At 47.5% G+C, this 144179-nt stretch overlaps 1 protein-coding gene across 1 annotated transcript; it reads right to left on the bottom strand.

The window, feature by feature from the left end:
* Window positions 1-42237: 42237 nt before the first annotated feature.
* Deup1 (deuterosome assembly protein 1) lies at window positions 42238-99172 on the bottom strand. The gene is made up of 13 exons (XM_051198832.1): window positions 99098-99172; window positions 86564-86735; window positions 85007-85102; window positions 82823-82954; window positions 77091-77204; window positions 76057-76299; window positions 69322-69467; window positions 66097-66202; window positions 61074-61268; window positions 59684-59773; window positions 52554-52750; window positions 45809-45914; window positions 42238-43071 (listed from the first exon to the last, which is right to left on the bottom strand). Exons 1-13 carry the CDS (start codon window positions 99124-99126, stop codon window positions 42895-42897), a joined length of 1803 nt encoding a protein of 600 aa, XP_051054789.1. The 5' UTR covers window positions 99127-99172; the 3' UTR covers window positions 42238-42894.
* Between the last annotated feature and the right edge of the window lie 45007 nt (window positions 99173-144179).

Here is a 144179-nt window from a genome sequence, read left to right as displayed (position 1 = left end):
CCCCTAGCTCTCCGCAGCCCAGGTTACCCCTAGCTCTCCGCAGCCCAGGTTACCCCTAGCTCTCCGCAGCCCAGGTTAGCCCTAGCTCTCTGCAGCCCAGGTTACTCCCAGCTCTCCGCAGCCCAGGTTACCCCTAGCTCTCCGCAGCCCAGGTTAGCCCTAGCTCTCCACAGCCCAGGTTACTCCCAGCTCTCCGCAGCCCAGGTTACCCCTAGCTCTCCACAGCCCAGGTTAGCCCTAGCTCTCTGCAGCCCAGGTTACTCCCAGCTCTCCGCAGCCCAGGTTAGCCCTAGCTCTCCGCAGCCCAGGTTAGCCCTAGCTCTCCGCAGCCCAGGTTACTCCCAGCTCTCCGCAGCCCAGGTTACTCCCAGCTCTCCGCAGCCCAGGTTAGCCCTAGCTCTCCGCAGCCCAGGTTAGCCCTAGCTCTCCGCAGCCCAGGTTACTCCCAGCTCTCCGCAGCCCAGGTTAGCCCTAGCTCTCCGCAGCTCCACTGCTCAGCCTCTTGAGTATTGGGATGGCAGCTGTGAGCTTTCTTTTTCCTCTTTACCGTTCAGTTCACTGCTCTTTGCCGGCTCCTGTAACTTTATTTTCCAGACATGCCTGAAATGCATCTTGATTTTGGCATCGTAAGAGATTTAAAGCCTTGCACTCCGTTGCCATGATTTCCTTTACTTTGCTGGGGTTTATTTGGATACGGAGTCTGCTTTATAAGGCCTGGCTTTTCATCTTTCTTCCGTCATTAAATTTTAATACCTGCCCATTTCTGCTCTTTGTAGAAATGTGTGTTTCATTTTTTAGGATGTAATAATTGTTCTTCGGTGCCCTGCAGTTTGACTTTCCATCGTGTGTGTTCTTAGACCATACATCTGTGGATCAGGCTGCTTCTGTTTTTCTTGCTCAAAGACAGGTCTGCCGGTGGCAGTTGTGATGGTCAGCGCCTCTCATTCTGGTCTTTGGAATGTGAATGTGTGTGAGAATGTGAGTGTGTGTGAGAGAGAGTGTGTGTGAGTGTGTGTGAGTGTGTGTGAGAGAGTGTGTGTGAGTGTGTGAGAGTGTGTGAGCGTGTGTGTGAGTGTATGAGTGTGTGAGTGTGTGTATGAGTGTGTGTGAGTGTGAGAGAGAGTGTGTGTGAGTGTGTGTGAGAGAGTGTGTGTGTGTGAGAGTGTGAGCGTGTGTTTGTGTATGTATGAGTGTGTGAGTGTGTGTGAGTGTGAGAGAGTGTGTGAGAGTGTGTGTGAGTGTGTATGAGTGTGTTTGTGTGTATGAGTGTGTGAGTGTGTGTATGTGTGTGTGAGTGTATGAGTGTGAGTGTGTGTATGAGTGTGTGTGAGTGTCTGTGTGTGAGTGTGTATGAGTGTGTGTGTATGAGTGTGTGAGAGTGTGTGTATGAGTGTGTGAGTGTGTGTGTGTGTGATAACCGCAGGTATTAAGCATGAAAGGATTCGGGAACACTCCAAGAAGTTTTTAGTTCAAGGATGTGTGTTTTTATGTTAGTAACTTAGTAGAGTGAGCAATCTGTGGAATGGAGCATGTCCCAGGCTGTGTAGGTAACCTGTGAAGCTTGTTTTGATGTCATGGCTCATGGGATTAGCGTCTTCAGAATGTTCTTCAGACAATAATCACGTACCCTGGCTTTTCCCTTTTTTAAAGGATTCATTTCTGTGTGTATGCTCGTGTAGACCAGAAGAGGACATTGGATACCTTGGAGCTGGAGTCACAGATTGTTGTGAAGTCCTGATACGGTGTCAGGAGCTGAACTCCAGGAGCTGAACTCCAGTCCTGGAAGGACAGTCTTTCCAGCCCCAACCTCTCTGTTTTACCAGCTGATAAAATTGACGGCCTGTGTTTGTTCTTGCCTGACCTCATAAGTTTAGACACCACTAGATACTGGTACACTGAAGTGGAAGGCTGAGTGGGAGACACCAACTCAGTGGCTGGTCACTGAAATTGCGGTGGTGGGGGCATGCTTTGTAAGGAACGATGCCATACTAAATCTTTTGTTCACAGCTACCCTGTTTTCAGAGCTCTGCCTTGCCCATAGGTCTTTCTCTAGACACTGCTGCTGGCGTTCTTGCGATCCAGATAATAATGTCAGCTGTATGCCTGGCTGAGTGAGCCTCCAGGGCAGTGCGTTGAATTTGTCTTTTTGGCATGTGATACAGGCAATGTACCCATTGACAAGCCAATCAAGCAATTCATAAATGCATGTAGGAAAGCCTGGACTGTAGGATGTTCCCTGTCTCTCTGCTCTCATGAGGGTCTTCTCTGCACGCTCTATCTCCATGGTCTGAAATCATGTAGCACGCAGGCTTGGTGTGTTCTGGGAACCCGGTCTGCCCTCAGCTCGAAGGAAACAGCTACTCTTGGTTTCTGCTTTCTTGTGAGAAAATGCAGATCAGAAAGCCACATCTTGCTGTCTATTTTGGTCCAGTGCTGCTCACGCATTGGGGAAATGGTTGTATGTCATGCAGATCTGTCTGATCAAAGCGCAGGTGTGGATACAGAGAACTGGCCGTGGCTGTCGTGACTGCACAGCCGATAGCAGGAGCCTTGTGACAGAGGAGTGTGGAGTCAGGACAGACGCGGGTGAGGAGACTTCTGGGACATTACCTACAGAGAGATTAAACATTTACCTTTGACTGGTGCTCTCTGTGCTTGGCACATAGCCACAGGCTTTGGGCTGACCTGGCTCTCCCTGACTGGTCTGGACAGATGGAGGAAAACATGCCGTTCCCTGCTCCCTATGGTTATGTTTTGCTCCCACTGGAGTTTTGAGAAACCGAGGCCTGGGTGGTTCTCTAACCCTGGGGTGCGTTTCAGTGGCTGGTTTCCTCAGGTGGTCGCTTGAGATTGGATTAAGATGATTATCAGGGAATTTTGGGCTTCTTGGTTTGTAGTCTGTGTTTGAGTTAGATTTGCAGAAATATCATGAATTGCTAATTTTAAAAACCCTTTCTTTTCTTTGTGAAAATAATTCATGCTAATCATAGAAATTGGAAAAATATTTAAAAAACGTAATGTTGAACATGTTTCTATTCAGGGATAATCACTAAAACCATTTTGTTGTATTTGTGTGTATTTTGTATGCATAATTAAGATGATTGCGTATAATGTTGATTTTTGTTTTTCTTGCTTAATGCACGAGTGTTCTCTCCCACATTGCTTGCAGCACAGTATAGGTGTTTGCATGGGTTTCTTGTAATTGCTGCAACGACTTCCTGTGTATGGAGTGGATTTAAATAGCACGGGTTTATTCCCTTGAGTTGCTAGAGACCAGAGTCCCAAATCAAGGTGCAGGCAGGATTGATCCCTCAGCTGACCATAGGGGGTTTATTCCTTGTCCCTTTGTTTCTGTTAGCTGTGGCATTCTGGTCTTATTCAGATTATTGGGTTTTGTTTTTGTTTGCAGTAATAGGGTTTGAATCCATGCCCAGGGCTTCAAGCATGCTAGGCAAGCACTCTGCTTCTGAGCTATATCCCAGACTGCTTTTTAAAACAAAACTTCAGAAAACCTGTTTCTCCAACTTTGAGATAGGCTGTCACTAAATTTCTCAGGTTGGGTTTACACTCACCCTCTAGCCTCTGTTGGCCTTGAGTCCATCTTGGTTTGAACTCCAGTTTGTTGGTCTCTTCAGAGAGCTTGCTCATAGAAGGCTGCATTGACAGCTTTCAGGATAGGGCCTGCTGCCTCTAGGGCTCTTGTTCAATCTGTAGTGCTTAAGAGGGACTCTGAAGCCAGACTGTGTGTGCTCAAATCCCAGAGCCCCCTCTTCACAAGCCAAATAACCTTAATGCCCAGCCACTGACTTTCTGATCATGAAGTTGAAATAAACATCTGTATTCCTGAGTTGGTATAACCCTTGATGGGTGTGCGGGGGAGTGGGGGTGGGGGAGGGGGAGGGAGAGAGAGAGAGAATGCACGCGGTACTTTCTACGCTTAGGGAAGTGCCTTAAGAGTTGCACTTGTTTTATTAAAAATTTATTTAAAATCTGCATAACATGATTTTTTATTTGAATGGCTTGATACTACCACATTTATTTGTCTAATATCTTCCTTTTGTTGGCAAGAGGTCTTTTGTTTTTAACCTCACACGGAGGCTACCATGGCTATCCTTGACTATCTAGTTTTGTTCTGTCGCAGATCGCTTCCCTACTGTAGACTTTGGGAAATGGAGTTGTGGCTTCAAAGGGTGATGAGATTTTTCAGCTTCTCATCAGAGTGTGCCGAGCAGCCTTCTGGAAGGCTCACACCTGCTGTGTTCCTGCCGGCAGCTAAGATATGAGGGGGCCTGGGAACACTATCACTTTAGAACCCAAAGTTTAGACACTCCCTGGTCTTCTGACCATAGCGGCAGTTGTGTGAGTTTGCCAAGGGACCAGTGGCTTCTGTTTTGAAACGGTGTCCTGTTCTGCTGTGTCTCTGTTTGTTTCAAAGGCTGAAAGCTTCCTGGGAGTTGCTGAGGTCAGCGAGGATGCGTGTTTAACGGCAAAGTGACTCTGGGTCTCTGGGTGTAGTTTGTTCCTGTTTTCAAACCCAGGCATTTAAGGTTCTGCATAGTGGTATTTGAACAGAAAGACAGCCAATGGCTTTAGTTCTGCAGCCGAAGCCATGGGAAGCCCAGAGGGAGGGGTGGGAGAGCCGCTGTGCGAGCCACCCATGCAGCACCCACCCACGCACCCACGCACGCACCCACGCACGCACGCACGCACCCACCCACGCATGCACACCCCACGCATGCACCCACCCACCCATGCACCCACCCACACATGCACACTGCACGCACGCACCCACCCACGCACGCACCCACCCACGCATGCACACCCCACGCATGCACCCACCCATGCACACCCCACGCACGCACGCACCTACCCACGCACCCACCCACCCACCTCCTTTCCTGCAGTCGTACAGGAGGAGCAGGGCCCTGAGCATGATTGCAGGGGCCACATCAGAGACCCTTTTGTTCCGGCGCTGCTCGGGCGATCAGGAAATTGCGTTGGGGCTTATTCTCCGCAGTTGTGAACGGATATGAATGTGCGGTAAATGCAGTACCGTGCCAGAGAGGGATTCAGCGATAACCACGCCGGCTGAGGGCTGAATGGGACAGAGTCTTCGCTGGTGTGGGGACCTTGAGGTAGAGTCAGGAGGCCCCAAATGCCACAACGTGGTCAGGAGAAAGGTGTAAGGAGATGGGGCGAGGCCGGGATGGCACAGTGGCAAGCCAAGGAATGAGGGTGCCCACCAGAGCCGTGCAGGGAGGAGGAGCCTCTGGAGGGGGGGTGTGCTGCCCGCTTGGTCTCAGACTTCTGGCCTCGGCACCCAGAGTGAGCGTCTGCTATCGTACACCCCTGGCTCGGTGGCAGTTTTGGTTTGAAGCTCATGTGCCAGTCTCTGTGCAAAGCGACCCCAGTGATCAGGCGCCGTCCTGGTGGCAAGAAAGCTCCTAACTACTTTGACTCTCTGGACTCCCCTTGTCATGAGGCAGGTGGCGCTGATTTGAGCCTTCTTTGTTCTGTAAGTCTCATCGTCCTCTTTGTTTTCGGGATGGGGAAGCCGAGGCCTGGGCGGGAGCAGTGATAGGGCTGAGTCTTTGCTGCTTGGACTGTGAGGGTATGCGAGGGTGGGCGGACGGCAGAGCCGCCGCAGGGCCAGCTCCTGCCGGCCTCACACTCTCCACTCTACCTGTATCCTCTCATAGACGCCAGAGCATCCCAAATCTTTAGGCCAGTCGCTGTTCTCCAGGCACAGAACCAAGGCATATGGTAGCCAGCAAGCCGCCTCCAGCAGACAGAGGACCCGGTCGAGGCTGGGGGCCATTCAGGGCTCTTGTCTGTGCAGGTCTAGCCATGTCTTCCCTTCGGGAGCGCCTGTGTAAACCGCGTGTCCTAACTGCCTTCAGAGGGATCGATTGCCCTCTCCTTCCTAACCCTGCTTCCTAGCCCTGCACGCAGAGTCTTGTTCTCAGAGCCTCACCAGGCAGTGCTCACACTGCTGCGGCTAAGAGTTCGGGGCTCCCTGACGCATGTGTGACTCCTCATTCACCAGGGCTACACGTAATGCAAAACTGTGGCAAGTGACGTGCTTATTACCTGTGCATCTGTGTGTGTATGTATGCATGTTTGCATGCTTGTGTGAATGTGCTTACATTCAGTAGAATGAAAAACACATAGAGCAGTGTTGCTCACCATCGGCTTGGTGAATTCACTGTAGACCCTCCAACCTGGCTATGCTGCGCCCCGTCAGTAAGCCAGGCTAGACCAGAAACGGAATCAGCCGTAGCCAAACCACAAAACTGATGGCAAAGCATTAAGCCAAGGTGTAGTAGCCCTGCGTGGTTGGGTCTGCTTTGCTGATGGGCATTACTCATCGCTCAGTCACTTCCCTCGGATGCTCCCAACTGTCTTCAGAGAAACTCCTGCCCTGACTCTGGGCCTCCAGCCTAATGTCTCGTCCCCAGACATCTTTTTCCTTGAATAGTTTTGGGACAGTGGCGTGAGACCTAAGCCATTCCCTCCTCTTTCCTTTCCCCGTCTTTATTTTAGAAGCCACCATTTCTTCACTGTCCTCTCCTACTTCCTTCCCTGGACCCAGCCAGTCACAACAGTGCCTGCTGGCCGCAGGAAGCAGGGATGGTTTCACACCAGTTCAAGTTGGCAGAAGATTGCTAGGAGCCTTAGAACAAACCCCGAGAGCACTGGGAGCGCTCGTAGGACGCGCTCCAACTCCGAGTGTCTGTCTGGGCTAGGGCAGCTGACTGTCCTTTACCTGACAGTTGGACAAGTGAGCATGCCTTCATGGCATGGTGGGGGTCAGGATGGAGAGCCTATCTTCACGTTTCTTACTCTTCACTTCTGATTTCTCAACAGGAATCACTCAGGTCACCTTGACTGGAAGTCGGCTGACTGGCCTCACTGAATTTGAAGTAAAGGTAAAAGCTACTCATCCTTGTGGAGATGGCAAGCGTGGCTCCTCTCTGCCTAGCCTCTTGCTCATCAAAGACCTTCCCCAAATGTCTGCCCAGCGGCTGGGTTTGAATTGGGCTTGCACAGGAAGCAGCCTGGGTGAGGTTTTAATCTCATTGTGCTTGTGCGTGACAGACTTCACCCTTGTCCGTGTGAGCCTCGAGGCGGCTTAGTTGCATGGAATCATCTCCCTTCCGGAACGTTGTTCTTTAAACTATCCAGTGGGTTCCTTTTCTGAAACTGTTTATGTACCTGCCGCTATTCTAAAGAAGCCTTTGGCTTATCCTATCTTTGCTGTGCTTGGGTAGACAAGTCCCAGCCCTTCTTCCGTGACCACAACGGCAGCCTTCTCTTGGGTCTAGAGTGCCTTCCCACTTGATGGTAATTCTACACACAGTTTTATTCTCCCAGCAGTCTTGGGAGACAGGCAGGCAGATGGTAGCCTTTCATTCCAAGTCAGCAAACAAGCTCAGAGGTTCAAATCTTGCTCTAGGGGCACAAGCCAACGTAGCTGTGGTCTGTTTTCTCCCTCCCTTGTAGCATCTTGGTCTTCTCTGTGGAAGCCATGGCAGGCTGCTTGTGTCAAGAAACCTGGAACCCCACCCTTCCCAACCTCGGTTCCTTTCGGGGAATCTGTTGACTCTGCTCTGTTTCTCCGCGCCCAGCTTTCCTGCACAGCCAGCATCCTCACCCTGACATCTCCCAGCCGGCTTTGGAGGTGGCCTCTCCTACGTAGGGCTCATTTAAATGCTGGGAGTACAGTTGTTCTGTGTGAACCCTGCATGGTCATACTTCACAAATCAACTGGGAGTCAGTGTCCAATCAACTTGATCCCGCTGCATCTGATGATGTTTTCTTTTTCCTTTTGAAAATGATTGCAAATGGTCCTGTCAATCAAGGTACCACTGAACCCTGAATTGCTGTTGTGTGGGGCTGTGGAGTTAAATGCGATTTCTAAAAAAGGAAAAGAATCAACTTTTAATTAGAGAGCAGACTGTCAGCTGACATTTGGTTTGTCCTTTGATGAGGAAGTTGGGAAACAGATGCCACAGAGCGAGGCCAGCCAGGTTGTAGTCCAGAAGGAGGCAGATTCGCTTGAGAGCAGGGTGCGGCTACAGTGAACCATTGTTTCCTGAAATAGGCTGACCTTTCCGGTCCCTTCTGTTGGAAGGCCTTCCTCTGTATTTGATGCCAGTTGCCCATGGGACTGAACAGGAGTCCTCCAAACAGGACCATTCTCTCTAGCTGTAAGTTGCAGGGCCCATGACCAGCACCAGCACTCTGTTACCAGGGTTACTGGAGTTGAGAAATCAGCAGACCCTCCATGTTGCTGTAACTGAAGAATCTGTCAGGCTGTGCAGCTCAGCTGTAGCATGCAGCGATTTTTAAGAAAGGTTTTTACTGTGTTTCCATTCTGTATCTTACTGCTACATAGAGGACTTGTCATACAAGTATTATACTTAAATAACCTCCTCCCATGTCTCTCTACTGTCCCCTTTCTTCCCGTGGACAGTTTACTTCATGTCATATATACACACATCACTTTAAATATCTCCAGGAAATCTAGGAAGCACAAATGAGAGGAAACCAAACCTTGTCTCTCTAAGACTGACCTAATTTGCTTATTATGATCATCTCTGGTGGCATCCATTTTTCTTGCAGATGACATAGTTTTGTCTTTTATGGATAATAAATAAGTAAATACATAAAATTAGATAAGCCAAATTCTATCCATCCCTCTTGTTGTTAGGTACCTAAGGGTTTTGTTTTCCTAACTTAGTGCTTGTTGTGCCTCCTGGTTGAACTTGGTGTCTTTGGTAGCACTCCATTTTGAGCCAGCGCAGTGGCAGGGACACTCAGTCACTGAATGGAGAGGATGACAGAGAGGGGTCAGCCCTGAGGCCACCCCCAGGTGTCCATCATCCCCCACGACTCCTCTGTGCTCTGTAGCCTTTTCTGTTTCTGGTTCAACAGTTAGCAAATGTGGGTATGGCATGGGCGCCTTGAACTCAACATGGCCATGTCTTAGCTCCTTGCAAATCTCTGCCCTCCCTCCATCTCATCCAAGCATGTAGTAGTTCACTGGCTTTTCTTCTTAAGCGAGATCTGGAGAGTCGTCCAGTCTCCGTCACCTTTTCAAATCCCGAAGCCCTCATTGCTTCTCAGGGCCAGTATCCATCTCATCCACACCTTCCCATACCCATATAGACTCCTGTTTCCTAGCTGCCTGCCAAGGCCTGTCTGTCAGCTGGCTGCCTGGCACCCCACCCCCACCCCGTCTCTGCTCTGACCCTCCCTGTGGGCTGAGAATTGTCTGTATCAGTGTCATCATTGTCCTTCCCGCACTTGGATGAAGCCCGTAGACTTGAGGACTGCGTGGACTAAACATTGTGATGACTGATTTTACAAATGCAATAAAATACCTGTCGGGCTTTCAGAGGTGTAAATGGATGGCTGTTGTGTTATGGAACGTGCAACTAGAGGTGATTTGTTCCCAAGAACTCCAGAACTTCAATTCCTAGAACTCAGATAAATCATTGTTTCATTTGGGACCTTGGTAAGTTCACAGCCGCTGATACATAGTGAAAAAAGAAAACCATTTAATACCTCCCTCCCGAGTGGTCCTCTTCCCCCAAATATTCTTGGCCTGATAATGTTGAGTAGCAGTGTAACTCAGGAACTCATGTATACTTTCAGGCTGTGGTAGGAAAGACCAGCATCTTATAGAGGAGGAAGAAAACCCAACCTGACAGTATAGCCATCCTGTTAAGCACATTATTCCCTGCAGCTTAGCCGTTCTTAACTGACCTTGAACTTTATTTGGTGAATGTTTACACATGCTAGCATATCTCTTGATATAACCCATCCTCACAGGCTTCCTAGTCGAGGTAATGACCAGGAATAGAGAAATCACAGCTGGAGTTTTGGTGCACACAGCTGTTCTGTGAACTTAAATTTGAAATATGACAGATGAATCATAGCAAATAAATAAATAAATAAATAAGCAAAAAAGACCACGAGGTACCTCACGAGGAGATCCAGTAACCCAGGGGCTCAGAGATGAGCCCCTTCCTTACCTTTAGAGTAGAAAGTAATGGGATCTTTATGGTGGGTCTTAAGGGGAATTGCCAACCACTTCAGACAGTAGAAGGTGCATAGGACTGTCCTGGTGGCAAAGTAGGTATTTGGAGACATGCGGGGGTCAGGTATGAGCTCTGGCAGGTGGGTAGGAGCTAGATCATGGAGGAACTTACTTGGGGACAGTGCTAAACAAGGACTTCAGCTTATTTAATTCTCTTGCTAGAGGAACATTGTAGAATGTATGCTAGGGAGTTCTGGGTCAGATTCCTCTTTGGAATATGACTACCTTTCTTAAGACGCCCCCCCCACCACCACCAAAGGCAGTAGTCTGATTCTCATCCTGTGTCTTTTAATCTAAACTTAAAAAAAAAAAGGGAATTTACTTTATTGTGTGATTGTGTTTGGGGCGGAGGTGACCATGGAGGTGTGCAGATCAGAGTAGGACTTGAGGGAGTCTGTTCTCTCCCACCACGTGGTTCTCAGGGGTCAAAGGCTTGGTGTTAAACACCCCTACCTGTTGAGCCATCTCTCTTCTTGTGGGTGTGAGACTCAAAATTCTAGACTTCCTGTTGTGGGGCCTGACTCCACTTTAGTGACTTAACCATCGAGGTGACACGCTTCTGGAGTGCAGTGGTCCAGCGAGTGCCTCACAGAGTGTGGGAGCTTCTGCACCATCGTCAACCCTGCTGGCCCGTGCCCTGCTGTGCTCGGACATTCTGGCTTCCAGTTTCCTGGGATCTTAGAAGCTGCACTCTAACGGTGCCGTGTCAGCAAAAATCCTGAACTCGTAGCAGTTTCTAACTGCTGGGATCTAGATGTTTAATGATCAGTTACTGCTCACTTGGCTTTCTTGTTATTAGTCTGACATGTTGGTTTTTAACCCTGCATATCGAGTAATGCTTATTTATGCCAGCAATATTTCCATGCTAAAAAAGTTTCCAATGACTGTACTTTGAAGCAGGCATGAGGGTTAGATGAGTCATCTGTACCCCTCTGCTGAAGATGATTGCATCTCCCAGATCTGCTGCTACAGTGATTCTGAAGTTTGCTGTATGTTTTTGTTGGTAAGAGGAAGTGAGGGCGGTGGGCAGGTGTCGAATGCTCTACCTGCCTGTGTGGGCAATGGTTTTTAGATGGGGTTAGGTATGTTTTCTTACCTAGGACTAGAGAGAATAGTGAGCTTAGGAGAAAACACAGGCTACACAACGCTTTTAGCAACCTTCAGGAACAAAGGTCAGCCTAAATTCAAGGCCGTGGGGACAGAGAAGGGAGCGTAAGAGACAGTGTTAGGAAGGAGTAGTTAAGAGGGGCAGGAATAGCATTTCTGTGTCAGGAGTGACAAAGGACAGGAGGTCGGGGAAGTCCTGCTTTTGGCTTCAGCGGTGTTAACAAGAGGGACAGGCTGACCACGCCAGTCAGATGGGAGAGCTTGAGGAGGCAGTGTCCGCCCACTGCAGACAGATGTGATAGTGGACGAGCCATGTTCCGGGCCAGATCACACTGGCACACTCGGCACACGAAGGCCGCATTGGCACCGTGTGGCAGGCACTCCTTGGGAGTCACGGAGACCGACGGGCTGAGTGCTGAGATGGCCCTTTGTTCCCTTGGGACCCACCGTGACGGTGGGGAGTCGAAGGTCACATAGGCTCGGAAAGCAGGTGACTACAGCTTCACCATACCCGACCCGGGGTGCAGTGAGCTCCGACTGTACGCTCAGGGTTGTAGGAGGCTGATTAGCCCCGTCACTAGCAAGTCAGTAGTGTTCAGTGTGGTGGACCCCGACTTAGGCCGCTGAAACGGCCTTATCGATAGTGACCCCACAGAGCAGGTGTGGCTAACCTGGAGTACTGGGAAGTCTGTGATAAGCCCACGGTCTGTGCCGTTCACCCAGGCCACCCACCCTTGACGCCGACTTCGAAAGTCAGCTTTAAGTTCAACGCAAAAGATGGTGTCTAAATTCAAGGCCAAATATTTATCAGCTAGTGACAATGAACTTTAGTAGCCCGAGGTCTTAGGAATCCCCGTGAGCACACACTATTTGGTAAACCCAGTCCACTGCCTGCCTTTTGCAGAATATTTTAACTTTTCAGGAGCCTGGGGTTACAGTGACGCCGGATAAGAGGCCTCACGACGTCACCAGTGGGCTTCCACAGTCTTTTGAACCCATCTCTCCGGTCCTGCTGGTTTCTATGACGCCTTCGGTCCCTGTGCCCTGGCTGCTGTGGCCATCTTTCTGAAATTGACACATTTCAGACTACTCCTGCCTCAGGGCCTCCTGTCCCGTCCCTCTCTCCTTCTCTGTGGTCAGAGTCAGCCCGCCATCACTGCCTGCGCCCGCCCACCCCTGTTCTACCTGTGTTCCTGGTTTGCCGCTCTCCCACGGCACACAGTTATTTATTATTGCCTTCCTCAGTTAGAGCGGGACTTCAGAGGCCAGGCTCCTCCGCCGGGATCAGACTCTTGCACACCAAGGCTGCTTTGTACTTGGTGAATAGTGACCATTTCCTAGACCTGCCAGGCAGTTGTCAAGGTCACCACAGTTAACCAGCACCAGGCATGAGGAGGCATTGCTGGGGAAGCATCCAGACAGCGGGCGGAATTTACCGAGTGAGTCTGCACATGTGGGTCCCGGCACAGTGGTGCGTGACAAATGTCTGTTGAATAAATGAAGTGTGATACGAGTGAGTTCTCTGTCTCGTCCACAGGCCCCATCCTGCAGGTGGGTTGAGCCCCGTTTTCTTTAGAGATGAAGGCCCACATGTGGAGTTTGGGGGTAGGCAGTTTCTACTCTTTTTTTGGAAAATGCAAGCAGCCCCTTGCTCTTTGATATGTCTGCCATTAGCTGGGCTCTGTGATTTACTTCCTAAACTTTACCTTATAGATGGGTGGTTTTTTTTCATTGAAAGGTTCACTGGACACTGATGTTGTGTTGTTTTGGTTGTTGATGAAGTCTGTGCCTATTAGAACATGGTGTTCCTATCTAGGAAGGAGAGGGGAGTGTGCCCAGATCTGGCCATGGAAATGCAGGGGTGGGCTGGCAGGCTCTGGTCAGATGACATTGTTCCTATTTGGGGTCCACCATAGTGCATCTCCAATGGGTGGTGTGTCATGTCCTCTTGAGGATCATGTTTTGATCTGGGGGAGATGACTTGTAAAGAATATTAAACATGGGTAGCTGTTGCATGAGAGTTTAACAAGCTTATTAGTGAAGAGCAGGCTATGGAACCAGACTGCTCAGGCTAGACACTGAGCCATTTCCTACTTGTGTCCTGGGTTAGGTCCAGAACCTTTCTGTCTCTGAGATGAGGGCCTGGTGCCCGGGGAGAGCCGGAGGCCTGAGGACGTTGTCAGGAGTCAGTGAGAGCCACAGACGGCTTCATCATGATGTGTGACACCAGGCAAACGTCACAGATGACTCCTTGACCCTGAAGACAGCAGCAGACACAGTGCAGTTTTATTATTTGTCTGGCTGTGCTGCAAACGTGGGGAAGATCACTCTGCTCTATTTCAGATGGGGAAAGGAAGAGGGATCTTGTCTTACACTAAATGCACGCAGTTGGCTGCTCTGCACCTCTGTGAATTGTCCCCAGAGCCTTGCCGTGGTCCTAAGATGCTGTAGAGCTGAGCTGTGGGTCTTGCTTGGCATGGCTGCTGTCTGTGAATGTCTTCCTGAGTGCCAGGAGAAGTGGGGTTGCCTATGGGTTGGAATACGGATTTGTCACGAAGGAATGATGGTGTGGGGGAGCTGATCACCTTCACACATGTGACGTCTTTTCTGTCTCGGGGGAACCTGTTTATCAGGTAGAGAATGTTCCAGAGTGGAGGCAAACAGCAGCAACTGTGGGGGCTGTCTCTGATGCAATCGCAGAATTTCTCCTGCATTCCTGCAGAGTGCAGCTCATCTTCTGCTGCCTTTGGCCTCTTGTAGAGATGGAGAGCTCGCTACCCCGGAGGCAGTCAGCCTGGCTCCCAGTTTACTGTTCTCCCGGCCTTCACATCCGGCTCACCCTTTATGGATACACAGAGCTTTGGATCATGGAGGGTGTGTTTGAGGCCAGCTTGTGCTCAAGGGTTCCCAAGGTTATTCTTTCCTAAGCAAAAGAGGCATGCAGCCATAGTTAATCTGGGAACTGTGGCGGTGACTGGAGGGAAGGCCGTGGCTTGGTGGGGATGGCAGAATTGAGAATCCGGTAGTGTTCCTAGCTGGTAGCAGCTGGCACACCTTGTTTTGAGATGCATGCCCTGTAACCAGCCGGGACCTGTGCTGTCCCAGTCACCGTGGCCCTACCTGAACAGATGTTTTGTGACTTTCCGCCACTTCCTCCCCCTGCCTGCTGGGCTGGTTGTTTTCTTTCCATGATTTTTTTTTTTTTTTTTTTTACCCATGCACAGTTGCTTTGTCGACACTAATTTCCATGTCATGACGAGAGCTGATTGGTGGACGCTTGCATTGTACTCACTGTGCAGCAGATGTTCTCAGCTCCCCAGATTCAAGTACCCACCCCATTTCTCCACGGTAGAAGCGTGGGGCCTAGGGAGAGTGCGCGGCCTGTTTGTGGTTATAGACCAACAAATGGCAGCCCTGGTCTCACTGAGTAATTGTCTCAGTGAAGGGCCCTCCCTACTCCCTTCCTGCCTGCCCCGCCCCCACAACTGCCCAGAGGCTCTGATGACGCCACCTGTGGTCACATCACAGCCCCCCCCCCCTCCCAAACACCATCTCCAGCCGCAGGCTCCCAGGACACCGTACTCTACCCATTTCCCCTGATTCTCTTGCTGGTTCCTTTTAGCTCCCTAAGATCCAAGCATTGCTTGGCAGCAGGGCTTCCTTCTCAGACTGTTCTGGGCTGGGCCTGCTCATCGGCTTTCTGGGACTACATTTCATCCCCCATTATCTCCTGGACGCAGACTGGCTTCTGGTACTGAAGGCGCGGCCCTGTCCAGCTACCCATTCAGGGTCTTGATGTGGTCTAACGGGATCTCTGCTTCTATCTCTCTGTACCCCACACCCCATCTCTGTTGCTCAGACCAGTCTTTGGCGTGTTTCTCTCTTCCATGCCACATTCCCGATCCGTCGGCCTCGCTAAGCATGCCCAGCGTGTGATGTGCCCCCCCCCCTACGTCCGTCTGGGGAACCTTCCCACAGGGTTCTTGTGATTTGTTAGCGGGTGGCTTGTGGGGCCTCGTCTTCCCCTTAGCCTGCTCCCACTTTCTGACCCTTCAGCATGATCCTCTCCTGCCCTCTGCAGCCTCGATGGCCTCTGTGTCTTGCTAAGGTATGCCAGACGAGTCCACCGGAGAGACAGCTTTGCTTTGCTGCCCACCTGGAAGGTCATCCCAGAAATCTTGACAGGCCGTTACTTACCTTCTTCCAGGCTCTGGTCCAGGGTCACCTTCTTCCAAATCCCTCTGCTGCCTTTTACCAGAAAGTCAGTAGCTTCTTGGAGGCTAGTTGTCCGTCTCCTCAACATTTCCTGTGAATGGAGACAGCTTCCTTACCTAGGGCAACAGTCCTGCTGTGTGGTTCCTAGCTGGCTCCTTGCCATCGTTCCGGTGTATGGTACAGCTCCAGAAATACTTGACTGAGAGGCATTTTTAATCCCTGACTTACAATGCGGCAATTGAAGGTCTAAGAGGCTCAGTGGTCAGCCAGGGTCACCGTCCCTAGAATTACTGGGCTAGCACTGAGACCCTGCCACGCAAGCCTCAATTGCTCTGTGGGTGCTGTGTCTTCTTGTTACAAATGCCACACAGAGTGACCATGGGGATGACAGGAATAATGTATGGGAAGTACTTTGCAAATCCCAGTTGCTGAGGAAGGCTGTCTACCAAAGTTATTGAGAGCCCTGGATTTCCATGGTTCTGTTCCGCAGCCCAGAGGTTCGGTTGTGTTCTGGGATGTCTTTTCGGGCATGACTGATCCTGGTGTTGTCAAACATTGTGTTTTCTTGATCTTTCTACCCTCTCTGTGAGGTGTGCTTCTGTCTGTAGTTCTGATCCCCCCCAACACACACACGCACACACCTACACACACACCACACACACACCACACACTCACACACACGCACACACACCACACACACACCACACACACCACACACACACACTCACACACTCACACACACCACACACACACACCACACACACCACACACACACACATGCACACACACATACATACACACTCACACACATACCACACACACACTCACACACACCACACACACGCACACACACCACACACACACACCACACACTCACACACACACACATACACACACACCACACACACACGCAACACATACACACACCACACACTCCACACACACACACCACACACTCACACATCCACACACACACCACACACACACACACACCACACGCACGCACACACACACACACACACACACACACACACACACACACGCCAGTCTGGTTGTGCTTGGCAGACCTCTGGCCTGTCAGCAGTAAGGGCACCCGCGTGGCTGTCACAGTTTGTTCTTGTGTGTGTTCCTGGGAAAGCACTTATGTTAGCAGCGGGTGCTCCGTGGGAGTCTGGCGCCCCATCTTTCTCAGGCTCCCTAGTAGCCTGCCTGCCTCCGCTCCTACTCTGGCGGAGTGGAGTGGAGTGATCACAGTAGGAGATGAAGGCCGTCCTAGTCTTAGGCTGCTCCTAAACGACCCTCTTTGGTGTCTGACAAATGAGACTACACTGAGGACAGGCCGCCCTGTGCCCTGGGACTGGTTACTGAACTCTCCATGAGTGAGTGCTCGATATAATTGCCCTAGTCCTCAGCATCTTAGCGTAGACTCTGGGCCAGGTCACGCTGTGCTTGGTGGGCTCGGCGCCAACTCTTGGCTCTCTCCGTGTTGTTGGCCCTCGTCAGGGTAGTGATGGGCAGAGAAAGCTGCACTGACCCACAAGGATTTGCAGCTGCCTAACTCTCACGCTCATTCTGACAAGGTGCAGCCCGGCTTTTTAACCTGGCGCAACTGTGTGGCAGCCTAGGCACCTGCATGAAAAGCTAGGGCCTGCCATGAATTAAGTGACATCTCTTTAGTAACTGAAGCTTGCAAAGAGCTTCCTGGCACATTAGTCTAGACATCAGAGCCAGCCTGGTGAGCTGGACTCAGCCTGCGGGTCTGCTGCCTTTCCTGTGTACTCAGGCTGCAAAGCTGAAGAGCAGGACTGCGATCCACAGTCTTACAGAGATGCTGAGGAGCAGGACTGTGGGCCACAGTCTTACAGAGATGCTGAGGAGCAGGACTGTGGTCCACAGTCTCATGGAGATGCTGAGGAGCAGGACTGCGATCCACAGTCTTACAGAGATGCTGAGGAGCAGGACTGAGGTCCACAGTCTTACAGAGATGCTGAGGGGCAGGACTGAGGTCCACAGTCTTACAGAGATGCTGAGGGGCAGGACTGCGATCCACAGTCTTACAGAGATGCTGAGGAGCAGGACTGCGACCCACAGTCTTACAGAGATGCTGAGGGGCAGGACTGTGGTCCACAGTCTCATGGAGATGCTGAGGAGCAGGACTGAGGTCCACAGTCTTACAGAGATGCTGAGGGGCAGGACTGTGGTCCACAGTCTTACAGAGATGCTGAGGGGCAGGACTGTGGTCCACAGTCTCATGGAGATGCTGAGGAGCAGGACTGTGGTCCACAGTCTCATGGAGATGCTGAGGAGCAGGACTGAGGTCCACAGTCTTACAGAGATGCTGAGGGGCAGGACTGTGATCCACAGTCTTACAGAGATGCTGAGGAGCAGGACTGTGATCCACAGTCTTACAGAGATGCTGAGGAGCAGGACTGAGGTCCACAGTCTCATGGAGATGCTGAGGAGCAGGACTGTGGTCCACAGTCTCATGGAGATGCTGAGGAGCAGGACTGTGGTCCACAGTCTTACAGAGATGCTGAGGGGCAGGACTGAGGTCCACAGTCTTACAGAGATGCTGAGGAGCAGGACTGAGGTCCACAGTCTTACAGAGATGCTGAGGGGCAGGACTGTGGTCCACAGTCTCATGGAGATGCTGAGGAGCAGGACTGAGGTCCACAGTCTTACAGAGATGCTGAGGAGCAGGACTGAGGTCCACAGTCTTACAGAGATGCTGAGGAGCAGGACTGAGGTCCACAGTCTTACAGAGATGCTGAGGAGCAGGACTGTGGTCCACAGTCTCATGGAGATGCTGAGGAGCAGGACTGTGGTCCACAGTCTTACAGAGATGCTGAGGGGCAGGACTGTGGTCCACAGTCTCATGGAGATGCTGAGGAGCAGGACTGTGGTCCACAGTCTCATGGAGATGATGCTTCTCACCATTTCGGGGAAGTTGCATGGAGCAGCACCCGAGCCACAAAGAGCCAGGTTCAAAACACATCTGTGCTTGCTTGGGACCTGGGACCTGCACCTCCTGGCCTCAGTTTCTCTGCCTGTGTGGTACAGTTGCATGTTCCTAGAGTGCAAGGAGGGAGGGTGTGCCTGGCAACAGTAGCTACTGTTCTCAGTTACGGGTGGTTTGGTGACCCCATGGAGTAACAGAGGGTTGGCTGCTTTGAATCAGTTCTGAGTTCAAATCCTCAGTCAGTTATTGCTCATTGAATATTTTATACATGGTCATGTGTGTTTTCACTGGACTTGGCATTGTGCTTGCTCCTCCCCGAGTCTTTGAACTTGGAAAATTCATTGTGCTGACCTGAATTTCTCTCATCATGTGGAATACTAGAAGTGGCAGTCCTATGGGACAGGGGTTAAAGCGGGCGCTTGTCGGTGATCACGGTCCATTCCTGCAGCTCCTTTCATCCTGATGGTTCACTGCTTCCGTCCAGCTTTCATCCTCCATCCAGTGCCTGCCTGCTAAGGGCCCGTTACACGCAGGGCTTCCTGACAGCCCAGGGAAGGTTATTGCTGCCACCAAAATTCATTTGCAGTCCCTGAGAAGTTGGGGGTGAGTGACAGAGGCCCGGCCAGTTAGTCGGGGGCTGTTGGCTGGTGCCGCTGTAAAGACATAAACAGAGTCCTGAGGTGTCACAGACACGGAGCCATTTTTCTGCTTGGAGAGTGACGGGAAGGCCGTGAGCGATGGTTGGCCAAGGGTGGGAGGGGCTGGGGAAGTACTCCATTAATGGTGAGTTTAGATGCTGTGGTGTGTTGATGGCCATGGGTGCTGCTGTGAGGCGATCTGAGAGACCCAATGGCACAGGGCTGTGGAAACCCTGGGGAGGTGTCACTGTTGTGGATGAAGCCTGTGTTGCTGACCCTTCCAGGAGGGCAGAGCATGGGACTGCTTGTAATGCTCATGCTGTAGCACCATTCAAGACAGCAGTGTGTATGACAAGTGCTGTTCGAGCTACGGAGGGAATTAAAGTGCTCCTGGGAGCCAAATTAAGATAGGAAACAGGTGAAGTGAACTTTATCTAAGCCTCAATATCCAAAACATTATCATTTCAACACGTAATTACATTCCTCATTTTGGCACCAATCTACCAAAATGGGTCTGTATTAAGCAGCACAGTTCACTTCGGAGACCTGGCACATTTAAGGTTCTATAAATTATGTGTATGTGTCTCTATGTGGGTATGTGCTAGGGGGCACAGGGGTCTCTGCAGTCCAGAAGAGGGCATGCGATCCCTGGAGGAGGAGATGCTGGCAGTTGGAGTTGCTGTAATCAGAACTCGTTCTTTGCAAGAGCATTGCTCACTCTTAACTGCAGAGCTCTCATTCCAGTGCCTTGGCAGCATTTTAAATGCACAGGCTTCAGTGTTAGGCAGAGTCGGTTTAGTAGGTCCGGGATGGAGGGGGTCGGGAGTAACCTTTGTTCTCCAGAGCCTGCTCTTGATAGCAGGAACCAGCCTCGGAACACATCTGCCCAGCCGCTGATTCGAGCTCCATAGGTCACATGGTCAGTTAAAAACAAAGCATAGCAGTAATCTGTCCAGAGTGTGCAGCCTGGGTTACAAGGACAGCTCTCTATGGAGTAAGCCTCCCGGTGTCCAGCCTGGGGTACAGGGACAGCTCTCTATGGAGTAAGTTTCTGAGGGCTGCTCACTTCACTCTGCTTTGGCCTGCTGAGTACACCGGGTGCTTCTGATAGTAGGTCAGTTCTGGTGTTTCAGGAACTCTACAAAACAGCCTTCATACGCAGTGTACACACGGTAGTCAGGTTATGAAAAATCTAGCGCCTTGCCTGGGTCTTGTAACTGTGTGTGCAGCAGAACTGAGGCTCAGCCCTGATCTCCACCAGGCTCTTATTTCCAGCTGTCCCCTACTGGGATTCAGTGCTATATACAGTATGATCTCTGAAGTGGGGGGGGGGGAGGTAATTTTAGAACATACGACATATACATTGGTATACACACGTGTGGGAGACTGCACCGTTATAATCAGAGAAAAACCATGACCCTCGCAGTCTCCTGCCACTGGCCATTAGAAGGTTCCAGGGTTGGCCAGTTGCCGTGGGCTTCCATTGATGGGGGTGGGACATAGCCTATGAAGTCCCATTAGAATCAGGTAGAACTCAGTGTCTGTGATGTTTCTGTTTCCTTGGTTAGGGGAGCCAGAGGCTGTGGGTGACCAACTGGTGGCATCAGCTTCTGTCTCACTGGGTATATCAGGTACGTGCATTGTAATCTCCAAAGTGGGAAAAAAATGTAACTGCATGTGTGTAGGGAATCCTTTTGGGGAAACCGTTAGAACCTGGCTCAAGGCCAGGCCCGAGCTGCTGCTGGGGGAAGCCTCCTGAAATGGCAAGCATAGCCTGTAGAGTTGGGTCTCCCGGAGGTGAAGGCTGGCCCTCTGTCCCTGAGTCCCACGTGTTCTGGCTTCCTTGCTCTGGCTGTCACACAGGACACCGAGTAGTATCTGTAGTTCCTTCTGTGTGGCTCAGGGGAAGAGCTGCACGCCTTTCATATGCAGAAGCGTGTCCAGTGCTGGCTCCTCATGCTTCTCACACCCTAAAACTGCAGGCTCAACGTCTTTATGAAGGAAACTACCCATGTCCAAAGCCCTGTGATGTCTGCAAGGTACAGCCGTGGCCCAGGAGAACACGTGATTCAGTCACTCAGGCGAGCACTTGGGGTCCTCAAAGAACAGGAAGCAGGGGGTGGGCTATTTCTCCCTGTTTCTATTTTTCTCTTTAGTATAATCATTTCAAGCCTCCCTTCCGTAGACCTGCCTGACTTCTCCAGTTCACTTCAAAACAAAACAAAACAAAACAAGCCTCTAGTAGCTTTCTTTCCAGTGTGGTCTTAGCCCTCCAGGCATGGAGAGCCATCCCCTCCTGTGAGTCCTGCTGTGTAGACCTGGCCCTCCCAGGGCAGACCCGTGATCCTGTTCCTGTCCCTCTTCAGCTTCGTCCCTGTCTGTGTTCTCAGTCTGCTCCTTCCCGTTTCTGTGTTTAGCAAGAGGATTCTCTTCCATTCTGCTAGACCCGTAAACACCCTCTGGTTACACTCATTAGTAAAATAAAATCAGAAAATGCTTTTTGGCCACACAGAGTCTTCTAGCAGAATTCAAACCAGCTGCCTACGCTTTGTGTGTCAAAACGTGTGCTACCTCTATTTACAGTTTAGGAAAGTATGAAGGTGTTCATGGACATCAGCCGTGCACTGAGTATGTTTAGCCAATTTTTTTTTCACGGCATAATTCTCTCAAGGGAGAGGTCGTCACACACAAGTACATCCTAAAACATGCTATTATTACTAGATGAGTGTGAAACCCTCACAGCAGACACGGTGTAAGGCAACTGGGTGCAGCTTTACATCTGTGTCAGCCGCCTTCTCGACAGTGACCTTGGCTTTCCTGGGCCTTGCAATGAACTTTCTTCTCTTCAGTTTCTTTTCGTCTCCATGTCTCCTGACTGACACAGCTTCCGGGGTGCAGGCGTGTGAGTGGGCGTGTGCAGGAGTGTGAGCGGGCGTGTGGTGAGCGGGCGTGTGAGCGGGCATGTGAGTGGGCGTGTGGTGAGCGGGCGTGTGAGCGGGCGTGTGCAGGCGTGTGTAGGCATGTGCAGGCGTGTGCAGGCGTGTTCAGCCCCAGGCCCTCTCCTCTGCCTTGCTGTGGTAGGTCTGTAAGTAGACCCAGTTCCGGATTCCCAGCTATCTCCTGGGTAATTCCACAGCGACACCCAGGGCACACCCTTCCATGGGCAGGTGTGAGCAGAGCTTCAGTACCGCCCTAGGGTCTCTTCTGCCCAGGACTGGGCCGCCCTCTTGTTGATGACGGTGTCACGAGCCAGCTGGTGACCCACTCGGTGTCTCCAGACCTTGGAATCTGCTTCATTCACCCTGCCATGTCCTCACTGACCACATCTGATCTGCCAGTAAGGCTCAGACGTTGGACTTGTGGCAAGCAACTTCCAACCTCATCCAACCTCACATCTAAGACCCCACCACCCACTAGAACATTCCTCTTTGGCTTCCCCGAGACACATTGCACACTGTGCCTCCCTATGTGTAATGAGTTATTGTGTTTTGCTAACTTTACACAATTAGGGTCAATATGGGGAAGAGGAAACAACCTCAGAGGAGAAAATGCCTCCATCAGGTTGGTCTGTAGGCCAGTGGGGCAGTTTTTGTGGTCGAAGATTGAGATGGGATGTCCGTCCCACTGGGTGATGGCAGCCTTGCACGGGTAGCCCTGAGTTATATTAGAAAAAAAAAAAAAAAAAAAAAAAAAAGCAAGCTAGGGCTGGAGATATGGCCCCGTGGTTAAGAGCAGTGAGTGCTCGTCTAGCGGACCCAGGTCCAATTCCCAGAACCCTCATGACAGCTCGCTGCAGAATAAGTCCAGTTCCAGGACACCCACCCAGGCTTAGGAAAGCTCAACTGTGGTGCCTGAGCCAAGTGCCGATGTGTGCAGACGCCTAGTCAGGCCGAGCCTTCCCTGACTAGACCTGCATTTTGCCATCCATCCTCCCTGGCTTCCGTTGTTAAGATGGGGCAGGGCCTGGGAAAGTGGCGTGGCTACTGTGCCTCAGAGCCTTAACGTGGGGTCACAAAGTCCTGTGGAGGGTTTGGGAAAGCGAGTCTATTGCCTGGACTCCGTCTGCTCAGGCCTTCCTTCAGAGCCGGAGCGCTGGGCAGTCACTGCTGCAGAATCGTCCCGTAATGGGTGCCCTACATAGTTAACCCATGAGAGAAGGAAGGGGTTTACTAAGACTCACAGTTGGAAGGTTTCAGTTGGACCGACCTCCCCTGGTGGGCGCGGCACAGGGTGGTAAGAGGGAGTGGTGGTAATACTGGTCACCGTCTGATGGACAACAACAGGACAAGGGGGCGGAGCATACCGGTGAGCGGCCTAGGCCCCACCTCTTGAGGCGCCTCTGGTGACACCTGGGACACCGGGGAAGCACCTAGTGGCTATTGTTAGTACCTACTGCTCCTAGTGTATGATTATTACTTGGCTGGGGCTGGTGTTATGTGATCTTAGCACAGCAATTCTGGTCCCATCACTCCTTAAGAAGCACTAAGAGATTGGGCCCCTACAATGAAAAGGGAAGGCATCACGGCCTGACTCAGAACTTGCTTACGCTCTGCCACCTAAAGGTCACTCGGGTGTGAATGCCTTTTTCCCTATTAAGACGTTGACAGGCCACCCAGGCCCCAGACGATACAGAGTGCATAAAAGTCCTTGTCAGAGCAACCCTGGGTGTAGCTTTTCCTCGCCTCAAGCGGCTTCCTCGGATGCTGCCATGCCCATCATCTTGGTTATTATAACCCTGCCCAGTATCTAACCCTGATGCTGCCTGGAGATTGTTCTGCCTGCTGTGAAGTGGGAATGGGGACTGTGCACACATTGAACCTGAGCATGGTCTGCGCAGTGTAGAGTTGTGCCCTGCAATGATGCTAGCACTATGGGATCACTCACAGGAGCAGGGACGATGCAAAGGAAGCGGCTTCACCCAAACCCAGCATGGGTGATGACTCATAGCAGGTCCAGCTCTAGAGCGCTTCATAACTAGTAGGCAGATGTGCAGGTTAGACTCTGTCCGGGCAGCTCAGCTCATCTGGGCTTCCTCAGAAGCCCTTAGTGCTTAGACAGCCCTGGGCGGGGCAGCCTCGTACATCTGGTCCATTTCCGGGACTTCCTGACAAAGTCTTACTGCGGCTCCCTTAGAGCTTCCTGAGCCTTGGGGCGCTTCCCTCGAGAGTGGAATGTTTTCTACACAAGAAGAGGCCAGAGCGAGAGGGGGGTGTCTTCATCTTTTGCTCTCTCACGGCCTCAGGGCAGTGTCACTCACTGTTCGGACTAGGCTGCCTGCCTGTGTACCTCAGTGCTGGGCTTATCAGCATGTGCAGCCATTCCTGGCCTAAGATGTTAGTGTGTGGGTACTGGGGATCTGAACACAAGTCCTCATGTATGTAGTGCTATCACTTATCCACAGAGCCGTCTCCTCAGCTCTAAGATGTATTTCCTTCGTTCCATTCCTCCCTGACTTCAGTTGCTCTCCTTGCAGAAGCCCCCCACCTGGACAGAGGATTGTGGCCCTTCCTCCAGGACCTCTCTGGACACATCTTTCCCGTATCCGCTAGCAAAGATGCGTCAGCTCAAGGGAAAGCCAAAGAAGGAGACGTCCAGAGACAAGAAGGAGCGCAAGCAGGCCATGCAGGAGGCTCGGCAGCAGATCACCACGGTGGTGCTGCCCACCCTGGCCGTGGTGGTGCTCCTGATCGTAGTGTTTGTGTACGTGGCCACGCGCCCCGCGGTCACCGAGTGAGCGCCTCCGTTCATTCCAGCTTTGCCCTGCAGAGACGCCGCCGACAATGCCCAGTGCCCAGCCCCGAGCAGGAGTGCCCTGTCTTCTCTGCTCTTTGACTTGACTAAAACTTTTTTCTACTTGTTGGGGGAGGGAATCGGGGACATTTTATCAGTGAATGTGCCATACTCCTGATGGTCCACTTCATGTGCCTTTCAGACTTCAGTGTGTGTGTGTGTGTGTGTGTGTGTGTGTTGTGTGTGTGTGCGCGCGAGTGCACACTCTTTTCCTCCTGAAATCGATGCTTAGCTGCACCTGGGGAGTGGAGGCCTCTCTGGGTGAGGCTGTTGGAGTCTGGGCCACCCTCCCTCCCCTCCCTCCCACATGCTTTCCTGCCCCTTTTCGTTCACAGCTTTCTAAGGGGACAGCGTTCCTCCTCTGTGCTTGATGGGATTTGAAATATGTTGACTCAAAGTGAGATATTTATTTTTTGAATAAAGGAGATAATAGTCTTAAACTGGGAGCGTGTCTTGCGTGTGTCCCTTGCTCAGGACTTGTGGCTTTCTCTGTTCCCCGTCTCTGCCGTTCTACACTTGCAGGAAAACGATGCCTTTGACTGGATCTTTGTAAGGCTAAGTAAGAAGGGAGTCGGGAGAGGGACGAAGGGAGGGCTAACTGACCTCTTTTAGCTAAGGGAGAGTTCTCACTCAGTGTGACCACACATGCTTTCTGGCTGGTTAGCGTTTCCTGTTGGATGCTATATTTGCAAATGGCAACACGCCCTAATTCCTAGCGGTAAAAGGTCAGGCTAGCTTTTGTTCTTAGCTGAGGGATGCAGGCTTTTGGCATTCCAACTGAGTTTTAAATGCAAGTTGGCTGAGCCTCTTTGTATCCCAGCAGCAGACTTCCCAGGTTCTGGTGCCTGATGGAGCTGCCTCTTTGGAGGTCAGATCCCTGCTAACCGTGTCTCTGGTCTCCATGACTGCTGGTTACAGGGAGGGAAGGGCTTTCCTAGTATCAGTGGTGGCTAATGACTGGCTGACAGCACAGACGGTACTGGCTATTTGGAGATGACTGGAGGAGAAAGCCTTTCCCGGAGAGAAAACGAAAGACTCCAAGTGAAGTCTGGAGATGCCCACGCGGCCTGGTACCACCTTCCACCCCAAGGGGGCAGTGACCCTGTGTAGAGACTTACTAAATTAACTGTCAACTGTGGGGTTGACAAAGTGTGTGACAAAAAGCTCTCAAGTGTGGGGGATTCGGGGTTCTGTTTTGAGTCTCAGTGCCTGGTGATGCGGCAAACATGGAAGGCCACAGCCCCAAGGCCCCGCTCAACCAGGGAGGGAAGGCTCGGTAGCCGTTCCCTGGCACCAGGCGGCTGGCTGTCCCCTTCTCCCACAGGAGATGTCTTGAAGTCATGGCAAGAGAGCCTTCCCACCAAAAAAACAAGTCCTGCCCGTGTCCTGGTGGCCTGGTCTGCGGTTAATCCTTAGCCTTACAGAGGGGTTGCGTAACCACGCTGGGACTTGGTTTCCCTGGGAGAAGTTGCTAGAACATTTCACAGAGAGGAAACATCTAGTAGAAAATGAGGTTTTAGAGGGAACCTGAGTTCTCATACCATTTGTGCTGCTAGAACCTGAGTCTGTGTCCTATGGGAACAGTGACAATGGTTGTGACCCTGTCTCAGGGTGGTTGTGAGGATTGACTTACAGAAGTGCAAAGGGGCACAGCCTCATAAATCATAGCACCCTACCTTACTTGTACTAACACATTTTCTCTTCAGGAAGCTGTCTGAAGCTATTGGAGAAGAGGCCAGGCAGTCCAGGCCACATGTGTCACACTGCAGTGGCTGTGGCAGTGACTGGCAGTCCGGGCCACACGTGTCACACTGCAGTGGCCATGGCAGTGGCAGTCCAGGCCACACGTGTCACACTGCAGTGGCCATGGCAGTGGCAGTCCAGGCCACACGTGTCACACTGCAGTGGCCGTGGCAGTCCAGGCCACATGTGTCACACTGCAGTGGCCGTGGCAGTCCGGGCCACACGTGTCACACTGCAGTGGCAGTGCCCAGGTCTGTTGCTTCTTTGATTTTTGTTATGGGAGAGTTTAGGCACAGTAGGAACAGAATGCAAGGCTCCTCATGACGGAGGGGTGTGTAGTCATTGACAGGATGAGATGCCAGCACATAGTGCTGGCATAAACCCACAGCTCTCACCTGCAAAGGGGACCATGGTCCCAGAACACAGATTAAATTTACCCCAAAGTTTATGTTCCAACATAAGAGTTCTGTGAAGCTTGTCTAGTAAAAGTGAAAGACAAAAAGTAAAATTAAGGAACACCCCCCCACACACACACACACACTTGAAATGAAGGACAGTCTGACCTGGAAAGCTAACCCAGACCAATATCAGTTCCTTGGAATTTGCTAACTCCCCCTCACAAGGCCCTGAGATAACAAGATACCAAGAATTCACACTGCCCCTCCTTTCTTGTGAGTCAGCAGGTGGTGAATAGGGTCCTTAAGAAACAAAGAGATAACTGTACCTCCGGTTTGCCCAGACAAGATTAATTAGCACACCTTGAGGCCCTAAGGTCTGTTGACCCTAATAGCGAGACCATCAAAGGGTCATGTACTCAATGGACAGAGGGTCCCACCCCCTCCCTAAGCTTGTGGGTTTTGCCTTTAAAAACACCTGTGCCCCGGGGATGGGGCTTCTCCCTAGCCTGCGTGCTGGAGGAGCCCGTTTGTGAAAACGTTTCCTGTTCATTAAAGCCTCTTGCGTGTTGCAGCAACTAGACTGGACATTGAATTCTTGGGGGTACTGACCGAAACTGGGAGACTCCTCATTCTGAGGGTCTTACAAAAGAACAAAGAAAGCCATCAATCAAGATACTTTCTAAATACATTGGTGGGAAATCAGGTAGCAAAGCCGGCTATAAGCCTCAGATATGCCTGAGGACACTTAGCCTTTGAGTTTGTGCATGCTAGGGACCTCTTCATACACCTCAGAAAGATGGGTCTAATACAGAGTTAGGTCTGCATAGAGGAAGGCAATAAATGGGTCTTCAAGGGTGCGGAGGCAGCCCGAGATACTCGTCTCAGAGCAGTAACATTGTAACATCGTCACAATTGTTGAAGTCCTAGTTAGCCAGTCCGTTTTGTAGAATGTTCCAGATAGGTGATTACAGTCTCTTTCTGAAAAGTTTAGCTCTTATTGTCAATAATTCAGACCCAGTCTTCTCTCAGTGTGACCTTGGCCAGATGTCTGTGTGGATATGTCTGGCTATGGGTTCTCATACCACCTCTGGTACCCTAGGGATTCTGGATGTAGCGTCAACAAAGTTCCCGTATGAGTAAAAAGTCATGCAGAACTCAGGGAACCAGCAGCCCCGAGAATGGAGGCTTCCAGGGAGCCTGCACGACCTCTCCACCTGCTCTGTGCTGTGTGGCTGCACCTGCTCCTTATGAGTATTCATTCACCCGTGAGAGCAAGGCTCAGTGAGGTTGCCTCATCTAATCCCCCCTCCCCGCTTCCTGCCAGCAGCCAGGCTCATCTGAGGATTGCCCTGGGTTGTTGGCAATATTAAACAGATGGTTCTTCCCCCCCTCCCCAATCCCTCCCCAGAGCATCTTAAACCATCATTTACTACCGAGAGGAGAGAAAGAAGGAAGCCTCTTGGTTGTGTCCACCATCATGTGTGTATGCGTCTGCAGCTGTCTGTTGACATTATCCCCGTGTGGTGTGTCTCCTGTTCTTCAGGAATGTGGTTGCTCTCTGTAGGAGCCAGCTGATTCTGTGTTCTCTATGGTATTTGCCACAGACTGCTGTGCAAATGTCAGATATGAGATACAGTATCTTCAGATCTGTATCACATAGTCCCTGCACAGGGACTATGTAAGAGCTACCTTCTTAGTCCCCCCTCCCCCCCCCACACACACAAATGTTTGCAGGAAAAATGGAGATGCTCGGGACTTGGAGGTGACTGTCCCTGTCCTCACATTTCCAATATTAATGAGAGCACATGTGCTTGTCTGGCTGGCCATGCCTACTCTTCTGGGCCTTGTTTTCTCCTGATGAGTCATTTGTGTAGCATCTTGCCTTCCACAGAAAACTTCTTTGACATTAGTATATACCAGGCACTGCCCTGTGTTATTTCTCTGCCTGCCAGTTCGTTCGAAAAGAACAGCCTTTTCAAAAAGCTAAGCCTCTCGACTTCCCTTGGCATTTTCCTCCTGCTGTTTCTTAAAAGTTCTGTCTTTGAACTCTCCTAGCAGAGCATTTTTTTTTCCAATTTTTGAATATTCCTTTTCCAGTATTGGTCACCTGGCTGTTTCAGAAGGCCTGTCAGGTTTCTGGGATTAGACCCGGTTCTCAAGTTACCAGCTGGTTCAGAATGGAATAAATTAAGAAAACCTGCTATGAGATCTGTTGCAGGGTAATTAAAAACCCAGAGACTGATACTGGGATTCAAGCTTCAAGCTGAAGATCAGAAGAGCAAAGCAGCTGGCCACTAGCTCTTACTTTTACCTCAGGCTGACCCTGTCTCCACGAGCTGTGGAGAGACTGCTGCCTCTCCTCGGCGTGGCTGGAGAATAAATCTCCACATGAGACCCTTTGCTTTTTGACCGTCCCTAGTGCTGGGAATAAAGGCATGAGCTCTGTTATCCTTCGCTCTTGGGTAGGCCAGGGTGGCCTTGAGCAGAGATCCATTCACTTGAGTCCTGAGTTAAAGGTGTGTACCACCATTGTCTGGCTCAATGGCTAACTGGTGTGTCTGCTGGGATTAAAGGTGTGGATCACCACTGTCTGACCTCTATAGCTTGTGGCTGGCTGTGCTTTCTGAATCCCCAGGCAAGCTTTAATAAAGCATAAATAACATATCACTACAGAGATCCTTTTGCAAACTCCGCCACTTTGAAACACTTCTGCTGTCCAGCTGATTCATTCTGTGCACTCAGAATCTGAAGACTTCAAAATGCCCACTGTAGTGAACATTCGGAGGTTGCCACACCCTGTGGGCGTGGCTTCAGGTGTGCAGACCTGACCCCTTTTAAGGTAGAGGAGGGGATGGCTCTCTCTTGGTTTTGGTGAGAGCCTCAGAAGGTCAGAGACTGCATCTTCTGGAGCAGGAAGATCAAAAGGTGGTTCTTTACTACTATCTGTGTAAGTGCCTCCCTACTAAATACCTATTTATCATTTATCTTGGTGGACTCATTTAAACCCCACCTTCAATTGGCACCCAACATGGGGCTCGAACCCACGACCCTGAGATTAAGAGTCTCATGCTCTACTGACTGAGCTAGCCTGGTGTTGGTGGTACACACCTTTAATCCCAGCACTTGGGAGGCAGAGGCAGGCGGATCCCTGAGAGTTCAAGCTTGGTCTACAGAGAGAGTTCCAGGACAGGCTCCAAAACTACAGAGAAACCCTGTTTCAAAAAACAAAACCAAACCAAAAGCAGAAACAAAAAAACAAACAAACAAAACTGAGCCAGTGGTGGTGGTGCACGAGGCAGGAGGGATCAAAAGGGCAAGCCAGTCCCTCCACTACCTTACAAGGGTCACATCCCACGCCTGAAGCCACACCCATAGGCTGCGGCCACCACTGCAAATTCACTGCAATGCACGACTCTACTAAGCCCACCTCACACAGTCCCCCCAGATTGGATTTTCAAAGACTTAGTTACACCTACCAAGACATACATAAAGCAGAAATGTACAGAGAGAGAGAGCGAGAGAGAGAGAGCAGAGAGAGAGAGAGCAGAGACGGGAAAAGATGAGGCAAGCATGCATGGAAACAGAAACCATGGCAACAGATGTAACGTCCATGAAACAGATAAGCGGTGGATGCTGCGTCACAAGGGGTAAAGGTGGTGGATACTAGAAAGGCAACAAAAAGCCAGATGTGTGGCATGATAATTGGCCTCAAGTGTCACGACTGCTGAGGGGCTGCACAAAGATGTTTTCATTTTGATTGTTTGTATGATTCATCTTTCGGGTAAATGCACATCAGAATAATAAAATTAGTAAGCTTGACCTGCTAGATGAGCAGATACAAGCAATACGTTCCCTCAGCAGGAAATGTACATGTTAAGAACACATACCTGGAAACATTAATAAAAACTGGATTGATTTCCAAATTGGGTGAAAAATACAAACCTACGGTTCAAAAGTTTCGATGAGTGTTAAGCAAGATCACAGGGTATCAATCACCTTGATCAATTCACTAGAAACCAAAATTGAATTGTGGTGGGTGTTGGAAACAGATGGGCATGAAGCAAGAGTCCCTTGCCCTTTCCTGGGTGAGCTCTCGGTTCTCAGGTGCTCGCAGTGCTGGAGCTGGGTGTTGGCTACTAGTCTTGGTATTGGTTACCTAGCAGTGAGAAAACACTTTCCTGTTCCTGTTTTTGTTGGATGTGCATTCTGGTGGGTGACAGCTAACATAAATAATAGTAACACAGAAGCCCTTATGAACGTGGAACAGTTGAAGACTGTTTTCGTATGGACATTTTATGGGGGAAATTATGAAGTTCAAACGTTCCAGAGAGAAATAGAGAAAACGCAGCAAGAGAATTTACACCGGAATTTGGAATCGCCCCTTTCATGGCAATGTTTCTGAGATTATGGCTTAAGACAGAAGAAGCAGGGAGTGGGAAGAGAAAGTTAGGGGGCTCATAAGTCTATGTTTTACGCTTTCATTAGGATTTTACATAATAAAGCTTACAGATATGATAAAGGGTAACCTGGAAGACAGGTAGAAATAGAAGCAGCTGATTTGGTGTGGGTTGGCTGTATAAGGAACTTGAAGGGCCCTGTTAGCTTCTGCATATATGCAGGGTCTGTGGATAGAGAGAGAGCTCAAAGGGCTTCTGCATATATGCAGGGTCTGTAGATAGAGAGAGAGCTCAAAGGGCTTCTGCATATATGCAGGGTCTGTAGATAGAGAGAGAGCTCAAAGGGCTTCTGCATATATGCAGGGTCTGTAGATAGAGAGAGAGCTCAAAGGGCTTCTGCATATATGCAGGGTCTGTAGATAGAGAGAGAGCTCAAAGGGCTTCTGCATATATGCAGGGTCTGTGGACAGAGAGAGCTCAAAGGGCTTCTGCATATATTCAGGATCTGTGGATAGAGAGAGAGAGCTCAAAGGGCTTCTGCATATATGCAGGGTCTGTAGATAGAGAGAGAGCTCAAAGGGCTTCTGCATATATGCAGGGTCTGTGGATAGAGAGAGAGCTCAAAGGGCTTCTGCATATATGCAGGGTCTGTAGATAGAAAGAGAGCTCAAAGGGCTTCTGCATATATTCAGGATCTGTGGATAGAGAGAGAGAGCTCAAAGGGCTTCTGCATATATGCAGGGTCTGTAGATAGAAAGAGAGCTCAAAGGGCTTCTGCATATATTCAGGTTCTGTAGATAGAGAGAGAGCTCAAAGGGCTTCTGCATATATGCAGGGTCTGTGGATAGAGAGAGAGCTCAAAGGGCTTCTGCATATATGCAGGGTCTATAGATAGAAAGAGAGCATGACAAGGAGGGTTTGGGTTTTTGTTTTTCTTAGAGTAAGGACCTCAAAGTAACAATAGGCAAATTGAGGTTGCAAAACTCTCATGCATGATTAAGGAAACAGTGAATAGCCTAAAAAAACAGAATGAGAGAATATATTTGCACATTACACATCTCATAATGTGTTAAAACCCCAAATTTGTAGGGAACTCCACTCAAATGTAAGAAAACAGATGAGTCAATTGCAGAGAAGACAAAGGATCTAACTAGAGCCCACCCCACTCCTCCCCCAACACTGAAATGGTGAAGAAGTATGTTTAAAATGCTAGACACCACCAATCTGAGGAATGGGAATAACAACAAGCCAGTGCTGCACCTGTCAGAGCAGGGTACTGTCCAAAAGCTTAGGACGATTGTTGGGCAGGATATGCAGGATATGCAACCATTTTGCTGAGAATGTAATGAGCTAGGCTGGTGGCAGCAAGCCTAAGCAATTTCTCTGCCTCCTGCCTCCCCAGTGTTGGGTTATAGGCATGTATGGCCATGCTTAGCCTTTCATGTGCGTGCTGAACTTCTGTCATGTTTGTACAGCAAACACTCTTAGCTACTGACTCACCTCTCCTGTGTCTAAGTACAGAGGTCTTAAACGGTTTAAAGCTTTTTTTTTTTTTTTTTTCTGCTGAATTATCATCAAAATGACTGAATGCAAAGGCTAGGAAATGAGGCGAATTCACAGCACAAATATTAAACCACAGTGTGATTACAGGGACCCCGAAGACTCCAAATCTTGATTACAGGAGTTAGGTTGAGAAGTTATTTACAGGAGTGTGGGCAACTTACCAGTGGAGATGCCACTGGAGAATTGTCTCTCGCTGTCCACGAGGGGACATCTGTGGTTCTTGTGCAGGTAATCATGGCTGCAGAACAGTCAAGAGGGCGATGGCTCGTCATACCCAGGGGGCAGCTTTCTCCAGCCCCACCGTGTAATGGATGCCTCCTTTCGTGTTTGCGCTCGGCTCTACAGAGAAAGCCACCGCCTGTGCCACCTGTTTGAACGGATGGGGACTAAGAGTAGTTGCGTTTTAACAGTGAACTTTCATTTTGATATTGCTATGGATTCACATGCAACTGCAGGAAATCACACAGACGTTGTGTACCCCCAAGATTAACTTAGTCATACCTGTCATGAGTGTCTGAGGGCAGCCTGATATTGGCGCTATTGAGATAAATTGCCGATTGTCTCTGTTCTCACCAGCTTCCCTTAGCTCTTTTTAAAAATTCACTATTTAAGGATTTTCTTTTTATTTTTTAGATTTATTATATATATATATATGAACATTTTGCATGTACTATGTATGTATGTATGTATGTATGTATGTATGTATGTATGTATGCCACACGCATACCTGGTAGGTGGAGGGTTTTGGATTCCCTGGATGGCAGGTACAGTTGTGGGATTCCAAGAGCCCCAGATGCTGTAACGTCCCGAGCCACCTTTCAAGTCTTTGAGCATTTTCACCTTTTGCTTTTCGGATGCCAGTGTCTTGGTTCTTACCATAGTTTAATTTTCATTTCCTGAATGGCTAATGCGCAGCCTTCCCCCAGGTGCTTCTTTGCCACCCCTGGATTCTCCTTGGTGAAGTAGGGTGAAATGGGTCTCCATGCATCTTAACTGTGTTCTAATTGGATTGCTGGCAGTTTTGCTGTTGAGTTTGCAGAGAATTTTATACATTCTAGACACTAGTTCTTGTCAGCTATGTGATTTACAAATACTTCCCGGTAGGTTTTCTTTTCATCCTCCTAACAGGGCCTTTAGCTGAGCAAATGTTTTTGGTTTTGGTAGCTCCCCACATACCAGTTTGCTTTTTATGCATTTTGATTTTCCTGTCACATCTCAGAAACCCTGCCTAGCTGTGAATCCCAAAGTATTTATCCTAGGCCTCTTTCTTAAAAGATTCAAGGCTTCACATTTCTATCCAGGATGTGTGTGTGTGTGTGTGTGTGTGTGTGTGTGTGTGTGTGTGGTGTATGCATGTATATTTGTGTGCTCATGTCTAGAGGCCAAAAGTCAATGTTGAATGTCTTCCTCTATGTCTTTCTACCTAATTTTGGGAAACAGTCCTTCAGTGAACCTGGAGCTTGCTGACTCCCTAGACTGGCTGTCCAGCTGCTCCAGGCTCTTGCCTGTCTCCATGCAGGTATCTGGCACAAGCCACCATGGATACTGGAGCTCTGAATGCAGACCTCCACACTTTCATGACAAATACCTTACAGACATCACCCAACCCCCACTTTTTGTTGTTGCTTAGGCTGACTTATCAACTTCTCAGACTCTTTCTGCCTGAAAGTACCAAGTTCTAGGATTGCAGGCTTATGTCATCACACAATCTATTTTGTACAATTATTAATTATATTGTTTACTAATTATAAAATGTTAACTCCAAGCCAGGCAGTGGTGGCACATGCCTTTAATCCATCACTTGGGAAGCAGATGCAGGGGGATCTCTGCTAGTCCCAGGACAGGCACCAAAGCTACACAGGGAAACCCTGTCTCGGAAAAAAAAAAAAGTGTGAATTTGAGCATAAGGTGCACATTTTCCCTTTTGATGTCCTATCCCTCTAGCATTTGTTGAAAGACTGTCATCCCTTCTCTGAATAGTTTGAGCATTTTCATGAAGAGTCGGACACATTTTCATGGGACTATTCCTGAGGTCCTTATCAGTACCTATGATGGGCAGTCTCAACTGTTACCTTGAGAGCTAGAATCCCAGGACAAAGGCCTCTGGGCATGCCTGTTGGGATCATCTTGATTACATAGATTGAGGCAGGATGACCTGCCCATTGTGGGTGGGATCACTCCCTGGGCTGAGATCCTAGACTATATAAAAAAAGGAGACCGCTGAACACAAGCATCCATCGTTCCACATGTGAAGGGACTAGACCTGTAGATCCAAAGCTGCAGGATCTCCACGACATAGAGCAGCAGGATGTCCAAGAAGAGGAGTCCCAGTGAGGGCCAGGTATCAAGGGTACTCAGATCTGTATGGCCCTGACACTAACAGAGCCCCAAGTGGCAGTCCAGACCCCAGATGTCCAAGTGGCCCTTGGTGACATGGGCCATGGATATCAACACAGATACCAACTGCTGTCTGACCACGGACACAGACCTGGTCCTTGTCAGCAGCCTGGAACAGAATGTCACCATGGTTCTGGATGGCAGTGCAGGCCGCTCAGACCAGCATGTCCTAGCAACTGCAAGGCCCTTGAACACCAACATGGCCTCAGGTGGTGGTCCAGATCCCGGGTGTCTGCACAGCCCCAGTGGCAACAGGAGACTCGGACATCAACACAGACCCTGGATGCAGCTGCGCCACTGACCCAGGCGGCACTGGGAAAGAACAGCACTTGGACTGACTCGTTTCCTTTATCTGAACTTCAGTCGATGGATATCTAGGTTGTTTCCAGTTCCTGGTTATTTTGAATAAAACTGCTAGGAACATAGTTGAGCGAGTATCCTTGTGGAATGGTAGAGTGTCCTTTGGGTATATGCCCAGGATTGGTATAGCTGGGTCTTTCCCCAGGTAGATAAATTCCCAATTTTCTGAGAAACCACCATATTGATTTCCAAAGTGACTGTACAAGTTTGCACTCCCATCAGCAATAGAGGAGTGTTCCCCTTGCTCACATTCTCAATAACATGAGTTGTAACGTGTGTGTGTGTGTGTGTGTGTGTGTGTGTTTTAATATTAGCCATTCTGGTAGGTGGAAGATGGAATTTCAGAGTTGTTTTGATGTGCATTTCCATGATGGTTAAGGATGATGAGCATTTCTTTAAGTGTTTCTCTGCCATTTGAGATTCCTCTGTTGAGAATTCTATTTACATCTATACCCCATTTTAAAATTGGATTATCTGGTTTTTTTTTCTTGAGTTCTTTATATATTTTTAGGGATCAGCCCTCCCATTCTCCCATTCTGTAGGCTGTGGTTATGTCCTTTTGACAGTGTCCTTTGCTTTACAGAAGCTTCTCATTTCATGTGATCCCATTTATTTAGCTGTTGATCTTCATGCATGTGAGATTTCCTATTGAGAAAATTGCCTCCTGTGTCAATGCATCCACTTTCTCCACTTTCTCTTCTGTCAGATTCAGTGTATCTGGTTTTCTGTTGATGTATTTGATCCACTTGGACTTGAGTTTTATGCAGGTTGATAGATATGGATCTATTTGCATTCTTCTGCATGCTGACATTCAGTTAGACCAGCACCATTTATTGAAGATACTTTCTTTTTTCTATTGTTTATTTTTGGCTTCTTGATAAAAAACCAGGTGTCCATAGGTGTGTGGATTTATGTCTGGTTCATCAATTTGGTCCCATTTATCAAAAATACCATATATTTTTTTTTCTTAACTACAGTTCTGAGTACACCCCTTGAAATCAGGGATGGTGATACCTCCAGAAGTTCTTTTATCCTACGGGATTGTTTTAGCTATCCTGGGGTTTTTGTCTTTCCATATGAAGTTGAGACGTGTCCTTTCAAGATCTGTAAAGAGTTGTGTTGGAATTTTGATGGGGTATTGAATCTTTGGTTGCTTTTGGTAAGATGGCCAGTTTTTACTATGTTAATCATGTTGATTCATGAGCATGGGAGACCTTCCCATTTTCTTCAAAGACTTGAAGTTCTTGCCATACAGATCTTTCATTTGCTTTGATAGAGTTACACTAAGATATTTTCTAATATTTGTGGCTATTGTAAAGGGTGTTTTCCCCCTCATTTCTCTCTCAGCCTAATTATCATTTGTATATAGAAGGGCTACTGATTCTTTTTTTACTTTATCTTTTATCCAGCCGCTTTTCTGAAGGTGTTTATCAGCTACAGGAATTCTCTGGTAGAATTTTTGGGTGGTCACTTATATATACTATCCTATCATCTGCAAATAATGATACTTTGACTTCTTCCTTTCCAAAGTGTATCCCTTTGATGTCCTTCAGTTGTCTTATTGCTCCAGCTAGAATTTTAAGTACTATATTGAATAGATATGGAGAAAGTGGACCAACCTCTGTTCCTTGTTTTAGTGGAACTGCTTTGAATAGCTCACCGTGTAATATGATGCTGGCTGTTGGCTTGTTGTATGTTGCCTTTATTATGTTTAATATTATGTTCCTTGTATCCCTGATCGTTCCAAGACTTTTATTATAAAGGCATGTTGAATTTTGTCAAAGGCTTTTCCAGTATCTAATGAGATGATCATGTGTTTCTTTTTCCTTCAGTTTGTTTATATGGTGGATTACATTGACAGATTTTCATATGTTAAACCATCCTGGCATCTTTGGGATGAAGCCTACTTGATCACGGTAGATAATCTTTACGATGTTGTGGGTGCCGGTTAATGTGGCTGCACTCCATCTTGGCCCAAGGAGAGTTCAAAGCTGTCCTCAGCAAGTTATAAGACCTAAAGGTCAAAGGTGTGGCTACAGAAGAATGTTTGGCTGTCTTAGTCTAAATAACAACAGACCTGAATCTGAGGTGTGGCTACTCCTGACCTCAAGGCTAGGGAACAAGAAGTTGGAGCTAAGGTGTGGTTACTGAACCCTTAGAATAAGCGAGGAAGAAAAGTCTGTTCCATATGCATGATACTGTGTCCCCCTTTTTGGATAAGGTATATAAGAGTGGTGAAAATTAAATTTCAGTACTGACTGATTTGCCCTCCTGACCTTTATTCTGTCTCTCTGTCTTTTCCTGGATGTTTTGTGTAAGGGCTTTTTTTTTTTTTTTTTGTTTTGTTTTTAAGATTTAACATTTTCTTTGACCAATGAATCTGTTTCTCTTATCATATCTGCAATGCCTGAGATTTTTTTCTCCCATCTCTTGTATTCTGTTAGTGATACTTGCATCTGTATTTCCTGTGCACTTATCCAGACTTTCCATTTCCAGGATTCTCTCAGTTTGTGTTTTCTTTATTGCTTCTATTTCCATTTTCAGGTCTTGAACAGTTTCCTTCACCGTTTGTTTCGTCTCGGCTTTCTTTAAAAGATTAATTGATTTCCTCCAGTTTTTTGTCTTTTCTTCAATTTCTTTGAGGAATTTTTCATTCCCTCTTTGAAAGCACCTCTCATCATCATAAAGTTGGTTTTAGGGTCACTTCCTTGTGCTTTGGCTGTGTTGAATTGTCCAGGCCTTGCTGTCACAGCACAGCTGGGCTCTGTGGGGCCACCTTGTCCTGCCTGTTGTTGACCGCATTTAGGGATCTGGGTTTGGGATGATTTAGGTCTAGGTGCTGGTTCCTGTATTTGTCTTTGTTGGATGGGAGTTTTGCTCCTTGGTTTCTCTGGTCTTCCAACCTAAGAGGCCAGGTGTTCTGGTGACTGATGAGTATTCAGGTCCAGTAAAGTGTCTTCAGTGGGGTTTTTGTTGCCTGTAAGACCTCTGGAGTGTGGGGAGCCAAAGTTGACTTTTTGGCTCCAAGTCCCTGTGTGGCCGCTGAGGTTTGGGATTCCTAGTAGAGCAGAAGCTATCGCCAAGGTTGTGCACTGGGATAAGGAGTTCAGAGGAAGAGGGTACAGGCTGGGGTTGCTGGATCGGCTTTAAGGGGTATTAGTGGGCAGTGGGTGATGTCTTACCTGTGGTCCCTAGGACCACCCTGGCCTCTGGTAAAGGAGCCAGAGGTATGGGCTGGAATATGGAGCCCAGGGAAGGAGTGTCTTAAAATTACACTTTTAATTGGCTTATACAGCGTGAGTTTCTGTAAGGTCTTTCATACAGATTTATGATTTTGTTTCAAGGACTTGGTACATTTGAAGCTGGTTTTCTGATAACTATTCCTGCTTGTATCTGTATTGGTCTCATTTTGATAATCTTCCTTTTTTATACATCAGTCAATTTTATTGGTTTATTTTTCAGAGACAGCTCTTAGATTTTTCCTTACTTTCTCTGCTTTGCATGCCATTGCTTTCCACGCTTGTTTCCTACTTGTTCTGTGGCATCCTGCCCTTTTGCGGCCTTTATGCTGCTGGATTCTGCAGATTCGTGTCTTATCCTGTTTGCTAATCTATGCACTTAGTGACCAAATTTCCTTCTTAGCACTGCTTAAGCCTGCTTGTGAAGGAGATTCTTAAAGTGGAAAGGAAGATAGCCCATGAAAGCCTAAACTGTCTAGTGGACAGCCTATCAGAGCCTCAGCTTTTGCAGTGGCTAGCCTATCAGAGCCTCAGTGTGTGCTGCAGATAGCCTATCAGAGCCTCAGCGTTTGCAGTGGACAGCCTATCAGAGCCTCAGTGTTTGCAGCAGCTAGCCTATCAGAGCCTCAGCGTTGGCAGCAGCTAGCCTATCAGAGCCTCAGCCATCTGTGGTCTCTGACTGGATTCGTCTTGTCTTTTCCTACAGAGAGGGGGATTTCACTAAGGCTTTTTTGGGTTGACACGTTGTGAGCTTTGCCCTGTGCAGTTCAGGGACATGAGAAGATGTTGGTTTGCTGAGGTTGCCCCAACAGTGTGCCACAGACTGGTTCAAACAGCTGGAATCCATTGTCTCCGGGCCTGAGGGCTGAACACCTGAAACCAGGGTCTTGACTGGATGGGTTCCTGCAGAGTGCTATGACACAGAATACAGGCTCAGGGCTCCTTCCCAGGTGCGCACGGCCTGCTGCCAATCTTTGGCATTCCCAGGAGCAGGACCTTGCTCTCTACTTTCCTCCTCACGTAACAGTCCCCAGTGTGCACCTGTGCTTCTGGAGCTGTGGACAGTGGACTTCCGATGCTTACAAGTCATCTCTGGTCTAAGGTATCTTTGCTACAGTAGCCTAAACAAACTAACACGGCAGCCATCACACTTGAAGGAACACTAATTGATGGGTAAGTGAGAAGCCTCATGGTTTTCAATTATCTTTAGTTTGTGGTGTGCGTGCACCTGCCACAGCTTGCCTGTGGTGGTCAGAGGGCCCCTCCGCGCAGTCTGACCCCTTCTTCCCTGGGAATTAGACTCTGGTTGCCAGGCTCCTGCAGCAAGCGCTTCAACTGTTTACTCTCATGTTAAGAAAACAAGCAAGCAAACAAACAGGCCATGAAAACCATGGTTTAAAGCAAGCTGGCATTAAGTGGAGTGTTGAAGAGGTGGTGGATTGATAGATGCACCCATGCCTGGAGGCAGCTGGTCCCTAGGACTCACTGCTGAGGTCTAAGGACACTGAGCACGGTACCTTAGACCTTGATTTCAGTGAACAGGGCACCTATGAGGTCGCCCTGAGGAGACAGACTCAAATGGTCCAGGTCTCGGGATGCGGTGAAGATATTTTTAAACTTTCTAATCATTTGTTTGTTTTAGGGATGCATACAAGATCAGATGGGTTCAGGGTAATTTGTCCTCGGGCCCTATCTCTACATAAGCAACTTTTCCCCATCGTCTAAGGATAACACTGGCAAGTCTTTTTTTCTGTATTTGCTTAGGGTTTTGGTCAATTTTATTTTTGCTATGCAGTGCAGGATTAACCTCAATGCTAAAGCATGTTAGACCGAGGCTCTTTTCATTAATCCCAGGCTAGAAACTAGTCACTAACAGGACAAGTTCCTCACAGGGGCTTTCGTGGGCGCAGAAAGGGCCTCCATGATGTTTCGAATATCCCTTTGTTCCCCGTCTGCCTGCTTACAGGAAGTGATGTTGTGAGGAGAGCCAGGAATCGGAAATGCAGACTTTTCCACTGTATATCCTGTTTACTACCAGATACTTTTGGTTTTTGTTTTGCAAGTATATGTTTGGATGTGTGTATGTACCTGGACATAGGCAGACGCCAGAGGGCGATATCAGGTGTCCTGCTCTGTCACCCTCTTCCTTAATCCCTTGAGAAGGTCTTTCACTAAACCAGGAGCAGGGCTAGCAGCCAGCAAAGCCCAGGGCTCCCCCTGTCTCTGTCCCACACAGCATGAGGGTTACAGGTGTGTATGGCCGTTCCCTGCCTTTTTATAAGGGTATTTGGAGGACTCAGGTTCTCATAATTGAGTTCTCTTTCTCACTGAGGCACCTTGCCAACCCTTAGGACACTCATTTTGCTGACATCAAATTCTTAAACAGTTCTGTGGTGTGTGTGTGTGTGTGTGTGTGTATGCACACATTTGTGGTGGCTAGAGGTCATGTACAGATGTCATTCCTCTGGTGTTTTTTGAAATAGAGTTTCTCATTGGCGTGAAGCTCCCCAGTTACACTAAGCTGGCTGACCAGTGTACTGGGGGATCTGCCGGTCGCCATCTCTCCAGCCCTGGGTTACACGTAGAGCCACCACACCTGGCTTCTTTACATGGGTTTTAGGGACCAAACTCAGATCCTGTGTGCATACCTAGTGATCTGGCTTCCCAGCCTCTCAGAGGATATTTATAAAGTAAATTCATCTGTTGAATTCCCAGCCTTCAATGAGATGCATCAGGAGTCGGGTCTTTAGGAAGGCATTGACTCATGAGGATGGGGCCTCAGGAAGGTAATGGATTATTGTCCTTGTGAGACCTGAGAGATGTCATTGTCACCTCACGTGAGAATACAGCAATGAAGTGGCTGTCTCCCAGCCGGGAACCTGGCTGTCACCAGACCCTAATCAGCCGGCGCCTGTTGAAGCCACCACAGCCTGTGGGACTTTCATGGAAAGCTTTTGAAATATCGGGAGCTACAGAAGCACAGTGATGCCACCCAAAGCAGACACCGCTTCGTGTAGTCCAAATGGTTCTTGTTATCCAAGGACATAGGGTTACTTTTCAGTATGTTGACACAATTTCTTTAAAAAGAAAGAAAACTACAAGAGCTGTGGTCCTACCTTGAGTTCTTCATAATATCTATGTACTCTGATACAGTATGTGTATGTGTGTGTGTGTGTGTGTGTGTGTGTGTGTGTCTTCCATTTTTAAAGAACAAGATAACAGATTGTTGTGTGTTGTATTTGTCATGTGAATTTCATCGCTCATTTTCTTGCTGTTAATTCTGTAGAAAGTGGACACTTGTCAAGCGACTGAATTTTGGGATCCTTTATTTTATTACAAACGAGTGGTTACACGGGGGACGGAGGCAGCTTCGTGCTCTGTGTGCCGTGTCTCGGTGGTAGCACGGCTGTCTGGCACAGCAGCTTTTACTGTGCACAGTGCACATTCAGAAAAATCCTTCCTGATGCTCAGGCAGAGACGCTACTTAGGGGATGTAAAACAGCAAAGGCACATCCTTTTGCTTCTAAACAAATCTTAGGGTGTTTGCGCAGTCCAGTGTACCTACCTAAACATCTTTTACTTTTAGGAGTCCTTGAGTTTTTGTGCCCAGCTCAGAGGGCTGCACTCAGTCTCCTTATGTTTGGAGTCGAGTGCTTCCCTTTCTCGCTGCCTGTTACACAGGAAATGGGACTTTAGCATACATGATTAAAATCAGAACTAATTCATTTTAATCCCAAACGATTCCTTGGGCAGGAAAGAAAGCCTTTGGGGCTAGTCATGCTTATTCTATCCTAACAGAACAATTAGAAAGTGAAATGCAGAAACAAACAGCTTTGTGGACAAAGGCTGCCTTCTAGCCGTCTTAGCAAGTGGTTTACTAGTGGAGACTGAACGCGAGTTCTCAGTTTCATGAGTCTGCTTTGCAAGCGGAGCTCCCCCCTTTCCTTCTTTTGGAGAGGAAGCAAACAGAAAAGGTGCAGAGCTCATATGTGTCTGCTCTGCTTGAACTTGGTGTATTTGTTGAGTGTAAACTCGGTGTGCCTCTGCAGCTCGTCGATGTGTGTGTTGAGCAGCTTCTCCAGCTCCTTGGCCCGCCTCTCTTCTTCCAGCAGGAAGTGCTGTGCAGCCAGGGAAGCAGGGAAGGACATATCTGGGGGAGACTGAAGGGGGAGAGGAGTGGGCGTCATCAGTTCAGAGCCTTTGGTCACAGGCATGCACCTCCCTGCCAGCCAACCCTGCGACTTTGACAGAAACCCTCAAGAATTTAAGACATCTCAGCACCACGCCATTAAAGAGCTCTAGAAATGAAAACTCAGTGACCAGATGCAAATCCAGGATGGACGTTAAGTACCAGGAACCCAAGCAGGACACATTTTACTGACTTGGTAAGGCAAGCAATCCAAAACATAGGCAAGTCCCACATCTGGAGTGAAGATGTAGCAGAATGGGTAAAGATGGACATCCTTCCTGCTGGAGGGGTGTGTGTGTGTGTGTGTGTGTGTGTGTGTGTCTGAGTGAGTGTGTGTTTGAGTGTGTGTGTAAGAGTGTGATTGAGTATGTGTGAGTGTGTGTGTATGTATGACTGTCTGAGTGTGTGTGTACGTATGAGTGTGTGAGTGTGATTGAGTGTGTCTGAGTGAGGGAGTACATGTGTCTGAGTGTGTGTGTATGTATGAGTGTGTGTGAGTGTGACTGAGTGTGTCTGAATGTGAGTGTTATGTATGAGTGTGATTGAGTGTGTCTGTGTGTGTGCGAGTGTGTGTCTGAATGTGTGTATGTGTGTGTATGTGAGTGTGTTAGTGTGTGTGTCTGAGTGTGTGTGTGTGTCTGAGTGTGTGTGTGTGTTGGGACTGGTCCTGCAGCCCTACCTTACTAGGCGGGCTTAGTAAGAGAAGAAATGTGAGTGATAATCCAGTGTACACGGCTGGGGGGTGTGGGGTACTTCATAGCTTGTGATGTGTTCAGTGTGTATTTACACAAGAAAACATTATGGAATAAAGGACCTTAGTTACATTTAAACATCATACAATTATTTAAAAATGACACTGCTCTTCGGGTTCTTTGATCTACCCTTCCTCTTCACTGAGCTTTGAGGCAGTGTTTCAGGTAGCCCAGGCTTGCTGGTAGTCACTGTGTAAGTTGAGGATGACTTGGATCTCGACCTCCACAGTGCTAGGGATCCTGGTGTGCGCCGATGCACCTGGCTGCCTTTATTCTACTTTACTTTTTATGAAGCTTTATGGCCATGAACCTGGTTATACGTTTAGTTCCTCAATCTCTAAAAACCTAAGATCATAGTAAGTGACTGCGGGCGGGTATCCCGGTGTTAAATCCCAACTGTACCTTCCGTGTTGGGTACCGCCTCTCCATTGTAAAGAAACAGCCTTGGACAGGCAGTGTCTGCTGTTGATGGGTCAAACACACTCTTTCTAAATGTCCTGGGAAAAAGGGCCGGAAGCAGTTGTCTGCTAGACGAGATGGACACTGTTGACACTGGGTTCCCCCAGCCTGCGCTAACGCTGTGTTGCCGTGAATTCCAATGTGCACACTCAAAAGACTGTGCCTGTGTACTAACACGAGCATCAAGTCAGTGAAGCTGGGGACCCCAAGGTTTGAGAAGATGCACACACCCCAGAGGGTGAACCAAAGCCCCACACAAGACTCGGGGGCTTGGCATGCTTTTAGGTTGTGTGGGGCAGGCAAGGACGTCCGTACAGAGCACAGGCCCACGTGTCCTGACATTCTGTGCTCTTGGGTAGAACGACCTCGCTGCCATACTGGGCAGCACAGAAACTGGGCGGGGCCTAGAACAAAGGAGAATTCCATCGTGGGTTCAGGATAGGTCACAAATCCTGCCACTGGGGTTAGGTGAGCGGTAAATCTTGTTCTAGAAGATTCTGCAGCAGAGAGAATGCCTCAGGGGGAAAGTCATGTAGCAGATGTTTAAGATCAGAGTGGGACTGTGTCTCCTGCAGCACAAGCCTGAGTAGCCTGTGGACTACTCCCTGAGGTGAGCCCAGGATGACACAGCATCTGGCAGATGGACGGTGTTACTGTCCCATTTCCTGCCCTTCCTGGCAACCCCAGGAGAGAAGTATGGACCCGATAGCTGATGGCCTTCTCACTGAGAACTACTTAGCTTGCTTCTGTTGACCCTTGGGCCAGCCGAGCCCAGGAGACATGCCGCCCCTCACAGACACCAAGCAGCCTCTTGGTTCTAGCTAACCCTCCCCGGGTCCCGCTCACTTTGGAGGGGCAGAGTTCTCTCCTCCCTGGAAGTGCTCTGCCTTGTTGGGCTGACCCCTCCTGCCTCAGGACATTAGCCCTTACCCCATGCTCTCTAGGATGACTCAGCACATGCCCACGCACAGTTCATACATGGTACTATATGTTAACACCTATCTGGGCCTGTAATCCCAGCACCTGAGAACCTGAGGCAGAACTGTTGTAAGTTCAAAGCCAACCTGGGCTGCATGGTGAATTCCATGTCAGCCTGAGTCTGAGTGAGACCCTGACTCTAAAAAATGAAAACAAACAAAAACCTAAAAGGCATCACCAGGATTCTTGGTGGGGTATTAGTTTTTCTTTTTCTTCTAGAGACAGATGTGGTCAAATGGCCTGCAGTCTCAATTTTCAGAGATGGTAGCACACACCTTTAATCCCAGCACTCCAGAGGCAGAGGCAGGTGGATCTCTGTGAGTTCGAGACCAGCCTGGTTTACATAGCGAGTTCCTGGCCAGCCAGGGATATACAGAGAAACCCTGTCTCAAAACAACAATAATAAAACAAACAAAAGAAAAAGAAGCAACATTTTAAGCTATTCTGTCCTTCCTTATATTGGTCTCAGCACTGAATAATCTACCCTTAAAGGAAAACAGTCAGCTTCCAGGAACTCACCAGAGGAAAAACTTCGTCGTCACTAAGCAAGGGACTTGTCATCTCTTTGGTCTGACATGGCAAAGGTGGCGTAGAGCTTCTGTTCAGTTCACAGTCTTGGCTAATTCTAAAAGACAAGAAATCAATGTTAACGTCATTCCTGAGAATCCTAGTCTTTCTTTCTTCTTTCTTTTTTCTTTTTTAAATTGCTGTGTTTAAGCACCATGACCAAGGCAGCTTATGAAAGAGAGTGTATACTTTGGCTTATCGTTTCAAAGGGTTGGAGTCCATGATGGCAAAGGAGGGAAGCAATCAACAGTCCCGCAGAGCTACAACGCGATGAACCACGTTACAAGCAGAATGGCACTAGAGCCCTAAAGGTACAGTAGTGCCTTGGCAATAACTGACAGCTCTCTAATTGGATTTAAGATATGCCCAGCAAGAGGATAATCATGCCTGGAACTGGAAACCTAACCAACTACCCAAGGTTGGAGAAGTCATAGATCCTGGAGAAGAACCCACAATTCTATTAAACCAGCACAGTAGCAGCTACATTGAAACATCTGTCCTTATACCCCAGGTAAGCATCTAGTCTTCACCCCTCAGGAAGGAAACTTCTCTGTAACAGAGAGAAGCCATTATAGGCCATCACAACTGGCCAAAATGTCGAGTTGTGGAGCCCCAGTGGCTGCATCTACATCTGCAGTAAATGCAGTTCCAGAACTTAAGGCTCAGAGAACACTGCAGAACCGGAGCAGAAAGACTATGAGAGGCAGAGGATCACGTCTGCTGTGAGGTAAGTCAATCAGAAATTACACCCACAAAGTCTCACCATCATGACTGCCCAAATGTGAACTTAACGAGGATGATTGCCAACGTGGATGGGAGAGAAGCCAGTTGGTTGTCTGGTACCCACTGGTCAACCCTGAAAACAGTTGTTTACTTTAAAAATAAGAATGAATTGCTAGGAACTGGTACTTTTGAACTCAAGTCCAAGTTTTCCTGAGGTTTAACCCCACAATAAGGATGGAAAGCACACCATGGGATTTGTTTGTGCTAAAATATTAAGTGGAACATGTAAGTAAGAAAACACTGAACAGATAAGTGAATCCGGAATGAAACAACATGCCTTAGAATTGGACCAAAGGCCATCCCACCTGGCCTGTTTAACTAAATAAATACCTTTCACGAAAGTAGGCTTGAATTTAATCAAATCACCACAGACTATGAACCCATAAAAATCTCTTTAATGGAAAGCTATTTATCCTTACTAACGACTCAGATTTTCCACAGGTGTTAACCATTTTCAAAGCAATGTTTTGATACCATTTAAAACCCTACACTGTATTTTTCTGTTCTCATCCAAAATCTGGTCCATGCATACTTGTTTCTTATGCAGATTTCTGCAAGTCTGAGCATACAAAGGGCACAAAGCAGGGTTCTAGGTGCTTGCAGATCAGCACAGAGAAACAAACAAATGTATCCTGGTTTTACTTATCTCGAGGTAAATCTTTCCCCCCATTATCCCGCACCATAATTACCATGGAAACAGAAGAGCAAATTAAATGGAAATAACATGGTTTATGATGTGAACAATAGATGAAACATTTCACAGTTCAAACTGAGCAGTAACAATCGTATAATGTACCTGCGTATCATCTCTGGCCTGAGACTAGTGTATACATTTCAGGGTGGAAAAAAACAATTATAGAGGTAATCTGAGAAATGTGAGTTTGTGTGTGTGTGTGTGTGTGTGAGTGTGTGTATGTGTGTGTGTGAGTGTATGTATGTATGTGTGTGTCTGTCTGTGTGCAATCTCAATTGTGCAAAGATTTTATATAAGTATTATTTATTCTAAATTATCTAACTAATTATCCCAATTATCCATTTTGCTATGAATTCATAGAGATGGCTTTATGACGTTAATTACTAAGATTTATATAGGAACATTTTTTAAATTATAAGATCAATAAAATATTGCGATTGAAGGGGAAAACTATATTATGAAGTAAAGTGCTTTGGCTTAAATCATCTTTATAGCTGAAAGCCCTTCTAGGACATAGCTACTCAAATACTTCATAAAACCACCTTGCACAAAATGCTGCACATATCAATTTAAAGGGCTTAAAAATTATTGCAGAAAGCTTTTGATATCCACTCACAAGTCTCACTGTTCAATTAGCTTTCCCACAGGCTGCTCCGGGGCCTCTAAGCACGGCAGGCTCATCTGCTCGGATGGGAGGCAGAACTGTCTGAAGTGTGCAGGCATCTCACATGTGGCCCATGCTGCCTCTCCAGGTCCTCCTTCTAGACTATGGCATGGTGTCCCAGCTAGGGACAAAAACCCACCACCTACACTAACCTCCACAGCCACAGAAGCTTCCCCTTCTGCGGCCTGCACTGTCTCCCGGCATGAAGCCTGCTGTGTTTGGCTCCTTACTGGTTAGTACCACAGTTCAGAATTCCCAGAACTTATTTTTGGCTTCCAGTTCATCCCTTGACAAGGGACCTTGCAAGCAGCAATGACGAAACTGCTAATTTTGTTGCTCTCTCCTATAAGACACTTGGCTTTATTAGCTAGACGTGAAGCCATCTCAATGATCCGTGTTTCCCATTACTGGCGTCTTCTTGGTTCGTGATATAAGAATTTAAATCATGAGTTCCCTTTTTAAAAGACCTGCTTACTTTCATGTATGTGTGTGCGTGTGCCTGTGTGGGCTAATGTGCCCCACTTGGATGCAGGTGCTGGTGGAGGTCAGAGGGAGTCAAATCCCCTGAGATTGGAGTGACAGGAGCCTGTAAGCCATCCAGTGGGGGAGCTGGGAACGGAAGCCAGGGCCTCTGGAGGAGCAGTAAGTGCCCTTAACCACTGAGCCAGCTCTCCAGCCCCCCCCCCCCATGCCTTCACTTCTAAGTGTGTATTCTCATATAAAGACAAGCTCCATTTATTACAAAATTGGCTTGTCGTTAAAATTAGTTATATTAATAGATCTGGATCCCAATACTCTAAATCAGCTTGTAAATTCTCCTGCAACTTCAAAACACTATTTTTTAAAGAACAAGTCAGAGCATTTTAACCAAATTCCATTAAGCCTCATAAAATTTTAAAGTGATGAATAGATTATCATTCTAGAAACTAAACACTTTGGATCACTTGAAAATGCTTCAGATTTCAAGTGAGCTAACATTAGGATACCACTTCAAATAGGAGTGAAAGACAAAAGTTAGGAATGAATAGCAGAGGTTTTAGATCACAGACTGCTCCAATCTTCCTCAATTACAAAGGAGAATTTCCTTAGACTGTGACTTTCACTTTTATGAATCAGTGCTATTTTTCCTTCTCCAAATAGTTTAACCCAATGATAGATAAAGATGAGTTGGGTATTTTCTGGCTAACTTACATCTGATAAATATATGAACACCCTCTACATGCACAGACTCCACACATACATGCATATACACACACACAAACCTATATATACACACAGATGCATACATACATACACACACAAACCTATATATACACACACAGATGCATTCATACATACACACACATGCATACATATACACAGATACATATACACCATGCATACACATGACACATTCATAAACACATAAATGTATACATACACTACACACACATTCATATGCACACATATACCACACACTTACACATACACACACACGCACCCATGTACGTGCACACGTGTGCATATATGCATTCTGCTACTTGACTCCCTGAGCTGGGCAGAGAGGGCATTAGCAGGGAGCTGAGCTCACAGTGTCCCCTGCATCTCAACAACTCGTCCCCATAGTGGGTTTTACATGGCAATAATTTATTCAGACCATTTGAAATGCTGTTTCTTTTCAAAACCAGGTCACTGAAGAACACTGAAATCAGACGAGGCATTAAAACAAATTTAATGAAACTTGCAGCAAATGGAGCTGACAGGGCACAGCTCTGTGGCAGGAGCAGCCGTCCAGGCTGCTTATTAAGATAATCTCCCGCGGAGCCTTTTACGCCTTCCTGCCTCTGTCTCCCACTGTCTTGTTTATGTTGGGCACTTTTAATACATGCCGCATTGCCTGACAAAGGGAGATTAAGGGCCGAGAGCTATTCCTAGAATAACAAACTGTAGAGCAAGTGGCACAGCACCTCACCCGACGCTAGCAGAGCTGCTCTGGTGAGGAGGGGGAGGAGCTGGGAGCCCAGGGCCCTCAGTGACCCGCTGACATCAGCCAGCAGAGGTACAACACGTCCTAGCATCTTTGGAGCTGGGCTTTGCTCTATGGAGACAGAAAGTAGAGACATGCTTCGTGAGGCTCTTATTCTAGATTAGAAAATGACCTCTTACAACAGGGTTTCAGTTCTCCTGGGTGACCAACGTGTTCAGTCATGATGGCTCCCCCCCCCCCCGCATCTCAGCACGCACACTGTAGCACCCGCGTCAGTGCACGCACCATGCACCATGCACCATGCACACTGTAGCTCCTGTGTCACGGTGCCCGCACCATGCACCATGCACCATGCACACTGTAGCACCCGCGTCAGTGCCCGCACCATGCACCATGCACCATGCACCATGCACACTGTAGCACCCGCATCAGTGCCCGCACCATGCACCATGCACCATGCACACTGTAGCACCCGCATCAGTGCCCGCACCATGCACCATGCACCATGCACACTGTAGCACCCGCGTCAGTGCCCGCACCATGCACCATGCACCATGCACACTGTAGCACCCGCGTCAGTGCCCGCACCATGCACCATGCACCATGCACACTGTAGCACCCGCGTCAGTGCCCGCACCATGCACCATGCACCATGCACCATGCACACTGTAGCACCCGCGTCAGTGCACGCACCATGCACCATGCACCATGCACACTGTAGCTCCTGTGTCACGGTGCCCGCACCATGCACCATGCACCATGCACACTGTAGCACCCGCGTCAGTGCCCGCACCATGCACCATGCACCATGCACCATGCACACTGTAGCTCCCGCGTCAGTGCCCGCACCATGCACCATGCACCATGCACACTGTAGCACCCGCGTCAGTGCCCGCACCATGCACCATGCACCATGCACACTGTAGCACCCGCATCAGTGCCCGCACCATGCACCATGCACCATGCACACTGTAGCACCCGCGTCAGTGCCCGCACCATGCACCATGCACCATGCACACTGTAGCACCCGCGTCAGTGCCCGCACCATGCACCATGCACCATGCACCATGCACACTGTAGCACCCGCGTCAGTGCCCGCACCATGCACCATGCACACTGTAGCTCCCGCGTCAGTGCCCGCACCATGCACCATGCACCATGCACACGGTGCCCGCACCATGGCATCCGCCTATGACACCACACCGTACACTCCCGCTAAGACGCCGGCGCCACAGTACTCATATTGTGACCCTCTCTATAGTAAACCCCACCTCTTGTGGAACAATCTTTTTCTATACTGTGAGGAAATGTCACTTGGATTGGTTTAATAAAAAGCTAAGTGGCCAATAGCTAGGCAGGATTTCTGGAGCAGAGCGAATGCTGGGAAGAAGGGCGGAGTTGCCAGCCAGAGGGAGAGGAAGCAGCTTGGACAGCACAGAGTGAAGGAACTGAAGCCACGAGACGAGGCGTAGACTGATGGAAGTGGGTACCTACGGGGCTGAGGTAGTAAAGGGAGAGGGCGCTGTGACTCGAGAGTGTTGAACAGACCGTTTCCCCCTTTTGGTTTGTTCCATAGACTTTGCTTAGCTACCAAGATGAGCCTGGCATCACCTTCTCCAAACCTCAGGTTTAGCTATTAGTCTAGTCACCAAAATACACATTTTAGTCACCATGGATATTATAAAAGTAATTCATATTAAAGATACAATTTACTACTAATAATATTAGTGATTAGTGACCAACATGAATGAAACCACACATATTACACAGGCTCCCTCATACAATCCTACTAATAAACACTCTACACACAAGAAGCCATGAAAGCACTGTTAGGCATCCACACTAAGCATCTCAAGCTTCTGAGGACAGGTTGAGTCCCAGGGTGGTCTGGACTCTCTTAATCACCACGAAAGGCTCATGTCAGAGAAGTTTGGTAAAGGCAGCATGCCATGGTCCTCAGAGACCCACACTCTGAGGAGTTCTAAAGAACGGCTTTGCTGAGCAGCTGTTAAGGTTGGGGAAACAGTGGTCTGCGTCCTGCACTAGTCTGACTGTATAGATCGTTGTCAATGTTGACTTAATTAGCGTGTTTCATTGTGCACGTCCATTGGGACTGAGCTAAGACAGTTGTGAGATGGTGAGGATAAAATGGACAGTGGGTATTCGTCTTCCATGCACTCTACTCTCTTATTGTCCATAGCGCCCTTGTGAGGATGTGACCAGCAGTTGACCACCATGGCGAGAGTGAATATAGCAAGTGTGTGCGTCATGGGAGGGCAGGCAGGCAGGAGCGACACTTTCACATACTGGGCTTCAGCATCACGACACAGTGAACTCTAGTGTTCTCTATTCTCACAACACTAAAAGGATTACCCGTTTATTTGCACAGCATGTCTTTTTGCACGAGCATTCTGAAGTGACTAGCAAGCAAAACTCCTTGGGAACTCTCCACCCAGTGCCGTTCTTATGAAATAGTGTTATCACTACCAGATAAAATATAAACACCCGAAGAAGCCGCCATTTTATATTAGTTATGAGTTTCCTCCAAGGCGTTTCTAAATGTCTGCTCTTGATGGCCAGGCCAGCATACCTGTCTCCGCTTGTGTCCATCTTCAGCTGGCTCCGGTAGACATATGTTCCTGTTTCATCGTAGCTACTCTGATTAGGCCATGCTGCCTTTCCATTGACGTGGAGCTTGGCGAGGTCACTTCGGAGTCTTTCATTCTCGTACTCCAGTTTGTTAATCGATGTGTACTGTGGCTGCTCCTTGTCAGCAAAGTCCATACTCTAGGAGTAAAACAAACCCCACTGAATGCCCTCACACGCCACCCATGTCTGCCACATGTTTTGGGAAGGCCCTTTCACTTGAGCTAGGTGACATAGTTTTCGTGAACTTTTTGTTCCCCCTGAACATTTTACACATAAATTATTAATATTAATAAATTAATTAAAATATATTTTAGAAGACTTTTAAGAGCTGCATTAAAGATGTGCAAAATTTATTTAATCACTCCTGTTCTTGAAAATTGGGTGTTTCAAAAATCATCAATGGCCCTGTGACTTGCTCACACACAGACTAGCATTCCTTTAGAACATGAGCATAAACTGAATGAACGTCTCTGGGGGTCTCATTGGGAAGGGCTAATCCCCTCATTACTCTCAGACATCACAGCTGCAGAGAGAGCTCAGTGGTTAGAGCACTTGGTGCTCATCAAAGCGGTCAGATCCCAGCATCCACACTGGGCACCTCACCACCACCGCTAACTGCCCCTCCAAGGGCTCCGATGCCCTCCTCTGCTCTCCAAGGGCACATGCATGCACACACACACACACACACACACACATACACACACACTCTCACACACACACGCACACACACACACTCACACACACACTCCCTCAAAGAATCTCATAAATTCCCACCAACAATAAACTAAAGGTCTTACTTTATTACACTCACAATTTAATGCTAGTATCGGCAGTATTTACTAAGCTAAACAGCAGCCTTCATCAGTGAAGTTGAGCGTGTATTCATGCTCTTGGGGCAATTCTCACTCTACGTCATTTCAGTACTGTTGTGTATTGTTTGGCCATCTTTCCACTCAGGAGTCTCTGCTTACCAACACCAAACTATATTTCCACACTAGAGGCAGGAATCCAGTGTCCCTCCAGTTGGTTGAAGGTATGGTCTGTGTGGTTTTTAAAAAGATACTTATGAAGTTTTAATTATGGTATATGACGTGTGTTGTGTTTTATCTAGAAATGAACTTTGAGTTTTGTTGTTTTAATTTAGTGAAACATCATCTTTCCTTTGCTCCTCACATTCCAATTTTCTTTTTTTAAGATCTATTAAATATTTATTTTTACTTTCTATTTGTTTTATGACTTCATTATTTCACATTATTTCTTTAGCTTATTTTGAGTTAATTTTGCTATCAAAGTAGAGAAGACAGTAAAAATAATAAATTATTCCAATTATTCAAATCTCATATTGATTAAAATAGTCACACCCCACTGCTGGCTATGTAACAAATTAGATGCTGAACTTACGTGGATTGGGGTGGGAATCTGGACTATTTTGCTGCATTGATCTTGCAGTTGAGACAGAGCCAATACTACACATTTGGGACAATGTCCTTTTATAGTAGAGATTCGCTACCTGATCTATTAACACACTGTCTCCAGAATATAAAACAAAAACACATTTCAATTGCAAAATAAATGGCTTGAACAAGGGCTTAGAGATTTCCCAGGCTGTTTCAATTAAACACTATGGGAAGTTTCCAGAGCAGGTGTGTGTGTGTGTGTGTGTGTGTGTGTGTGTGTGTGTGTGTGTTTACTGTTTTCATAAAGCTTTGTAGGATAGACTCTATTCTGACACAGCAAGTTGTGGGGAAGCTCTGTGTGACACTCTATTGTCTGCCCCTGTCTAGTCCTGCAAGTTGCCTATCTCAAGCTGCATTGTGGCTGGCTGACAGAACAGTAGTTCTCTGGGGTCATAAGGGGAATGAATACCTTAGCACAAAATGCTTGACTTGGGCATCCCATCGCGTTAGATTCTCCAAACATTTGGGATTCGAGGCCTTGAAAACTGAGTGGTTGGAGCTTGGGCTTTTGTTTTTGAAGTCCCTCAGTCCCCAAGCTTTGAGAGCCATTCAAGTAGAGTAACACTCAGAGTCACTCCCAACTTCCCCGCACTTTCAAATAGCTGATATCGGTAATCGTCCATACCATCATTAATATCAACACTGAAAATAAGCTTATAAATATATTTATGCAATACGTACATATAGGCTATTAAAATGTTTACTTGTTTTGTGTCAAAGGCTACATCTACTTACTGTTTTCCTGCATACTATTACAGCTTAGGAAATGCAGAGGAAGGTCTGAATTCTGGATGAAGACTCTGAGGGGTCATCTAAGCAGCTCTCTGAGACCTGGAGAAACTTAGCCACTCTGTGGCTGGCCCAGCCAACCTTTCTTCACAGCTAGAGCAAGCTGCCCACAAGGCAGTGGCCTGCAAACAGCTTTCTATCTACCTCCTACTCCCGCCCCCTCCCCGCCAGAGGCATCGCTGACCAACTTTCTTCTCCTCAAAGGAAGGAAGCAAAGAGCTTCAGAATCAGGCAACCAGAAATGATCTCAAATCTGCACTTATTTAGATAGGACCAATCTCAAGATCAGTGATTTCCTTGTCTAGGGTGAAATTTCGGCTCTAATCATTTAATTTTATATTTATATATTCCAATCATTGCTGAAATAATTATCTGATTATGGGATTTTTTTAACATACAGAATTTTAATACATAGGAAAAGAGTTTTCCTCATTTCATAACATTTGAAAAGTATAATAAAGCAAAATAAACAACAACAACAAAAAAGATAAGCTCTAATAATAAATGAAATAGGGGGCTGGAGAGAGGGCCCAGCAGTTAAGAGCTCTGGCTGCTCTCCCAGAGGACCAGGGTTCAATTCCCAGCACCCACGCAGTGGATCACAGTTATCTGTGACTCCAGCCCCGGGGATCTGGTGCACTCTCTTCTGGCCTCCACAGGCACTGCACACATGTGGTCCACAGATGTGCCAGTAAAATAAACTTGTGAGTCATAATTAAAGCAAATGGAAGAGAGTGCATTCAGCTATCCAAGCCCAAGAGTAAGAAAGGAAACTGAAAGCCGAGTTGGGCCCGACGGTTGACATCCGTGACCCTGGCACACAGGAGGCCGATGCCGGGAGGTGGAGGACGAATTTGGATAAACAGATCGACACTGCCTCAAACAAGAAAACTTAACAGTAAAACTTGGAATATGGAGATGAATTAAGTCGTTGGCTCTAATTAACTTCAGTAATAAGAAACAAACTGAAATGAGCATATTTCTTAAAAAAGATGCAGGTTATCCAAAATGACCTTTAAAAAAATAGATTTAAATAAGCCGAGAGGAAGAAGCAGAGGGAGCTCCTTCGTGTCTGGGCTGGTTTGTTTGTTCCAACTTTCGGTAACTAAGGCCAGTATTTTATTATTTAAAAGTTTCGACGCCCCTGAGCCAGGAACCTTTGTGGGCTTAAAAACAAGTGCAGGAGCTGTGGCCAGACGTCACTTTAAATAAAGACTCATCACATTGACCCAGGAATGCACTAGCCCTGACAGACATTGACTACTACGGGTTGAATTGAGGCTCCCTAGAAAATCCTGAAGTCCTAGCCCCTAGTGTCTCCAAATACGACCTCATTTCAAAACAGGATCTTTGCAGAGGCCATGGACTTGAAGTTAATGCCCAACGAAAGGACAATCTGACTTCTGAGAATCACGGGACCACACAGACATGGGAACTACAGCACACTGAGACAAAGTGCTGGTGCGAGGTGCAGTTCTGCCCAGAGAATACCGAAGACATCACAGACCAGCAGAGAGGGAGGGAGGGAGGAGGGGGGAGGACAGGCAGGGAGGGAGGGGAAGAGAGGGAGGGAGTGGGTGAGGGAGCATGGCCCAAGGACATCTGTTTGGGACTTGTGGCCTCCTCCCAGAGTTCTGCTGCTCTAAGCAAACACACTGATAGCAAGATTTATCCCAGGAACCTGAATTTGGATGAAAACTGGGAAATGTAGTGTCTGACCCATCAACAATGCAAAGGGAAGGCTCACACAGTGTGACCCCTGTGGGAATGGCAGCGGCGGCAGCGCTGCATTTTACAGTAGGGCACAAAGAATGATACAGGGTCAGGGATCCAAAACAAACTCACAGCCCGCAAAACCCCAAAAGTGTGACATTTTCGTCAGAAGCCAGGAAGTTTGCCAGCGAGTACTGCCATGACTTAGATTCTCTTGGAGGCCTTAGCTAGGGCACTGCGACAAGGACAAGAACAGGTGTGAGCTTTGCAAAAGAGAGAGCCAGAGAGCTAAACTACCCTAGGGAAGTGCTTTCTAGAACAGCAGTGGATCATGACCCCTTTGAGGGTCACCTTAAACCATTGGAAATGGCAGATATTTACATGACAATTCCTAACAGTAGCAACATAACAGTAATGAAGTAGCAACGAAATGATTTTATGGTTGGGGTCACCACAGCATGAGGAGCTGTGTTAAAGGGCTGCTGCATTAGGAAGGTTGAGAACCACTGACCTAGAAGGAATAAACTAACCGGACCTTCGTCTATATTAGCAATTAGCTGCTTGATGTGGTAAAAGCAAGATATTCCATTTATAACAGTGACAAGAATAGGAAATAACTTGGGAAATAATTTTAAAGGAAGGAAACAGGAACTATTCAAAGAAATTTGCATTACTGGGAAATGTATTATGAAGAAATGGGGAATTATGTTATATCTTATTATAATAAAAGCTTTGTCTTCAAAGTTAACACAAAAATGAATTCAATTTCAGATAGAACCCATGAGAAATTACAGAGAAGCCTGTTGCCTTGAGGTTGGCCTACACGAAAATTTCAACTGCTATTACACATTGCATTTTAAAGTACAATTTAAATGGATCGAACAATTATATGGAAAGCACAAAACCTCTGCAAAAGATGAAATTGTATATGTAGATGTGGAAACCCTGTTATCAAAGAAGGAAGCCCCAACTGTACCCACCGAGAGAGTGATTTTCGGCAAGCCAAAGTTTAGAACTTCTTGGATGGGAAAAATATAAAGTTTCAGAAATATGAAGGTCTCTTGAAAATGCTTCTATAAATTGACAACAAGAAGAAAACTAACATCAGAGAAAATATACATAAAGTATATCTAATTCATATTGCTACAAACTACCAATTAATGCAGGAAAATGATGGAAATCAAAGTGCTGTTGAGAAAGTTAGTGTAGTAATAATACCAGCAACGAGAAAGCATAGTGATGGAAAAGAGATGGACCGTGACGGTGATATTAACATTAAAACACATTTCCTGTGAGCCAGGGGTTCCTCCTCCAGGGAGCTGCTCCAAGATAATGCATGTTGGGATGCTCTATGACCTATTTATCCAGGTGAAAATATGGAAGCAGAGTCAAATGCACTGAAATACTTAAGAAAAACAGTCTAATAAGTTTTGAAATATCAACACCATGGCATATTAACCAACTATTATGAAGGGCAGAATATGCCTGAGCCAGTTGGTGAGGAAAGGCATTATCAGATCAAACTAAGATAAGACACACGGAAGTGTGACATGTAGATTTCAGAAAACCGTTACATGTCTCTCTGTGTGTATGTTTGTGTGCCTTCTGTCACAGGGGCCTGAAGGGATCAGAAGATGACATCAGATACTCTGGAACTGGACTTTCGGGTAGCTGAGCTGCCGTGTAGGGGGCTCTTAAATTCTGAGCCATCCCTCTAAGCCTGTGACCCTTTATTTTTTTTAATGGTAAAATCCCCAAATAAGCACACATGTGTGTTTATATGGGTGCATGCATGTGCAAAGTGATAGATATGAATGAGTACCGCCTGGCGCATGGGACTAGATGTGGGAGGAGGGGGTGGAGACAAGCAAGGAAAACATGCGCTCTGAAGTCACCTGCATGCACAGTGTAGACATTCATAGACAGTTATGTGCACTTTAAATGAGTGTGAATGTTCCTAGGACTCGCTGTCCACACACACAGCCGGAGGCCAGCTCCCTACCGTATCTGTGGGGAAGGCCAGGGAAAAGCTGTAGGAGCCGCCACCATTTGCCTGCCACCACAGAGTCCTCTGCTGCCTAAGTGTGGCCAGGGGAAGGGGTGTGGGCGATGAGCAGCTGCTTTATATATCGTTGTGAGTTTTAGTTCTTTGAAAAAAGTCAAATAATATTCATGAACAAAGCCAAAAACCTACAGGAGCAGAGCGGAGGCCCTCGGCAGGGCTATGGCGACCTGGATGTGTACAGGCAAACACTTGGGGGCCCAAAGTTACATTGGGGAATGAAAAGGCAGAGTGACGGGCAGAGCTTTAATGTAGCAGGTAGGGAGGACCAGCAAGCTTCCCTTTTTATCCATTTGTGCTCCAGTCACAGGGTCCACAGCCATGCTCAAGGAGGAGGGGGCAGTGCTTCCGGGTGCTTCTACTGTCTTCATGCTGGAATACGGACTCATGTGAGAACAGGTGCACAACATGATAGAAATACAACATGGGCGTCAGAAGGGCCTGGCCGACACTTGCTCGCATTATGTCTGAAGAGAAAGGGCAGCTTAAGCAACCATGATGCCCAAATTTTCCTATCTTACCCTTACTGTTCCTTGAACAGTTAAAAAAAATTTTTTTTCCTCCTGAGTGAATAAAAAAACAGATAACAAGTCATGCTAATATTTCAATATTTCAACCAATGAAAGTTCTTCAAAAACGACGATCGACTGCTACATCAGACAACAGAGATGAGAGGCTTGGCGCCATTTAACTTGTTTGGAGGAGCAGATAGAGCCAGGGGCTAAATCATGTACAAAACAGTCAGAGCCAAACATGAACCCAACAAGGACAGACCTAATTGTTTTGGTTCGGGTTTGCAGGGTTGGCACTTCAGTCAGGCCTTCTAGGATATAGGGTTTCAGGATTAAAAGTCAATTAACTTCATGCTTTGCATGTCTGGAAAGTGATCAGAATTGTCCCCAAAGCAAGTGTTTCAGCCTGGGCAAGCCGGCGCGGCGCGGGAAGGCAGCGCCCGGCTCTGATGTGCACGCTCAGTGCCCAGGCTGCGGCTTTAGCCCTGACCAGACAACGCCTTGTGCTGGGTTTGGGGGAGTGAATTCAGCGCATTACCAAGTACCGTGCAGGGTCTAAGTCCCCCATCATTCCTTTCAGAGGATGTGTGCTTTCTGTTCGGACAGCTCTGTATCTCACATCAGAGACCTGAAAGATTAGTAGATGAAAGGCACACGTGAAACACACAAGGGAACAGGTCATCCTGTCCATCAGCTCTGTCCCTGTGGCAGTGAAAAGGCCCCCCTCTCCCCCCCCACCCGTCGGGGTCCCTGCTCCCTCTCCAGGCCTTTCCTCCTGTTCCAGCAGTGCCAGATTCAAAACACGTAAGTAGTGATTTACTTTTTTCCTACCTGAAGAGTCAGGATTGATTGTTAAAAGCCTTTTTTTTTTTTTGAGGAGACCGCTCATTACGCTTCTTCAACCCCCGGTTAACTTTTACAGCAAGCAGTATCTGGCTTAATTTGTTCCTTCTGGTGTTCTGGCTGCATTTCCTTGCTTGCCTATGACTTCATTCTGTATCTTTTTTTCCTTCCCGGATTTCTACCTAGATGTTGGGATGGCCTATGTGTACCTCCATTCCTGGCCGGCTCTTTTGTATACCTAAGGCTCATTTCTATTTCATACTCTGGCTTTAAAAAGATTTACTTTTGTAAATCACAGAATACACGCTTGTTGACAAAAATCTAGGGATCATGGCAATATGAAAAGGGAAACGAGTCTCCTCCACGCGCAGCTGCCCACTCTGGCCTGCACAGCCCTCTGCCCAGGCATAAGTGCCCTGTTGCCTGTGTGCTCGTGTAAGGCCTGTGACTGGATGGAGGCCTAATCTCTCCTCGTTCTGTAAATACACACGATTTAACTGCTCTTGTGGAGACCCTTGGTCCATGTTTTGTGCTCCAAAACCACTTAGATTTAGAGTGAAGAGGTTGTAAAGCTCAGGCTGTCAAAAGCAGGTTACAAATTTGATTATTCATAAGAAAGCAGGAATTTTAAAGAATGAGCTGGGAGGGAGGGAGGCTGGGCATGAGCCTCCCTTGCGGTCTCTTAAGAGCAGAATCTCACAAAGTCTGCTTGCCTCTGAGGACACACTGTGTGCTGAGCGGATGCTTAGTAAATATGCGTCCATTTTTAGGCCGTCACCTCCATGTTTAAAACACTAATGGCAATCCATTAACTGTGTGTGTGTGGGGGGGGCAAAGTGCTGCTGGAGACAACCGATAAGAAAGGGGGCCTGTGTGTTTGGGGAGACAGCTGAGGAGAGGGTCAGCATGGGGCCGGTTGCCCTTGCATAGCGCTCCTGTAGGTCCCTAGGGTTTCTTTGCTGATACTTTGTGGCATGGCACAGGGCTTAAGGGCATCTCTGTCACCAGGTCTCAGACGCTGGCCCGGGGCACCGTGGGCTCTGAGCAACAGTCAGCCCTGGGGACGTGCTCTCCTGCATGCGTACCTGTTGCTTGGTTAACATTTTTTCTTTTATTTCTAGTTCTATCTTTAGCTGTCTTTCCAGAAGGGCGGCTTTCTTCATGACAGCTGCAATAGTCATGTCCTTCTGGTGAAGCTCCTGGGTGAGGTCGGAGATCTCGCTCCTCATGCGCTCCTGCTCCGCATGTCCGCCTTCCCCCGGATACATCTGGCTTCTCATCTGCAGGGAGAGCGAGCCCAGAGACATGAACCGCCCCCCTCACTTACAAACAGCGCATCTGCAGCTCGTGCTGCCCCTCGTCCTTCTGCCCCGACAATGTCCGTGACCCACGACACCCCCTTTCTGACCGGTGCTGACTGGCAAACCGTGTACACAGTTTTCTCCCAACCCCAAAGTCCATCGCTTTCTGCCATATACGACGCAGCTTTGGTGCGTGTAGACTCGTCAGAAATTGTTACGGAGTACTTTGTTTTGTTTTCGAGGCAGGGTCTACCTACACAGCCCTTTATCTTTTGGTCCTCATGCATTAGCCTCAAAATTAGGTGATTACGGGTGCACACCACCAAGTATGGCCATCAGGACTTTCTTATGGAGAAAAGAAGAAAGGACCCGAGAAAGGAAAGCAACATGCTCAGATCGTACAGAAAGTGTCAGATTTGAGCCTAGAACTCACAGTTCTTGGCTTTAATGAAATAAAACCTTAATTTAAATTAAAAAAATATGAAACAAGTGTAAATCCCACTGTTTGATCTACACTGCATCTCAGAACCTCGAAGAAAGGGTGTCTTAACCAGCCTCCCCTGACCCTCGGAGTCTCTCCTCACCTTTGATCACCTTCCCATAACAGGACCCAGGGGACCTGGACTCCTCACCACACTCAGCTTTCCAAATCTAGCTGGCAGCAGCCCAGCTCAACCTCTCAGACCCTCTGTTCCTGTTCCTCCTGCCATGGTCACACTCCCGAGCATCGTTTTCAAGACTACTAGGGCCTGGCAGGGCTGGCACATGCTTTTAATCCTAGGACTTGGAAGGCTGAGGTGGGTGGATAGTGGGAGTTTGAGGTCAGCCTGTACAGAGATAGTTCCAGGGCAGCCTGGGCTGCACAAAGAAATCCTATCTCAAAAAAACAAAACAAACAAACAAAGGCTCAACTAATCATTCAGCCAGCTGTGTTAGTGCACGCCTTTAATCCCAGCACTTGGGAGGCAGAGGCTGGTTGATATCAGAGAGTTCCAGGCCAACCTAGTATAAAGCAAGTTCCAGGACAGGCAGGACTGTTATACAGAGAAACCCTGGCTCGAAAAACAACAACAAACCTCACAAAACAAACAACAAGATTACACACTGTATCTTACCCTTGGGAGTCAGAGATAAATCACACAACCATTCTCTCGGCACACACATATATGGGGTAAAGGGAGAAAAATAAACATTTATAGCACAGGGTAGTAACGGATGTTTGAGGAATGTCCTGGAGGGCACCTAACCCAGCTTGTATTAGGATGGTCCTCCCAAAGGAGGCAAAATACTGAAGGGTAGATGGAAAGCCTAGAGAAGACGGACTCCCGGGTAAAACAGCCGGGGTGGAACCAGAGAGCTGTGTTCGCTGAGGAGTCTTGGGTGTTTCAGTCATCTGTGCTCCCAGAAATAAGGCCAGAGAGGGGAATCAAGGAAATGCACAGAGACTTCTATGAATATACTCACTTAAAAGATGAGAAATAGCTATTTATATTTCCTCTTTAAAAATCAGTGTATACCTGTAAAGGAATAAGGTGCCCTCTCTCTTTTTCTGTCCTCTCTTCCCCCAGAACACACTTTATAGTGCATTGACAATCGGTTCTCTCACATCACCAACTATTCAGACAGAATCAAATGTGAACTTGGCCCGAATCTCCAATGCTCTTCAAGTTTGTGAAACGGATTGGGATCCCACTACGCCCACCTGGCTGTCCTTTTCCAATCTGTGTTCTCTTTGTGTTTGTCTGGTCTTTTCGTCCAGTCCCATAACCTCAGGTTCTAGTTACAGTCCTCATGAAAGGCAGCCACGTCCTAGGACCTGTGTCCCCATCTGTGGTGGGTTGAACTCTGGGCTGGCCAGGGTTTAGAACTGACACCCAGAGAGAGATGACCCACTGCAGAGGGTCCAGATGTCAATGAGCTGCATCCTAGGCTAGGCTCCACCCACTCCTTATTTGGTCCTGCTGTGGTTACTAAGATTAGAGAAATGTGACTTAGAAATCACATGGTCTTAACTTTGCCATTCAGCAAACAGGAGCTGGGGTGTGTTGTATGCTGTCCAGTTCCTCAGAGCAAGAGTCTCGGTGACAGGACCTAACCCCAAAGTATGTGATGGGTCTCTTTAAATTACATTTGTTTGTGTGTTCACATGCATGCTATCACACAGAGTCTGAAGTTCAGAGAACTCATGTGTTTTGGTTCACTCCTTCTACCGTGAGTCTTGGGGCTAGAACTCAGGTCATCAGGCTCTTAACACCAAGCCCCTCTATCTACTGGGCCATGTTGCCACTCCCTTTGAATCTGTTTGCTTCCGCCATCTATTTTTCCTCCTTACGGTTTACTTGGTGAAGCAGCTGTATTCTCTGCAGTTGGACAGTCTGGATCTTACTGTTTATGCCCCTGTGGTGTATTTTAGCACCATCCCCTTAAAATGAAACTCAGAAAGTTAAGAAAATGAATATGCTATTCTGGAAGAGAATTGAGATTTTTTTTCCCCTTAGTTCACAGTGATTAGATATTAAAACAGCATGCTCTTCCATAGAGCGTGTTTCTAAATGAGATTGACTTATCTGCTTCCAGTGACTGCTTTTTTAAAATGTGAATTTTATCACAAAATAAGGGGCTAAAAACAGCTCTGTACCCACAAAAGAAAAACCACCCACAAGACTCATAGTGCATGGCACTTGTTGGTGTCATTACAACGGAATGGAAATGCTGCAGCTAGTTACCCCGGTCATCAACTACTGCTGCCTGGCTTCCAGGGGTCTGGGGATGTGTGCCTTGGCCTCTCCCTGTCCCATAGAGTCTGACTCAGATGGTTCTTATTTTACTCTGACTCTGTCAGAAGCCTCTGAGCTCCAGGAGAGTCTAACTCTACATGGCATTTGTCACTCCTTGTATACAGTCTTCGCAAACAGCAGTATAGAACAGGTTTTGAAAGTTATAGTGATGGGAGATGTCATTCTGTAAATATGTTTCTCATACTGGTTAATGAATAAAGCACTGTTGGCCAATAGGAAAGCAAGATAGGCGGGACTAGGAGACCGGGAGGAAAGAGGAAGTAGTAGGGAGGAGTCAAGATGGAGAGTCTGGAGAGAGCAGGACACCAGCCGGCTCTCCAGTAAGATGAGACCACGTGGAAATACATAAACAAAAATAGATTAATAATTAAGACAGAGCTAGCCGATAAGAAACTTGTACCTGGCCAACAGCATTGTATCAAATACAGAGTCTCTGTGCGTTATTTGGGGCTGGTGTGGCAGCGGGACAAGACCAGCAGCGGGCGGAAAAACCTTAGTCCTAAAATCAGTAAAATCAACTTTATGGGATTATGTGTTATCAGTGTTCAGAAGAGGAAAGCAACAACAATTGCTTCCTAACACAGTTTCTGTGCTGGACCTGCATTAGTTCTCAGTTTTTTAAGGGGATGAAGGATAGACAGGATCTGGATATATAGCCTAGGTTGGCCTCAGATCTATTGCAATTCCCCTTCCTCAACCTCCACCAGTGTTAGGATTATTGGTGTGAATTACCACACCGCACCAGTCAGGATGTGTCGTTCTAATGGATTTCCTATTGAAACCGGTAGAATCCTTACAAGGAAGATATATTGGTTGTGAAGAGTGAAGACCGCAGGCCCCATATGAACCAGGCTCAGACTGTCCTCATCTGAGGTTTTTAACCCTGGCAGAGTGCTTGGTCCATGATGGGCCCTCAGAAACGTGGACGAGGCCCAGCCTACCACTGGCCACATCTGTCAGCTGTTGCTCTGAGCCAGGCTCTTTCTAAGCTTGTGACTTGCATTATTAGCTCATGGATTTTAACAGACTTCGGCAGGTAGTCTCTAGGGTGAGACAGCCCATATTCAAAACTTTCATCTACCACTTATCTGTGGAATGTGGGGGGATTAGTCAACTTCTCTGTGTCTTAGTTTCATCTAATACAAAAAGAGGGAGACATAGATCCCATTTTTAAAGTTGATCGTGGGGACTGAGTGACACGAAGGCTTTGTTAAATCTTTGGGACAGTTTGTTCCGGGCACGTGGAAAGAGCCACAAGCCGCTGGCTCATTCCACCCCATCATAACCTCAGGGGGTTGGAAGTTGTGTTTGTGTTTCTATTTCCTCTGAGTTGAAACATTCCCTCCTGCACTGGAAACAGAGCTCAGGAGACTCAGGAAACTAACAAAACCCTGCAAGGGAAGGCCCAGGGCACCCTAAAGATGTGCGATCCCCAAAGCAGTTAACAGTTTCTGGGAGCAGCAGACTGCATGGGGGCTGCCAGCCAAGCACTTCAGAGCTTCTTCGATGCATTGCCCTCCTGCAGCAAGCGGCTTTGCAGTGATGCAGCTGCCTCTGATTCACACATGCTCCTGTAAATATGCCCCGTCCCCTTCTGTAGGTAATAATATACTCATCAGTGTAACAAATGAGCCTTGAATGGAATCCTTCCTTCGGTCTATAGTCAATGCCCTATCTGGAGTGACAGGCATTCATTCACTGTGTCTACAGTACGATCTACCCCGTCCTAGACGGGGCGTGCAGGCAGGTGCCCCAAGGTCACCCACATGCTGAGCACCAAGCTGGGCTCTCTCAGGAAGGCATGCCTGCCTCTGAATTTCATCCGCAGTCTCCCACTGGCAGAATTATGCAAGATTTGTGTTCTCCCAGAATATGGGAATTATCCGCTTGGCAGATGATTTCTTTTGGAGAAAATACAGCAGAAGGAAGAAGGGGGCATGAAGGAAGATTTTAAAAGAGTTATGCGGAGACTTTAGAGCTGGAAGAATGGACCTCCTCATGTCCCATACCTTGTTTAACTCTTTTTCATGATTTGGTTGGTCGGAGACCATCGAAAACAAGTCTTTCCTTTTCCTCTCTGCTTCTTTAGTAGAAGGGGAATACGATGCTTCAAGTCTACAAATTAAAAACAAAGCAGGCAACACTTAAGCTCAACTCGGCGAATTGTTAATTATATTCTTAGTCTAGACCTTCGGAAGCTGTGAAGATAGATCACTATATTGTCAACACCGGTAGCTACAGAAATTGTAAATTCGAATACTTCCAAGTCCTGAGACTATTTTTGTTTTTTCTTTTTAGTGAGAGTGGTTTTAATGAGAGGAAAGGTAGCAGTTGGTAGGCATTTCAATTATATGTTAAATAGGCAGAATACTGGGGTTGCAGATGTAGAAAAGATTTTTAAAGTTTATTTATTTATCTATTTTGTGCACACATGGGCTTTGTTTCTTTGTATGCCTGCAGGCCAGAAGAGGGCACTCACTGGGTTATATATGGTTGTGAGTTACCATGTAGTTGCTGGGACTTGAACTCAGGACCTCTGGAAGAGCCGCTGGTAGTGCTTGTTCTAAGCCAGCGCTCCATCCCCTGGAGATGAGATCTTTGAATGAGAAGAAAAGACTGCCTCTTGTAATAAAAGAGCTTGGGAGCCTGGATGGAAACACATCACTGCTGCTGCATGCAAAGTCCGTGGGGGCACAGCCCACAGAGCACCGAGGAGGATGACATCTGACGCTGTGGCCAGGGAGGGAACTCTAATGTGCCCGGGTTTGGCTATTCGCATTTATAATGGAAAAGCAGCCACTTGTTAACCTGGGGGCAGGGAGGGAGGGGAGGTCCCCCGCAGAAGGACGACCCCACCTGAAGCTCAGAGAAGCACAGCTGGTGAGTAACCTGGAACCAGCCACTAAGCACCGAAGAGCAGGGGGCTGGGGTGGGACCCACCGCAGCGCCAGGGAGTCTGCTGTGACTCAATGGGAGCCACCTGGGAGCATGAGTGGCTTTCTGGGGACATCCCGAGGGCGTTCCAAATATTAGGAACACAAAACCACAACTCCAAATGTGAGCAATGGTGGAGAAAGAATGTACGGATTAGAAATAAAGGATCTCTAAGGTACACATCAGTCTTCCTGAGGTATAGGTGTCTAAGCAGGGTTCTGACCATCACAGTTCACACACACACACCCCACATGCGAGTTTATGTAGGCTGACTCAGTTTGCTGGCATAACGGCCACTATTGTGTAATGGCCCTGGAAGAACCTCAGTCAGCTTTCTGGGAGTGTTGTCCTCTCCCCGTTTGCAAGGGGACATGCCTCTCATCACTTGCTTCTGTATGAGCAGAGTATACACTGCATGTTATTTTGCAGTGCCTGTTTGTTTCTCACTGACTAATGTGCTGTATTTCCACTTTATCTAACAGTCGTCTAAAGCATCAAAAGGAGACTTAAAATCTCCCACTTGCTATGATTTGGAAAGGGAGAAAAGAACATTCTCGTTTCTAGATTCTTGCCAGGCACTCACTCGCAAGGGCTGCAGTGCTAAAGCGACCACCAACGCCGTGTGGTGAGCTGCCCGGTTCAGGGGGTGAATGGAAGCCATTCTGATATGGACGAGTGCTTAGAAAACATGACCATGCTAATACAAATACAAGAAGTATGGCTTTTCCTTTAGGGGAAGGGTCTTGGAATTGTTCTTCAACGATGCAAACCATGTCAGCTCATGGTGCTTGTGCTGTAAAGAAGGGAAATGGGAAAGGTTCTGGAAATGAGCGGAAGCATCACTAAGCACTGCTCTGGGGCTGTAAAGAACAGGCAGGGTCCAGTCAAAGACACCCAGACACCAGAGCAGACAGGAGGCAGCCGCGGAGGCAAAGGCAGGCTGAAGAGTCTAACACAGAGGAAAGCTGTAATGCTCAGGACACGACATCTCATTACGTTCCAGAAAGAGACATCTGGGGGGGGGGGGCTCCAAATGAAAAAGACGTGGTTTGGGGACCGAAATGATCACACAGTTTGACAGAGGATAAAGAAGAGTTTGCATTGGCCAAATATGTAGGAACTGTGTACTGAAAGAAAGCAGGCTATGTTTGGACAGAATTTATTAGTTTCGTTCTTTTGGAGCACCAGCTAGAATGACACTCCCTGTGGAGACCAGGCTGGGCTAGAACTCACAGACATCTGCTTGCCTCTCCCTCCACGGTATTGAGATTAAAGGTCGGTGCCTTCATGACTAGCTTGACAATGGCTTTTTTTTTTTTTAAAGATTTATTTTTATTTTGTGTGATGGGCATTCTTCCTGCAGGCATGTCTGTATACCATGTTAGTGTGTGTCGTGCCAGCAGACATTGGAAGACATTGAATCCTGTGGAAGTAGGGCTACAGGTGGTTATAAGCTGCCATGTATGGATCTGGGGAGTTGAACCCAGGCTTTGTGGAAGCATAATCAGTCATTGCTCCTAACCACCCAGCCATCTTTCTGTGTCATCATGTCCTACAACTTTGAAGAAATTATTACTGCCTGGAAAGTAGTGACAATCATTTCTCAGCAAAATACCCTTGATAATTTAGCTATTAAGATTTTTAAATCCTATCATTTGTTTCATTAGCTTGCTGACTCTGAGAAGAAAGTTCCACACCAGTGAATTGCTAAAGAGAGCAGACTTTCTCCTCAGAAACGCAAACTCTGAGTCCTCAGGAGACCTACTTTATGTCTACTCCTATGGAGGGAAAAATCTGTGTGAGTACTAACTTTTTAAAAAGAGATTTGTCCTGTTTTAAATTACTCATATGTATGTGTGTCTGTGCACATGGGTGCAAGTGTGCCTGGCGTCGGGTGCCCCGTAACTGCAGTTCCAAGTATTTGTGAGCCACCTGACGTGGATGCCCGGGACTGACCTAGGGTCCTCTGGGAGTCATAACCACTGAGTCATCCCTCCAGGACAAGCAATAACTTTGTGTAATGAGCGACAGATTGTGAGGGCAGAGGCAAACGTACCACACCATCAGCAAGTGAAAAGGTTAGCATCAGGCTTATGGGCAGCCACAGCAGAAACAATTAGAATAAATCACATTTCTCTGCAAATCTACAACTAAACGCCAGCTCTTCACTGCTGTTTCTACTGATATCCTGAAGAATGCATGGTGATTCGAATAAACTTCATTCCAGCTCAGATGTGAAGCCCTCTCACGCACACATACAGCCTGCTTTTAGGAGTCTCTCTGCACGGTGAGAGCTGTACCTTTTCCTGTTGTCTTGAGCAGTCTGGCATTCTCCCATCTTCAACAGCTCTCTATGCAAGTGCAATCTCTCCATTTCTATAATCCTCAGGAGAGCATCACGCGACTGCAACTCACTCTTCACCTCTGACAGTCCTGCTTCCATGGCCTGCATTAAAAGGAGAATTTTTGACACTCGCTTTAGAATTATGGTGCGCAGTACGTTAAAAAAAAAAATCTGGTCCTCAAGACAAAACAGGATATTGCTATTGCTCTAGGTTGCCCACCAGATCCTATTGCTGAAACACTGGTTGCAAGGCATGGGGAAGTCAAGCTGCTAGCTTCCTCCTTGCAGGAGAGCTTTTGCAGTGCCAGAATGGGCATTGCAGGCCGCCACGGGAGAAAATGTGCCAGTGGTATTACCCAGTGCGTGCTGCCAACACGTCAAGCAACACGTGCCCGTTGAAGCAATAGTGGAGTGAATGCTGTGGAGATAGCCAGCCACACTCTGACTGGGTCTGAGGCTTGCTCCACAGGAAGGAATTCAGACCCAGGACTGCATGATGGGGAGATTGTAAGTCCTAGGAAGAAGCTGCTACTGCTACTTTGATAAACAAACCTGTTCCACTGCTTTCTGAATACTTGTCTATATCTGTAATGCTGAGAGTAAGACACTGTGGGTGCTCCAGCCTTAAGTGGGACATCGTCACCCACCTCCTGGAGGCTCAGGAAATACTGTGGAAGGGAAGGGACGAGGAGTCTTTGGCATGATGTCTGGTGGACATGGCCTGACTCACAGCAGCTGTGGTTACTTGTGCAAGATAGGGCCTGTCAACACTCCATCAGGGATGAGAGGGGGCCCCTGAGGACCCACCCTTCTTTGAGAAGCTACTGGTAGTTAATGGCTACTGGGGAAGTGTCTACATGATGTAGACACCGGCGAGTTGTCCATGCTCCGATTATTAAGTCCACACCCACGGAAGCAATCCTAACGAAACCTACAAGGTTGCCCACAAACCCAGCCCCTGTACTCCCCCATCTCACACACACACTCACACGCATTCACACACACTCACATACATACACACTCCCATACACTCATTCTCATGCACACACTCACACACACATGCACACTCACACTCACACACTCACATGTACACACACTCATTCTCATGCACACACTCATACATATACATACATGCACACTCACACTCACACACACACTCACATGTACACACACTCATTCTCATGCACACGCTCACACACATACATACATGCACACTCACACTCACACACACTCACATGTACACACACTCATTCTCATGCACACGCTCACACACATACACTCACACACATACATGAACACAGAACACATACACTCACATACCATTCTCTCACACACTCAAACCCACACACATGAAAGTTGGAAGAGGGCTTGTCAGGAAGAAGGAGACAGACGGTGGGGGATGAGGGGGTAATGATGGGCAAAAATGACTAAAATTCACTATAGACATGAATGAAACTGTCAAATAATTAAAAATTAAAATTAGCACCTAAAAGCAATGTGCTTAATTTTAAGTGAAGCATGTTTCCTCTTTTGCTTCCTCTGTCTTACGGAATTCCTTTCACTCACTGGATAAATCCTCATCAAGCTCCTAGAGCGTGCTCTGGGGCACAGATACTAACTGCCCTCAGAGAGCTCAGCATCCTGGATATAAAGACAAAGGACAAATGAGCAAACAGGCACCCTGTGTGACAGCCTGAAGTCTGAACAAAGTACAAAGCGTGAGCTCTAATCAGTGCTGGTCCTTTCTGATTAATAAAACAGGAAGACAGATACTGGCATGACCAAGGCCATCAGTCAGATTTCCTGGCAGAGCTGGCAAAATCGATGACTTGGGAACCTCGTCCCTCTCCTTCCCCATGGCAGTCAAGCTATGCTGAAGTATGTGGGAATACAGGTGACCCTGTGGGTCCACAAGAGGCCTGAGCAGTTCACAAGAGAAGTGGAGGATCTGGACAGGAGAGAAATGGCAATAGCCGTGGGTGGGACTCCTCAGAAGGTGGGTGGGAGATCAGAATCCGGAGGGGAGCAGGATGGAGAGGTAAGTTTCTGCATGTGGATGTGGGGAGCTTCAGAGCCTGGCCGTCTGATGGTGGAAGGGAGGAGGCATTAGGAGTGGGGATTACACGTGAGCATGCCGGCATCGCTCGCTGGTGCTGTGTACCCATCTATCTATCCCTGTTTCTGACTGGATTATGTCCTGTTACATGGATATGCCACATTCTGAGTTTCTGTTCATCAGTTGGTACGCTTTGTGGGTTAGCTCTACTTTTTGGCAGTCATGAGCAGTGGATTCTGCTTAAATGATGGGAGTTCTCAGGATGTTTTATTAAAGAAAAAGTCTTCAACTACAAGTTTTTCCCAAGGGCCTGGGTTTGGGAGGGGCTGATCACAATACGTAGGCACACACATTCCTGGTGACTCAGAAATAGGTTTAAAAACATTCAAAATGATGTCTTATGAGATTGGTTTAGGCATCCTCTGTTTTAAAGAGTGGGGATTTTTCAGGTAGAGTTAAGATATCAAAAACTAAAGAGACGCGAAATGATTAGTTATACAGTAGAAAAGCAATTTACCTTAATGCAAAGGCCACCTGTTATGTTATGCGGGTGTCAAAGAGACGGCCTGGCTTTCTGTCTGGTGGGAAAGCCTCAACTCCAGGCTGGTGGCCTGTGCGAGTATCCAGGGGAAACTCGATGCGTAATGATCCAGGTGTGAGAATGTAAATTAAGATGTACATTGTACACATTGGAAACAATGACTTGACAGATAAATAGGCAATTAGATTATGGTCCACAGCATGATGTAACCTGACTATAAAGTACAAGGGCAAGTTGATATTGATAAGTCTAGAATTGTCTTCTTGCTTTGGATTCAATAAGCCCGAGTTGGCATGAAAATTAATGGATTTTAAAAACTAGGCTGTAGCTTTGAAACTGATACAATTTTGCATGAAAGTCAAATCAATTATTTGTCAATGTGTCAACTATCTGGGAAAATGGTTTTGTTACTGGGACATTTTCAAGCGTGTCTGGAACAGTTTAAGCACAGGAAGCTCCCTGTAAGTTTGATATTTTATGGAACCTAAATATAGAGCAGGCATTTAGCAGCGAAATGTGGGTATGTCTAGGTGTAATATAGACACAGGTTTTTGATGACTTTGTGTGAAAACTGTAAGATCTCATTAATAATTTTTACATTTTAATTATATTTTAAATGACTGTCTTGACATACACACATACTGGTTTGAATAAACATACTACTTACATCAAATTTACTTATTTCTCTATAGTTCTTTAATGTGACTACGAGAAGATTTTAAACCCAGGTTGTGGCTGGAGCTCAGGTTGGACAGCGCTTTATCTAGTATGGGTGGAGCCTTGGGTTCCGTCCTTAGCACTGCAAAAACTGAGTGTGATAACTGAGTGTGGAAAGTTCAAGGTCATCTCAGGTGAGTTTGAAGGCAGCCTGGGCTACATGAGACCCTGTCTCAAAAACCAAAACAATGAAACAAACCAAAAACCAACAGTGAACACTCCAGAATGTAGATTAGACCTATGCTTGGATTACGCGTTTCTTGGACAGTGTTGCTCTAGTTCTTAGTGTATTAGCAAGCTAACGAGAAGTTAACTTTCCCAGGATGGACGTTTGAAAGACATAGAACCACTGCTTTTTGTCATTAATCTTGAGTGGAGAATCCTGCACATTTAACAACACGAGGGGTGTGCGGGATAGTTAATAAACAGGAGCCGTGGGATGTGTGCGCTGACGCATTTCAAGGTTGCAGAAGGACAAATGATGCGCCTCGAGAAGACGCAGACACAACTGGCACCTGCAACATATAGCTGTCTTTCTGCATTTGTGTGCAAGACGTGGAACATTCTGTCAGGTGGCTAAAAGGAGAGGACACAGTTTTTCACAAATGCATATTATGGTCCCAGCGTTATTTACCTCTACTGATCTGACCCTTTCTTGGTAAAATGCAGATTTTTGTACAACAGATCTTAGGCCATCTGCTTAGTTAGGAACTTGTCTAATGCTCCGAGAGGAGCAATGGTTTTAACCCTTCAAATTAACTGACAAACTTAAACAAGGGACTGTCAGCAGTAATTGAAAAGGACGGGCCATGCGTGTCAGCTGGAAATAAAACACAGGGAGAAGGGGAAAAAACAGGGGGTTGTTGATTATTTTTCCAAAGAGAAATCGTGAAACTTTTGAACCAAATTACTTTTCAGTTTTCAAAAATATTTTTATTAGGACAACAGATTTTTTTCCCTCTTGAGCATGTTCCACAATCATTAGGTTTGCCTTGTTAATGCCTGTAACGTACATGTGTGTGTGTGTGTGTGCGCACATGTACATGTAAGGAGGTCAGAGGTGGACCCTGGGTATATTCTATTGCTCTCCACTTTGTTTTATTTTATTGAGAAAGGGAGACAGGATCTTTCGGCGAACATGGAGCTTACTATCCCGCAAGACCGTCTGGCTAGCAAAGCTCTGTGGATCCTTATGTCTGTCCCCACCTACCCAGCAAGCACTTTGGGGAGCAGACTTGCAGGGACCTGAGCCAAAAAGACCCCAAGTAGACACAAAACACACAGTTCTTTAGTCCGTGCAGTGTGAACTAAAACCCAGACTCTTTTGGGAAGACCTAGGAAGATAATCTGCTTATTTGCTGAGGGTGATCCTGGCACAGGTTCTGCCTGTGAAGACAGCTTGAAATGTATGCTCACATGGTCTTTAAACAGACGGTAGAGCCAATGTCCCATCCTAGAGAAGCTGAAACCAGCAGTTGTGCAAATAGCTCTCACAGGCAGGTGGGAAACTAGGAAGGTGAATACCGGGAGACCCTGGCCAACCTCCAGGAAGACAAGGATTAATCTTAGACTATGACAGAACCAGGGAAGAAGCCCCACACCTGTCCTACATCCGGAGGATGCCTGGCTTCTTCCGTGTCTAGTATTTTCAGTTCAGTGTGGTTTATGTGTTTATATCCATACTCAAGTTAATGTTAGAACAATGTCTTTCTCCAGACAAAGCTGGAGTTCAAGATGGGGGACATACAGGTGTCTTAGGAATGTCACCGGGGCAGGAGAACATGGGAGCCTTGTGCTCTGTCCCCTCCCGAATGCAGGGGAAGAGGCCATGGGGGAGGGCAGATGCTTCAGGACGGTTTAGGTTGTCACCTAAGAGAGGGCTGGTCCAGGGCTAGGAAACGTTCCCGGGAAACGAAGGGCAGAATATCTCAGGGAAAGGGGTCTGCTCAGGCAGTGAGCCTTAGGACGGGGAGAAATGAGAGGAGCCTAGAGATGGGTCAGCCGAGTGAGTGAAGAAAAAGGTAGCAACGACATTCGGAGGTGGGAAAGGAGGCTAGAAGCAGAGAAAGGCTGGTAAGGACGTCTCTAGCGTCTGGATTCACATGGGCAAGAACCGATAACCAGAGCTGGGTTTGAAGGGTGCTGTCACTAAATCTCCCCGACGATTGCAAAAAGTAGGAAGAAAACAAAAGTTGGCTTAAGGAAGACAAAACACTATCGATCCTCCAGTGTTGCCATGACCGCGCTTCAGAAGACAGCTCTGCAGGGGCTGATGGCCGAGGGTGACGACCAGGCATTGACAGGCAAAGGCCTGTGTGCTCCTGCTCACTCTCCAAAGAGATTTTAAGGGCCAGGGGGCTGGAGATTTGGGAGATCGGGCCCACCACAGGCCACTCCCAAACCATGAGCCTAAAGGAACCTTTAATCTTCATGGTTTACCCAGAGTGCTTTGCTACAATGGTGGGAAGTGGACTAACACATGGCGCTCCCATCGATAAATCGAAGAGTAGCGCCATGCCTCTCGCTAAAGTCTAGACCTGCAGATAGATAAGCCTGGAGGGGAGGGTGGTGGGTGGCTACTGGGGTGTGCTTTTTAGGCACAGAGGTTTGTGATCACTGTTCTGATGCAATGCATATTGCATTGATAATAATACTGTGCTACCGAAAGACTCCAGAGGCTAACATACCCATGGGATTATTGAATTTACTCAGGCGAGAATTATTTATAGAAGGAGCTCTGGCCTGAGTTGACAGTGAAATAGAAAGCTGTCATAAAACTGTCTGTACCCCTGTCAGGCTGGTGTCTGTGCAGCTCATCAATAGCTGGAAATAAAGCTGAAAACACAGACCCTCACCCGACATCCTGGACAGACCCTTACCCGACACTGCCCTGGACAGACCCTCACCCGACACCGCCCTGGACAGACCCTCACCCGACACTGCCCTGGACAGACCCTCACCCGACACCGCCCTGGACAGACCCTCACCCGACACCGCCCTGGACAGACCCTCACCCGACACTGCCCTGGACAGACCCTCACCCGACACCGCCCTGGACAGACCCTCACCCGACACCGCCCTGGACAGACCCTCACCCGACACTGCCCTGGACAGACCCTCACTCGACACTGCCCTGGACAGACCCTCACCCGACACTGCCCTGGACAGACCCTCACCCGACACCCTGTGCAGACCCTCACCCCACACCCTGTGCAGACCCTCACCCCACACCCTGTGCAGACCCTCACCCGACACCGCCCTGGACAGACCCTCACCTGACACCCTGGACAGACCCTCACCTGACACCTGGACAGACCCTCACCTGACACCGCCCCGGTGCAGACCCTCACCTAACACCACCCTGGACAGACCCTCACCTGACACTGTCTCTGGCACATCTTCAGTTCTTGCAGAAGCTTCTGGTTTTCGTCCTGTAACTTGTTCCTGCTCAGTGCTATTTCGCTCACGGCTGACTTTAACTTTTCAATGATGAACTCATCTCTTTGGCCGGCTTCGCAGCCAGGATCTGAGTCACAGGCCATGTGAGGGAGTTCTGGGCTGCTGCCCTCTGGGCATTGCTTCTTACCATTTAGCTGAGTTTGGTAACTTTGTGCCTGTTTCTGAGAAATATGATAATCAGGTAAAGTAAGCGAAGAACACATTTAGGCGTCCATATAGACAAAGAAGTAAAAATAATTAGTAAAGATGCATTTTAGTATTAAGCTTGGCCTATACAGTACAGCATTATGTTTGTTTATAATCTCAATTTCAGATGATATGAAGAGAAAATGTATTTACATAACTTTGGAGCAGGGAAGGGGTCTGGAGGAGGAGAGGTCTCGTTAATCAGCAGAGAAAATCTAGAAGCTATAATAACAGAAAAATATTTATTCAATTGCATAATAGTTGAAAATGTCTCCATGGTAAAGAAATAAAAACCAGAAACAGATTGAGGAGGAAAAAAAAAAAAAAAAAACAGACAGTTGCTAACACTTAACTGCTTTTAGTAATTCCTAGTGTGTGAAACCTCTACAGTTTAATAGGAAAAGCAACCTACACAAACTGAGGGCACAGAGCATGGGGTACAGCGCCGCCGAGAGGAGGCAGCGAGCCGCTAACCTGCGCGTGAGGACATGCTCAGCCTTACAGGTGGGTTAGGACGTGTGAAACTGCTCGTTTTTGTGAGTCAGAGCCCTGTTGTATGAGGCAGGCTTGCCGCAAACTCATGCCTTTGGCCCCCGAGTGCAGGGTGCAAACGCAGAGGCTGCGGGACCATGGTCACAACCCTGGAGCACGCTTCCCGGGTAAGTAGATTCCATGCCGAATGCAAGGGCGGCAGTAATTAACCTCTAATTGTGTTTTCCGATGTAGACAGTGGTAGTTTAACAAGAACAGTAAGGTTTCAGTTTACCTGGAACTGATTACATTTTTCAGATAGTAATTTCTGTTGAGCATCCAAAGACACCAGGTGGGTCTGATAGAGGATCTCCTGTTTGTCCCATTCCCTTGACTTCGCTCGGAACTCCTTTCAGAACGGGGAGAGACGAAATTATTATTCACTAAAGTACTGTGAGCAGAGCCCCTCTCCTTTGTGCATCTTCATTGTGAAAAAAAAAAAAAAGCCTATTCTTTACCTACTAGGAAAGAAAAGAAGAAAACGGTGGAATCCCACATTAATTATTACAGGCTCTGTGTCCTACACCTGAACCACTTGGACAGGGGAATCTCTTTCCAGATTGGGGATTATTTGCAGATTCATAAAGAGATGCCTTGGTGATGCCACCCAGCTCCAAACACACGTTCACCTGTTTGACACACTCTGTGTGTGCTCTGCCAAAAGGTGACGTTATGTGTTCTGTTTGGGATACCCATGCTGTGGCCACCCATGTTACTTGGCATTGAGTCGTCGCTCAGAAAGCCTGGGTTTCTGGGGCATCTGGGAACTTTACATTTTCAGAACAGTGTGGAACAGGCATTCCAGTTGTTTTTTTTTTTTTAAAGAAATTATAAAAATGTTAAAATACATATAATATTAAATGCATTGAAAGTGTAGATCTCTCATATGGCAAAGGACGAGTGCTAACGACGGAGAGTCAAACTCCCTGAGGCGTCGGCTGGGACCTCCTAGCCCTTTCTCAGATGCTTCTCCCTTTCTTTCATTCTCTACACTTAGTCACTGGACATTTTCTTTCATTGCTTAAGGCATGGGGTCTAGGAGGTGGAGAGATGCTCAGGGATTAAGAAGAGCCTGAACTACTCTTACAGAGGACTCTGCAGCTCCAGGGGATCTGCCACCTCTGACCTTAGCAAGATGCCTATTTATCAAGTTCTGTAAGCTCAGTGTTTGGGCCTCTTAACTACATATGTTGAAACCTAATGCTCACTGTCATGAAATTGGAAGTTGGGAGGTTATTGAGTTATCATCCTGGAGCCAGTGTGAGCTGGATTCCAGTCCTTACAATAAAAGATTAAGATCAGGCCAGCCATGGTGGTTCCCACCTTTAATCCCAGAACAGAGGCAGGCAGATCTCTTAGTCTGAGGCCAGCTTAGTCTAGAGAGCAAGTTCTAGGACAGCCAGGGCCACACATTAGAAAGAAAGAAAGGGAGGGAGGGAGGATGGAAGGAGGGGGGGGGGGAGGAGGGAGAAGACAGCCAGCCAGGGGTCTGGGAAACAGCTCAGCTTGTAAAGCATTCATTGTGCAATCTAAGGGCCTGAGTTCAATTCCCGTCCATTGTATAAAAATCCTGGATGGTGTGTTGGTACCCATCTGTAATCCAGTGCCGGGCAGGCAGAGGCAGGAGGATCTGGACCCAGCCATTCTAGCCAAACATACTGTCAGTGAGAGACCCTATCTCAGCAAAGATGGGAAAGTAAGTGCCTGATGCTGACTTCTGGCTTCCACACATGCACACATCCCCAAAAGATAAGCATTTCCTCCCGTACCCCCTATTGTCTGCTGTGCAACCAGCAGATGAACCAAGAGGAGGCCCTCATCAGGACCTCACCTTTGGCCCTTTGTCTAAGCTACCCAGCCTCTGCATTCTGCTGTAGCAGCCTGAGCTAATGTTGGCTTTATTGGCCTCTGGCTTTCAAAGCCATTGTGTATAGGGATAGCTAAAATCAGCTCACTCGGGGAACAGAGAGCACGTTTTGTAATTCCCATACCATGCTTAGCTGCACTAGTGCCCACTCAAGTAATGCAGTGTCGAGCATGATAGTACAACACAACATTGTGAGCGACAGACATGGCTTCAGAGGTGCCAGAGAATTGCGGCTGGGCCTGTCACTACACTGTGCCTTTCTTTGTGTCCAGGCTTTATCACAGACGACTGTTTGCTCCCTTTGCATCCAGGCTTTAGCATGGAGGACGGTTTGCTCCAAGCTCTGATTACAGCCCCGGTTTGTAACTATTCCACTTTCAAAGGGTTATACAGTAAAGTGTGCACATATTAACAAGCCATTTACAGTACACAAGTACAGTAAAACTGTCCCGTAAAAACCACGGGGATAGTTTCCTGTTATGTCAAGTTGGAACAAGGTGTGTTTGGCTGGAGTGTTTTGAAAATGGCTGCAGGGACGGGCTGGTCTATGCTGGAAAGGAAACATGTTGAAAGCAAACTATCTTGCTTAGAATGAGAAAAATAGCCCTTTTCCTATTTCCTACACAGAAATTTTGGAAATTGAAGATGTATATATGTGTGTGTGCACACGCGCGCGCGCGCGCACACACACACACACACACACACACACACACACACGTCCTAATCAGTGAAGGAGGTCTGTATTGTGAGTGAGGAAGGCAATCTGAAATCGAGTGGAGGGAATATGCCTGGGAAATGCCGGCACGCACCTCACCATACCTTATGGTGCATAAAAATACCTTATGACAAACTCTGTTTATTAGGGTAATGGGGTCAGTCCATTTATGGACTGATTCTGACAATCAATAATGTAAAAATTAAGAATGAGTCTTCAGTAACAGTCACATATTTATAAAATTAGGTTCCAAATAGAGGATGAGTAACATTTAAAAATCAATGCAAGTTAGATTTCAAGAATTTAATTTTCATATTTATGATGATGCCATGAGGAAACCCATTATTTTGTATGCTAATTTTAGGAATTAATTAAAAGAATTTTTAATTTAAAAAGAACTCTGGGGAAAAATAACAAAAAACAGAACAAGATTGGCTTAAATAGTAAATATGTTTTCCTTTTTTAAAAATGTTTCACAAAGGATCTTACTGTTGAGCCCAAACTGGCCTTGAACTCAAGATCTTTCGGTCTTCACCTCTCAGGTGCTGAAATTAGAGGTATGGCCCACATGTCTAGTTTAGAAAATATCCTTTAGATAATAAACATACCTATCATCAACCACTTAACATCCACAAATAACCGTAAATATTCCCCAGAATGCTTTAGGGGGAGGCAGTAGCATCAGCCTTAGTTCATAAAGGCTGAAGCAGGTGTCAGTGGGGTCTAGGATGGCTAGCAAAGTCACAGACATATCAGTGGGTACTGGGTACTGGTGACAGTCCAGATCCCTCCATTAATCAGATGTGAGATCAAGGTTAGGCAGCCAGCAAGATGCATCCAGGAATGTGGGAAGTCCTGAAGGTCAGCCCAGCCCAGGGAGTCACCTAGCCCTCTATGGTGAGTTATTTTTCTTTTCTTTTCTTTTCTTTTTTTTTTAATTTTATTTATTATGTATACAGAGTTCTAGAGGGCACCAGATCTCATTATAGATGGTTGTGAGCCACTATGTCGGTGCTGGGGATTGAACTCAGGACCTCTGGAAGACCAGCCAGTACTCTTAACCTCTGAGCCATCTCTCAAGCCCCAGGGGGAGTTCTTAAGGCTACAAAGCCATTTAGGTTGAGAGTGGGTCATGATCATTAAAATGAGTATTTCTTGTGATAACTGAGGTATTAGTTTTAGCGGTGGTGGTGATTTTAAAAGGGCCCTTCTTCTAAACCCTGAGAAAGAGTGTTGAGTGAGTCTACAAATCACACAATGATCTTAACTTTTTATTAGGAATTTTTTCATATTCACATAAGAGTGGAGAGAAACCCAAACCACATGGTCTTTACCAGTTTAACTGTCAACTAACAGTCTGTCTCATTTCTTACTCTTACCTGTTCAAGTATTTTAAGGGAACTTTCTGGACTCATGTATTTTCACCCCTAAATGTGTCAGCATGTATCTAAATATGTAAAAGTGTGCATCTGTGTGTGCGTGCGCGTGTGCATGCATCTGCGAGTGTGTGTGTGTGCTTGTGTGTGCATGCATTTGCGTGTGTGTGTGCACGTGTGTGTTTGTGTGTGCGCGCGTGCGTGCTTGTGTGTGCATTTGGAGGCCAAAGGGTGTCATTCCTCAAAGCTGTCCACTTTGATCTTTGACTGTGTATCTCACTAGGCCTAGAACTTAGTGATTAGGCTAGCCTGAGTGTGCCCTGGATCCACCTGCCTCAGGCTCCTTAGTGCTGGAATTACAGGTGTGCATGCCCAGCTTCTAGACTTAGAGTCTAGAGCTTGAACCGAGTACTTGTGCTGAGAGACAAGCACTTATTGACTGAACTGTCCCCAGGCACATCAGCCTAATTTATAATCAAAGACGGAACTTCCTAAGGCTAATATGGCCTAAATGTCATGGAGTGATGAATGAGTAGGGTAGGTGATATTCTGTGTGATAAGCCATGACAGTTGCCCACTGCACACACACACACACACACACACACACTGTCCCTAGTGATATTACCATAGAATTGAGTATGCTTGTGCTAAAGGGGAACATGTAACATGTTGAAAAACAAGAACAGCCTCTCCTCCACGCTATTTCCAGATGGCTGTAAGAAAAGCAGCTATGTTGGATACTTTATAATCATTCAAGTTATACTGTGTCTACTTAAAACCCTTGCATGAGTATAAACATATTCATGAAGACGTATGTTGTCAGGAACATGCATATGAACGTGGTTCCCACCAGAAGCCTGCCCGTGGTTCCCACAGAGAACCACCAAACGGACAATGGGTGTTCCGCTTTTCATGTCGAGAAGGGGTTAAGTTCTCCAGAGCTGTATTTGAGCACCCCTGGAGAGGCTGAGAGCAAGTGTCAGGATTTACTTGGGTGGCAGTTGCTTTATATCTAAGGAACTCTATTGTATGGAGCAGGTGTAGAGCCTGTGGAGCTTTTGAGGTAAGCTCCAGGCCATCTACCACACTGCCACACCGGCCAGTTCCACGGCTGTGACCTCAAACTGTGATTCTCTCTTCTACAGAAATTCTGGAGCAGGAGTAAGAAAAAGGAGCAAGGCAGTGATGTCTGAAGACCAGGAGAGAGGACGGAGGGTCAAGGACAGGTCCAGCAGGGGAATCGCAAGGACGAGACAGGCCAAAGATCCCTAAACTGCCTCTGACCTTGGTCACTGGGAGACGCAGGGTCGTCCTGATCTCATGAGTAGGAGAAAATGAGACTGTTGGCTGGGGATGGGTCGCTCGGCTTAGGACCTGAGGAGAATGAAAGAAACTGAATAGGGGGTAACACAAAGGTCAAGAGAGAGTGGCCCCCAAGCTGGAGTCCAGGAAGCCAGAAGAAAGCTAGCTGCTCTGTGGTTTCCAAAGCCATACCAGTAAAAGGGCGAGAGCAAAGGGCTTGGCAATAGACTGAACCTTTTCAGAGATGGATTGTAGAAGTTCTCAGTGACATGGGACAACTTAAAGTAAAATTAGGCCTCTAAACACAGCACAACAACAACAAAATAAAACAAAAAACCTGGGACTTCAGGCCCTGTTCTGAAGACAGTTTTGAGGCTCCCTGAGATTAGTACCCCGTAGTTAAATGGATGTTAAAAGATTTATTAGATATCTGATTTAACTGGCCCCAGGGTGCCCTTCAATTTCACTCAACAGCCTCTTTCGAGTCTTTGTTCTTTACTTATTTGTTTAGCTCTCCGTGTGTGTGTGTGTGTGTGTGTGTGTGTGTGTGTGTACGTACGTATGAATGTTTTATAAAGCATAGTTGTTTTTGAATTCACTAAGTGCCTGAAGCTGGAGGTGCACCGAGAGGCCGTCCTGGGTGCCCTGTGCCTGGAATCGAGCCCAGCAAACTGCCTTCAAACTCAGGGGTAGGGGAGCCTGCTCACCTCCAGCTTCTGATTCAAACTGTTTAGCTCGAAGGGCATTTCTTCTTTGCTGGGGGCTTCCTTCCGGTGAACCTGATTTTGCTTCATCTGGTGTAATCTCAGTTTTTCAAAGTTATTGGTTAGCTTAGAGAACTGCAAATGATAAGAGATCATTCCGGTTACAAAGAAATACTTTGTAGTACAGCTTTTTGACAAAGAAATACTTTGTAACACAGCTCTTTGACAAAGAAATACTTTGTAGCACTTACCTTTGGAAAGGTAAGTCATGACTAGAAAGTGCAACAAAACTTGAATGCCCCGATTAGTGAGGATGAACCTGCTGTTAAAACTCAGTTACTGAGGCTGAACAGGGTTCTACTTCTGTGTGTGTAAATCTGGGCCTTCGTTAACTGTGCAGTGAGCTGAGGACTCACTCCATGCTTTGTTCGGTTTTGTTTAAGTGTATGTAGGCAGCAAAGCTAACAGAAAAAAAACCAACCCACAAGTTTTCCTTACTTTAACTTAATGCCATCTTGTGTTGAGAAGTTTAATCTACACATCAGTTGACCGAGGCTCACACTTCCATGTATGTCTTTAACATTGTATCGTAGCATCTGAGGAGATTCAGTGTCTGTTCATTGTTCCCACTGAGGCTTTTTGTGTTGAGACAGCTGCAGATGTAGCTAAGCTGTTGCTGGCAAACTCAGGTCTGTCTCGCCTGCATCTCCTGGGGCATTCTTGAGCAGTCTCTGTGTGTTTGTTAAAGGGCTAATCTCTTCTACCGAATCATCTTGGCAGTGCACCTGCTTTGGTTTCTTAAACATAACATGCTGTAGTTTTATCTATCTTTTCACTTTTGCTTCCCTGTGTAATCATATTTGAAGGGGATTTCTTGAACAGCTCATTGAGCTGGGTCCTGTTTTTGTGTTTTGGGCACTCTTTAATTTGTGTGGTTAGGCCATTTTCGTTTAATATAGTTATGGCTATGCTCACTTGAAGCTTGGCTTCTTGTGCTTTGTTTTCTGGCTTCCTCTAGCTTGCGGCTTGCTTTTACTTTCCTGTCTTCCCATGGCTCACAGGGGTATTTTTAAGGCTGTGCTATGAGTTGTGGATGCCAGGATTCCCTCTGCACTCTGCCCATTGCTTATCTGTCTGTATCCTGTGTGTGTGACAATGCTAAAACAAATCCCAGAGAGCTCACTGGTGCTCCTGTTGGCTCTCAAGATCCCTAAGTAACCCATCCCTTCTCCCTAAAGGTTCTCAAGCTGTCTTACCACGTCAAGGGCTGTGCTGAGGAAGACAGAGAAACACACAGCCAGTCTACCTGTCCAGCAGCTTCAGACATAACAATGGACTGTTAGGTGAATTCAGATTTGTGTTGCTATCTTTGCAGGAGGAAAAAAAAAAAAAAAAGCCAAGATTGATTGCCCTAAGTTTTAGATGCTTCTGGTCTCAGAAAACTGTATGCAGCTTCATAGTACAAGCTGCCTTCTAGTGGCACATGCCTGAATTTCAGGCAAAATGTAGACAGCTAGTCTGAAACATTTTTTTAATAACAGTTAAGTAATGGGATCAAATGTTTCCTACTCTGTTTTTAATGGCTAAATCCCTTTTATAGTAACTATGGAGGCACATTGAATACTCCAGGCTTCCTAAAGTAGGCTATTACATATGAAATCTTTGCTTTTCAAGAAAATGTTGGATGTCGGACATCTTTGCTAGGAGACAACACTTTGAGGCAAGCCTAGTGGAGAAATTGGTGACCATGTCATGGCACGTGCATTTTACGTGCTATTTATGAACAGCCATCGGTAGCAAGGCCAGCTCCTTTCTTTCTACTTACTTCATAGTATCAAGCGTCCGTATTTTAGGTCGCAGGAAACCCTATCCCCAGAAATAACCACATAAGAAAATTTCACTTTTTGTTCTCATAACTAGTAATAATCATAAAGCATTGCCTCTGCAGAGACAGGAAGCTATTTGCCTAGTGCCCTGTTACAGGGAAGGCCATGCAGATGGTATCTGAGTTGACAGCCTTGTAGGAGAGAAAATCAGGACACAGAAGACAGTGACAGCCAGAGATGAACATGCAATTAAGACACAGGAACATTTGCTTATATGCAAAACATTTTTAAAAAATTAACATTTTTATAGGTCAAAACATGTATCGAAGTATGTAGTGTTACATTTAATAAGTTCTCTTACTTGAGCTTTTAGGGCCTGTAGCTGTCCTTCGTAGTTCTGAGTCATTACTAGATTACATTTTTCTAGACTGTCCAACTTTTGTCGAAGTAACCCCACCTGCATTAAAAAAAACTTTAAATTAGCTTTTTTTCTGAATCTTACTTAAAAAAACAAAACAAAAAACCAAACAAACAAACAAAAAAAAAAATGAAATGTAATCCAAGTTAAACCGCTGCACTGAGCCAAGAGCAAATATTTGTCCTGCAGTTCTTAAAATAGGTACTAATAACTGAATTCACAGAGTGCGAATGCCTCTAGCCCAGTCCGATGCTTGTGTATTAGCACAGCGTGGAAGTGTGCTTAGCCTTGTCACTGTTGGATTTTAAATTAAGATTTAGAATTTGCTCTGAATGACCTGTTTGGGGGGCTGCGCCAATGTAACTTAAAGATTTTCTTTTGGTCAGGGTCCATTCCTTACCAGTTTGGTGGTCTATGGATAATTTTATAAGAACTAACATATTAATGAGAAAATCTAAGAGTGCTTGTTAAGGGTTTGAATTACTCTGTCTGAATGCAGATGAGACACCTACTTACATATCTGTATCACTGCAGGCCCTTGCATATGCCAGGACCAGTGGACCTGCCTTTCCTGCCAAGGGAAACCATAGCCACACCCACATGCAAAACACCAACACCCTCAGCTTGGCCAAACCCAACCCATCCAGAAGTCCACAGGGCTGGAGAACGGCTCGTGAAAACTTCTGTGATGATGTATGAGCCCTGACTGGATTGGAAGGCGTCCAGACATATAGGTCTGCATGTGCCTTTCCAAAACCCCCAAGTCTGCACACTTTCACAGTGATGAGCACCGGCTCAGCAGCTGTGGGAGTGCAAGGAAACCATTCTAAGTGGGCACTACAGGGGCCCATCACCCCCCCACCCCACAGATACACACACATGCCTGCACACACACACGCCTGCACACACGAGAACACACCCACACACACCCACATATACATGAGACCCCTCACAGACACACACACACACACATGCCTGCACACACGAGAACACACCCCCACACACCCACATATACATGAGACCCCTCACAGACACACACATGCCTGCACACACACACACGCATGCACACACGAGAACACACCCACACACACCCACATATACATGAGACCCCTCACAGACACACACACACACACACACACACACACTTTCATCAAATGCACTCTCCTTTGACAATTGACTCTTGACATGCTTGTTCACATTTTCCAGCAGATCAGAAGCAGCAAACACTCCTGGGTTCTGCTGAGCAAGGACAGCTTTGGTCTCCATGGCGGGGCTCCTGTAGGAGCCAAAGCATTTTTACTTTTGTTTGTTTTACATGTACCATAAACGTTTATTCCGTTTATTGGCAGCATTGACGTAGTGGATGTCTCCACTGGTAAATGCCCGAGTTAGTCCCTGCATCTATTTGATAGCATATATTTAGCAGCATATTGCTGACAGGATTGTAAGTAACCAACGAGTCTGGTGCACGAACACTTTGCTGACATGTGCATTCAGTACCTCCTGGCCTTTCTGGTCCAAGCAAGTCTGTGCATTGGCCAACTCTTGATCCCGAAGGTCCAACCGTGTCTCCAATGCCCGCATCTTTCTTTCCCAGTCTAACTTCTTGTTGCTCACCATGATGTCAATTTGTTCCATCAGTTCCTGAAGCTCTGCTTCACAAGGAGAAGCTCTGGTGAACATAGAAAAGCAAGACAGCTTCAGAAGGCAAAGATGGGGCAGGACTGTGCTGTGCAGCTTTGTCCATTACTCAAGTGGCTCAATTGTTTAAGTAGAAACAAACCTCAAAGTTGCAGACTAATCCCTTAGGTAAGAAAGGTAATTTCAGAGACAACACTATCTGTCTTAGTCGGGGTTTCTATAGCTGAGATAAAATACCATTACCAAAAACAAGCTGGGGAGGAAAAGGTTTATTTGGCTTACACTTCCACACTGTAGTCCATCATTGAAGGAAATTAGGACCGCAAGCAGGGCAGGGTCCTGGAGGCAGGAGCTGATGCAGAGGCCATGGAGGAGCAATGCTTACTGGCTCGCTTCTTGTGGCTTGCTCAGCCTGCTTTCTTATAGGACCCAGGTCCTCCAGCCCAGGGATGGCACCACCCTCAATGGGATGGGTCCTCCCTATCCATCACTAACTGAGAAAATGCCCTAGGTCAGATTTTATGGACGTATTTCTCAATCTAGGTTCCCTCCTTTCAGATGACTCTAGCTTGTGTCACATTGACATAAGATTAGCCAGCACAGTACAGTTATATAAGAAAATATTGCTACCCACCTATAATCCCAGCAATCCCAGCACTCAGAAAGCAGAGTCAAAAAGATTGCTCAGGCAGAGCCAGTCAGATTATATAGTGAGTTTCACACACTTACCAAAAAGCAAACAAAAAACCAAACCAATGAAACAAAATACCACAAAACAACAACAAAACAAAAAAAAAAAAAAACACAAAATAAAGAAGTCAAACACACACACACACACACACACACACACTCACAACGCCCCCAAAACCAAAATTTAAACCAAACCAAATCTAACAAACACCATCTTTTTAGAATATGCCAATTCTTGTGGTTATGGTAATTCTTAACAAACGCTAAGTGCTTAGGAATCCAACAAGTGAAAATAGACACGCACAGATGTCTGTCACAACTGTAGGAGGTTTGACAGGGACACACTGGGATGTCAATCAGGTCCACGGTCACGTAGAAGGGTCTGACCCTGGCCTCGGCTTCCCATTTGTGGAGTCTTTGTACCACAAAGTGAAAACAGGTCCTTTTGACAAGAACTGGCTTAAAATCTGTGGTACTGACCACAATACCCCCCCAATCCCATGTTTCCAGAATCACCCGGACACTGAGTGATGCTGTCTCTCTAGTTTATACAGAGAGACATTCACCAGCCTTGACATCGGGGAGGGGCTAAGTAAAGCATCATTCTGCAGCCTTCTCATGGTGCTCCTGGACGAAGGCCCAAAGGCTCTGCATTTCTATTTAACCCTTAAACCCAGCTCTTCCACAGACAGCATGGCTAACGTTTAACTGCAGTTACGATGTCGAGAAGGATAGAACCCTGGCCTTTTATTTTCACAACTACTTGTATACTCTCTAGTGTAAATAAGCTTTATTTTGTTTCTGTTATATAGGCTGAGAAAAAAAAAAAAGCTATTAGTCTTGCTCATCCCTGCTTCACCATAACTCAGAGCAATGCTCTAGGACAGAGGGGGTGTTCCCGCATGTGGTGAGTACCTTAGCATGTGGCAAGTGCTCCCTCACGTGGGAAGTGCTCCCTCATGTGGGAAGTGCTCCCTCATGTGGCAAGTGCTCTCTCACGTGGGAAGTGCTCCCTCATGTGGCAAGTGCTCTCTCACGTGGGAAGTGCTCCCTCATGTGGGAAGTGCTCCTTCATGTGGGAAGGGCTCCCTCATGTGGGAAGTGCTCCCTGATGTGGAAAGTGCTCCCTCACGTGGCAAGTGCTCCCTCATGTGGGAAGGGCTCCAGGACATGGAGGGTTGCAAGTGATCAATACAGCTCTGTGGTGATAAAGGAACACTTTCCTTGACATTTCTTTGGTACGTGGGAATGCAACAAGCTAGTGGAGTTCAAATACTGTCCCAACGGAGACTGTGGAATAGAGAAATCTACCCCATTGACATTGTTTATTAATAAACACATGGCTTGTTTCCTGGATATTACTACGTCATGATAAGTCAGGATACAAGACTTGCAGGGCAGAAGAAATCACACACACAGGTTATCTAACTCATCTATCGGTCCAACAGCTGCTTCCTTCCACACACAGCTCTTAAGAGAGTTGCTTGTCATCACACACAACACTAATTAGATTCAGAAGGCCTTTGATACGATTCTGGTCAGTAACAAAAATATCGTGATCCCTATAGTTTATATTCCTGTATTTTGCAAAACCACTGCAAAGACATCCCCCAGAATGGGTCTGAGGTGCCACCTGAGCAAGTCACTGCCACTCTCTGAGATGGTACCACATTAGCAAGAAGTGTTCTGTTCACTCCCTGGCCCTGGATCCTGAGGCCATCCGGGGCTGTCAACACAGTACAACCACACTGTCCTGAGCCATCCATGTGTGGGGTACAGTAATGATTGTGCTGTGTCTTCCCAATGGTCAGCATCAGCGTCTGGATAGTCATGTGACTTTGGCCTGCATGCTCCGCACCAGCCAGCTCAGAAAGCCAAGCATCGAGTCCGCTGGTGTCATCAGATCGCGGAGCATCATCACTGAGCTGCCTTGATTTTTGTTCCCCTTCCCAGCTCAGAAACAACTTGAGAAGGATGAATAGGATACCTCACTTCTAGATATCCTCATTCCAACCTCTCTGTGCCAGGAGCCCTCAACCACAGCAAACCCAAAGGCTTTCCTCTCCACAAAGCTTTTTCACATTCCTCCCTGCCTCAAATCTTCAAATGCAGGTGTGATGTTCCGGCTTCATTTTCAACCTTACAAGGCTTTAGAAACACCTAGAGACCCAGCTCTGGGTGGATTGGTGAGGATGTCATCAGAGAAGTATAACTTGATGGGAGATGCCATTCTGTATATGTTTCTCATACTGGTTAATGAATAAAGCACTGTTGGCCAATAGGAAAGGAAGATAGGAGGGACTAGGAGACGGGGAGGAGAGAGGAAGGAGTAGGGAGGAGTCAGCATGTGGAGATGGGAGACAATACAGGTCCAGGCCCGCTCTCCGGTAAGAAGAGACCACGTGGAAATACTTAGATTAATAGAAATGGGTTAATAATTAAGACAGAGTTAGCCGATAAAAAACTAGTACCTGGCCAACAACATTATATCAAATACAGCGTATCTGGGTGTTATTTGGGGCTGGTGCAAAATTGGGACCTGACCGGCGGCGGGGGAAAAACTACTCCTAACAGTAACTTAGGAGGGAAGATCTACCTTAAGCGCAAGGCAGTTGACCCAGCTGAGTAAAAGTGGGGAGGTAATCGAGGAAGCCCTCTGTGCACCAGCATGCATCTCTGTTTCCAGCTACAGACAGATGTAAGAACCCAGCCACACTGTCTCCCCACTGTGATGACTGGATTCCTTCCAACCACGAGACCAAATAAATGTTCTTGTTGAATGAGAATGGATTCCATAGGCTCCTGGTTGGAGGAGGAGTGTCCCCTCGTCCCTCCTTAGTTCTCTCCGACTCTTACTTGTACATCAAGATGTAATCCTCCAGCTGTTCCTGCCACCATGCCTCTGCTCTGCCATCATGGACTCTAACCCGCCGAAACCACAAGCCCAATTAAACACTTTCTTGTATGAGTTGCCTTGGTCATGGTGCGTTATCACAGCAATAGAACAGTAAGTAAGACGTGTCCCCAGGCTGATTTTGATAGACATTTTGTCACAGAAAGTAGAAAAGTTAGTTATACAGAAAATCACCCCTAAGAAGTGAAGTCATTGCTGCGGCCACCTGAGCGTGTGGTCCATAGGCCCCTGTACCTGTTCCACAGTTTGGGATTGCTAAAAGCAGGCTTTAATGGGCCATTCTAGAGGGTTTGGAAGGACAGAATGCTAAGGGAGATGTTGACAGTGGAGGTCAGGCTCTAGAGGTTTCTGTTGACAGCTTGGCTATATTCTGTAAAGAATCGGACTTCATTCTGTTCGTATCCTGAGAACTTGAGTGAGGCAGAATTCAAAAGCAAGACAGTGTCTTGTTTGGTGGAGAAAACCACAGGACAGCATGGAATCCAGGCTGTGGTGTGGCTACTGCTGGCTGCTGACACATAGGTGGGAGGGATGGAGGGGGGAGAGAGAGGGGGGGAGAGAGAGAGACAGGGAGGGAGGGAGAGAGAGAGGGAGGGGGAGAGAGAGAGAGGGAGGGAGGGAGAGAGAGAGAGAGAGAGAGAGAGAAAGAGAGAGAGAGAGAGAGAGAACTGCACATGAAACAAACAAAAAAGAAAGTGTGCATTTGGCAAGAAGCAGCGTGTGATTTAAAAACTGCAATTTTAGTGGACTTTATAGTAAAAGAAGTGGAGGTTTGTTCTCCTCGTCGGGACCAGACCCTTCAGCCCAGAGGCCGGAAGGGAGAGGGCAAAGGCCTGCATGGTAATGGAATAGTCTGGGATTAAGCATCAGGATATGACATCTGATGCTGTCCGGGGTGAGCGGCAAGTTGTGCTTAGACTGAGGGCGTGGGCCTAAGCCGCATCTCAGCCATCTTGTCTGAGTTTTCATATTACATTGTTTGAGTTTCTTGTGTATTCTGGATATTATTAACCGCTTGTCAGACAGGTAATTTGTAAACACCTTTGTGTGTCCTCTGTGGCTTAACTGGCTGCCTGCATTCTGTCAGTGGTCATCTTTGTTCTCTTGATCACATCATTCACTAGGAAGAAATTTTTCTTTAGTTTAGTGGAATTTCATCTGTTAATTTTTCTGTATTTCCAGAGTTCTATTAAAAAAAATCACTGCCAAATCAAGGCCCCCAATTTTTTGTTCTATGCGTTTTCTCAGTCTTACATTTCAGACTTCGATATTTTTGAGTTGCCGTTTGTATCTGGTGAGAATGTAGATTCATTCTTCTGTATGGATACCCAGCTTTCCCAGAAGTTTATTGAAATGATTATGCTTTCCCCGTGTTTCTAGCAACTTGTAAAAATCCAACTGGCTGTAAATTCGTGGGGTCATCTCTGGGCTCTGTTCTGCTTCACTGGTCTGTGTGTCTTTCTTTCCTTTGTCTGTTATTCTGCTCTCACGTATTACATCCGGGCCAATCTCCCCTCCCTCCTCTCTTCCCCAGATAAGCTCCTCCCAGGGATATCAGCCGAGCCCGAGCGTGGCGTAACAAGTTACAACAAGAGTAGGCACACACAAGCCCCCCATGCCAAGCCTGTCTTTATGCTGGTGCCATGCTGGTCAGTGACTGGGTTCTAGTGTGTTCTGAGGTACAGTGACTCCTGGCCTGCTCTTTCTGCTCACGACGGCTTTGTCTCTTTGGGGGCCTCACCACCGTGAGACTGTCTGCTTGGGTCTCACCACAGGGAGAATGGCTATTATCAAAAGGAAAAGAACAAGGGATAGGGCACAACAAGAGGAACTTTGTGCTGTGCTGGTGGGAACGTCAATTAATGTAGCCATCATGGAAGTTTCTAAAAAGCAGAACAGAACTGCAATGTGACCCAGCGATCCCACTTCAGGTCTTATACCTGAAGCGGACTAAATATGCGTGTTGAAAAGGCACCCACAGCCCAAACTCATCACTATTTGCAAGAGGCGGGACACAGACTCTAACCGAACTTGCAGCAGCCCAGCGGATGGTACAGAGGGCGTGGTCCGTGGATGCAGTGGAATACTATTCAGTCATAAACAATCTATGCAGTACTGACATTTGTAACTGTGATGGTATGGATGGAGAGGAAGGATATTTATGAAGTGAGATGCATCCTCACAGACAGACAGACAGACAGACACTTGACATCTACTTGTGTAGACTTGCAACAGCTGCTCCCATAGATGCCGACAGCATGACCATTAATTAGCAGACTGAGTGGAGGGAGAGACTCGGAACTGTTGATGGAGTAAGTCCAGTGTTCTGTGGCTCAGCACAGTGAATATGATCAGTGGCAGACACCACACATCCAAAGTGCTTAGGACGGGCTAATCAATGCTTTTGTCAGTAAGAAACAATAGAAATGTAAGGTGACAAAACTAATCCCCTGGCCTTGCTCACTGTGCCTTGTGTGTACGTGATCCAAATCCTCACACTATACCCACCCTCCGAATATGTAAAAATGTCACCTGAGGATACAGAGATAGAAATAAAAGTAGAGTGCATAAAAGACACATGGAAGTTTCCAGCAGTGACCAGGGTGATGCAGGAGCTGGTGGATTCTCCCCTCAAGGAGATTCTGTTTGGGGGTCCTTTGTGATATTTGTTGGACCGTGTCTTACTCTGTTGCTCAGGTTGGCCCAGAACTCAGGATGATAGATAGCCTCAGCCTTCCCAATCTTGGGATGACAGGCCTGAACCTCCATGTCTGTTTTCATGTCCTGGTTCTTAAAAAGACAGCTAGACAGCATCAGGCCAACTGTGCTGGCCTTGTGACATTATCTAAACCACGGCAGCTCTGAAAGTGAAGAAAGCCACATTAGTTGTAATTGCATCAGTGCTGTACTGGGCCGGTTGTATGGTATTTCAACAAACATGGATCTGGAGACACAGGTGTAGACCAAGGGGACCTGGAGGTGAGCAGAACGTGCCTAGCATACGGCCATGACCTCACAGTTGTCAGTGTGGGGCGCCTTCAGCTGGATGAGGGAAGCGCTGCTCTGTGCAGCCCTACAGGTTCCCTTCCTCGGAATTAATTACGGGGTCATGGATTTCCCCAGGCACTGCCCTTGCCATCCTCCTCTTGGGTGTCTGCTGTGTTAGCCGCAGTCGGTGCCTGTGTTCACCACCTGTGTGTGGTGGAGGCTCGAGTCCCATGTAATCCTCCTTTTCACTTGCCAGAGGCCTAATGGATGTGGGCGTGTTACAGATGCCCTCCTTCCAGCGAAGGGTGCATGAATGCACGAAGAAGGGCCTGCCCTACAGCCCGTGACCTGGTGGTGAAAGGGAGCCCCCAAGACTCGCTTGGAATGAAGTCTGGACCTTCCTGGGTCCCGATCCACAGGACCAAGAATGTCTCCTATTCTACCTTGACTTTCTTTTCCTTTGCAGTACCTGGGTTTGAACCCAGAACCTCACACTGCAGGGCAAGTGCCCTAACACTGAGCCACATTCCCAGCCCCACCTCATTTTCTGAGCTGTGTGGATACGAACGTGTGAATAGTGTGGTCGTCTGTCCTTTACGAGTGGGTAGTTTTGCTGGCTGACCGGCGTTCTCCTGGAACATGTAACTCGAAAGCATGTGTGGCTCTCATTTACTGCATGGACAGAGCTCACTGGTCCTGTTCTGTCTCCTGTGAGTTGTCATTTGCACACACTGCTGTGACTCCTCATGCAATGGCTTAGGAGGAAGAGCCCAAAGACAGCTGCATCACGTGTTTGTGGGAACAGCAGCAAAAATCCCTGTCAACTTTAAGGCGTAGCCTAGTTTATTCAGGGTGAGAAGGTGAAAATGGTGTGAATCTGGTGTGGCCCTCAGAGGACCCCTGAGCAAACGCTGCTCAGGAACTACTGCCATATGGCTGTGGGTCCCATACACCACCCCTGATTGCCCTGGACGCCAGTGCTTTTCAGAGTTTGGCTTCTACCCCATTTTGAACTCCACTTGGTCCCCTGAATATGGATGGCATTTATGCCGCTTTTCCTGTCTTTGACATCACTCCCAACTGTGAACTGCTCTTCCAGTCACGGAGGTGTAAGGACAGAAGATGCTGCTGGATTACGTTCAGTCCCTGTGGGTCGCTGGCCACCGCTGCCCTAGCTTCATTCTGGTTCCGTTTCTAGCATTCCTGTTTCTTTCTGTTTCTTGACGTTAGTGGATGGAGGTCATGGCTTTGTCATTAGTCACTATCCAATGAGATCACTCCTCTCTTCAGGGGTGAGATCTCTGGGAACTGTTTACATGGAGGGCTAACCCTCCTGTGCCAGCAACACTGACTTGAAGCTCTCGGCGGTTCTGGCTAGGTATACCTGGTGCCAGTGTGCACCGTTAGGTCTGCACACCCCCGGTCCCTTTCCCCTTCAATGTAACCAGTGGCTAATATACCCAACAGCGTCCTATAAAAAGTGCAGGCACATGCGTTTTGTGTAGTGATGCTTCTTAATCTTTCTCTAACATTGTTGGTAACTCAATCTGTCTTTCCAAGGAATCTCCCTATCTTTCCTCCCTCCTGAGTTTTACCTCTTTCATAGTCACCAATCCTGTCCCTAATCAGCCCCAAGCTAACTCTTCCTCCATGACACACCAGGATGACCCACCCCCATCTCTTTCTCCTTATTTCTGCATCAAGACAACCGGTTAAGTGTGCCTATTCTGGTGAGGATCAGGCATGGGGGATGGTACAGAGCAATGTGGGGAGAACAGGAAAGTGTGTCTGGGCTAGGCAGAAGTCACAACAAGTCACCAGAGTCAATCAAGAAGAATTTTCCATATACAGAAAGAAAGCAGTTACTGTTCATTACGGTCCTGCTGTTAGGGGCTTAGGTCAGAAAAAATCAGAGTTTCTTTCCACCAACTAAAAATAAAACTGTACTTAAGCCATCGCAAAATGAGCAGTCTATGCTGTGGTTCCATGTCTTGGGGGGGGGGGGGAAGGGCCATTGAGGGTTAAGGAGGCGGGCACGGAGGAAGTAGTGTTATGGAATTCAGGTGGGAAACTTCTTAAAAAGAGTCTGTCTCAGTCCTCTGGAAGACAAGAAGAGTCCACTGGTGTATGCAGTGGCATCCTGAGTTTTAGAACCCTTGAGTCTATGGAAGAGACCCATTGCTCAGGAGTTAGTCAAACATGCAGAGAACGTAAGAGACTCAGCAGATGAAAGCGAGGCTTTGCCGAAAGATGGATGAACCCGCAAAACTGGCTTCTTTCCCAAGGCCTACTAAAACGAAGCAAACATATTTTTAACCTGTACAGGTAAGCCTACAAAAGCAAAAATTGTGGGAGTCAAGTAGCAGCTTGTGGTAGTTAACAGTGATTTTTGAACTTGACAGGAGCTAAGCTAGACCCACCTGGGAGACAAGCTTCTGGGTGAGGGCTTTGTAGAGGGAAGGCCCACCCTAAGTGCTGACGGCACCATGTGTCCGGGAGCTCCTGCACTGAATAAGAAGTGAGCTCAGGACCCAAGGAAAGAAGCTCACAGGACAGAGAAGATGGACAGGTTCAAAGAGACAGACTTTTTTTTTGAAGATAGTTTTAAAACAAACTTTACTTCTTTATGCTACAGATGAAATCCCACTCCTGCCCCCTTTTAAAGAAGGAAATTGTAGAGAAAGAAGAAGACGTCAGAAGTTTGTGATGTCAGGATTGCTGACCCCAGGAAGTAAAAACTGAGCAGGCGTGGGAGCCCCCAAGTGACTCGGTTTCCATCAGGAGTCTATTCTGACTTATAAGACGTTAGAGTTGATTATTTAGGTCTCCTTGAGAGCCGTGAGAAAGTTCTGATTAAGCCCATGGGATAGGGCATATTATCTCTCGAAGGAGCTACCAATGCCAGCTGTGGAGATAGGGAATGCAGCTGCTTGCTGCCAGCAGGATTCATGTGGTGGAGAGTGAACCTGGCTGCTCCTCGGTTCAAGGACAGTGCAGCGAGCTGGTTAACTGACTGCTGCAGTGCAGCGAGCTGGTTAACTGACTGCTGCAGTGCAGCGAGCTGGTTAACTGACTGCTGCTCTCTGTTCTGCTTTGCCTCTAGTCTGTGTATAAGCAAGGTCTAAATTAAACTCAGGGTTGTCTGGTGTGCTGAAAGGCGTGGACTGGGCATTTTTCCTGGATCTATCCTGTGTTTCTGCCTCTGTTTCTTTTATCTGCCTTTGCTCGGTGCTAACGCCCCTACTCAGGTAATCCAGCTGACTGGTTGGAGCAGGCTCCAACAAGCAGTAAGGAAAAATTATCCCAGTCAGACCCCAAGATGGATGTGACTTATAACGCCATAAGAAGACTGTTATGAAGACATATGGAGACTATTGATGCTACCAAAATTATGGCTTATTGGGGGATAGGGGAGTAAAAGTGTGTGTGTGTGTGTGTGTGTGTGTGTGTGTGTGTGAGAGAGAGAGAGAGAGAGAGAGAGAACAGAGAGACACACACACAGAGACAGAGAGACAGAGAGATGTCCAGTGTAAAAGTCAATAGATAATGCCTAAAACTAAAAAAAAAATATAAAAACAAAACAAAAAACAAATAAAACACATTATTTGAAGATACTGAGATACTGAGTTATACCCAAGGCCTTGAGAGAAAGGCCCTGCCGAAGGATTGGAAGTGGTTGCCTTCTGGAGTAGAAAACTAGGTGGATGATGGGAGATGTCATTCTGTAAATGTTTCTCTTATTGGTTAATGAATAAAGCACTGTTGGCCAATAGGAAAGCAAGATAGGCGGGACCAGGAGACAAGGAGGAGAGAGGAAGTAGTAGGGAGGAGATTCAAGATGGAGGACGGAGAGATTAGAATGCTGGGCTCTCTCTCTGGTAAGATGAGACCACGTGGAAATACTTAGATTAATAGAAATGGGTTAATAATTAAGACAGAGCTAGCTGATAAGAAACCAGTGACTGACTAACAGCGTTATATCTGATACATCGTCTCTGTGTGTTATTTGGGGCTGGCGCGGCGGTGGGATTAGGTCCATGAAAAAAGCTACACTTAATAGGGTGAGTACCAACACAACTAGATTTTGTTTTGGTTTGGTTTTGGTAAAGCACAGAGCCAAATGAATTTTCATATTACACACACACCTTCCCTTTCTTACCAGTGTTTGATGCATATTTGCACGTTTTAGATCTACACAAGCTCACAGTAGGTGCTAAATACTTGTCAAAAGCAGACAGCAGAGGAACATGTTTGCGAACTTGCCAACAAGTCCCCGGAGAAGGATCCACACTCACTGGCTCCTTAACAGCACGAGAGTTGGTGGCCTCTGTGCTCTGGAGACCATGATACACAGTGTCTGGCCACGTGCCTACCACGATGTGGTGTGCTCATTAACTTCTGCCCTGTGACTATCTGTACACAAGTCTAACTCTCTCCAATAAAGTCGAAGTTCTTTGAGGACCAGGCCTGCTTTTAAATAACCTCTGCATTTCAGGGCTCAGTACAGCTTACTTTGTTCTCAAAGAATGAATGCAGAGAACCAGCCAGGCCTTCAGACTTGCAGGGCTGAGACCATCTGCCACCCTGCTTGAGCCCGTAGTCTGTCTTGCTGTACTCTAGTGTCAGTCACATTGGGGACCCCATGTGAGCTCGTTCTGATCTGACCATGACGTGCACTCTAGGCTGCCTGCCCCTCATACCTCAATGCAATTCATTTCCAGTGTAGAAAGAATTCGGGGGATGGTTCTTACCAACTGTCTACAGCTTCACACAGGCATGCAAACGGTTAGAAGCCCAGTGATCCTAACTCCAGCACCAGTTAGTGTGGGATTTCTAAACTGTAGCTGGACATACGCTGACCAGGTAGAGACCACATTTCTGAGCTCTGGTCAATGTCAGGGAACACAGTCAAGGCCTGACATCTCTAGGCCTTCTCCTAGAAGGAAAGTCTTTCCTGCCCTTCCTTCCTTACCCCTTCCTTAAGAGCATTGCCACGATGGAAGGCAAACAGTCACAAAGGCTGGAGTAGAAGCCAACACTTTGGGTCTAGAGATGAAACCACTCTGTCTGGCATAGAGATGAGCGTTCATAAGGGGGCAGGGCTAAGAATGTAAGTCGTCACAGTTTACACCTCTTTCCTTTCCTTTACCAGGTGTCAGAGTGATGGCCTGAGCAGATCACTGGAAGTGATTGACACCTACAGCTGTGACCAGAGCCAAAAGCAGTCACAATCAAGACGGGGCTCTGAAGAACCACTGCTGTCTCTGATTTGAGTCCAGCCACTGGCCAGGTGGCTCGAGAAACCTTCATGGTGCTGATGCCAGTAAGAGGCAGGGCAGACAGATGTGAAAAGGAATTTCGTTCATTTTCTACCACAGCGAATGTTTTCTAACTCCATCCCTTACCTAAAACACCCCATGTTTGCTGTTCTGTCTGGCTGTGTTTGATGTTGAGAAAACGTGGTCTTAACAACAGGAGCAGAGAAACACTCACTACAGCAAGAAAGGAGCGAGCTGGCCAGGCAGTGTTGTGCTGTGGCCGGAGCTGAGGCCAGCCTGGGTCTGTACCTGTGATTCCAACAGTATCACTGAAAGAGATGTCTTCCAGGTAGAGCCAGACTCTCCGCATCAGGGAGACTCACCAGATAGAGCCTTCAGAGGTTATTTGTAATTTTCCCCGGTCCGCTTACCCAAAGCATCTGCACATGCTTCTTGTAAAAATTCATGTCAAAACTTGTGCTCCACCAAGCAGTCTTGGGCGTAAAGATCAACTCAGTAAACAGAAGTTTCTGTATTACTCACCCTGCTGTAGCATGGGCTTGACTCTCCATGCCAAGAAAGGTCTACATCTGGCTTGTTCTTGAGTTTTCGTCTGTGAGAGGAAATTATTCAGATTTGTAAAATGCTTACATATAAGATGATTTTCTTGCTGTTGGTAAGTCATTAGTATGGGTGTGGCTTCATGGGCTCGGGGTCCCCACACAGATAGAAATACTGGCTCAGTCCTTGGTTGAAATGTATGATAGTGGCTGAAACAGCGTGCATTCATCATCAACTTGGTGTCAGTTGCCTTGTGGAGTGCTCAGTTCATAATTCCTGCCTAGAGGAGAGCTGTCTGGAAGCCCTCAGGATCCCATCTTAATGGAGCGCCTGTGCTTTGCCTTTGAGTGTATGTATTCTTTCATCGGCTTTTCTCGACCTTTTAAAAGAGTGAAGGACGCAGGACATTGGGGACAGAAAGTCTTAGAACAGGGCTGGAGAGATGGCCCAGCAGTTGAAATGCATAGGGACCCCAGTGATGTTCAGTCAGGTGGTTCAAAACCACCTATAGCTCTCTAGCTCTCTAGCAATCTGATGCCCTCTTCTGCCCTGTGAGAGCACCTGCACCTATATGCCCACAGACAGACAGACAGACAGACAGACAGACAGACAGACACACACATGTTCAGCTGTGGACTTACCTATACGGTAAATGAACAAAGTATTAAAATGAATTTAAACCTTCTTAAGAACTGTATGAACCAATTAAATAGCAGAGAAGGGAGAAAGAGGGAGAGAAAGGGGAGGGAGGAAGAGGAAAAGGAGGGGAGAAGAGAGGAGAAGGAAAAGGGAAGGAAAAAGAGGGGGAGGGGAAAGGAAGGAGGGAGGGAAGGAAAGACTCTCCAGCAATTGCAGCTGTTGGGCCGTAGAAGGAGAAACTAGATCGGAAGTGCACAAATGAAAGGGCCAAGGTTCTGATGGAAGCTTGTCCCGAGTTCGCCCTGCAGTGGTCCCTGCCATCCCCTCGCCAGCTGCCCCGAGGGGAGGTCATGGTCCCGGGTCCCCGTCCACAGGGCCCCCTGTTACCTGCCTGCCCTCCGGAGAGGTCTGAGCTGTCCTGGGGCGGGTCCAGCCCGCTGCACCCGCCCTGAGTCTTTGGCCCCTGGTCCCACCCGGTTGCCATGGAGACGCGACCAGACTCTGCCATCGGTTTCTCGACCGCGGGAACTCCCCAGCCCTGGGCGGCAGGTCCCCAGTGCGCCCCGGGCTCCCTGCCCACAGGCACCAAGAGGCAGAGGCCCCTGGGCCACCAGGACGCAGCAGGGACTGGGGTGCCTGACCTCCCAGGCCACACCCGGCAAAGACCTTCCAGTCCACCTTAGTGACTTCAGCTGGGACCCGCGAGGCTCACTCCACTGTCACTGTGTTCGCGCCATTTGAACCCCTCTCTTCAACAGTGCCACGTGTCCTTGGAAAACTGCCAGTTAGGTGGATCAGAATGTACTAGGGACAAGGGAGAAGCCAATAACCAGGGGAACCTAACTGATTCCAAATTCTTTCCCTTTTCAGCCACATTCCAACAATAATTGATGACAGAATCTTAGTCTGATCCTGTTGACTTCACGGAGGAAATGGCAGCACACACACACTCACACACTCACACACACACTCACACACGCACACTCACACACACTCATGCATGCACGCAGCACACACACACACTCACACACACTCAAACACACAGACATACACATTCACACTCACACACTCACACACATACTTACTCACACACACACACACACACACACCACACACACACATACATAGCTGTTACAGCAAGTAAACTTCCTCCGCACTTGAATTGGGGAATGTTGGCGAACTTAATTTAGAGACAATTGTCTCTCAACACGTCCAGTGTATTGATTGCCAGTTCTTAAAATCTCTCATTTGAATTCTCCTTTTGTCATTCCCTGTTACTTCGCTGCTTTAACGCGGCTGTCAATTTTAATCCAACCCACAGGCTTCCATCCAGGTCGGTCTGGTTCTTAGATGGGTTGTGTGCAGTAATTCAGGATGGTAGTCCTGACCCGACTCTTCTGAAGTTGTTAGTCATATCCTTCATTCTTGCCTGTGCTGACATTTTTCCTAACAAGAAATACAGTCATCATTGTCGCATTATTTATTTAATTTTACTGTCTTGACACAGGGTTTCTCTGTGTAGCCCTGGCTGTCCGGGAACTCACTCTGCAGACCTCACACTCAGAGATCTGTCTGCCTGTGACTCTAGAGTGCTGATATTAAAGGTGTGTGCTACCACATGCTGCTATTTATTTATTTTTATTGTTGGCGTCAGGGCAGGTGGAGCATGAATGGCTCGCTGTGATGTAGAGGACAACTCGCTCTGATCTTTCCTTCCACCTTTTGGTTCCTGGGTACCAAATTCATATCCTCAGGCATTGGTAGTAGGTGCCTTTACCAGCTGAGCCGTCAGATGGAAGTGAGCAGAAAGGGGATTTAGTGAAGGCTGGAGATGTTCAAGATTGTGTCCACCTATAGCTCTTCACCGTTGGCAAAGCCTCGGGTACACTTAGACACAAGCAACAGCAATGTTCAGAGTTCTAGCGCCTGAGCAAACCCAGACTTGAAGGATTCATCGGAGGATATATCTAGTCCAGCAGCAGGTGAGATGCGAACGGACGCCACCTGGACTTCAGATTCAGTGCTCTTCAAAATCTTCCCAGAAATTACAGTTAGGCTTTAAGCACTCAAGACTCCACGTATGAAGGAGTCTAGGTCTTGTAGAAGTGACTGTTGACTTCCTGTTTCCAGAAGAATGGATGTGGGAAGGGCTTTGAAAGCCTGAGAGGATATAATAATGGACTTTAGGAAGTTGTGTATTTTTGTAGACAGACATTCGCCACCCCTCCTGTCCCCCACCCCTGCCCCATTCAATTCAAAATAGGAACAAAGACTTGCTTTTCGGAGCCGCTGTTAAGGCCCCATCTGAAACGAAGACAGCTCCACTCCTCAATAAGAAACGCATGCAAAGGCTTACGTTTGCCTTAAAATGTACCCATTACTAGATCTTCTAGGGTGATGTTTGAAAGACACGTGATTAGGAAGGCTCCAAGTTCAAAGGCGAGTATGAGGGGGGGGTGTGGTCGTAAGGGAGCTGCTGAGAGGTGCTAGGTATTTTAGTCCTGAGGGATCCTCAAGTGACAAACCCAGTCAGAACAGCTGGAGAGAGCTATTAGCAATCGATTTGCTGGGCGAGTCAGTTTCCTTCAGGGATGCAAAACATGAGAGGCTTCTCATGGTCCAGTAGATGGCTCTATTCCCATGAAGAGGATTCAGAGAGTTTTAAAGCACAGAGCACATGCACTTGAGAACCAAGGGTGGTGGTGGTGGGGTGGGGTAGGGAAGGGACTGGACGATACCAGAGATCAGTTTGGGATAGTGTGGAGTAGGACATGTCAAATAGTCCTCCATAATCCAGCCATTCTCTGGGAGCCATCTGGCCTCCTCCTTTGGGGCTGTCACTGGGTCATGTTTGCATTCCTGACAGAGGCCGGTATGTGCTGCTTATCCTGGACCAGGCTCAAAGGCAGTGGCTGCTCTCTTGAAGTTTATATCCTCTTGCCTCCAGCTGAGATCACACTGCTGTGTGGGGTTTTTATGTTTTTGTTTTTTACTCTCTCAGTGTTTGCTCTTTGGGGGTCTGCCACCCAGCTCCCAAATGCATACACGGAGACTGATTCTTACTTATGCGCGCCTGTCCTTAGCTTGGCTTGTTTCTAGCCAGCGTCTCACAACTTAAATTGCTGTCTGTGTACCTCTCTTTCCTTCTTGCTCTCTGGTTGGCTGTGTAGCTGTGTGTGGGGTCCCTGGCACCATCCTTTCCTCCCCCCTCTGCACCCTCCGTCTGTCTTTCCTCCTATTTATTCGCCCTGCCCACCAGCCTGACTTATACTTTGTCCTGTCTAGCTATTGGCTGTCCAGCTCTTTATCAGACTAATTAGGCATTTTGGGCACACACAGCTTCACAGTCAAACAAATGGCAACATAAAAGAATGCAACACATCTTTTCATCATTAAACAAGTATTTCACAGCATAAAAGAATGTAGCACATAACTGATATGCCACAGCACTGCTGTTTTAAATAAATTAACTTCCTCAAAGTAGTTTTGCAATTCAAAAAAAAAAAAAAAAAATCTGTGAACAGAGAGTTACCGTGTTCCACATCCAGTAGCCTGTGGTGTTAACACCTTACACTGGCAAAATCTATTTGCTCTAATTAACAAACCCAAACCAATTTTTAAAACCAATTACATCCTATTCTTTGTTAGGAGTAAGGTTTTCCCTGCCCGCCTGGACCCACCGAGGCGCCAGTCCCAATTAACACACGGACACGCTGTATTAGATATAATTCTGTTGGCCAGTTACTAGTTTCTTATCTGCTAGCTCTGTCTTAAGTATTAACCCATTATTAATCTAAGTGTTTTCTATTAATCTAAGTATTTTCACGTGGTCTCATCCTACCAGAGAGTAGGGCCAGCATCTGTTCTCCCTACGACTTCCGGAATTCTCCTACTCTCCTAGTCCAGCCTATCTTGCCTTCCTATTGGCCAACAGTGCTTTATTTGTTAACCAATAAGAGAAACATATTTACAGACTGACATCTCCCATCATCTTTCCTCATTGTTTTTTCCATTTGTATTTCATGTTCTTGCCATTGCGGCGCACACAGGACACCGCCCTATGCACAGTCCCCTCGCCTCTTTACGTGCCGTTGGCTGTCAGTTTCCAGATGTTTTGGTTTTGATGAGCTTGATTGCCTTGGCAGTTTTGAGGCGTACTGTGGGTCTTGTAGAATTTGTTTTCCAGATTCTCCTGGGGGAGGTCATGGACGTCATCTGCCTCGCGAATCACACTGTAGGGAGGTACCTGCCCGCGTGACCTGGGCGTGTGATTGAGATCGCTTTCGTCCGGCATGCCTCCCCACTGCTATGTTGCTCATCCCCTGTCTACACTGTGCTCACCTCCCAGGCGACCGGCACATGTGAGGCCCAGCCTTGAGGTGTACAGGATCATGCCCCGTCCGATCCACGATAGAGCTCTGTCTAGGTTATTCGAAATTCTTTTGCACAGAAACTGTGTCTCTCATTTGTTTTTCTATCAGTTTGGAATTGCGAATATTTGCCGTGAACTTTGACCTGTAACCTGGAGGAGCTACCACATTTGTGCCATGATTTTTTTTTTGCCGGCTTTCACCACCATTGAGAGCACTTTGCCGTTCAGACATGCCTTCATCACTGTAAATTTGGTTCTTGCTTGGGGCTTCACTGCTCATTTTGGTTAGCTTTAGTACTTCCTGTAGTGTGAGCCACCCCAGGCGCATCTTATCTATTATGTATGGCACGATGCAGGCTCAAGATCAGGTGCTGTGGGATATTTTGATTGCACTGTGACACTCCAGGCATTAGTAAAGTTTGCCTTGAAACAGGGGGCAGAGCCAGTGACTAGCTGACCAGAATCTCCTTCAGAGAAGCCAGCAAGTTGGATAGAGAAGATGCACAGGAAGGAAGGGTGAGTTTGAGCTTCCCTTTGGTGATGCATCTCCTGCTGGGTCTCCAGTCCTGATGCAAGGCCAGCCGGTTGCTTCTTGGCTTCTCTGATCTGGCGGGTTTTCACCCCCCACATCTGACTTCCAAGTCTTAGTTGGTAAATACAATGATAAACACTTAATTTAAACCTACCCGTTGCCACAGTACAGCCAGGGCCATAGTCTGAGTAGCCTGCAGGGTGCTGACTGCTGGGCCGCAGGGCCACAGAGGACAAGGGAAATAGCAATGGATTCATGTGCAGCCACCGAGCCGACAGAAACACATGCATCACTTGATGCCCAATGTGCAGTGCCAAGGGTAGTCAGAATTTTCTTTGGAACCAGCAGCTCACAAATAATGACATGGAGACTTATTAGTTATGAAAGCTTGGCCTTTAGCTTAGGCTTTCCCCCAACTAGCTCTTATAGCTTAAATTAGAGCATATATTTTAAAGTGTGTTTAGCCATATGGCATGTTACCTCATCTTCACACTACACATCCTGTTTCTCTGGTGTCTCACTGATGAATTTGCCTTTCTATCTCCCTGGAAGTCCTTCCTGGTCTCTCCTGCCTAGCTATTGCCCATTCCACTCTTTATTACACCAGTCACAGCAAATATATCTTCACACAGTGTAAACAAATACTCTGCAACAATCAGGAATTTAAGTTTATGTATCCTCAGCAGCATAGCAAGTTAAAGGCTAGCCTAAGCTACCCAATCTCAGAAATAAAAATAACAGCAACCTATACGTGAGTGCACACTGTCTAATTTTGCAACAGCAATTATTGTTATTTTCATACACTACTATTTAATTTCACTGAGAAAACTTCTCTCCGAGTCCCACGGGTTTTGCTAGCCAACACCAGTGTGGTTAATTGAGTGGAGCTGAGACAGAGACCCTTGGCAAGTCCCGGAAACAAGCATTTGCTCTAGAGAGATACCAGTGTTCTGTTCATTCTAGAGTCATCTTCAGTTCTCATGTGGCTGGAGAGAGAGGAAGCTTGCCACTTAGGCTTTCTGTTCACTCAGCTCCGCTGCTGCAGCAGCATACAGGGTGATCAGAAATAAGAAAACATTGTTCTAAGACACACCTGAGTTCAGCATCGAGGGACCACAGATTTACCACACACAGCAGGAACACAGCAGGCAGAATTTTTCCTTTGCCCTTTTTCTGGGCTGTGTTTCTGAAAACGCGTGGGCAGAGCTCTGACAAGAGAAGGAAGGAAATGCTTGTGCATGAAGTCTAACTTGAGTTGCCCTCACACATGGTGTCAGCTACCCCCACATCTGAGTTCCATCCTGATGTGGTTCTCTTCTGAAATAATTGTTGACAGTAAGAGGAGTTATCTCTAAAAATAAGTAGTCATTGTGCATCATTCTGATGGAATGTGAGGTGTCATCTCCAGTCTGTGCTGGCCTCACCTTCCTGAAGCCCAGATCTCTGAAAGTCTGCAAATTGCCTTTTGAAGAAACCATCCATCTTGTCCTTGTGTTAGGAGTCATTATTCAGCTTTATTTCTGACTCCACTGAGAGAATCGTCACAGCTTGACATAAACCCTCTAACAGCAAAGACGGATCACAGGGAGATTTTCTGCATTTTTCCTCCCTTTACAGTTAAATGTTTCAATTGCACTTTCTGATTTTGAGCTGTAGGTCAAGTTGCAATTTGTGTATTTTGTAAAGGGCTGGAATCTTTTCCCAGCGTGACTGCAGAGAGAGGTGGCAGGCCCACAGGATCAGTGGATCACAGGGCACCCTCTACCCTAGTTAGGCTTTCTGTAGCTGTGAGGAGACCCATGGCAATAGCGACTCTTATAAACGACATTTGACTGGGGCGGCTTGCTTACCGCTTCAGAGGTTCTCACTCAAGCTTTATTTCTCCTCTCTAAAAGTTACTGGAAACATAAGCAAAGGAGTAAAAGGCTGCTCCCTCTCTCTCTCTTTTAAAGAAAAAAATATTTGAGTTCTTTAAATTGGGGAATTTATTTATGCAAAGCTCCCTCTTTTCAGCATGAGAAAACAATGAAGTGAGCAGTGTGTGTCTAAGAGAGTCAGCCAAGGACTTTGGAGAGAATATGGACTTTAAATTTATTCAGACAGGAGTCTGGATCTGCACTGTACCCCTTGTAGTCGTCTGACAAGAGTTAATGCACTTGGCTTTACAAAATACTACCTTTTTTCATTTCCATGGTGGGGACAGTATTGCAGAGCTGCAGCAAAGATTACATTGGATCAGTTATGTACACAGTGCACTGTCTATGTTATTGATCCCCACGTTTGATATTAGCGTCACTAATGGTGTCCTGGTTGTTATTTGTATTATGACTGTTGTAGTCCATGGTTTCTGTTAGAAAAAGATTAACCTGGGCTGTTTTTTTTTTTTTTTTTTTTTTTTTTAAGATAAAGATCTTAGAGATTACTCACACGGCAATTGAATAGTGAAGTGGCAAGGGAGAGGGTAATTAAATTAATCAACTGCTTTCCTCAATTAAAGTCAATGGTACAGGGTTCAGTAGAAACGCTGCACATCTGAGTGTCACTTATCCAATCACTCATCCGTTTGAAACTGCTAATTTGTGTGACATGAACTGTGTAGGATAAGAGATAAGAACAAAGAGAAATCATTAGAAATAAAGGAAGTACTTTGTCATTCCATAAACATACAAAAAAAAAAAATTCTCACTCTTTCTCCTCTCCAGGAGTTAAAGAGTAAAATCCAAAGTGGAGGGTTGCTTTCTCTCACAGGTTGGGGGAAATGGAGAAGACTGTAAGACCTCAAGTTAGCATGGGCAGGTGTGATGGCTTATGCTTGGAATGCCAGCACCTGGGAAGGAGAAGTGGGAAGCTTTGAGCTTTAGACCAGCCTGAGACCCCTAAGACCCAGCCTTAGAAAGCAGGGGAGGGGGCTGGAGAGATGGCTCAAGATGCAGAAGAAATGGATGCTGCTCTTTCAAAGGACCAGAGTTCAGTTCCCGGCACCATGTCAGGAGGCTCACAAGCATGCATAGCTCTCCTCCAGAGGATCCAATGCCCTTTTCTTTTCTAGCCTCCACAACACCCACTATTTTTATTTTATCTGTATGAATGTTTATCCATCTGTATGTGTATACGTGCACACTTGCATGCCTGCTTTCTGAAGAGGCTAGCAGGGAACAAATCTCTGGGGCTGGTTACAGATAGTTGTGAGCCACCATGTGGATGCTGGAAACTGAACACAGGTCCTCTGCAAGAACAGCCAGTGCTCTTATCCACGGAACTATCCAAATCCTGCTCTACGGCTATAAATTAAAACTGCAGAGGATCCACAATGCTAGCTTTAGAAACAGATTCTCCAAAACTGAATCATGAGAATATGATGGTGTTCATATATAGAAATTTGTTATCACACTCTTCACAGTTTTATAACACGGAGAGGAGAAAACAGCAGAGTAGCATGTGTTTGTAATACGTAAGGGGCTGGATAGATGGTAAATTATCCCAACAGTTAGCAGTCCAAACAGGAGGCATTTGTGATCCCAGATCTTAAAAAAAAATGTTGTAACATTTATGTATGTATACATTCATGTATAATTTATAAGTGTATACATAAGGTATCGTGTAAGGACACACAAGTGTCCCAGCAAGCCTATGGAGGTCTGAGGACAAGCTTCAGGAGGAGTTTCATGTCTTAGGTGTTACACCCAGGTTACTGGTCATGACAGCAAACACTTTAGCCACCGAGCTATCTCAACTACCCTGTCCCACAGTTTCCCAAGTGAGGACAATGGGAATGTGTTAGCCAGACAGTCCTGGCTTAGGAAGGATGTTAAGGTATCAGCTGGTGCAGTAGTTATCTGGACAGAAGGACAGTTATCTGGACAGAGATCTGAAGTGTGAGGACAGACGGCATCATCATCAAGGGCAGAAGAAATGGCCAGGGCGCGTTTCTCAGCTCTGACTCTTGTTTAAACAATGGCAGCAGGAGGCAAGGGTTGTCTCTCTCTTGTCTACAATAATCTGAACACAAGCCGCTCGAGGCTGGAAAGGGCCCCAGGCTCCTCGCTCACTGTGTGGGTTTCCATTGACATTTGCAGGATGTGGCTGTGAATGGACCAGCCTGACCCCATCTGAAGATTAGAAGCCATCTTCTTACAAGTTTAAAGCAAATTCATTCCTGTTCTCTGTAAAATTTAAATTGATCAGATCTCGACCCATTTTCTGGAATGTGACACGTTCCACACCCTATATCCTAACCTCCATCCTGATAAGATGTTCTGCCAAATAAGTTTGAAATGTTCAACCACGTTCCTAGGTAACCAAAATTCCTGTGGAAATCCCCCAGCCCCTGGAAACTCCCTAGCTTTGCAGTTTGGGGGCTACATAAACCCTATCTTCTCCTGAGTTCCATGCTGTTTTCATGAGCCCCATTTTGGAGGATTGACAGAAAATAAGCCCTGCTTAATTTGACCAAAGAGTTTGGGTGATGGTTTTTGCTCTCGTTTGGTGGGATTAACAGGGGCTGCGGTCTGTGCCAGCAAGCTTGAGTTTCAGGCTGGAGAAAGGAGGCAGAGAAAGGCATCATGTGTTCCGGAGAAGTCTGTGCATCTCTTCCCGTGTAAGAGAGGTCTCTGGGCCACATCTAGCTGCGGAGATCAGAAAGCAGCTCACTTTGTGTGGAGAGCAGTGTATTTACCTAAAGTTCAGTGCTTTATTATGTTAGAGAAGATAAAATATAAAGTAGAATAAACACAAAGTCTCCCCGAGGCAGTACTGGATGGAGATGGAGCAAGATTGGGGTGAGGTTGCAGGCAAGGCACTCATTGCCTGGATGCAGCAAGGGCTGGGGATGCGCTTCTGGTGCTACAGTGCTCACCTAGACTGCATGATGCTGGGTTCCAACCAAATGGGTTAGTGCCTGCCTGTAATCTTAGCACTGGGATGGGGAGGCAGGAGGATGAGAAGTTCAAGGCCACTGGTTACATGGAGAGTTTGAGGCCAGCCTGGATTACCTGAGTCCCCAGAGATGGGTTGGAGGGAGCCAGGTACACTCACTCACACTTAGATGCTTTCACTATAGCGAGTGGAAATAGTTGGGTCCCAGATCAGCAATAAACACTAATCAGCCCGTTGGTCTTCGGAAGCACGTGCCTCCTTTTTCTCTGAAATATACTCAGGTCTGTCAATGTTTTCAGCACAAGCTCCTGTGCAGTGCTCTTGCAAAAGGTTCTGTGCTCGGGCGCTATCTGAACATGCTGTGATGCCCAAACATCTCCAGCACATTTGGGGTTCTTTTTAAAGAGAAAAGTATAAATATTTAAAGTAAGAGGCAAATAAATTTGGCCATTAAATTCCTGTTTTGGACAGAGTGCATCTGTCATTTAGAGAGATTGGTGTTTGGATTCCCAAGAGAGGAGGAGATTAAAATAAATACTATTCCAGAGGACTCAACATCAGCAGAGAATGAACAGAAGAAATCCTCGCCACGGTTAGATTTCCATCTGTCCCGGGAGCTGTTGACGGTCCATGAGGAGTTATCCAGGCCCTGTTTCAAAGTGATGTGAGAGGCAGGGACAGTTAATCACCTGCTGACTCACCGTGGGAGAGAGGCATGGTGCCAGGTACGGTGCGGCAGATGGAGTCCCCAAATTACTAAGATCATGTCCCAATTCATTCACACTATGGCAGTCTGGTGTTCAAAGTCTGCCACATAGTTGACAAACATATGCTGTGTGCCTGCTGGGTACGCATGTTTCTCCAGGCAATGTATTATACCTAGCAGGTGGATGGAGTAATTGATTTATTTCTGAGCTGCTTGAAACGTTTGGGAGCATCTCTGGACATCCATGTCAAAACCTTCAAGTTCTAGATAATCGGCGAAGATGCCACTCAGAAGCTTGCTGGGACAAGGACAATGAACCCTTTGCTTGGTACTAATGTGTTGTAAAGTGTGTACTAATGAATTACAAAGGGTGTCACACCATCTTTGCGCATTGTCATATTAATTCAAGATTCAGAATTTTAAAATGCATTTCCAACATAAGTCAAGTGTATAAATATGAAGGAGGCATTAACCTTTACCAAGTTTTTTTTTTTTCTTGTATGAAAAGATCAGAGTTTAATATAACAGGACCCATAGCTTGACTTTGCTGTAGTGTGGCTGATGGGAACATATCTCCCTAAATATTCATATAACCCTGCTGAAACATTCCATTTATACTTCTTTGGAAATGTCAGGGGTAGGGATGGGATTTGGGAGAGAAAGGAAATGCTTTGCCTAGTGGGGGGGTGGGGGTGGAGGAAGAGTGTCTATCCACCAACATCTGCCATCTTTAGCACAGAAAGGAACAAAAGCCCTTGGGAGCAACACAAAACGAGTCTTTGAGTCTCCTCACCCCAGACAGACTGCAGAGCTTATGGCTTTTGGAACCTCTGATGCAAATATTTTGTGCAAATAGTTCCACTTAATGTGGTATCAAGAAACATGTTTTCAAGGTCAAATATATATATTTGGATAAACTTGACTGTGAGATCCCATGAACTAGCATCCTTGAAGCTGATCAGAGACCTTGGTGAAGTAAATTAGGGTTTCAGTTTGCCCTTACACACCAGTTACTGACCCAAATGGCTATCAATTCCCTTGGGGGAAACAAACAAAACAAAACCCAAAAGAAGCAGCCATAGCAAAAAGGACCCTTGCTCAGCCAGATCTGCAAGGAACTAATTTCCATCCTCAACACTTGCTGATCACAAACAACAAACAAGCTGACCTTCAAAACACCAGAGTACCTCGTTTCTGCTTTCTTTCTTCAACCTTCAGATTCGGGGCAACTATTTAGGACTACTACCACCTCACTGCCAATCCCAGTCGGATGGCAGGCTCGGTAGAACTCCCACTGCCTTTGCAATGGCGTGGATCGGGCCGGTGCAGAGCTCTGGCTGTATTTGCTGAACAGGGACGTTGGTGCGTGGGGTCAGACATTGAAAAGAAGCTCTTAGAGTTAATTTGGGAATCATTCCAAGGAGCAGCAAGTCATAATTAAACTGTTACGTTGTGAGCTACGACCCCCACACATCTGAGGGACTGGACAGTTTCTGGCCCGCTAAGGTTTTATTCTGTGAAATGAGCCTCTGTGTATGCTTCTGAACACAGGGCATTAGTAAAATCTGGACTAGAGAAAGAAAGGCCAACTCCTTATTAAGACAAGGACTGTGTGAGCGTGTCATAAAACAGATTGTGGAGCTTTAGACATTGTGGTTACATGAGCTCAGTGTATACTGTCTGTGGTGGATGTTCTTGGTTGTCAACCTGACTACATAGGAATTAACTTCAAACCCAAGTTGCGGAGCACACCTGTGAGGGTGTTAGTTAACTGGATCGATGGATGGAGGAAGAACCTCTTAATCCATATCACTAGGTGTAGGAAGAGCCTCCGGAAACCCAGATCTGCTGACGTGGGAAAACCCACACTAAATCTGCTCTCCGCCCTCAGCAGCCTAAAGGACAAGGGAGGAGGATGCTCGCCCTTGGCCTGCTGGCCTCGCTCCTCTTTGCTGGCATTAGAGCTTGCTTCATGGATTTGGGATCCTGACATATCTGAAGAGCAGCTGAGGCATCCAGCCTTGTGGGCTGAACACTGCACACACACACACTCACACACTCACACACACTCACACACTCACACACACACCAGTCACACACACCACACACACACTCACACATATACACACCACACACTCACACACACTCATACACTCACACTCACACACTCGCACTCACACACACTCACACTCACATACACTCACACACACTCACACACTCACACACACCCACACACACTCATACACTCACACTCACACACGCACACACACTCATACACATTCACACACACTCGCACTCACACACACTCACACTCACACACATACACTCACACACACTCACACACAGACACACACATACACTCACACTCACACACATACACGCACACTCTCACACTCACACACATACACTCACACTCTCACACTCACACACACTCACACACATACACTCACACACACTCACACACACCCACACACACACACTCACACTCACACACATACACTCATACTCTCACACTCACACACATACACTCACACTCTCACACTCACACACACTCACACACATACACTCACATACACTCACACACACTCACACTCACACACATACACTCACACACACTCACACTCTCACACTCACACACACTCACACTCTCACACTCACACACACTCACACACACTCACACTCTCACACTCACACACACTCACACACACTCACACACACTCATACACATACACTCACACACACTTGCACTCACACACACTCTCACACACTCACACTCACACATACATACACACACCACTCACACACACTCACACACACACTCATTCTGTCGGTTCTGCTCCTCCGGAGAAGACTAACACCAGCCTCGGCAGGATGATGTATTTCCCCTGTTGCTTCCATGGAATGCCTCAGCATCTTGGCTCAAGCACTGGGATCTCTGCTCCCCACCATACTGAATGATACCTCAGCTTGGGCCTCTTGGGTTGAACCGATTGGAGTGATCTAGCACTGTTCCCGTAAATTCATCTGGAAGAGAACACAATGATTTCTGAGTGAAAACTCAGTAGGGCACGGAGGTTGAATTTCTACACCACACTGTTTTGGGAGCAAGCCACCCCCTGGCTTCAGGCAGGGCACTGCCAGCAAAAACAGTTCTGCCTAAGACTAGCTTTGTGGGTTAATGCGTTAAGCGGGGTTGCTCAGGAGTGTGGGTGATGGGTCACTTAAGGAGACTGAGTAACTTTTGGGGGCCTATTTATCCTCAGTGACGGTCAAGACTTCCTGGTAGGATCCTAATGGCCCAGTCTGTCCAGATTTCTGCCACCTGTTTCCAGAGTATTTACCCTTGGCGAGTGACACTTTAGCAATTCGTGACCATTTTCTTACCGGCTGTGCAAAGTTGCCATGAATCAAGAGTGTACCAGTCACTGGTCTAACCACAGGAGGTATTTCATGTGCATGCGTGTGCGTGAATGTGTGTATTTTCTGTTTGTGTACGTGTGGCAGAATATTATTTTAAGGCGTGTGACTCTTGTTTTTGCTGCATTTGTTTAACGCTGTGAAGCTGTGATTCTTTGCCTAAAACACCTGATGGCCTAATAAAGAGCCGAGCGGCCAATAGCGAGGCAGGAGCAAGCATGGGGGCGGGGCTGGCAGGCAGAAGAGTATAAATGAAAGGAGGAAGTCCGGAGGCAGCCATCCCGCTACACAGCGGTCCACAGGGTAAGAGTGGGTTATACAGAAGTAAGAAAGATAAAAGCCCCGAGAAGAAGGTAGGTGAGTTAAAGATGAGAAACAAGTCAAACTAAGGTCAGGACTCATAACTAAGGGTAAGTCTGTGTGTACTTTACTTGGGAGCTGGGTGGCAGGCCCCTCAAAAAGCTAAAAGAATAAAACAAACAATATATATGCGTGTGTGAGTGCATGTATGTGTTAGTGAATGTGTGTATGTACATGTATGTGTACGTGTGCATGCACACAAGGAAGCCAGAGGTCAGGTGTCTTCTTCAGTCACCTTTCCCCTTATATTTGAACTCTTGCTGAACCTGGAGCTTGTCAGTCTGGTCAGGCTGGCTAACTCCCCAGGGATCCTCCTGTCTGCCCAGGGTCGGGATTACTGGCACATGGTGATTACATTTAGTCTCCTGGAGCTGAAGTTAAAGGAATGCTCTCTCCTTTGTAGTCACTGAGATGAGGTGAGTTACACACACACACACACACACACACACACACACACACACACACACACACAATGAGTAGTTTTCCCTGCCGCCGGTCTGGGCCCACCGCCACGTCAGCCCCAAATATCACACAGAGACTCTGTACTTGATATAAAGCTGTTGGCTAGGTACTAGTTTCTTACCGACTAGCTCTGTCTTACTTATTAACCCATTTCTATTAATCTAAGTATTTCCACCTGGTCTCATCTTACCAGAGAGGGACTGGCGTTGTGCTTTCCCTGGCTGAGTGTGCAGGGTCATGCGACAAGGCCCTTGACCACCAGGGCACCAGTGCCATTGATTCTGGCTGGCAGTGGAGGGTCCCTGAAGGCTCTCGAAGAAGGCAGAGTGCAACTGGAGCAGTGCATCTTGGAGATTTATGTGGAAACGGTGTGAAGCCTGCGCTGAAGGAAGACGGGAGATTTTAAAAGCCACCACTTGGGCTGCTCTGCGGCAATCCCGCAAGATGATGGAAAGCTGCATGAAGTGTGGAGGGGAAGGTGGAGAGGCACTCAGAGGTCTTGAATCATCTCTGCAGTCGTGACACACACTCACTCTTTCTCTGCATCACAATGCCACAGGCAGCTGGAAACAGTACTGCATTGCTAAAGATGCCTGAGCTTCTCAGAAATACTCAGATTACGGACACAATTCACCACACAGATGGAATTAAAACAAAACCGTAAACCAGAGAGCCTTGTTGGCTGGAAAGTGCGGTTTCCCATAAAGACATTATGTAATTAAAACTGAAGTTCAGAAGGTCACACTCTGATTTGCTATCTTCCTAGAAAATACATTTTCAGGTTTTAAAAAACACTCAGAAGCCTCATAAATTAATAAAAATATAGGTTACAAACTCTGGGAAGGAAATAATCGATCACGGTGAAGCTTGGCAGTGTGCGGATCGCGCAGTTCAAAATAACTCAGGTGCTGTCAGCCACAGCCTTACTCTGAGCCATGGAAGGAAAGGGCTTCGGGGAGTATTGCAGAGCAGCTGTCCATCACCTCACACGGGGATTTCCCTCTTTGGAATTCCCCTTCTTCTCCCTCTTTTCCAGCATAGGAGGGAACCATTTGATTCTTGGAAATTGACTTCTATCTCCACTCCCAGGGATGCATCACGCGACCTTCTCTTGGAGTCACTGCACATTTTCAGACTGGGTCACATGAGTCCGGATCCCGGACACCACGTAGGCATTTGAAGATGGTGGTGTTCTCTTAGGAGAGCAGGAGGGTGGAGAGAGTGGGTTTCAAGTGTGAAAAGAAGCTGGAGTCCTTGGCAGAATGGTCAGCGAGTGAGCCAAGGCCTGGTGTGGAAGGCTTTTAAAGGAAGCTTCCTTCTTGATGTGAGTGTCAAACTGTCTCTCCACGAGGGAGCATGTAGTGAGACATCCATCCGGCCACACCTGTTGCACTGATGACGCCCATTGGGGCATGGGCACAGGTGCCGATGTGACCTGGGGGAGGAGAGGTCTGGGGGCCCAGACCTCAGTTCTCTCTCTTGCTCCCGATTGGGTCACAGAGCACACAGCCAGTGTGGATCCTCGGAGCAGGGACTTGCGGCCATCATCTGTATTGTGTGCAAGTGATTTCTCCCCGAAAAAGATTATATTAATCTATATTTGAGCCAGTCCTGTTGTTACGTACTTCAGGATCAGCGTCTCGTCTCCATAGGAGTAGAGCAAAGGGGCCCATGGGGTACTTTGCTGTTTCTACTGCAGGTGATTCTAGTCTGGCACGGAAGGTCCATTTCATGGATACACCCATTCAAGTGTAAGACATTAGCTGCTTCCACAGTGGAAAGGCTGCCATAAATGCCCTTCCCTGATAATGAGATCGATGACTAACTTATGCACCATCGTGGAGCCCTCACCCAGTAGCTGATGGAAACAGAAGCAGACACCCACAGCTAAACACTGAGCCGAACTGGAATCCAGATGCAGAGAGGGAGGACAAGACCAGGCTACAGAAACCCACAGAGACAGCTGACCTGAACAAGGAGGAGCTAACAGGCCCCTGACTGATAGCTGGGAATCCTGCATGGGACTGACTCAGATCACCTGAACATGGGTCTCAGCTAGAAGGCCTGAGCAGTCTAAGGGACCTTGGATAGTGGAACCAGGATGTATCCTTGTGCACAAAAGGACTTTGGGAGCACATTCCCCATGGAGGGATACTCCCTTAGCCTAGAGGCAGGGGGAGGGCCTAGTCCCTACTCCAAATGACTTGACAGATTTTGTTGATCCCTCCTGGGAGGTATCACCTTCCCTGTGGAGTTGGGGGTGGGTGGGATGGGAGGGTGGTGGGGGGGCATGGGAGGGAGGGAGGAGGGAAAGGGAACTGGGATCGATATATAAAATAAGAAAGAAATCAGCTGCTTCCTGGTCTCGTGTTACACTGCAAAGCCAGCTTCTCACCCACCCGTGTCCACGTGTGAGCCTCCCTTAACTTCTTGGTGCCTGCACATTATTCCTGCTGTGCTAGCCTAGCCTTGAGCACGAAGCTCTTCTCTGCAGGCTTCACAGGGACCTTGTAACCTCTCACCCAAGCTTTGTGTTTCAGATGAATACTTCCGGATCAGCTTTCATCAGCTCCTCCACATCCCAACGCTTGACTTTGATTGTCCACTCGCTCACCGTTTCATTCACACAGCAAATTCTGAGAGTCAGTGAAGGGACCTTGTGGGTGCCAGTATGATGTATGTAGCTGGTGTGCTGAGGTCCTGTGTCCCCGAAAGCAACATCTTGGGTGGAGAAGACAGGCATGACCAAGGAAGGCAACCTTACCGATGCACTGTGAGAAAAAGAAAAATTAGGAGTCCGTCCTAGGCTTTGTGCTCTGAGGAGGTAACCCCGAGAAGGCAACATTTATAGCAGGAAATAAGATCGTTGCTTAGACGAGTGAGCATTAGGCAAAAAACACAACTGAGGCAGAGGAACCCTAAGCTTAAAAACCTCCAGCCCAGAAAGAGACCCAAATATGCAAGAAATAGGAAAGATTAAAAAAAAAAATGTGTTTGGGGCACAGTGGCCAAGAGCTGCTAGCAGGAGTCAGATAAGTTCAGAAATAGAGGAGTTGGGAAATTGCAGGGATGGGTTAACAACTTAAAATGTAGAGCTGAGGGTACCGGGGAATTTGAAGGGTTTATAGCAGAGCAGCAATGTTACATGTCTTGTTTTGCAATTTTTTTTAATTTTAAATTTAAAAAATTAAAATATAATTACATAATGTGGTGGCTATGCTTGGTTGTCAACTTGACTATATCTGGATTAACTAAAACGTTAGTGACTGGGTACACCCGTGAGGGATTTTCTTAAGTCTTTTAGAGTAGGAAAGACCTGTCAAGGCGGGAAGATCCACCTCTAATCTGGGCCACACCTGCTCTCAGCCTATATAAAGGACATGGAGGAAGGAAGCTTTCACTCGCTGCCAGCTTGCTCTAGCTCTCACTGGCAAGTCCATTCCTACACTGGCATTAGAGCCTGCTTCTTCAGGGTTCTGGCATATGCAGAGGAGGAGCTGAGACCACAGCCTGTAAGTCACTCTGATAAATCCCACCCCTCCCCTCTCTATATATAGTCCTCTAGAGAACTATACATACATACATGCATATAATTGCCCCCTTCCCTTTCCTTCCTCCAGTCCTTCCCTCATAGCGGTATGGCTGAGGCTGACTCCTCCTGGACCCTGAAACTAGGAGCCCATTCTTGGCTCATGACTGACCTGGCTCGTGGCTTCCTCATTCCAATCTGTTTCTTCACCAACATTGCCTCTTCTATGGGGTCCCCAGGGTTACAGTGGGTCACATACGGAAGGTGACATTCCCAGGTTTGGACATAAGGACATAGACATCATTGGAGCCGTTCATTCAGCTCCCATTGACACTAATTGATTTTAAAAAGATCAATAGCTGTTGAATGGCAGAGGAAGAATATAAACTAAGGGCTTTTTCCTTTTAAGCAGAAATTCACACACTAAACAGTATTGCCCATTGCCCCATTATTGACGTAGTTTGGCTGTTTTAATTAGCTTACATCAGACAGTTTAAGTAAGAAATGAAATTTGTTGAATCCACAACTTTCCCCTGGAGAGAAAGGCCGGGTGAAGACCCTGGGGTGAGAGCCTCAAGGGCAGAGCACATTTGAAATGATAAAAGGGGACAGAGGACCACTGGAAAACGTCACTAGCCAACAGTGAGGACTTGATGCAGGGCCATCAGACTGGAAATTTTGCATTTGCTAGTGATGGACCCTCGTCACACCCAGCTGGCTCCCTAAGAGAATCCAGAGGTATGCAGAGAGCTTACACCCTTGTGGCTCTAACTGTGGGCCAGGACCGCCATTTTCAACAGACATCATGTGGTTTATATACGGGTTTGGTTTTGAGAGATGTTAACTTTAAGCATCTCCTATCTCTATGTGGGAAAGAGGGATGGTTACTTGTCAAACCCAAGTTGCTTTTAGAACCCAAAAACAGACCGTCTTAAAGCAATGCTATTGGCCATACAGCCATCTGCCACAGAATCAGGTAGAGTCAGCTCATTAAGAGACACAGTTCCACGACAGAGAAGACAGGAGTCAAGGACATCCTTTGAACCTTTCACTTAATTTAAGAAATCTGGAAAGCACCCAAGAATGACCTTATGACTGTCGTCATGCAGTGCTAAGAAGCTACCGCCAGGTCAGACTAAAATCAGATGAAATGTGCATGCCACCTGAACAGAACATAAGAGTATATGTCACTCAAAGGTCATAGTATTAATAGACGTGAAGAAGTGAAATATGACTAGTCGTTAGGAAACTCTACTCAATTATTTCCAGAAAAGCCACTGACCAGAGGCAAAGTAGGAGAAGGGAGACATGGATTACACGCTGGCTCAATGACGTCAGACTCAGATGCCAGCGCTCGCCAAACCCCCGGCTTTCGGGGACAGAGGATAGAAACAAAAACCAGACTGGTGGTTTGTCTATAGAATCCACAGAGGTGTGACATGGGTTAACAAGAATGGTGCATGGTGCAGTGCGTCCAATCCTCTGGAGGGGCTGGGGGAGGCAGCTGTGCCAGAGAGAAATGCAAAGCCCCAAGAGTCTGCCAGTTAAGACTCAGCTCCCGCTGAGACTTCCTCAGGCACGCAAATTCATCCTGCCTTTAACTCTGACTTATAAACTCAGCTATTTAGAACTGCCCATTTTGCAGATGAAAAAATAATTATAACAGACAGGGGTAGTGTTACACACTTTAATCCTGGTACTCAACAGGCAGGGGCAGGTGGATCTATGCGTTTGAGGCCAGCCTGCTCTACAGATAAGAGTTTCAGGCCAGCCAGGGTGACACAGTGAGACCCTGCCTCAAAACATAAGAACTTCAGATGGTTCAACCCAATATTCCAAAAATATCCTAGGATTACATATAATACTACAGGTATATTAACTAGTTTATATTTTAAAAGACAATACAACTATTTAAACGTAGATAGACAAATGGTCTGGCTCCTGAAGTCTACCAGTCTCTAGCTTCCTACCTTACACTGTGGCTGAGAGCTTCTAGTCAGCTGAGATGAAATAGAAAAAGCTTTTCAGGCATCAAAGCCCTCTTTATAATTAAAGGAGGCAGGCATTGTTTACCGGGAGAGATGGACGTTTCCTCTCAGTGAAATAAAAGGTATTTGCCATTCCAGGTGACGCTTCTGAAATGCTCCACGTTAGAGCTAGAACCTCACCCAGAAATGACCCAGCTTGGTTCTGGGAGTCGGTTGGTTCCAAAGGTTTGGAAACTAGCGGTACTGCTTCTTGCAAGCTTTGCACGGGCGTGGGTGGCTGAGTTAGCTCTAAGTCCTCCTGACACAGAGCGCTCCAGGTGATGCTGGAGCGCAGGATGCTGCCAGGGCGGTTCTGTGTGGCTGAAGTTCATTTCCCATACTGTTCGCCCTACCCCCTCCTCAACCCCCACCCCTACCCCAAACCCACCCCCTTCTCAACCCCCAAACCCCACCCTCCTCAACCCCCACCCCCTCCTCAACCCCCACCCCCTCCTCAACCCCCCAAACCCCACCCCCACCCTGACCCCCATCCCGGCTCATGTGTTTGAATACTTGGTCTGGCTCTAGCTTGGAGCGCAGCTTGGCATGCTGTGCAAACTTTAGAACCTGCAGCCTAGCAGAGGGAGTGGGTCTCTAGGGGTGGGCCCATTCCTGCCTGCTCTCTGCTTCTGACTGCAGCGCGGTGTGTGTGCCGCCTCAGGCTCTGGCCCTCTGTGGCCTGGGATGTACCTGCTCCAGCTGGAAGCCACAGTAAGCCCCTTCTCTGTGCTGATGCTGCTTGTCCACAGTAAGAAAGTTAAGAAACCCACGCCCCTGAACGAACGAACACTTCGTTGTGCTTGGCTAGCTTAGTGAGCAAGGACGAACACAAGCTCAGCACTGTTTTTGATGCTGTGCTGTGACACCTGACCTACTTGCGGCTGGAAGTTGAATGTTTTTCAGGCGCATAGAGTGGGAACCAGCGTATCTGCGACCTTGTCTTAGCCCCAATGACAGCCTACACTTCTAAGCTAAGCTTTTTATGGACTTGCTTTTGCATTTCTGCCTTTCCTGACTTCTCCAGGTAGACCTGTCTGTCACAGTGAAGAAAGACCCTCTGCAGAGGGAGAGGATTTGACAGACGCTAGTCCATCTCGGAGCAGAAAGAGGGACAAAGGGAAGCCGGCCACGCACAGGTTAGGGGTGAAGGGCATACAGGCTCTGGAGTTGCACCGATGCAAAAACCAGCTTCAAACTTGCACACTCGCTGGCCCGTGACATTAGATCAGTGACTAAGCCTTTTTGATTGTCGCTGCATTTGGCTTAAAAGTAGTGTTTGTGGGCCAATCTAGAATTTATCTGCTGTTGATAGATCTTACTACGACAGCTACCAGTGAGCTTGAAAATATCAACAGAAAAATAGGTTTTAGTATCTTTTCCTTTCCCCAAATTCTCAGGGAGATGAGATTCTCAAGTGGAACTTTTGACCAGTCTTATTGAAAATAATATTTGTTTTGTCATAAATGGAAATACCTATGTTTTTTTTTTTAAAGTATCAATGTTTGACCAGAAGGGAAATTCTGCTGAACTTTGTGGAAGAGCTTGTGTTCTCAGACCTCAGTGTCCTCTGCCCCACAGATGTTACAGATGTCTGCTGAAAAAGACCAGGTCACATCCATGCTCTGTAGTTTCTGCACTAAAACACGTCGAGTCCTATGTTACATATACATAAGTATGCCATAAGGAAACCCGTTATTTTGTGCACTCAATTATTATGCTAGTGACTAATAGAAATTATTTGACAGCCACAAAATTTAAGTGTCATCAAATAACGCAACGCAATGCATATACGGTTAAGTACTGTGGTTGTTGGCGACTCCTGTGAACCTCTCCAGGACCCTCTCCAGGGTGACTGCAGTCATGTGTTCAGGCCTGGAGGTCCAGGCTGACTCCCCCTTCCAGCCGAGTGCAATGCTGTGGTTAGAGTCTGGGGCTCCCTTACAAGTTGTTCTTGCCCAGCCCCTTTCTGCAGCCACGCTTTTTTATTCATCCCTCTTGCTAACATATGCCTCTAATGACAGACAGAAATAAGATTCAATATTTTAATAATCCATGAAGTGATATAAATGACCCCAAACGCCTAAGGTAAATAAATATCTAATCTGATGTCTCTTAGCCTCCTTCTCAGACGGGCAATGCAGAGGGAATCATATCCTATAGGGAAGCTTAACTTGTTTCGGTCTTCTGTGCTAGAAATCAAATGTCCCCATTTCTTCTGGTCCTTGTCTTTACCCACCCCCATCATCAGCCAGGCACAAAACCCTGCCCATTCCTTCTGTAGAGTGTTGAAGACCCATATAGAAAAAAAAATGTCCTATTATCTCTGAGAATGTAAGTAACTTTCTCAAGTTTCAAAACTTGTAAGATGATGTTTGGGCTCAGTGTTCCTAACTCTGAAGTTAGTGGGGATCTTAGTAAACGGTCTCCAGGGAAAAGAGACTCACAGCCTGCAGAATTCATGTAGGACAGGTCACACAGTTATGGAGGGGGCCTGGGGGAGTCCCATGGTCTGTAATCTTAGTGTCCTGGGCTGGTAAATAAGTCCCAGTCCTGGTCAGTCAAAAGGCCTGAGAATTGTGAGTTCTGATATCCCAGGCAGGAGAAAATAAATGTAGCTAGAGCAGAAAGTGATTCTATCCCTTCGTTCCCCCTTTGCTCTGTTCAGGTCTTCAGCCCTTTGGATGACCCTGGCCAGTGGCTGTCAGTGACTCTCCTTCATTCGCTTCACTGGTTCAAGTGCTCACCTGTTAGCCAGCACCATCACATGCAGGCTGGCATATCTAGAGGTAACAGCCAGCAGCCATATGAGCATCTCTTAGTCCAATCACGCTGTCAGATAAAATTGCCTTTCACAATTATTTGAAAACGCGATGCTCCATGCTCCGCGGGGAGGTGGATGAAGACTGTGAAATTTGCCGTGAGACAAACAAACCACAAACGTAAAAGCTCATAAGGAATGGATCTGAGGTTTCAAAGCCCCTGATGTTTATCTCTGCACTCTCCAAAGGGATTCACAGACCACAGACTGAGGGGTTTTACTTTAAATCGATCGTCGGTTTCAGCTTTTGTGTGTGAGTGTACTTGCTGTGGTCTGTGTGTCTTTCTCCAGCTCCTCCATCCATCCGTGGTGCTGCCAGCTTAATTGCCCCAGATTACATTCATCCCATCATGCCTCAGTCGAAACATCCCCCGCAATGCTGTGGATGTGCCTCCCATTTATTTTTAATCCTTTACTAACAACCTAAAATCGCACCTTCTCTTTTGTTTACTATTCCATAGAATCCATAGGAGGCAAAACCGATGTCCCTCTTGCTTTATTGTTATATGCCCGTTGCCAAGCTCGGAATAGATGTGTGTGGCTTCCTTGGAGCTGAGGCACTCTTCTGTATGGTCAGGGAGAATACAATTTGTAACGATGTTTGCCAACATGTTACATGCATAGAAAGACTGTCAAGAGACAGAAATATGGGTACAGCAAATCTCTCAGAAGGGTAGGTTAAGAAGGACTTTATTTCTGGATCTTTCTTTTTTTTTTCTTTTTCTTTTTCTTTTTAAGCTCCAATGTTTTCGCTTAATCCACATAAGCTCTGTTGCTAATTTTCCTTTCCCCCTCCTTCAGTTTGTCATTTAAAACGTCTTTTAAAGTTTCAATGAAGGAAGGTGCAGAGGTCATCCAGGCACTGGGAACAGACACGGAAGAGTCTATGGCTGACTTTACTCAGGTGCCAACGGGGTTAGGGAAAGTTCCAGAAGAGAAAGCTGTACTGGAAGTAAACCTTGAAGAGGGATTTGTCCAGTGAGACAATAGAAAGAGGTGTTTTTCAGGCCGAGTTGGGGCCCCATGAATAATTCCATGAATGAGGCTTCTTCTAGAAGCAGCCCAGCGCACAGCGCTGTGTTCTTGGATTTGAGGAGCCCACAGCAGAAGTGGTGGGTCTCACCCTGTGCCTCCCTAGTGGGAGTCCATGGCTGCGCCAGGAGCCCTGGACTTTCCTCCGGTAGTCCCGCTGGCTGAATATTTGTCATCTGATGCAAGAATGCTGTTTTAATATTTCCTCGTCTGTTTTGTGCACGCATCTGATATTCACAGCAGTGACTGACTAGGACACTCTGGCGTGCAATGAATGCCTTCCATGGGTCCCTGAGGGATAGACAGGTGACCTTTAGCCTCCATGCTTTCAGATAAGCTCACAGAAATTCATTTCAGATAACTAATCCCGAAGGTGGCTGGCTGGGGAGTTTTCAGATACCCTTGAAGTAAGGGTCATGTGCAATAACCCTGAACCGTCTTTCGAATCTTCTCTCACAGTTAAAGGGCAGGCCCAGAACAGAGGTAGAACCAAGTCCTTCCAGTCCTTCTGACCTTTCAACATCAACTGAAAAGCTTGTCATGTTTACCAAACTCCCGAGATCATGGCAGTCTGAAGTAATCTCTCATGCCTCATTAATCTGCCATGTTTGAAGTAGTCGCTAATGTGTAATAAATCTCTGCTCTCTGAGGTCTGAGCCCAACAGATGTGTTGTTTCCAATGAATAATGACAGGTGTCACTCTGCCAGTCAGGGACTGGGCCTTCAGTGGGGAGGGGGGCCGGGCTGAAGAGTGAGACTCCTACTTATAACTCACACCACCATGTCCTTCGTGCCTAGGTGAAAGTAAAGAGAACGCAGAAATATATAAGTATGCGAAAATGTAGAGGAATGCGAATTGAAGGGTTTTTCTAATGTTTGTCAGTTTTGTGCATATTTACAAAGAACACAGTGCAGTGTTTCATTGATCTTGTGTGTTTCCAGTCTGTTTTCTTTCTGCTCATACTAACCTGGGTTTGATTGTATCCCTGGAGTTCCTTGAGGTGTAACTACAATTTCTACCTGAGATCCTTCTGACTTTATTAATTGATCAATGACATTCTCACTTGGCTTTGCTTTATTTTGTAGGGATAAGACACATACATTTTTTTTAAATCTTGGTTATTAAAACAATTTCTGATCCCTCAAATATTAAGAAACTCTATCCTTTGGTTTACTTGGTCGAAGACCAACTAAGATAATATGTTAAACTACTGAATACAATTTGAAGTCAATTTTAAGACATATTCTCAAACAAGAAAAGATCACAATTGTTTTATTAATATACAGAATTCCAGAGAAGCAGTTGTATTTATACTTACTATTTATGCATTCCATGAATAGCATTAGGTGAGCTTTGCTTATTTCATTTCAGGCATTGGAGTGGGATGCACAGAGAAGCTGGCTTCCTGAAGGGTAGTGGGAGACGGAACCAAGGAACTTTGTTAAAGTAGGTTAAGCCTGGAATAAATTGCTCACATATATTGCACTTTCTCCAGAATGTTTGCGTTGGCGCCTTAAGTTTTTATTGTGATGAGTTCTCTATCTCTTTACTGATCAGCCTCCTCTGTGGATGCTCTGAGGAGAGAATCTCAATTTTGAAAGATACTCGCGTCCTTATGATGAACCAATTCAAAGCGACAGACTTCCTTAAGGAAGGCAGGGAAGTAAAAGATGGGAATGACTGACAGCTTAGAACAGGAAGCACTTGCTGACGCACCAGTCCTGTCTTTTCAAAGAAAGCGCAAAGGACACAAAGCCAATCTTAAAGAAACTGAAATGCTCTTAGAGGGAGCGATGGAATTCCAGGACGATCGGCAAAAGCGCCTCCTGCCTAATCCCAGAGATGTTAGGGATTCCCAGAGTCTCTTATCTACTAGGTACAACACTGTGTCCTGTGTGCATATGATCCACAGTGCTGTCAGGGCCAGGAATATGTCTTTTCCTATCCACACAGTTATCAAGCATAATTTCTAGTATTTCTCTAATAATGGAGGAAGCCAAGATCTGTATGCCCCATCAGAGTCATAGTGCTGGCCTGGAAACAATTCTGTTCGTTGCAGTGGCTGGCCAGTGTCTGTGTTTGCTGTGTTTTCCCATTTTCATGACTATAAGTGGGCAAATGTTTAGCTTGGCTCACAGTGAGCAGGGTACGCACCATCATGGCAGGGAGGCCATGGCAGGGAGAGGGAGAGGCTGCTTGCTCACATCTGGGGAAATCAGCAAGTAGGGGAAGATGAGCCATGGCTCCTCTGACTCCACCCCTTTTTATTTGGTCTGGATGGTGGCATTCACTTCAGTATGCGTCTTTCTAACACAGTTAACGCGTTCCTGAAACACTTTTGGAAGGTGTCTACGTAACTCAGACTGGCCTCAAAGCTGATATGCAGGCCAGGCTGGCTTTGAACTCACAGTCCTCCTGCCTCACCTTACTACGCTCAGCTAAGTTTTAATGTGAGTCTATTTTACTCACAGTAGAAAGCAGTCATAAGAAGCAGCCCCAGCAGCAAGTAGTGGCCTTGCTGTGATTACAGTTCTGTAATTTCTCCTGCCCTTGGTTGTTGTCTCGCCAAGTATTCAACATGTGGGGAGCAGAAGGCTCCTTCCCGGAAAATGCCATTTACTTAGGCTGCTCCCAGTGGAGGAGCTCTCAGTTAAGAGTCACAAGGCATCACCAGGCAGGACCCCTGCCTGGAGACTGAACCATTCTCAGAAGATGAACAGACACCCCACTGAATCCTTTTAGCTGAACGGTGACCTGTCTAAATAAGTACCCATGTCTCTCTCTCACACACACACACTCACACTCACACACACACACGTCTGCCACTGCAGGATTGGCCCAAGACTTCCTGGTTCATAAGTATGGATTGCGGTCCTCTCAGTAGATGTGACATTAATAGCAAATGGAGTTTATTTAATTATCACACTGTCACATTTCCCAACATTTGTAGAATTTTAATACTCAAACACACCGGTCTCCCTGTAAAGATGGAGATAGGGGCATCACAATGTGGACTGCTAAGACACCTGTCACCCAGCTCAGGTATGATGAACCCTGAAGTACAAACATCTTATCTGTCACACTTGCAGGATGCATGCATGGGTCAGTCCTGTTTAAACTAAAACGTAGGAGCATCCTGTCTTTGCTTTCTTTTTCTGTCTTTCTTTTTTTGGTGTGTGTGTGTGTGTGGTGCGTGCATGTGAGCGTGTGTGCGATTGTAGCAACTTGTCCACATGAACAGAGAGGCCAGAGTAGGCTGTCTTGCTTTGTCATTGTGCCTTACTGCCTTGAGAAAGGCAGGGTCTCTCACTGACCCAGAGCGCCATCATTTTGACTAGGCTAGCTGGCTAGTGAGCTGTCGGGATGTACCTTTCTTTGCCCCTAGGGTAGGGGGTCATAGGCACATGCCACCATGCCTGGCTTTTTTCGTGGAGGCTGGGGATTCAAACTCAGGCCTCACACTTGCAGGGCAAGCACTCTTATCCAATGAGACTTCCCTGCCCTCCTGGTCTTTCTTTATCAAAATAAAGCTCATGAGAAAAAAGGAAGCGAATGCCATTTCCTTTTCTTTTTCGGTTATTCTAGTCAAGAAAGAGGAGGTGCTCTCTTGTGGTTACTGTGTGAGCTAGTATGGACTCGGGAAGAACAGAATCTATTCAGAAAAATTAAAAGCAGGACATTTACTAAAGGGCATTTTAAGGCGTATTTCATTAGTAGGAGTCAGAGAATTATCTTCTTAGCTTAAATTCCAAGAATAACTCCTGGTACCAAATACACGCGCGGGCAGTGGCTGCCTGGTTGTCCGCAGTGTTTGAGAGGCCTCTGGTGGAAGGTGCTGATGCTCTAGAGTCTGCTCTTGAGCACATGCTTCTCTGCCAGTGCTGTTGTCCTTCAGCAAACTGATGTGGTCTCTGTGCTCTCTTGCTATGTGGTCTAATACTCACCTGATTATTTGTGTCAGCTGGAAGGAAGTCTGAGAATTACAGCTTAGACTGGAGATCACGTGGGCTGATTTAGACAACTCTCACCTGGGTAGACAGACAGCTGGACAATCCTGAAGGAGCAAGGAGCAAGTAACACTAAAGGCACTAATCAGATATGATATTCTGTGGGTGCCCGTAAAGATGGCTGCACTCTATCTTGGCATAAGGACAGAGAGTTCAAAGCTGTCCTCAGCAAGTCGTAAGACCAAAAGGTCAAAGGTGTGGCTGCAGTAGGGCGTTTGGCCTTCTAGTCTAAATAACTTATAGCCCTGAATCTGAGGTGTGGCTACTCCTGACTCTCAAGGCTGGGGAACAAGAAGTTGAAAGTGAGGTGTGGTTACTGAACCCTTAGAGAAAGGAGGAAGAAAGGTCCATTTGTTCCGTAAACGTGAGACCATGTTCCTCTTTGTGGATAAGGTATATAAGAGTGGTGAAAACTAAACTCATGGCATTTCAGTAGTGACTCATCTGCCCTCCTGACTTTTATTCCGATTGCAGCCCCATAAAGACAGCTTCCGACAATATTCTCCTCCCCTTTTATAATTGAGAGAGTATTAATTATAATCCTTGGTTAACAATAGAAAGGAATCAGTCTGTAGATAGCTCACCAATCTAGAACTGTGTACATTGCCTAGCCCAGGCTCATCAATTTTAATATCATATCTTACCACACACGTGTGTGTTCTTACAAGTTGTTTATCAGTACCACTATAAAGATGAAACCATATGGTATGTGGTCTGTTGCTCTATCAGGTACCTTTCTGGGGGTGGTCTTTGAGATTGTAGCCTCACCCCACTTCCAGATAGCTCTCTCTGCCTCCTGTTTGTAGTTGAAGATGCGATCTACCAGCTTCCAGCTCAGAGTGGTATGGGGGTCTCCCGGGGGTGAGCCTCATGAGGCTGCACTTCCTGAAGGGGCCCTAACCTCCCAAACAGCGCCACAGCTGGAACCACACTTTCAAATATAAGCGCCTGCAGGATGCTCCTCATGCAAGCCACCAAGCTTGGCTCCTTTTCAGTTCATACAGAGCTGCCTTTACCCTTTGTTGCTTTTCACGGTAGCTCATTCCTCTCCACTGTTCCGTTCTGCGGCTGAAACGGTGTCAATATTCAGGCATTTTTCTCTCAACGGGCAGTGGGGTGTTCCGGTGTGTTGCTGCTGGGAACTGTGCAGCTATGAAAATAACCATGCAGTGCTGGAGGGCTATGGGAGGCTCCTTATCATTCTGTGGGGCTGTAAGAGAACACTCGAGGCTGGGTAATTTATGAAGAGCAGCTGAATGGCAGTGCTGAAATCTGGAGTTTCCAAAGGTCAAAGGGCTTGCTCTGGTAGTCCTCTGGATGAACTAGACACCATGTAGCTTTGATAACAAAACGCCTCACAAAAATTGCTCAGAACGTTCTTGGGGGCGGGTAAGGAATTTGTGCTTTTCTTTCCTGCCTGCTTTAAGAATTCATGACCTTCCACAACTGGGTTGTAGCAATTTCTCCCTCCAGTGACCCTGCCTTAAACTAAGAAGCCCCATTGTGGAGATGGAGCTGAACACCCACTGAGCAGTTGCAGTAAACATGCAGTGATAAGGAGCTTGAGAAGAAAAAACAGACAGCCCTGGTGGGATCTGAGCTTATCACTCAGGGCTTTGTTTCCCAGCATCTTAGTCACAGTGTCAAGCCAGAGGTCAGGGAACCGTTTTATGGTGATATTATTTTCTTACTCGAAAGTGTGCCCAGACTGAGGCTTAAGGAGCAGTTTCTTCTTTCTCAGATTCTCAGATAGTAACGTTTACAAAGCAGAACTCCAGTGTCTAATTCATCAGTGGTCAAGGAGCAAGCTGGGAACCAAAGTGAGATTTCTTTTAGCAGGATTGCCTGGAGTGTACCGCGGTCTAAATAAAGATGTAAACCCCAAAGTTTAGAGAATTGTTCTCTCTGGTTTCTTTATCTCAGAAATGTAGTGCCCCGGGCCTGGGCCTCTGCAGAGGATGGAATAAGTCGCTGAGAATTCACAGAAATTCTGGGGATTGGGCTGTCTCCACAGTCTGCAGGATTCTAACCCACAGTAGCTAGCCTTCCCACAAGCCACTGCGATCTGGATCTAGGGAACTGAGAAAAACAGGGGACAGCAGCCAGGAAAGAGACACAGAGCAGGAGAGCGTTGGTCATACAGCCCCCTGCCCTTTTACCATCACTCAAATCAACCAGCGAGGCTGGAGAGGCTGGGTAGGCTCCACGTAGATACATCAGGGGAAGCCAGGAGCAGGGTGAGGGCAAGTGGAGTTATGGGTGATGAGACTGGCGGCGCGTTGTTGACTAGAGGACCTGCGCTCCTGAGTTTGTAGCCAGGCCTCCTAACATCCTGTGTGATACCACCTGCTTACAGAGGCTTCACTCCCCTGCCTCTGGCCCAGCTTAGGTTCACGCCCCTACGCAGTGCATCCTGGCCACACCTCTGCACGTTGGCCAACCCATTGCCTGCAGACTTCCCCAGCTTTGGGGCCGTGGTGGCTGAGATTTCAGCCCCCCCCCCCCCGCTCTCCAACTGCACCCATTCCATCACGTGATCTTCTAATTTTCCGCTTCTATGCTTCCCACCATGGTAGAAACCCAAACAATAGCGGGCTTAGTGTCCTCCAAGCATGACTGCTCTCTGAAACATATGCTCTTTCCATGCCCGCACGCTGCAGAAACTCTTTCCCCGTCCAGAGGGTGGCGTTTGTGAGCCTGAGCTGAGCTGAGCTGAGCTGAGCTGGGTGCTGGCTTTGAAATCACAGTTGGAGCACATTCTCCTTGATTCCTGGGAGTCGACCATCTAGATGTCCTGCTCACTGCCCCTACTCAATTTCGTTCTCTGCATCAAAAGTTGGCCTTTCATACCCCAGCAGAAATTATACACATGTCACGGAGAGACCTGAACAACAATGTCTCCAGTAGCGGTCCCCATGCGCCTCAACCTGGAAACAGGTATGTGAGCCCATAGGATGGGTCAGCATGTTGTGATTGTTAATTCCTGGGGTCAGGCCAGCCCCATGTGGAAAACCCTCCCAGGCTGTCTTAGTTAGGGTTTCTATTGTTGAGATAAAACACAATGACCACATGCAGCTGGGGGAGGAAAGGCTTTATTTCACGTTGTAACGCTTAGGTCGGCGAGGTGGCAGCTGGGTACTGAGGGAAGTCAAGGGCAGGAGCTGAAGCGGAAACCCCTGGGTAGCTATCCCTGTCACCCCTCCCAAGGCACTTTTCATAGGAAGTGGGGATGGAAAATAGGACAGAAAAACAGGGAATCAAACCCAGGCAGGTTTCTGGAGAAGCAGCAGGTAAAAGAGAGAAGTCTTAATATGAAGGAAGCAAAGCATGCTGGGTACGGAACAAATGCCTCCTGTGTTGCCAACAGTTTCATTATTAACGAATCTGTTCCTGGGCATGTTCAGAGTCTGGGTGGCAGGTGCGCAGCCACAATGCTCCCATCCACCTTATCCGGTCACGCCAGGCTGTTTGTCCTGCTACAGCAGATCAACATTTCTATTCTGTACCATGCTGAGATTTCATTCTATTGCCTTTATCTCAGTGCTGCTTCTCACTGTTTTAGCTCAGGCTTCCAGAACCTCTCCCTCTAAGCCTATCAACCAAACAGGCCCTGGAGGAGTGGGGAACTTTGACACAGACAGGAGGTACTTGCTTCCCGAGGCATTCAAGGAAACAGAGAGAAACAGAGAAAGGGGAATTGGCTAATGATTGGGGCTCCATGTAATTCTTAGTGTGTGTGTCTCTCTCTGTGTGTATGCATGCCTGTGTGTGAGTGAGTCTGTGTGTGTGTGTGCATGCACATGCATCTGTGATGTAATTCTTAGTGTGTGTGTCTGTGTGTGTGTGTGCATACCTGTGTGTGAGTGAGTCTGTGTGTGTGTGCCCACACATGCATCTGTGATGTAATTCTTAGTGTGTGTGTCTGTGTGTGTGTGTGCATACCTGTGTGTGAGTGAGTCTGTGTGTGCATGCACATGCATCTGTGATGTAATTCTTAGTGTGTATGTCTGTGTGTGTGTGTGTGTGTGTGTGTACCTGTGTGTGAGTGAGTCTGTGTGTGTGTGCACGCACATGCATCTGTGAGCCTGGGCTTGGCACTGGGATGTCTTCCTCTATGACTCCCTTCCTAACTTCTTGAGACAGGGTCTCTTCACTGAGCCCAAAGCTCACTGATTCACCTAGGCTGGCTGACCAGTGGATCCCTGAACACCACAAGCCCCCCTTTCTTGTTTCTGTAGCCCTGGCTGTCCTGGAACTCGCTCTACAGACCAGGCTGGCCTCACACTCACAGTCTCTTACGTTCTTGGAGTCCACCTGTCTCTACTTCCCCCACTTCCCCAGCCCAGGACTACGGCCAAGCTCAGTGTTACGTTGCTTCTGGGATCTGCAGTTCCCAGTGCTTGCTGTGGTCACTGAGCCGTCTCCCAACCTGTCTCTGAAAGACCGGGTCTCTGAAAGATGAATTTGGGGTGTTTTGTGGAGAGAGTGGGAGAGGTCTCCGTTTAAAAGTATCCAACACCAACTGTTATCACAATAGTACTTGTAATTTCTTTTGGTGGCCAATTATTAATGTAAGAAATGTTGAGATTGACACATGTATAGAGTAGATGCCAAATAAATGGTATCCAAATGAGAGACTCAAAAGAGGCAGAGGCAGACATTTGCTCTTATCATACTCAAACCCCATCATAAATGATAGAATTTGAGAATGAAGGGATTCGCGATGCCTCTTTGTCTGCTGCCTCCGTGACTGGCTTCAGGTCAAACACTTTAAAACCCCATAATTGAATTTGAGGCCGGGATAAAATAGATGTGGTAACTGCTGCATAGTTGCCTCTTAAAGACAGCAATACTTTGTAGACTAACAGAGAACTACAGGGTGATTACACACACACACACACACACACAGTTAAACGTCTATCACGAGAGAATAGGAATAACCCCCATGAGTTATTTGTCATTCCATCTCTCTGGCTGAGAAATACAGAATTCACCAGTTGGTGATAACTATCCTCTACATTTGTATAGCTCCCCCCGCATTCCCAAGGAGATCTCAAAGACAAGGCCTTCATTAACCCTCACAGGATGTAAGTACAGACTTTGAGGTCCACTGTGGGATGAAACTGTCTGCATTTTAGTTGTGGCAACGTCATGAAGCGCTCTTACATTACTCCAAGTGAGAGTGTCCTGTCATGGCATGCCTGCTCTCTAGTGGAGTGTATACCCTCGTTCTTGATGTGGGTCTCCCGGTAACGTCCACTGCTAATGTCCACTGCACCCCTGGGCTCTGAGTTTGGGCTCACTGCACCCCAGGGCTCTGAGGTCACTGCACCCCTGGGCTCTGAGGTCACTGCACCCCTGGGCTCTGAGTTTGGGCTCACTGCACCCCAGGGCTCTGAGGTCACTGCACCCCTGGGCTCTGAGGTCACTGCACCCCAGGGCTCTGAGGTCACTGCACCCCAGGGCTCTGAGGTCACTGCACCCCTGGGCTCTGAGGTCACTGCACCCCTGGGCTCTGAGGTCGGGCTCACTGCACCCCTGGGCTCTGAGTTTGGGCTCACTGCACCCCAGGGCTCTGAGGTCACTGCACCCCTGGGCTCTGAGGTCACTGCACCCCAGGGCTCTGAGGTCGGGTTCACTGCACCCCTGGGCTCTGAGGTCAGGCTCACTGCACCCCTGGGCTCTGAGGTCAGGCTCACTGCACCCCTGGGCTCTGAGGTCGGGCTCACTGCACCCCTGGGCTCTGAGGTCACTGCACCCCTGGGCTCTGAGGTCACTGCACCCCTGGGCTCTGAGGTCACTGCACCCCTGGGCTCTGAGGTCAGGCTCACTGCACCCCTGGGCTCTGAGTTTGGGCTCACTGCACCCCAGGGCTCTGAGGTCACTGCACCCCTGGGCTCTGAGGTCGGGCTCACTGCACCCCTGGGCTCTGAGGTCACTGCACCCCTGGGCTCTGAGGTCGGGCTCACTGCACCCCCTGGGCTCTGAGGTCACTGCACCCCTGGGCTCTGAGGTCACTGCACCCCTGGGCTCTGAGGTCACTGCACCCCTGGGCTCTGAGGTCACTGCACCCCTGGGCTCTGAGGTCACACTCACTGCACCCCTGGGCTCTGAGGTCACTGCACCCCTGGGCTCTGAGGTCGGGCTCACTGCACCCCTGGGCTCTGAGGTCACTGCACCCCTGGGCTCTGAGGTCGGGCTCACTGCACCCCTGGGCTCTGAGGTCACTGCACCCCTGGGCTCTGAGGTCACTGCACCCCTGGGCTCTGAGGTCACTGCACCCCTGGGCTCTGAGGTCACTGCACCCCTGGGCTCTGAGGTCACTGCACCCCTGGGCTCTGAGGTCAGGCTCACTGCACCCCTGGGCTCTGAGGTCACTGCACCCCTGGGCTCTGAGGTCGGGCTCACTGCACCCCTGGGCTCTGAGGTCACACTCACTGCACCCCTGGGCTCTGAGGTCACTGCACCCCTGGGCTCTGAGGTCAGGCTCACTGCACCCCTGGGCTCTGAGGTCACTGCACCCCAGGGCTCTGAGGTCGGGTTCACTGCACCCCTGGGCTCTGAGGTCACACTCACTGCACCCCTGGGCTCTGAGGTCACTGCACCCCTGGGCTCTGAGGTCAGGCTCACTGCACCCCTGGGCTCTGAGGTCACTGCACCCCAGGGCTCTGAGGTCAGGCTCACTGCACCCCTGGGCTCTGAGGTCAGGCTCACTGCACCCCTGGGCTCTGAGGTCGGGCTCACTGCACCCCTGGGCTCTGAGGTCGGGCTCACTGCACCCCTGGGCTCTGAGGTCACTGCACCCCTGGGCTCTGAGGTCACTGCACCCCTGGGCTCTGAGGTCGGGCTCACTGCACCCCTGGGCTCTGAGGTCACTGCACCCCTGGGCTCTGAGGTCACTGCACCCCTGGGCTCTGAGGTCACTGCACTCTAGTACACAGCTCATAGAAAGTAGAATGAAAATCCCAAGGCCAGCTCCATTGTAATGGAGAAAGGCCGCAGCCCATTGGTTGCTAGTGATTAAAATTTCATTATGAGGTGCATGGCCATTTCCTGAGACTCAGGTAGGCCTGGGTTTGAAAATAACAGATTCATACTGGCTTACAGTTTAGTTTCCTGAAAACAGAAACAGGCAGATACCTTTGGAAAGCTTGCTCTGAAAAGGCACACACTCATTTATTAAGCGATAGATAGAGAGGGCTTGTGAGAGTTAATTGAAGCTTTTCTCTCTGAAGCCGCTAGTCAGTGTCCAGTAGGAAATATCCCGCCTCTTTTCCCATACAAGCACCATAGAGGAGATCTGGTGGAGGGCTAAGTTCCGAGCGGCCGCCTGCGGGTGTCTCTCCAGGGCTTGGGGAGGGCAGGGTGCCTGTGTGTTTTGACCTCACTTACCACTGAGGCCTCCTTGTGAGCAGTGCAGTAAGGGGACGGGCACCAGATGGGTGCTGGCCACAGGCCACAGGCCCTGCTACAGTCTGGCAATCAGAGCTCAGCCCTGCGCAGGCTCGGGAGACTGGGAAAGAGGGAAGGCCTCTCCTTCTCACTCGCCCAGGTGTGCCTACTTCTGGAATTTGGCATGGGCCCTAGGAATGGAAAGAGATTTAGAGCTGAGGGCAGACTTACAACTAATCTTGGGAAACTGAGGTTTTTCTTTGGTTTAGAAAAATGCAGAGACATAATGTTCGTTCTGTTTTTTGTGTGCAGACGTCATGGAACCCCCATTCTTCATCCAGCAGCATGTATGAATCTCCTACGGTAAGCCAGACTTCAATGACGGATGCTGGGAATTTGATGGGGGAGTGGACAGAAGCATCTCCCGCCCGAGTAGCTTGTTACACACAACAGGAAAGGAAAATGCCAGTAAAGCAATAACAACACCGCAGAGAAATACAGGCCCCAGGACTTGGAGCAGAATGTGGGTTACTGAAAGCAAAGATACATTTTCGCACCCCCTGCACCTGGGCTCTTGCGTATAGTAGGTTCGAAAGCGACACGGATGATTGGGAAGTGGGAACGGTCCTGCGGAAACTCCAGAGTTCACCAGCAGCAGCCCAGCCTGGCCCGGGATCCCCTTCATCAGGGCCACGGTCAGCAGCTGCAGGCCCGCTAGTTAAGGCTGCAGCGCCACCGTGAGGACAGTCTGGCTACTGCCAGGAATTGCACTTCCTACTGCAGACTGCGATGCCTGTGTGGAAGGGCAAAGCCCACCCACCTGGGGCTCCTTCGGGCTCTCCCGGCCTCTTTACAAGGCGAGGGCAGAGTCTCCCGGTAAACGTGCGCGTGCACTACGGGTTATAAAAGTGGGCCTACGAAAGCGTCAATCGCATTTCTGTCCTGGGCAAGGCTGACTTCTCTTGACCCCCACTGACCACAGGCAGGCTCAGCTGCTTTGAGAGGAGGCACATACTTCTTCAGTGTCCTCTCCCCTTAAGGGAGATGCTGGTACATCCTGGTTGTCACTCCTGGGAGAAAATGCGGAGCTCTTTTACTGAGCTCCTCCTCAGTATTTGGGTCCGTCCTGTTCACAGCTGGGCCGCCTCCCCCCCCCCCCCCAGGGATCGGGAACCGGGAAAACTCAGACTGTAATCCAACCATGCTGACTTCTGATGCTTGACCTCTTTGAACTTCCTGTTTGCTCAATCTACAAAATAAACATGAGTAGCCAGACCTATCTGACGAAATCAAGGCATGTCCTGTGGTGCATGCCAGATCTGTATGCATGTAACACACTACCCCTAAACCCTACGTGTTCGCATTAAAATGAAGGGAAGCGCGGGTACTCTGTTCTGAGCACCCACATATCAACTCAAGAGCTAGCAGTAACTCCAGGGGATCCAGAGCCCTCTTTATGCCCCCGAGGGCACCAGACACGTGTGGTATGCATACATACATACACGCACATAGAATAAACAGAAAGGGAAGACTTTCATAGTAGTCTAGAGTGGCAAGCGACACGTTGAAATAATTACTTCAAAGGAATGGAAACTAATATATGTAGACACATATAACTGGCCTAGCTCTTTCTGCATTTCTCTTGTTTAGAAGGAGATGCGCTTGAGACAGGGCCTGCTAAGGTTCCCTGTGGAGGGAGGTGGAAAGGGTCACAGGGCTCAGGGGACATTCATGACATCCTCACTGGGAGAGGTCACAGACTCGGTAAACCCCTGGGGTGAGACAGTTTGGCCTGTGCACTGACCAGTGACCTCCAGGTGGTGTGGCCACCCAGGTGTGAGCCATGACCTTGTAAGAAACAACAATAAACACACCATTCTCCAAGCTGAACTTTCGAAGAGGCCTGTTTTTGATCTTCTACTTTCCAGTATGGGCTGAACAGACATTTTGAACAGGCAGAATGGTTACCTTCCGTGGCAGTTACAATTGACTGGGTGTGGACTTGACAGGGTCTAGAATCACTGCAGAGTGAGCCTCGAGGCATAGACCGGAGGGTGACCTGAATTAGGTGAGGTCAGCTCTGGCTGGCTGTGGGGTTTATCATGATTAGGTTCTGCTGGGATGACTGGGCTGCGGTGAGCAACCCTACTCCACAGGCCGGGAGGAAATGAGCTGGTTGCCAGTATTCTTTTTCCAACTGTGGGAGTAATGCAGCCTCAAGCCCCTACCCCACCCTGATGGGCTGTTCCCCTGAGCCATGAGACAAGCAAACCTCTCCTTGCTTTCTCCAGGGTATTTTGCACAGCAATGGGAAAGGTAACCGATGCGCTGTCTACCCTGAGGTAATCCTGAAGACGCACCACAGCATCCAGGGAACCAGGCAGAGAGCTTGGGGTATGGAGTGCCTGCTACTGACCTCTCCAGTACCCAGGCTGCAACTTTCTTCATGAGAAGGAAATCCCAATTATTTGCTTATTTATTTATTTGTTTTTTGTTTTGTTTTGTTTTTGAGACAATGGTTTCTCTGTGTAACAGTCCTGGCTGTCCGTGAATTTGCTCAGTAGACCAGGCTGGCCTTGAACTCACTAACGTCTGCCTGGCTGTGCCTCCCAAGTCCTGGGATTAAAGGCATTCACTACCACCCTGCTAGAATTTCTCCTTTAAAATGTATGCCATTGTATGGGGTTTTCAAAAATATGATAAGAACTTATGATTGGAAACACAGGGACATGTGAATCTGCTCAGGATGACTTATATTTTTGTTGAGTGGGCATCTGTCCCTGTTGATTCTTGTCAGTAATTATAGTTACTAAAAGTTACCTGTCAGACTCGCCGCCACCTGTTCCAGTGACCAGGATTGCTGGGGGTGTTGATAGGGATGTTCTCTGTATGTGTTGATTTGTAACTGGGCAGCTCACATGGGACTTTCTGTCTTTTGTGTTTAAAAGGTGCTTCCCCACAGACAGAGACTCTTGGTTGGTATTAGCAGTTTGACGTTGCTCCCAGAAACACTCCTTCGCTCAGTTAGTTTGTAATAATACAGTTTACCACAAGGAGGCAGCAAAGTCCACAGCATTGTTAATCATCCCTCTAAAGAGCCTCAGAGTCAAAGGCATGGAGAATCTTGTGAGGGTGTGGAGCCTGCCATTCTACAGTGTTTATCATCCTGATACTGTAAACATATGCCTTGAGATACTGCAGTTTTTCTCTTGAGAAAACTACACTCTGTGTTAAAAAAATGGATTTTAATTTTTGACATCTGTTACTAGGATTTATAGAAACACATCCATTAAAGAAATGGTAGATGGTGAGGGCTATCATTCATGGAGCATGTGCTGTGTGCCTGGAGCTGTGCTGAGTGTGCAAGCCTCCCTAGGACCCGAACCCTCCACGGATGGAGAACTAAGCTGCTCTGGGCCACTCCTGAACCACAACGAAGCATCATAATGCAAGCTTTGCATTAATTTAACATGATTTCTTTATTGAACCTTTGGGAATTTCACATCATGTACCCCAACTCTACCAACCCCCAGTCCCTCCATACCCTCCCCCAGCTCCTCCAGCACCCCCAAAAGAAAATCTTAAAAAATGAAACTAAAGCAAGCAAGCAGACAAACAAAACAAAAAGAAAAACGAAGACATAAAACAAAACAAAAATGTCTTCCCTCTTCCGCCTTTCCTGCCTCCCCAACACTTCCTAATTAGTCCTGGTGGCATTGGGACTGGAGGTGTCTCACACAGTATTACATGGAGTCACTGGTCTGGTTCAAGGACTCTGGGTTCTGGTACCCCATCGTCACTGGATCCCTCACCAGAACGCCTTTCAGATATACCAAAGTCATGGCGACCCCGTTTGTCTCATTCCACAGGACCAGGCATCGCAAGCTCCAGCAGGTCCTAGATGGGGTAGATGTTAGGTGGGCTAACAAAAGGCCTTTGGTAGTTGAGCTGATCCACTGGGAGTGCCCTCCCTCAGGCAAGGGGTGGAGCCAGCCCCCTATGCCCACCCCTGCATAGGGTCAGTTCTCTTCAAACCATGGTGAGGGGTAGGGCCATCTCTCCTGAGTAGCCGTTCCCCATCAGGGCATTACGAGACTCAACCCTAATCGTGATGGTGCTACGACGGAGAATCTCAGTGGCTCTTTCCTAGGACATCTGCTAGAATGGCTCACAAACCATTGCTCTGTCTCAGTGGCCAATGAATGGCTTCCACGGTTACTTCTCTGATGTTAAGGCACCAACTTCTCTTTCAAGTCGCATCTTGTCACCTTGGATACCCTTCCTTCTTCATTTCTACCTTTCCCAATTGTGCCTTTGTGTGGGCCAATAGATGAGGCAAACGCACATTAAAAATGCTCTTGAAATATTTGGAACAGTGGTGGCCACAAGATTCCATCAGTACCAGTCACTGTGATTGCATGACGATGGCGGTGGTGACGATAGCACAGCTTATCTCTGTGAAGTTCTCGTGTCTACCCCCGGGGCAGAGCTAGTCCTTACTTCCTCTGCATTTCCATCGCTCTTTGTTTCTGATCCTGTTTGAGGCTCCTGGTGAGCTCTGCTTTGCTTCCTGAGTGCCCTGCTCTGTCCTGGGAAGTGCTATCTTAACGTGCTTACCTTGGAAAGTGTGAGGGTTGGCTTTAACTGTCAGCTGGACACAAGCTAGAATCACTGGCAAGACAGTCTCAGTGATAGGATGTCTATGTTGGGTGGGCATGCCAGTGAAGGCCTATCTTAGCTTAGTTCATGAGGGAAGGGTCCACCCACCGTGGGTGGCACCAATCCCTAGGCCTGTAAAAAGACGCGGGGAAATAAAACCTAGCGCAAGCGAGCATGCGTGTGTTCGTTTCTCTCTTTCCTTGACTGGATGCTCCCAGGCACTCCTTGTCAAGTTATGTTGTGATGGAATTAATTATAAGTTGAATGAATCCTCTCTCCCCGAAGTAGCTTTTCCCCCTTTGGTCAGGGTGTTTTATCACACAACAAAGCTGAAGCTGGAGCCGTCAGATATTGCATCCAATTACCCAACCGGGACCAAGTCATAGGGAGAAGGGACACTTCACTGGAGTTCTGGACAGTGGCTGGAGCTCTGGCCTTGGAGATGGAGCCTGCAGCTTGTTATGGACACGGACTGTTAGAGAGCAAGCAGAGAAAGACTGAAAGTTGCCTGCCCTAACGACCCCTTACAGCTTCCACAGCGTCCAGTGAAAGACCAGCAGCATCTGGAGACCGAGTATTCAAACTCATGAGACGATGCCGGACACCGCACATCCAGGTCTTATTGGTGCTGAATTAACTTACAGTCCTTGTGTTCCATAAAGTCTGTGAAGATTGCCACCCCTGTCTTCTTGCCCGGTTAGAGAAGCCTGGCTCAGAGTCCTTTAAGAGTATGGTTATACTGTCACCAAACGAAGCTTCCAGTTCTGGGAATGGGTTACAACTAATTGAGTTGTTGGCCAAAAGGATCCCAAGGGAGCCCCCAGATAACTCAAGCTGTTGAGAAGACAACAGCTCTCCACAAACGGACAGCAAGGCCCCATTGCTGAAGATAATGCCTACATGACTCATTGAACAAGGAGAAGTTAAGCTGATGCTCACAGAGAGCCTTTGCCCCTATGTGCTAGCGTCCTCGGTACAGGAAGACACTCCGCATGCTACACAAACGTGGGCACAAACCCTCGCATTGGCCGTGGTGACCTGCCTGTAGCTCCTGTTAGCACAATGGTGGCACAGACTCTTTGGGAGTAACTTACCCATAGCTGATTTGACAGAAAGTGCACACACTCCATGATGCCATACTCGACCCTGCTTGGGTGATCAAGACACTGAGACTAGATAACCCAGGGACCGTTAGGCTTTGTAGAAACAAATGTGATTGTTCTACAAAACTAAATAAAACAAACAAAATCCTGAAACATAGCAATAAGATGACTTCTAATGCTGTTCTGCTATGTTCATAGATCAGGGCTTTGCTCATCCATCATCAGAGAAGCTTCCTCCTGGGGCAGATGCAAGCAAGGGCAGCGACCCACAGCCAGACAATATGCAGAGAGCGAGAGACTTGGAACACAGCCTTAAAAGGGATGTCTCCATCAAACCCCTTCCCTCAGGGCTCAGGGAAACCCTCAAGGGAGAGGAGGAGGAAAGAGTGTGAGCCAGAGGGGAGGGAGGACACCAAGAGGTGGGACACATCCCTCCAAATCAACATGGTCCGCACACGTGTGAACCCACAGAGACAGAGGCAGCCTGTACAGGTCTGCACCAGCTGGAGTCCTAGAAGGAGAAAGGACACATGGCCCCATTCCTAACTCAGGAGCAGTCTCCAGTTGACAAGCATTTGCAAATGCAGATTTAGTTTCCTCCAAGGGAGTCTCATGGGGAAACAAACAACTCTTAAGACAGTCTGAATGCCCAGCAGTAAATGTCTAACAGAGCTAGGTAAAATGGACACACACACACACACACACGCACGCACGCACGCACGCACGCACGCACGCACACACGCACACACGCACACGCACACACACACGGCTTCCAGTTTAGTGTTTGTATGGGATTCGTGTGAGTGTGTGAACGAGGGATTCTCTGTTTCTCATGTCTCCCTTCTCTTGGGCTCCTTTCTTTTCCTTGGTTTATTCTGTTCAGTCCCTATGTGTCAGTTTTCACTTTATTTTTATCATTACCCCAGTAGTAACCTATTTGTTTGGTTTCCTAATGAGAGACAGAAAGGGAGTTGATCTGGATGGAGGGGGAGGAGGCAGAGCTAGGATGGGTGGAAGGAGGGGAAGACGGGATATATTATATGAGAAAAAAATCCATTTTCTATAAGAGGGAATAAAGAAAGGAAAAGTGTGCTTATATATCAAGATGACTCTCCATTAGAGGGGACAAGGAGTCATAGCCTTGGCTGGGTGTCCCCTGCCACCATGGTCCTGCTGCGTCGTCCTCAGAACAGCTGTGGGGCACGTGGCTCCTCCTCACCTGCTCCGTCCATCCTGCACCCATGGTTTGCTGAATGTAGCATGCATCTGGTGTTTGCTGGGCTCAGTCATCCAGTTGTTTCTGTGCTGTATAAAGAGGAAGCAGCTCGTTGTGTGGCAACCAGGCACTCACATTTTCTCTAACGTTCAGGATTGAAGGAGCTGTGCAGGCTCTTCAAACATACAACGCATTACTAAGAGTCAATACGTATGGACTGTTTGCTAATTTTCTGGCAGGTGGCCATTCGGATGGTCTTAGGAAGATAATGCATTTCAAGGAGTTCAGGGCCTTCCTTAAGTTTATGGTCGTAAGGTTTTGTCGGTGTTAACTATGTATGTCCCTGTAAGCAATACCCAAACCAGATCTGCTTTGATGGCGCAAGGGTTTAGTGGCACTCGGAGCCATGCTTACATGTTAGATGTGGTTTTCCTGTGATGTAACTTCTTCAAGCTGGCATGCTTGGACAGGAGAAAAAAATGCAGACTGCCTAGGCATACTGGGGCCAAGTGATCGGCAGGCTCCACCCACAGACATCACTCAACTGGGAATGGACCCTTATTTCATTGAGGGGAAGGGCAGAGAGATTGGGAGTGAGAGCAAGACGCACAGAGGGAAATCACAGAGACACGGAATATTCTGTGGTTATTGTCAAGGGGCTGAAGAAAGCTGGGAGGTTGAGTAGATCTAGCCCTGCTCAGGAGTCTCGTGTCAAAGAAGGCATCTCAGTCAAGGACAAGTCACACCCTGGGTCTGCTGAGGACAGGCAGATCTCTTGTAAATATTGGACGTTAGCAGATAACGAACTACAGTGACTACAAACACGATTGGCAGGAAAGCACTCAATAAACAGTACCATGATTGGCTGCAACCAGCTGCAGGGAAAACAGGTGGCCATCCTGCCACCCCATCCCTATCCCGCTTATCTTATTTCTTTCTGAAACACCTCTCTCCAAGACCCAGAAACTTCTGGGGGCATGAACTCTGTGCACCCGGATGTCACTGTCGGACCAGAAGAACCAGAACGTCTTCCTGAAGCTCTCTCGAATGCCTGTGCCGTCAGAGGCGGTATGCTGGCTGGTGTTTGTTTTCTCAAGCCAGGACCCCCAGGACCTGTGCACCCCAGGCCGACTGGCTCCCAGCGGGCTGATATTCTCAGCAGGGTCACTGAGTTGTGACCATGCACCTCAGATCAGCATGAGAGAACTTTGGATTGGGGAATTCCAGGCTTCCTCATGCAGAACATGGCTCTCCACTGACCTGCTTATCTCAAGGCTTTCCCGTGCTCCGTTTGAACTGTGATGAAAGTGGGCTACATACAAGCTGACAGGCACAGCCTGTGAAATTAAATCGCAAGCCAGACCTTGATGTTGAGATCCTGAAACAGTTAAATTTACACAGGAGGATCTGAGCATCCAGTGGAATCCCAGGCTTCAGTGCTCAGCAGGGCAACAGTTTGATCTGAAGACAGAGCAAGGGAAGTCACGTCCTGCTACTCTGACATAGGATGCTCACAGTGGCATGGGGACACTTTTAGGGTGTGCTCTCTGTCATCTGAGCTGCTTATTAAAATCTGAGCTGCTCCAGCCACCCCTGTACTCCCCAGCTCTCATTTTCTGTGTAACCAAAAGGAGTGACACCTGATGCCACAGTGGCCTTCCTAATCTTTCACTGTCCCAAGAGGACACGTTCACACAAATGTGTGATGACGGAGTCACACATGTATGGCAAGGGCCACTGTGGACAGCACTCGCTGCCAGATCTGGACCCCGAGAAGCTGTGAAGCCGAGAGGTAAACACCTTCCTAGAGGCACAGCTTCACTTGGCTTCCAGGTGTGAGACTTGGGGCAAGTTGCTTAGTCTAAAGCGTGGTACCTCCGCTCTTTGATACATTCTCTGTGGTGTTTGGGACTGGCC

Source organism: Phodopus roborovskii, unplaced genomic scaffold, assembly GCF_943737965.1.
Source record: "Phodopus roborovskii unplaced genomic scaffold, PHOROB, whole genome shotgun sequence".
NCBI classification, from domain to species: Eukaryota; Metazoa; Chordata; class Mammalia; order Rodentia; family Cricetidae; genus Phodopus; species Phodopus roborovskii.
This window is presented reverse-complemented; position numbering and strand designations above follow the sequence as displayed.

Excerpts from the sequence above, each read along its gene's own strand:
- Deup1 (XM_051198832.1), bottom strand. The coding sequence starts at position 99,126 with ATGGAGAGTCAAGCCCATGCTACAGCAGG. Across the intron at positions 66,203-69,321 it reads GCTCAAGACAACAGGAAAAG|ACTTGAAGCATCGTATTCCC; the intron begins GTACAGCTCTCA and ends TTTAATTTGTAG. Across the intron at positions 43,072-45,808 it reads ACGACGAAGTTTTTCCTCTG|TCTCCCCCAGATATGTCCTT; the intron begins GTGAGTTCCTGG and ends CTCCCCCTTCAG.